Source organism: Cajanus cajan, chromosome 7, assembly GCF_000230855.2.
Source record: "Cajanus cajan strain Asha chromosome 7, NIPB_CcT2T_4, whole genome shotgun sequence".
In the NCBI taxonomy this organism is placed as follows: Eukaryota; Viridiplantae; Streptophyta; class Magnoliopsida; order Fabales; family Fabaceae; genus Cajanus; species Cajanus cajan.
Window position 1 is genome coordinate 8586159 of NC_138523.1, and position 144179 is coordinate 8730337.

The 144179-nt window shown below is 33.7% G+C and overlaps 10 protein-coding genes and 1 non-coding gene across 26 annotated transcripts; 3 read left to right on the forward strand and 8 right to left on the reverse strand.

Annotated features, from left to right (window-relative positions):
- Positions 1–1053: 1053 nt before the first annotated feature.
- LOC109804673 (uncharacterized) lies at positions 1054–5549 on the reverse strand. Its single transcript, XM_020366507.3, has 11 exons — positions 5143–5549; positions 4020–4107; positions 3808–3899; positions 3591–3709; positions 3385–3500; positions 3184–3311; positions 3006–3092; positions 2175–2235; positions 2038–2078; positions 1819–1939; positions 1054–1329 (listed from the first exon to the last, which is right to left on the reverse strand). The coding sequence occupies exons 1-11, from the start codon at positions 5484–5486 to the stop codon at positions 1270–1272; spliced, it is 1257 nt and encodes a 418-aa protein (XP_020222096.1). The 5' UTR covers positions 5487–5549; the 3' UTR covers positions 1054–1269.
- Positions 5550–9450: 3901 nt separating this feature from the next.
- LOC109816759 (uncharacterized) lies at positions 9451–12273 on the forward strand. Of its 10 annotated transcripts, none has more exons than XM_020381909.3 (8): positions 9452–9665; positions 9820–9934; positions 10027–10103; positions 10409–10522; positions 10614–10892; positions 11009–11122; positions 11905–11977; positions 12064–12273. In XM_020381909.3, exons 3-8 carry the CDS (start codon positions 10041–10043, stop codon positions 12099–12101), a joined length of 681 nt encoding a protein of 226 aa, XP_020237498.1. In that variant the 5' UTR covers positions 9452–9665; positions 9820–9934; positions 10027–10040; the 3' UTR covers positions 12102–12273. The 10 variants fall into 10 exon arrangements, with proteins under 10 accessions (XP_020237513.1, XP_020237498.1, XP_029125029.1 ...); XM_029269196.2 differs by having other exon boundaries at positions 9823–9934; positions 10011–10103; XM_020381896.3 differs by having other exon boundaries at positions 9823–9934.
- Positions 12274–16116: 3843 nt separating this feature from the next.
- Positions 16117–24853, reverse strand: ARP (apurinic endonuclease-redox protein). 2 transcript variants are annotated; one of them, XM_020382390.3, is made up of 12 exons: positions 24714–24853; positions 24305–24471; positions 24089–24189; positions 23902–23981; positions 23476–23712; positions 23020–23342; positions 21698–21808; positions 20855–20992; positions 20711–20758; positions 19390–19470; positions 17067–17226; positions 16117–16489 (listed from the first exon to the last, which is right to left on the reverse strand). In XM_020382390.3, exons 2-12 carry the CDS (start codon positions 24416–24418, stop codon positions 16368–16370), a joined length of 1515 nt encoding a protein of 504 aa, XP_020237979.1. In that variant the 5' UTR covers positions 24419–24471; positions 24714–24853; the 3' UTR covers positions 16117–16367. The 2 variants fall into 2 exon arrangements, with proteins under 2 accessions (XP_020237979.1, XP_020237967.1); XM_020382378.3 differs by having other exon boundaries at positions 24305–24479; positions 24714–24849.
- Positions 24854–37013: 12160 nt separating this feature from the next.
- TRNAN-GUU (transfer RNA asparagine (anticodon GUU)) lies at positions 37014–37087 on the forward strand. The gene has a single exon. It is a non-coding gene; the product is annotated as a tRNA-Asn (tRNA).
- A 2266-nt stretch (positions 37088–39353) lies between these two features.
- On the reverse strand, positions 39354–53412 carry DFC (DHFS-FPGS homolog C). 6 transcript variants are annotated; one of them, XM_020346468.3, is made up of 17 exons: positions 53146–53403; positions 52973–53058; positions 52160–52350; positions 51709–51774; positions 51294–51403; positions 50492–50552; positions 49102–49185; positions 47894–47950; positions 46625–46685; positions 46374–46420; positions 46140–46217; positions 43265–43423; positions 42537–42875; positions 42169–42247; positions 41649–41804; positions 40070–40269; positions 39354–39648 (listed from the first exon to the last, which is right to left on the reverse strand). In XM_020346468.3, coding segments are annotated over exons 1-17 (1836 nt in total). In that variant the 5' UTR covers positions 53148–53403; the 3' UTR covers positions 39354–39588. The 6 variants fall into 6 exon arrangements, 5 of the variants coding, with proteins under 5 accessions (XP_020202057.1, XP_020202071.1, XP_082916692.1 ...); XM_020346482.3 differs by having other exon boundaries at positions 53213–53402; XM_083060566.1 differs by having other exon boundaries at positions 42537–42866; positions 53146–53400.
- A 6221-nt stretch (positions 53413–59633) lies between these two features.
- Positions 59634–68972, reverse strand: PRFB3 (peptide chain release factor). Its single transcript, XM_020353641.3, has 6 exons — positions 68593–68972; positions 66849–67066; positions 65814–66014; positions 64952–65164; positions 64425–64602; positions 59634–60225 (listed from the first exon to the last, which is right to left on the reverse strand). The coding sequence occupies exons 1-6, from the start codon at positions 68780–68782 to the stop codon at positions 59945–59947; spliced, it is 1281 nt and encodes a 426-aa protein (XP_020209230.1). The 5' UTR covers positions 68783–68972; the 3' UTR covers positions 59634–59944.
- Positions 68973–76142: 7170 nt separating this feature from the next.
- Positions 76143–77130, reverse strand: LOC109795483 (putative F-box protein At5g04010). Its single transcript, XM_020355004.3, has one exon. It carries the CDS (start codon positions 76972–76974, stop codon positions 76180–76182), a length of 795 nt encoding a protein of 264 aa, XP_020210593.2. The 5' UTR covers positions 76975–77130; the 3' UTR covers positions 76143–76179.
- A 7880-nt stretch (positions 77131–85010) lies between these two features.
- Positions 85011–89082, reverse strand: LOC109807633 (putative 2-oxoglutarate-dependent dioxygenase AOP1). The gene is made up of 3 exons (XM_020370204.3): positions 87643–89082; positions 86879–87200; positions 85011–85839 (listed from the first exon to the last, which is right to left on the reverse strand). The coding sequence occupies exons 1-3, from the start codon at positions 88014–88016 to the stop codon at positions 85597–85599; spliced, it is 939 nt and encodes a 312-aa protein (XP_020225793.2). The 5' UTR covers positions 88017–89082; the 3' UTR covers positions 85011–85596.
- A 20725-nt stretch (positions 89083–109807) lies between these two features.
- On the reverse strand, positions 109808–111175 carry LOC145949794 (uncharacterized). The gene has a single exon (XM_083060678.1). It carries the CDS (start codon positions 111173–111175, stop codon positions 109808–109810), a length of 1368 nt encoding a protein of 455 aa, XP_082916804.1.
- A 13875-nt stretch (positions 111176–125050) lies between these two features.
- Positions 125051–125930, reverse strand: LOC145949795 (uncharacterized). The gene is made up of 2 exons (XM_083060679.1): positions 125651–125930; positions 125051–125424 (listed from the first exon to the last, which is right to left on the reverse strand). The coding sequence occupies exons 1-2, from the start codon at positions 125928–125930 to the stop codon at positions 125051–125053; spliced, it is 654 nt and encodes a 217-aa protein (XP_082916805.1).
- Positions 125931–139183: 13253 nt separating this feature from the next.
- LOC109811035 (uncharacterized) lies at positions 139184–139654 on the forward strand. Its single transcript, XM_020374673.1, has one exon. The coding sequence runs from the start codon at positions 139184–139186 to the stop codon at positions 139652–139654; it is 471 nt and encodes a 156-aa protein (XP_020230262.1).
- Positions 139655–144179: the final 4525 nt, after the last annotated feature.

Genomic DNA, 144179 nt, shown 5'->3' on the forward strand with positions numbered 1-144179 from the left:
TGCTTGAACCATAAGAGAGAGGGGTGTGGTGGCCTAGAAAATAGAGGTCCACTTTCCTCACATATCCATCTCATTAGTTCAAACAAACTCACCAAGTCACATGTTTCATATGCTAGTCAAATTTTTTGCATGCCTACTTCTACACTCTTTTTTCTATTGACACACTTCCATCACACCTTTTGAACCTTGTCATGTGACAAACTCTCATTTGCTCCTTTAGGTATAAGATAAACACATTTTTAGGAGGAAAATTCAAATTTAAATTTCAACTAAAGTTAATTAATTTGAGTACAAGTTAACCTAATTTCATATTCATTATATTTTTATGAAAAATAAATAGAGGAACTTAATGCATCAATCCCACTAGTTTGTATAATTATGAAACTTGAAAACTAAAACCACACAATTGTGAGTGATACTTTGAGAATTAAGGTTGCTCAATTAAAAATAAGAAGACAAAAATTGCATAACTACAATACTTGAAAGATATAAATTACTCAATTAAAATTTAAAAGTCTAAAATCGTAAAATTATTATACTTGAGAAACTAAAAATGCATTTGTCTAAATTTTTTAAAAACCCGTGAATAAGTACTTCATGCTTACATACAATATTAAGAAATAGGTTCTAAGTATGTATATATATTTTTAAATAATAGATGATAGAACATTGAAACATGCTCGATAGAAAAAACCTAAGTTAAATTCCATTTACCTTGTATGTCATTATTCCAATCCTTTGTAAGAATTACATGTAATATCGAACTTATAAAATGAATTGGATTCATTGTTGCTTGCTTCACCTTAACTGTTATCTTAACAAATAAAGTCATGTCTTAGGGGAGTGACATTTCTCTTCAACATGTCTATGAAATTCGGAAAAATTCAAACATCTCATAAATAAAGGGTTAGGAATTTATTGAACCATCCACACTCTTTCGTGGAGAAACTTGAACTTAATTCCTATAGTGATGAATATAAGTGCAATTAAAATTCTTTTCATACAACAGTAATAATAAAAAAAATTATCTTGTTAAGGCTGGTATACAAAAGGTTAGTAATTCAAGGTCACCAAAAGAAATTCAATTGGTGGTATATTTCTTTAAGTTAATAGTCAGTACACAACGTTGAGATAACGAAAGAAATTCCTTCCCCACCAAAACCTATGCCTATGCTCACACTATGTTTTTCTACAAAAATGAGGATTATACAACAAATTCAGCCACTCCCATGGTTCTCATCCATATTTTTCTTTCATCCACTTCGTGCTTCATTTGTACCAACCAGCAAGGAAATACCTCAGCATGAAACAGAAACAGCACGCAATAGCCTGTTCAAAAGGAAAAGAAAACCAGATCAATGTTGTAAAAAATTCTAACCAGAATAGTAGTTTCTGGTACATATTGAGGTTGTCTCTTTTGATACTATAACCAATGATTAATATCCTGCACTTTTTTCCTCTAAACGGTATTATAGGAGTCAAATTCAACAAAATAAAGCAAGTTTATTATGAGCCTGTTTGGATAAGTTTTTCTAGAAACACTTCTAGGAAAAAAAAATTAAAATTAAAATTAAAATAAGTTTTTCCATAAGCTAAAACTAGATTATGCATGAGTTAAAAATAAGATTTTGGAAAAACTAATAGAAGAGAGTTTCTACAAATTAATTTATGCATAAACTAATTTCAGTTTATGGAGTTTATTTCATCTTTCTTCTTATTTTAACCTCCTAGAAGTGCTACTGAAAAAGTTTACCCAAACATGACCTATATAGAAAAAAATAATGCAGGCTATAAGAATAAAAAAGAGGTGGGAATCACCTGGAAAGCGAGAAGATAAATACAAAGTGCCTTTTCGGATTTCCGGCCTAAATTTCTTAAGAAGAAGTTGACAAGTGTTCCATCATTTGTCCCAGTCAGTAGCCCAGTTTGAGGGTCAAACCTGAATGAGTACAAGGTACATGAGGTTTCAACCAAACAAGTACATGCAAAATGCAAGATGTCTGAAACAATCATTAGAACACATATATCAATGCCTACCTTGGAAGACGATGACGTGGGCACGGAATATACCCAGAAAGCTGGAGGAAAACATATTTTATGTCACAATGCTCAGAAGAGTTTTAAATTATCACAAATTTAAAATGTGAATTGGAAAGATTCTGTTAGTCTCAAACCTGGGGGAGTGACAGTAGAAAGTTCAAGACTTGCGGTAGGAAGAAAATCAAGAGTGTTTCACTGAAGCAAAAAATTATTACCAGGAAATCAAAATCACAGAAGACAAGTTCACAAACATAGTGGAATGGATTCACACAAATGAGCTAACAGTTAACAATGTACTATTATTGTTTTTCTCTAATCAAGGATTCAACATAAGATCCTAGTAGATGGTTAATCTGGTCTACTACTAAAAGCTAACATTTGAATGTTGAAATGGCTCAGAAAGTCATTATTAGAAGCTTTCTATTCTTTAACACTTTATTCAAGAACCATGTCTATTTATAAATATATTACAGAAGAAGGAAAAGATTTCATTTCAGGAGGAGTCCTTGGGGAAAAAAGAAATAGTTATTTACTACGGTGGAAAGCAATATTCCTTGAGGATGAATATAAACCTCTCACAGTTGGAAGGTTATTAACACAAGATCTACGTTTTATTGTTATGGTTGAGATCAAAATTCTATGGTCCATTTGTTTGCAGTTTAGGTATCATGGAGCTACCGTTCAAAGTGAAAAATGGTAGATTTTCTTACAAAATGCAGCAAAATATTCACCAAATTACTTTTAATGAAGTGGAAAGGTTGAAGTGAGACCAGAAACGGGAATCATTAGCAACTTATGAAAATGACGATTGACCATTATAATTGTCTCTATGATTGATCCTTTAGAACAGAAAGCAAGACTGGAGGTGCAAATTTAGAGTCCCCTATATATCTATACCTAGTTTGCACCAAAAACAAATAGACTAACCAAATTAAGATTATTTTTTGATAAAAGTAAGGATTTACCTAAAATGGCCTAAAATACCAATCACAGCCATAGTCATCCCAGCAAAGTAAGTATATGTATCACCAACAAAAACTGAAGAGGGATACCTAGAAATAGAAGAACAGACTGTTAGTAAAACTAGTCTTGATCACTTGAAAATGGTTCTCAAACAAAATGAGAATGATAATCAGTGGATACCAGTTGTAAGAAAGTAAAGCCAAAGAGGTAGCTAGCAAGGGCTGAACTAAGTAAATAGAGAATGCATGTGCTTGCTTATATTCAGGATCAGTTGATGCTCCAATTTGCATAATATTGTGTATCAGGATCTGTACATCCACAGTATATCAATTTCCATGACCAAAGTGGATTTTGTTAACTTTTACAAGCTTTGATACTTACAGCTGATGAGATAACTACTGTCTGCCCAACTTCAAGGCCATTAAGCCCAGCATGTATATTGATGGAATTTGTACAGAAAACAGCCAATAGCCCCATATATAGTTTATATATCCACCCTGCCTCATAAAACAAAGTCAAAATAGTGAATCTTTACGGTAATCACTAACTTCTCAAGTGTCATTTGCATAAAGGTACAGAAAGCTTACCAAGATCCAAAATCTCTATCCCAATGTGTGGGACAAGTGGCTTTGGTATAACTATAGTTGTGTGTCCAGCATATGCCATTAACAAAGGAAGTGCAGCAATTGATGGGAGTAGTAATTTTCTGTTCTTCACAATGACATTAAATCAGAAACGAGATTATTCTAAGATTAGTTAACAAGCACAAATCCAAGAAGAAAGTATAAAAACTTATACACTCACACTCTCCATGGGACATCAAGGACATCATCAACAAATCCTAGCAATGTCATGAAACAGATGCATGCTAACGCAGCATTGTATTCAACAAGCCACTGCAAAATAAAAAATAGTTTATAAATACAGTGCTTCATTCTTCTATACCTGTTTGAAGATATTAGTGTCGAACCAAATAGTCAGATTTACCATATTCATAACTTACAATATATACTTACATTTGAATCAGCTGTGAAGTTAAAATACTGAAACAGGATTGTCACAACCAAGAAGACAATACCAACAACTATGCCTAATGACTCAGGCCTGCGAAGAAAAATGTAGCATAGTTAAATCATAGTCCAAAATTTTTTGAAAGCATATTACAATCCTCCCCATGCATGCATAACATGACACAAATACATAAATACATAATGAATTTAGTATTTAATAAATCCTAGCTAAGGTTTTGTTCTCTACTTATCTTCTTTAACTGCATTTTCATAGCTTTTAACAATATACGCCAATAATCTTTCTCTAAATCTTTTCAATTTAACTCTCTTTTCACTCTTATACACCCAAACATTTTGATCTTGTATGCAACAAGTTCCAAACCTAATAATTGATTATTAAATTAAACCATCAGCCAAAACTACCCATTTGTTGATGTGAAATCCATATTCTAATAACACTTCCACTTAAAATCTAAACTGAAAATAATATTGACTAAAATTTATTAGATCACAATTTTTTTAAGTCTTACCTTTTATTTAATGAGTCTCCCTTGTGATTTGAAATTTCTAAACAATAATAAAGAGTGTGTCAGGAATTATGTTGCTAGCGCTCGTCTTAAAGAATTCCATTGACAAAGGAATGGAGGATAAATAACATAAAATCAATTCAACAACTAAAACTATAGAACGCAAAAACAATCTGCAAGCTACAACTCATATATCCGTGTTTACCACTTTATCAAATGCAAGCATTTCTCTGGTACATAGCAACATCATAAAGGTTTCAGAACACTAAGTATCACAATTCAATGCCCAAAAAGAGAGAACCTCGTACTAGTCAACATCAACTCACAAAAATAAATTAAAAAAAAAAAATCCACCTATTGAACAATCCATGAACACCACAACAAGTACATGATAAAAAAGGAAATTAACGATCACATGGAATAGCACAGTAGAACATAAATCTCTCAAGCGAAGAAGAAGCAAACGAACACCTACTCAAACTGAAAACTTCCTCCCAAATCCAGCCAAATGCTCAAAAACCCAGATCTCGAACCAAAATCCAAAGCAACCCCACTTGATAAAATATAAAAAAGATGAAAATTTGATCAAGAAAAAGACTCACACTTTGACATTTCCCTGAGGGGTGCCCTTCTTGTTGATATCATACCCAAAGAGGTTCCGCTTCTGCACGTATCTGGACGCAACGGGGATCATCTTAACGGTGAGGAACAATCCGGCGAGGCTCATTCCGGCGTTGATGAGGATGGATCTCCGGAGGTCAGATTGGATGGGGTAGTGGAAGAAGAGGAGGTACAAGTAAGGGAGCGAGAAGAGAGAGAGCTTCAGAAGGAGACCCCATTTGGGAGGCGCAATTGGAGGGTCTGAGAAAATGGGTTTTTCCTTAGCGGAAGAAGAAGAAGAAGAAGGGGGTGGCTCTGCTGAAGAGAGTCTCTTGCGCGCTCCCATTGTTAAGGTTGTTCTGTTTTCTTTCGCAGGCTGCTGTGGGAGATTTGTTATGCTCTGCTACGCTCCATGTTTTCTGACTATTTTCCTTTCCGTCTTGTTGCACACTCGTCACTGCGCCAATCAGATGTTGCCAATTCATCACGAGGGGGCCAACGTGGAATTTTACCTTTTATGTTTTTTTTTTCCCCTCTGTTAGAGCGATCATGTTTGAACCAGAACACCAATTTTAAATTTTTTAACATTAATTACTTTTATTGTGAGAAAAAGAGAGTTGATTTCAATATATTTAACTATTATACTTTTTAAAAAAGTAATTAAATTTAATTTAATTATGTAATTATTTTTAACAAAATTCGTAATAATTTTTAAATAATAATTAAATACATAAATCAAGTGATAAGCTGTTAGAGTATAACGTATTAGTATTTGTTAAGAGATAAAAGTGTTTATTTTAGCATAAAAAGAAAAAGTGATGGTGTAATATTCATATATCTGTCTGTTGTAACTGTTTCTACCCTAAATTATAATAAGAAATTTTTGTATTGAAGAATTAAAAACATTTTAATAAAAACAAATTAAACTTAGTCATTTTAGTAAAAGGGTTTACAAAATTTTCATAAATAAAAATATTGAATTAAAACATAATTAAACTCTTAAAATAATCAAAACAAGATACAAATCACTCATTTACATAAAATCTATTAAACTAAAAAAATATATAAAATCCTCTATCTTTGATGCCACACTATAGAGTAAGATTTCATAATTACCATTAGGTTTAAATATGTTTCTAGTTCCTCAAATTTAAGATAAAATTATTTTTTGTCCCTCAAATTTAAAAAGGTTATTTTTAGTTTTTGTAATTCTTAAAAATCTTGTTTTAGTCCTTTAAATCATCAATAACATATCGAAAAGTGATAAATTAAGACAATTATGCAATATTAATTAAATTTATTATAATGTTTTCACTAACAAGGACATCAATAGATAGGTTTTATGCAATAATATTTAATAAATTTTTTAACAAAATTTGAATATAAGGACTATAATAAGATTTTTTAAAATTACAGGGACTAAAAATAATAATTTTTAATTTGAGGGACTAAAAACAAATTTATCCTAAATTTGAGGGACTAAAAATATATTTAAACCTTACATTAAAGCATTAGACATCACCTCCATAAATTTCTCCTCTTGTATCTAATCTAAAACGTAAGTGACAATCAACCCGAACACATACAACCAACAACAAACAAATAAGGAGTGAGAATACATTTCATCCATGTATAGTCCATATAAGACATAATGATAGTTAAACGAACATATATCATAATTCAAACTCTCATATACATATTTATATTCATCTCCACATTTAAGGCAACACAACTCAATACACCAATTCCACTACAGTCATTTATCATCAACAACAATCAATTGCAACTATAACATATAGACTCGTGCAAATGCATAATCTTAATTTTGCATGCATTTGGTACCAATCTAATTTTCATCATCGTCAACTCAAGATAACCTAGGAGCAATGGGACAAAACCACCCCATATATAATAATCTCTCCATCCATCCATAAATTATGGGACATTTATTAGGGTCATGTCAAAGTATTATAGTTAGGCACAATTACCTTTCATTCCCTTTAGAGACTCCCAACCATAACAATCCCAAGGTCTAGGATGACATTTGAGACCTACTTGCACTCTTGTAAATCAAGTTGTCATCAACACCATCTTATACAAATATCATCATTATACATCCTCATTATTCATTCATAACATATTATAACATTCATCATTATAACATTAACATCATCAAACCTCAAATGTGAGACCTTCTACCCCGTAGACCATAATACTTGAAATAAATAAAACTAAATCAAAAAGTCTATTATAAATGAAAATTGTTGTGTTATAAAAAGTACCACATTTTAACTTACACAAAACCAATTTAAAATCCAATTGATAGTGGGACAAAGGAAATAACAATTGTCTTAAAACATAACAAGAGAAAAAAGTAAATTCTAGCTAAGTCCTAATGTCACATTCTATCATAACATAAACCTAACCATAAGGATTAGGCATCATTATCAACATTCTTAACATCTTGATGTAAATCACCTACAACAACATACCAAAGAAACAACACAAAACAAGGGAAATAAGAAATATCTCACTCTAGTTCAGTGTAGAATGCAATCGGACAACCAAACACAAACAAGATATACATATATACATAGCATAGTTAGATTAGTGACAATAACACACTTCACTCATTCATGACATAATATTTAAATGACAAATAATATTAAGATGTTTATGCAATGGACACGGACTACATATTATCATGCATGTGACACTAGTAAAACATCACACGTCACATAGTGTATTGCTGCTAGCAACACACATAGAATAGTCTAGGAGTACATGTCGGATAACACTTTTAACACACTCTTACTAGGAGAACATATTACCAAGGCCTGGTTGGGATGATTGAGTCATGCAAGATACACCCATGCACACAAAGGGTGACATTGGGAGTTCTAAACCAAGCTATCTCCAAGGACCAATGATGGAAACCTTATGGAGCAACTAGATTGATATGGTTTCTCCTTCAAGTTCCTCCTTATATCTTTGGTTTCTTGGCACTTCTCAATCTTCTTCAAGGTCTCTAACGGAGGTAGAGACCTCTAGTTTCATCTTAGAAGGTGAAGAACTCTCTTCAAGTAGTGCCACTTCAAGGTAGAAGATAAATCACTTCAACTTTCACCACACTCTTAAGAAGAGGATAAGAGAATTGGAAGCAAATCAAAGAGAGAATTTAGACTTTTGAGAGAGAGAAATCTAAGCAAGCAACTCAACAATCTCATACAAATGATCAAAAATGAGTTTTACAAGAGAAACAACCTATATATAGTGGTGGAGAAGCTTCTAGTGCAACTCAAACAAGGTAGAGACAAGAAGGGGACACTTAGATCTAAAAGAGCCAATTATAGGGTGTCACTAAAGACCCAATTGTTAGCTTCACCTACACATTTGCTATTTATTTTGGAGTATATTGATATTGAGTGAGCCTTAGTGCCTTGATCTCTCTCCTTAGTCACTTGGTCTATTCGATCATTTCCTTTTTTCTCTCTACCTTGAGTGATCAACCTTAGAAGTGGCCTTCATCCATCATGAAGTGAGCTAACCCTTAGAGTACCTTTCAAGCCTTTCATCAAACACCTTATCTCCACAACCATTTGCGACCAACATATTTATCTAAGTGCTAGAAGACTTGAAGAATCATGATTCTTGGAAAAATGGAGGCCTTCTATTGGTAGTTCTCATCCATCAATGGTTGAAGGATTCCATAAACTATTTTTCACAAATTTTACTTTTGCCCTATTTAGAACAAAATTCTCTAGTATGGCATCTTTAAATTATTTCAACGAACAAAACTCCATTCCACGTTTGAATTTAACCGAATACGAGTATAGGTATGGATAATACCCTATTTATTGAATTGAGTACGAGGACGAGATGAGTATATACATATCCATCCTATACTTGTACTTGCTTTAAACTTCTAAAAACTTAATTCTTTTTAGAATTTACTTGATGTAACTTTTACTCTATTTTAAATTTATTTCAAATAAAATTTAATTAACATAATTTTTTAGCAAATATAAAATAAGTACGAATATACTTGATACTCGATAGATACAGAGATACAAATTTCATATTCAATGAGTATGGGAATGGGAATGTGTATAAAAGAAGAGAATAAAGATAGAGTTAATAATAATGAAACTCATACTTATCTCGCTTTATTATCATCTGTACTCTCGATTAATAAAATAAACGCGTTACACGTTAAATGGCAAGAATAAATTTTAAAACGAAAATTTTATGAGGAACCAAAACTGGTAAAAAATATTTTGGATGGACTAAAAACAAAATTTTGATAAAAATGAGAAAAAAACATATTTTATCTCAAAGGTTAAGTTTATACGGAGGATTAACTGTATAGTAAAGGAAAAAGCACTATACTAAAATCCAATATTTTGGGCATTAATTCAAAGAGCCAGCTTGGAAGCTCTCTTGCTTTCAGTCATCGCGATACAATACGCACCTTCCGACTTTTCTTCTTTCTCATCGGTACTCCAAAACCCCATAAACGTTTCAGGTTAAACCTTTTAGTTTTTTGCCTCTTCTTTTGTTCTACCACGATTGCACACTATATGTTTGATGAAAAGCTTGAATGGCTCTGCAGCATGTAATTTTGATTGTTCATTGCTGGTTCTTTATTTAAGGGCACGCTTTTCTTATATATTGTTTAGCAGGTTGAACATAGTTGGTGAATCAATTTTCTTTCTAGATTTCTACACCTTCTACCCTCCAACTTTTCTTCTATCTCTTCAATACTCCACAACCCAATAACGCTTCAACTTTCAAGTATCAACATTTTTTTTTCCATTGTAAAATCTTTTTTTTTTTTTTCCCTTTCTGGGCTGAAAAGGGTTTAACACAGGGAATTTCACTGCCAGAAACGTTCAACATTATGGCGACTGAAACTGACTCTAAAGATAGCTCTCTCGTCCTGCTCAAACAAGGAGCTGAAGCTGTAAGTATAACTGTAATCACTCCCTGGATTTGTAGAAGCAATTAACACCTACCATTTCCGTAAAATTTCAATCTTTTTCTTCTTTTATTTCTGCACCTACTTTATTAGTTGTATGTGTTACCACACCATGGGTAGCAATTGATTCTTATCCTTTGCGTAAAGTTTCATTTTTTTTCTTATTTACATGTTCTTACCCACCTTTTTGGATGACACACACACACACACACACATATACTTTATTTTTGAAATCCTGGTTTATCTTGTTCTGCAAAACCTTATGCCTCTTTTCATATTCCTTTTTATAGAGGATTTTTGAGTCTTCTTTTGTGGGAAGGAGGTCTGTTGTCAAGGAACGTTTCTCAAAGAAGTACAGACATCCAACTTTGGATTCCAAATTGACACTCAAGCGCTTAAATGCGGTCAGATTTAGAAGAAAAAAAATGTATTTTTTCAATATTTAACATTTTTTTTAGTTGCATTTCTTGTTTCACCAGCGTGTATTCGTAGCAGGAGGCGAGATGTATGACCAAAGCAAGGAAGCTTGGGGTTTGTACACCCGTGCTGTATGCTGTGGATGCTGTGTTGCACACTTTAACATTTGAGTATATTAACGGCCCTTCAGTCAAAGATGTATTTCTTGAATTCGGGTCAGGTGGCGCCAATGAAGAGAGTCTTGACAAAATTGCATCCCAAATTGGTGTTGCAATTGCAAAGCTACATGATGGTGGTCTTGTTCACGGTGATTTAACAACATCAAACATGTTACTCAAGAATGATACCAATCAGTTGGTGAGTTCATTCATGTCTTCTTAGGTCCTACTACGTCAAATTATTCTCCATTCATGCCATGCAACAGAAAAAATATTATCAATTTGTGTTACAGAAGTCAAGTGGATTTTGTGTAGGTTCTTATTGATTTTGGCTTGAGCTTCACTTCAACTCTACCGGAAGATAAAGCTGTTGATTTGTATGTTCTGGAAAGAGCTATTCTGTCGATGCATTCTTCATGTGGAAATGTGGTAAGCTAACTTTTCGTTTCCCCTAACTGTCATCATGCCATAGAAAATTAAGGAGATGAAAACAGGGTTTTTACTTGTCTGTTATGAGAATTTGAATTGGAGCACACTCGACAGAGTCAGTGGTAAAAGATAGCATGTAACATAAGTCGTGGTACGTGTTACCTTAAGTTTTCTGTCCAAATCAATCTTAGTACACTAAGTTTAAAGCCTTAGACATTGCATCTTAATTTTTATAAAGTTGAACCCTGGTTAATATTTTAATTAAAGCTGACAATGGAGAGATCTTCTGCTATGCTTGTGATGATTATTTTTGGCAAAAAAATCACCAATAGAATAATAAAGGCTTTTTTCTATTTTCCTGTTTTCTAATTGTTGTTTATTCTAATTTTCTGTTCACAATCAAGATTTTAAGTTTGTGCACTAAAGTTGATTTGTGCAAAATCTTAGGGGATAAATTTATCCCTTTTCACCAAGTCAAATTTGAATCCTGATGATTGCGAGTAATACCATAGGATAATAGGATATGACATGTTGGGGCTAAAGGGATAAAAAGTATTGAATAGGATAAACTTTGCATTTCACGAATGAACTTCTCATTGATCAACAGTCAAGCTTTCCTTTGTGGCCAAAGAGGCTGAGATTTACTTACACTAGCCCAGAAATCATTCTAGTGAAAGGGACTGCAGCCTTATTTTTCTATAATATGGTGCTGAGACAAACAGAAGTTTTGAACAGATAATCAGTTGAGTGACTTATGTTAACTTTGGATTTTGTCTGGACAGATGAATCAAATACTAGCTGCATACCGCAAGTCATCAAAGCAGTGGTCATCCACAATGAACAAGCTGGCACAAGGTTAAATCCTCCCTCTTATACTTGTATAAATGTAACATTTTCTTCAACACCTTGTACTTACTTCCATACATTTTTACAACTTGTAGTGCGGCAAAGAGGACGGAAGAGGACCATGGTTGGATGAAGCTTTCTGAATTTTGATTTCATTATTGACATATAAAAGAGATGACAATTAATGAATGTTACGTGATTTATCTTTATGTTTTCTCTCTATTTTCGTATGAATTTAATTTATATACATTGTCAATATAAACTATTTTTATGCAAATATCCAATAAGATTTGACCATTTTACCACATTATCTTATTCATTAATTGGGTGAAAACATTCAATGACCAACTATTTCTAGGCTTAAATGTTGAGTTTTTTGGGTGAAAAATAATTCTACGCTTAAATATCGGCATTTTTCGGGGGGTGGAGGATATTTCTAGGCTTAAATTTTGTCTTAAAACATTTCTAGCTAATTAAATATTACTAGGGTTAAATATTGATTTGTTGAATTTCCAATATTCAAGTTATACATAAACCAACTTCTGATTAAATAACGGATGAATTGTGGATGTTACAAGTTCGAATTGTTCTGGCTGTCATGAAAATGATTAGTTTGCTAGAAAGGAAAAGGGATGATGTAATTTAAATAAGTTGTACCTGAGATAAATCTAATATAAAAATAAAATAAAATGAGTCTGTTCGGATAACGTAGAAATGTTTCAGAGTTTCTCTATTAGAAATAAAATACTTTTAGTAAAGAAATTCTTAAAATACTTTTTTGAACTTGTATTACAGGTTTAATAATCTGTTAATTAGTGATGCAGATCTCATATAAGAGATCAACAATAGATGATTTTCAAAATGGGGAGATATTTGGCTAGAACAAGGATCAAGAAACTTCAAGAAGATTTTACTTAAAGGCTCAATCGAACAAGATAAGCAATGATTACAATAAAATAGAAGGGAAGGCTCATTAATTGGAGTCAAGTTGAGGAAGAAATCAAGTCGATTGAATCTGTAATGGCTCTGACAAATTTGTACTACATGTACTCCTTGCGACAACAAAAAAATATTGAGTGGGAAAGAATGTGTCACGATCGAGAACAATTCTGTCATGTATGTGATTCTTGCGACAAGAATAATTTCTTAGTAGGGTCACTCACAGTTTTGTTATTTTTGGGCCTATTGGACTTAAGTTGCTACTTAAAACTTATTTATACTCTTGTACATGTTCGTGTAAATACTCCTTGTAAACACTTCTTAGTTGATTAACTTTGGTTAGTTAGTGTGGTTAATTAACCATTATAGTTAGTTTTATTTTAGTATGTATAAAAGGCAATCTCTCTAATTGATTTCATTATTATTCATTCACAAAAATCATTCAATGAAAATTATATTGTTTCTCCTTTCTTCTTCTATGAGATTTCTTTCTCAAATACAATCTCATTGTTTTAATGACTGTCACCGTATTTGATATGGTGTCAGAGCTCTGTTGCATTGCTCTTATCCTTTCTTGATTTGTTTTGAGTTGTTCCTTTCTTGTTTCGTTGTTCTTCAATTGTTCATCATTTTGGTTTGTTCCTTTCTTGGTTCGTAATCTTTCTCCTTTCCAATTTCATTATTTTCTTGGTTTGTATACCTTCTATTTTACACCATGAGTGGGAAGGAAGATCGACAAACTCCATTGAACCAATCTTTAAATGTGCATAGCCCATACTACTTGCGTCCAGGAGATAACCTTGCTATTTTATTGGTCTCACCAATGTTGGATTCGAGCAATTACAATTCTTGGAGTACATTGATGATTATGACGTTAACCATGAAGAACAAGGCAAATTTCGTGGATGGTTCTATTCAATGACCTACGAATGATAACTCGTTACATACAACATGGAAACGAAGTAATAACATGGTTATTTCTTGGTTAGTGCATTATGTGTCTCCATCAATTCATCAAAGTGTCCTTTGGATGGATGATGTGAGAGATATTTGGAAAGACTTGAAATCTAGATATTCACAAGGTGATTTGTTGCGAATTTTTTAGTTGCAACTTCCATGTGACTAGGTGATAAATCTGTCTTTGAGTATTTCACTAAATTGAGAGTGATATGGGATGAACTTGAGAGTTATAGGCTCGATCCTAAGTGTACTTGTAAGAAAAAATGTGCATGTGATGCTCTAAAAGTTGTTATGGAAAGGAAAAAACAAGATCAAGTGATGTAGTTTCTTGGAGGCTTGAATGAACCTTTTAGCAATGTGAAGTCCAACATACTGATGATGGACCCTATGCCTGCCATTAGTAAGGTGTTTCTTATGTTGTTCAACAAGAGAGACAGATTATTGGCAGTGATATGCATTCAAGTTCTATAAATAATGCAACCTCTAACAAATCCAATGTGTCTTGTACTTATTATGTAAAGGATTATCATATGGAGGATAAATGCTATAAGAAACATGGTTATCCTTAAGAATTTGGACCCTCTAGAGGAGGTGGTAAAAGTGGTTTTAGCTGAGGGAAACTATGCACTCATTGTGGTAATACTGGACATACTATAGATGACTATTACAGGAAGCATGATTATCCCTCAGGCTTATCTTTAATTTGATGTTCATTGATCGTTAAATTTTGACGATATATAATAATCTATCATTACTTTAAGTGGAGTGATATTTAGTAACATGACATATATTAGAACTAAAATTCCATTTTTTTAAAATAAAAAAGATAAAATACTTCTATTTTAAAATAAAGAGATCAAAATTCTAAATCAACAAAAATAAAGAGACTAAAAAAGCAATTTAAATCTTAATTATTTAGTAAAGTGTTTTTAAGACTAACTAATACAAACCTAAGTCAGTTCATAAAGAATGGATCCATCTGAAATGGATTCAAATGATCACTATTGAAGAACAAATGAGAAGAAGAAAATTCAAAACAAAATAAGATGAAAAGATGACAATTTGGATTAGATTAATAAGTTCAAGGAGGATTCCATACAAAAATGATCAGTCGTTGATAAAAACCAAGGTTTTTAGTAAGAATTAAAGTGAAACACTCCAGTTCTTTCTCAAGCAAAAATAAGCTAGCAAGTAGTGGTATGCTAGGCTATCAACTTTCCTTACTTCTCATGGTTACAAACAATGCTCTACTAATTATTTACTATTTTTTATGCGTAATCTCAATTCTTTTACTACATTACTAGTATATGTGGATCATATAGTATTGGTAGGAAATGACTTGGCTAAAATTACAAACATTACTCAATTACTTGATGCTGCTTTCAAAATTAAAGATTTTGGGAGATTTGAGATTTTTCTTGGGGTTTGACGTTGCAAGGTCATCATCTAGCATCAATCCACCCCTTCCCCCAAAATAAAAAGTAAAAAATAAAAATAAAAATTAGAAACCTCAACTTTGTACTGGAACAACATCTTTGTTGTGTTTGGATCTGGCTTTTTTTTTTCGAAAGACAGCAACCTCATTTCTTCCGGCAAATTTGAGCTACCTAACCATCTGATTAACACATTAACTACATCTTGAATAATGTCACTCAGACTTTTATTAGAGCATTTCCCTCCAACATATGTTAAACTAAATGTTAGGGGCTTCCAAAAATATGAAACTCAACATTGTCAACATAAATATGCTCCCTTGTGAAGGCTGAGCGATGTTGTATTCAAGGATTAAGTTAAATGTCCCACATTGCTTGACTTTTGAAATTTAAAATGCTTAATTACTGGGACAAAACTTAGATATAAACTCATAGATGTTAATTTTTGGTTTTTTTTTTTCAATCAAAATCAGAATTTCACCGCAACAAAAGTAATCCATGGAATAAAAATTGGCATTAAAAGAATACATAGATTATCAAAATGAAACTACAATTCTAATTAGAATAGTGTAGACATAAACCTGTATATAAGTTTTATCCTTAAAATTAATTTCATTAACTTTTTATGCGTAAATAGTGTCCGCTTAAAATACAGATTGACTACGAAATCAGTCAAAATTGAGGATACAAGAGGTGAATTGGACGCTCTAAACTGTCCAATGTTATATTCCCTCAATTTGAATTATTTGTTAAATGACATATTTTTTTTAGTGAGACATTAAAGGAAGACCACATTTAGCGCTCGTAGACCACTGCTTTTGTAGGGGTGTTTCAAATTTCTACAAGTTCTTTTCATTAAAATAACAGGGACTCGATTCTCTGTTCAAAGTTCTGTTAGCCTAGTCAAAATCATGGATCTAGCATGTACAAGGATTGCAGATTTTTCCAAGTTGAAGCAAACCAGACAAAAAAGCAAAAATCCCTGCTTGCAGTAAATACTAAATAGGCTTGCCCATAAAATTACAATAGCTAGCAACATTGGCTACAAGCTCAAACACGGTGCAGAACTAAAGCTTGACAATAAGGCCAATGGGGCAATGATCACTACCAGCAACATCAGGAAGAATGTATGAGTCGTGAACTTTATCAGCAATGGATTCTGAGACAAGGAAGTAGTCAAGACGCCACCCTGTTTTAAATTTTGAAACAAATCATTGAGACAACAGAATAAAGTTTAAGGAACTTGAGTATTTCATTATACTAATTGCAGAAATACACACCAAAACCTGTGTCATGTTATGTACTTTCTCATAAGTAATTCTCATAACTTGCAAATTTCAATTACAAAATCTTAGAAATGAATGCAGGAATTTGTTTTTGAGAGAAACAGTAAGGATCCCCCACAGGGGTGAGAGCCTGGCTGGGTGGCTTACAGCATGCAAAAGGAAGGAAGAACACAACCACAACCACTACAATGCATAAATCTATCCCCAGAACAGAAGTTGCCAAATGGAAACTCCTGCTAGGAGCAAACAAATTGGTGAACATATGCAAAGGGGTAAAGACAGAAGTCAAAGAACTACCATGTGAGCAAAATTTGCATGTGCTTGTGCCCATATAAACTCTTAAAACAATCATGTAAAAGATAAGTGAAGCAGTTGAATTGAAATTAGATTTTTATTTATTAATAAATACACATAACACCACTAGATTCTACACAAACAACATAATATATAATAAATTAATTTTAGGTGTGCTAGAAATACCTCTGTTAGTCTTGCGCCCACCATGCCGGTAACCCCAATAAGTATATCCAATAACACCAGGGTGCTGCCTTCTAAAGGTATCTACAAATCCCCTAGATAAGAAGTTTGTTGCAAATGATTTCCTCTCTTCATCTGTAAACCCAGCGCTTCTCTTGTTACCCTGTGGATATAAATAATTATCAGTACAGAATCTACAGATTATTTATATTAACAGACAGATTATTCATTTAAATTCCAACTTCTTTTTATCTTATACACATTCAAATCAAATAGCTAACATGTTAGGCACAAAAACCATTTATAAATCCAAACGAGCAAGAAATGGTAATGCTCTTCTAACTTATAGTAAGCTACTATCCTACATACAACGTTGCTGTAATTCTCACAGTATAGCACTCAGGATATTTGCTATTTTATAGTCTTATATTCTTGATGTCCTTGCTAATTCTACCGCATCTCCAAGATACTACCAAGTGACGTGATTTCCTAGGAACACTTATCATAAGGACAACCCATAATGGTGCTATCTCATAGAAATCTATTGAGGTCCAATAATTTCAAATATTTTTTTACAATGGATTGAAGGCCTATTGACTAGAGCAAGAGCTAAGAGTTAAAGAGATTTTATAAAGCATTGTCATGAAGTTGCAAGACAAAGAAGATTTAGCTGAACCAGAGCCTAAATGCCTAATCCGAGAATCGTTAGATTTGATATTTTCAGTCAGTCAGCTTCAAGACAACAATTTAGAGAGAACAATAGAGATGCAACTGTGTGATGGACTTTATTTGAGATGATTACTCAGTTTTTGGGCTGAAATGTTTATTAAGCCCAGTTTATTATTTCAAATGTAATTTTCGTACTAATGTTTACTTTAAAAAAAAATCCAAACCATTATGATGGTTAGTGAAAAGTTATTTTTAGTGGAAAATAAAAAGTTAAGTGGGAAACAATTGTTAGTGGAAATTTAATTCCTAGTGGAGTTCTTAGTATAAGATAAGTAACTTTCCACCGAGAACTCCTTTTGGAATTAAATTCCCATTAGCAATTATTTCCCACTTGACTTTTATTTTTCTCTATCCCACTAACTATCATAATTTAAGAAGCCTAAAAGTACTAAAATATGACCTAGAAAATATCAAAACTACTGAACTTATTTAAATGAAAAAGTGGAAAATATACATTTAAAGTTCAGCTCACAAATGCAGGTGTTTATTGTGCTCTCGAAACTGTTATGTTTAATTAGCTAAAAATTTCAAATGTGACCATTCTTGGATAGACATCCTGTTAACCTGAACCTTCTTTATCTTACAACTCCATGACAACACTTTGATAAATCCCTTTGAGAGTATGTTTGGGTAAGTTGTGAAAATTAGATTATTTTAATAATTGATTATAATTAAAATGAAATTTTGTTTGGGTAAATTTTTTGAAAAGCAATTTTAAAATGTTTAATTTTGTTTGGATACAACAAAAAAAAATCAATTTTTATGTAGTAAATCAGCTTAAAAGGGAAAAAAATTGTGGAGAAATAATCATAAGCTTCAAATTTTAAGCTTCATAAAAATAACTTGTTTTTCAAGAAAAGAAAACTGTTTACAAATTTAAGTTGTTTCCCAAACACAACTTTTTGCAAACAACTTTTTTCCTCAAAGACAACTGAAATGGGATATTTATAATTGCTCTAGTCAATGGACCTTCCATCCATTGCAAAGAATAGTTGCAATTATTGGACCTTGATTTATCACTATCTAGATAACATTTCCAGTTCTCTCTCAACAGAACAAGAATGTCACCAAGGATACATGTTAGGTCTTAACATAAGTTACCCTTGACACTAGGAGAGAATTGCGCTTTGCTATTTGTAATAATAATATTGATTGGAGAAGCAAACAATGGCAAGCACCCTCTAATCAATAAATGCTGACAGGATGGTTTGGCATACTGCATGTCTTGCTCTCACTAGTGAAAAGGATGAGACTTGGAGTATCAGTGATCACATCAGGCCACTTACCTTGAGACTTAATCAGTCACCTTTTCATTAGGGAATTTCAAACAAATTCTAAATGATCAAACACAGAACACTAACAGGTTAGGACTGACTCAGTAAACACCTTTAAATATTTCCATGTATAATTCTTCAAAATTGAATTATAATTGAATTGAAGTTTGACAATGCATAATAGCTTCTTGATTACTTCTATTTTTATTCTTCCAAATCGGGTAATTTCTACCAGAAACAAGTGCCTGGTTTTACTGGTACTAGTTACTACGGTCTAGATGTTTTATGGTCTTGATAGAGAATATAAGATCTGAAACACTTACAGCAGGGTTGTATATGTCGATCTCTTCATGAGCACAGTTTAGATCACCGGTCAAAATTACAGGTTTTGACTTTTCCAGCTCCTGTATTCAGCAGAAAATGAATCATGAATCCTAATAATAGATAAATGACAACAAAATTCTTTTAATGCAATGTTGGTATTCCTTCTGAGAAAATAAAATTTACCCAAAAATAATAGTAAGCAGTGACCAAAGAAAGAAGATGGAAAAAGGGTATACACTATACAACATTGAACATCATCCTGCTCTTCAATCTTTTTGTTAATATAAAGAGTGACGCATTCCAAACACCATTTTAACATTTGGGCTTAAAGGACAACATTACTTGGCTTTTCAAATATAGAACTACTAGGTAAGAGAATTTGTTACTCTAAGATTGCAAAGCACTAACGTGTCAACCAGAAAAAACTATACACACCATAGTTGAAGCTTAAACAAAGAATCATGCTCCAAATGCCCAACATCATGAGAATTTGGCAAGCTGCTTAATAAAACAACAATAATAATAACATTACAAGTTCTTCCGGCAGATGCCAATATGAGAAAAAAAAGAGGCTAAATAAATTACACTTTTGATCTCTTTATTTTTATCAATCAGCAATTTTGATCCTCCTATTTAAAAATAGACACAATTAGACCCCCTATTTATAAAAACACAGAATTTTGGTCCAACTGTCAATTTGATATTCGTTGATTGTTAAATTTTAACATTATTCATTGACATGTCACCACTTAAGTGATGTAATACATAATAACATGACATGTAGAAATAAAAATTAAAAAATAATATATAAAATATCTTTGCTTGTATTCATTTTAACGAGTGATTAGTATTTATTTTATTAATAAATCTTATTTATATTCTTTTTTTGTTTTTTTTATCTCCAAATGTGATGTCATGAAATGTTACAACAGTAAGTATGAGTAACTATAAACGTTAAAATTTAACAATTAATAAATATCAATTTGATGAGAGGACCAAAATTCAGTATTTTTCAAATTATGGAAATTAAATGTCTATTTTAAAATAGGGGACCATAATTGTAGATTGAAAAAAATAGGGAGACCAAAATTACAAATTGAAAAAAATAAAGGGACCAAAAATGCAATTTAGCCAAAAAAATTATGTCTGTTGGTGTATAACCAAATTCAAAACATATGACAATGGAAAAGAAAAAGCATAAGAAGGATGGTGAATTCTGGGAAGACAAGAAAATATATTAATATCAAAGGATATATATATATATATATAACAACACATTAAGCCGTATCCTACAAGGTTAGGAAAAGGAGCCATACATACTTTCAAATAATTGCTGAGAGATGGATCCCATTGAGTCACCCTGTAAGACTAGATTCAATACAGAAAGATTGGTTGGATGAGGATACATTTTTAAGAATAAAATGGGTATAATATAATAAAAGAAAAGTAATTTAATAAAAGTACCAGTCTTTTCAAGCCATCTCCAGAATTAGGGACGTATCCACTTATCAAATAAAATGTATCAAATTCAACCGTCACAAGTCTACCCTCACTATCATGATCAGATATACCTAGGCCATATTTAACTGAAAGTGGCTTTATCTGCCAGAATTGAACAATTAATATTAGACACGGAATTATTAATGTGAACACTATTCTTGCAATTTATAAAACGATAATGGTCAGGCTATCAAACAGAAAGAAAACCATGTCAGTCAGTATAAAATAAAATAATTAGTATTTTAGCTTGGTTGTGAAAAGACAAATTATTACTTAAGTAGGAAACAAGACAAATTATTACCTCAAGTACATACAAAATGATTTTTTCCATTATCATTGTCTCATTGCCAAAAAATTTACTAAAAAAATGTATACAACACATCATCACATAAAAATTATGCAGCATTAAATATTAAGTTGCCATAAAATTTAGATGAGTAAATTGTACAAGTAATATCCATTACTTTAAACAGCCTTTTCTTCTGAAAGTAGAAAATATAATTTTATACTAGTGTAAAAAAAAACTCCGTGCCTCTACTATTTAAAAAAAAATAAAAAAATAAATATTTCGGGTTAAATAGTAGTGGTGGGTAATTAATAATTGGAATAGTTAACTTATGTGAGTTGTTAGAGAAGTAATAGACATGATTATCACATTTGTATTATTATTTAAGGATAAAATAGTCTTTAAAAGGTGGAGACCAAAAACTGTTACTAACAAAACTATTCCTTTTATCTATAGGTATAGATTATATGTTAAAAGTTTCCATTAAGTATGAATTTCCAGGAAGAACACAGTCAACATACCCTTGAGATAACTGCTGTTCCAGAATAACCAAGCTTAGAAACACTGCATGTCCAAAAGCTGTTCTCATAACCATCTATTAGACGCTGTTTGATTTCCTCAATATCCTTCTCCTGTTAGCAAAACCAGAGAATTCATAAATGTGAGAGAACATGAGCACTGTGAATTTTCATACAAACATCATCATGGTTGATACTGTAGCTTCTCATTATTCACATTTTTCACAATTTTTAAATAAACATTGTTTGCTACAATGAAACAGAAACGTTGGTCTAGTTCTATTATACTAATTACCCTTAAGGTTCTTCTGCTATAGCAGACAATTAGTTGAATGCTCAAGACAACAAACCAGTGAAACACCTCAAAACATCAGCCTTTTTTCAGTCACTACTCACTACTCTACTGATTTTGTTGATTTGAAAGAAAACAGGGCTGAACTGTTGAAAGTCCATCTTTTATATCATAACTTGCCAATTTATGGATTATACTGAGTTACAAGTCCAAAATATCCTACAAGGCTACAACTAGTTCTGGAGCTTTCAGTTACTACTCTACTCATTTAAGAGCTGCTACCATGATTGTTGAAGTCAATGCCAAGCTCAAGCTCAAACCCCCATGTCAAGTTCAATAAGCAAGCAAGACTCAACTTTTAAGCCCCTAAACAAACAAGATATACATTCCAACAATTTTCTCCTTCACTTCCCCCAAAATAAAGGTTCTGCAGACCCTTGCAAATGTATCTTCCATAATTGAAGGAGCAGAAATCAATTTCTATAGAGAAGAAACTAATTGATGGAACAGAAGGCATTGACAAAAACGATTGAGGGAAAAGAGAACATGTATCATCTATCACAAGATTTGTTGAATCACAATATCTTTTGTGCTACTATCTTAGAGAATAGAATAAAGTTCTTCTTTTCATTACAATCAGAAAACTTTCAAATTATTAACCTTACATTATCTTCTTGCAAAATTAAAATAACTTGGATACATAGGTATTTATAGTTCCATAACTTAAAAATGTTTCAGTTTAGGTTTTTGTCCACCCTTCTTTATTTTCCCCCAAATTATATACTTTTATTTTACTTGAAGAAAGTATCTCTATAAATACAAAACCAATTCCTAGCATAATTCTCCAGCAACCATCATAATTTACATAATTTAACTACAATATAATCCAAGAAGCACTTATAAGCTAGCAAAAATAAAAAGGAAAAAAGAGAGAACTTTGCAACTTTTCTCCACACGTCTTACAAAAATGAAACTGAGTACTGTTGGAAAATATAACTCCAAGGCATAAAATGACCAGCAATATATATTCTACCTGCAGTTTAGTCTCTTGCAAACACAATACATCAAAGTCTTCCCTTTGGGCAAGTTGAAGTGCCGAGAATCCTTCTAATTTTAGCAATGCTCTCAATCCATTGACATTCCATGACAGAAGCTTGACAAATTTTGTATCCTGAGCGAGTGGTGGAGGTCTCATAGTTCTAGGATTATAAGCAATCCAACCTTTTTGAGGCTTCTTGTGGGCAAGAACTGTCCATGGCTCAGTTTGAATAGTATCTGTAATGATTTCATCTGTCTGTGCAACAATGCTAGCAATTTCAGAAGATACTTTTCTCTTTGCCCTGGAACGCTTAAAATCTAGAAATAAAAACCAATATAATATTGATCGTTAGTTAAATGAGCAACACTTGAACCAAAATTAACAACTCAAAAAAAAGTGTTTACTTTTAGATGAAGAAAGTTAACAACTCTACATATTCTATGACAGTACCTGAATCCCCTTCTGATTTCAATGAAACTTTCTTCTTGGTCGTCACTTTAACAGTTTTTCTCTCAGATTCTGATTGTTTTAACCTTCTCTTACCCTGGTTAATTTCAAATATCTCTGCAGTTTCATTGACATTTTCAACATGGTCTTCATCCAATACCTTTCTAGCCTCCGCTTCTACCGATGCATTTTCAGAAGAAATTAATGGCCCTTGTTCTTCTCCTACTTGAGAATCTTGCTCTGCACATGAAGAGATCTTCTAACATTAGAATTACACAGCTTGAGCTAGTTTCTAAAGAGTGACATGAAGGTTAAGGAATCAAGGAAGAGACTGTTTGGAGACAATAATAGATGTCAAAACAAAGAATACAAAATCTTCGTCCCCCCAGAAACACTAAAAGCCGAAATAATGCTAAGAGGAATGTATACCACACATGTTATTGTCCATGAAACTCTTCAAGGCAAACAAAAGATCATCTTTGCGACCTTTTGCAGGGACCCTAAATATCCTGAGAATTCAAACCATTCCCAAAATATAAACCATCAAGAATATTGCATATTACCAAAACTAAAACAATAGGTAGCTACTAGGTAAAGAAAATGCACATATGCTTACTTCAATGTTTTCCGGAGTTCCTGAAAACTCATTGTGTCTAATATTGTTGGGTCATTTCTTAATCTCTCAATCTCAATGGAATAGCTATTAACATCGTTCTCCTACATTATCAATTTATAGTGAAAAAAGGGGAAAATAAATAAATAAAAGAGGATTGCAATACTCAAAGGAACATAACAATGACAAAGGGCAATACTACTGAAACATCAATTAGACCTCAACAACACGCTTCTTGGAACCAGGGCTTGCCTCCAACCCTTTACGCTTCTTGTCCTCAACAAATGGTGACATGGGTTTTGATGAATTTGAAAAGGGTCTTTTAGACCCCATTGCTTTCACAGTTGAACAAACCAATGTCTTAGCATTCAAACGCTTCTGAAACACTGTAAAGCTACGACATTATTAGTCAGTTGAAGTACCCCAGATGAATTTAGATTCGATTTACATGTTCGAACAAGCATGGTACAACATTTTGAATTTATTTAGAGAATATTTAAAAGAAAAAAAAAAAGGAAAATTAAAAATGTCACCTTTCCTGCAAAAATACAAAAAATAGCTTTTATTTTTTAATTTACGGTGGGTTTGAAATGTGGAGAATTAAAAAGAAGCAAGGTGCAAAAGAAACCTGGTGAGATTGATAGAGGTGGTAGACACAAATTGCAGAAGGTGTTTCATGTGAGGTAAGCACCGAATAGAGAAAGAAGGAACCGCCAATGAGAAATGAGAAAGAGCACAGAAGTGAAAAGAGGAGAGTATAGAGAAATATGAAAAGAAAATTCATTTTTTATTTTTGCTAAATTGTGTTTTAATACCAGAAATTTCGCAATCATCTCAATAGTTAATAAATTATTATTATTATTATTATTATTATTATTATTATTATTATTATTAGGCTAAATACCTATTTTGGTTCCTTATAATCTTTTTTGTTTCAATATAGTCCTGTTTTTATTTTTTATTTCAATTTGGTCTGAAACTAATTAATTAGTTTCAATTTGGTCCCTAATAAATTAATTGGTTTCAATGTGGGACTTCCGTCCAAATTTCTTTAACGGAGTTAACTATTGGCCACGTGGATGCCACCTAGATGCATAGGTGGATGCCACGTGGATGAATTTTTTTTTAAAAATACCTGGAACCAGAACGGCCCATTCTGAATCCAGAACGGGCCGTTCTGGATGCGCTTTTGGTGTGTTAATTTTGCATCGGAAACAGGCCGTTCCAAATGCAAAATTTACACACAAGAGTACACCAGGGTGTGTTCTGAAATCAAAACGGCCCGTTCCAAAACTGAGAATAGAATATTATTTATTAATTTTATTAAAAAATGTAATAATTTTGAAAAATATTTTTTTATGGTAAAAATTTTAAAATTACTTATTTTTATAAAATATAATTGCCTTATAAATAGAGTAATAACTTTTTCTTTTTCTCTTTCTATCTGAAGAAATATTTAAGTGTCACTTTATAATTTTTTGTAACATATTTAAAATTAGAGGAATAAAATGATAAAAATTAATAAGATAAACATAATAAAATTATTAATTTATTTTCTTTTAGTGTCCTCTAAATTCTTACATTCATTTAAAATAAAAATATTTTATATGTTAATTTGAATTAATTTAACGAAGTATTATATGATTTTTAATTTTTTAAAATTTTTTATAAATTTGATCTATACATGAAAAAAATTTTAATTTAACAATTAAATTATTAAAAATTTGATATAAAACATTAATTATTAAATAGAATAAATCTGTCAAGACTTACTATTGAAGTAAGTAAATTTTTTCTTCATTAAAAATGAAAATAATTTACCACAAAATAAAAAACAATTAAACAATAAAATAAAATATAAAAAAAATATTAATATATTTATTATATTAGATATAATAGCATAATTAAAATATAATTAATAATGTCATTTCATCATTTACTGTATAGTGTCATTTCATCCTTTACTGTATAGTGTCAATTTGGTAGTAAGTGGTTCATCATTTAGTGATACATTGCGTTATCCTTAATAATACATTGTATAGCCTAACTGTTTAGCAATTGAAGTTATCAATTTTCATTGACAATATTACCAAATTTAGTGTTTGAAATGCTTTGTACCTTGGGTCTTTTTCCTTCCATGATTCACAACCGTGAACTATAATCATTGATCGTTTATGTTTAGCAGTCTAGAACTAGAACGGCCCGTTCTGAAACCAGAACGGCACGTTCTGAAACCAGAACGGGTCGTTCTGGTTGCACTTTTAGTGTGTTAATTTTGTAACTGGAATGGGCCGTTCCGGATGCAAAATTAACACACCAAAAGTGCAACCAGAACGGCCCATTCTAGTTTCAGAACGGGTCGTTTTGGTTCCAGGTGTTTTCAAAAAATTGGCATCCACGTGGCATCTACGTGGCATCCACCTATGCATCCACGCAGCATCCACGTGGCATCTACCTATGCAACAGTTAACTCCGTTAAAGAAATTTGGACGGAAGTCCCACATTGAAACTAATTAATTTATTAGGGACTAAATTGAAACCAATTAATTAGTTTGGGACCAAATTGAGACCAAAAATAAAAGTGGGACTACATTAAAACAAAAAAAGATTATAAGGGACCAAAATAGGTATTTAACCTTATTATTATTATGTTTTTAACTAAAAATTCAAACTAAAGAGGTTTAAAGAAATAGACAGCTTAATATTTAATCAGCACATAAAGGAACGGCTACCTTATAATGGTTTAATAGTAATGTTTCTTAACTAAGGGACTAATCCAGTAATAGAAAATTATATCTCCTTATAAAAAATATATAACAAATAATTAACACGAACTTATTTTAATTTAGCTATAGTTTTGAATTTGAACTGTAATATGTAAAATATTTTGAAGCAGAAAACGATTTTTCAGGATAAATTTAAATATTTAATAATAAGTATAATGGAATAAAATAAATTAATATGGAATGAAATAATATTAATTCTTTATTTAGATTTATAATAAAGTGGAATAAAAAATTTATTCTAGTTTTAAAATTGAATTATAAGGAAATGCATTACGATTTTACTATTATTATATTATCCTCGTTTAAGCATTTAAAAAAAAAAAATTAAAATGCAATTAAAAAAATCTAATAATTAAATGAACTAAAATGTAGTCACGAAACCGTGTATTTGAACAGTCAAATTATACATCTTGTGTTTTCACTGCTTATTATAAATTATGTAATGAACTGAAAACTGATTTTTGAAAGTCAACAATGTGAACTTTTACATGATTTATAATATATTTTTTTTATAAATAATCGATTTTTTTATTATACAACTTGTAAGAAAGTAAAAAAAAAAAAAATATATATATATATATATATATATATATATATATATATATATATATATATGATGTACATATTAAGATCGAGATAGTTTATAAATAATAAAAAATTCACGATCAGGATCGATTTAATAACGAGACCAACAAAACTCTTAATTTACGTTCATTAAAAAAAAATATATTAATATTTATATAATTTTGTAAGATTTTATAATTTAAAAGTCACATTTTACATTCTTAAAAATTCACTTTAAATAGTCTATTTCTAAAAGATATGCAAGTATTCTTTTTTAAGACTCATCTTTGAAATATTTTTATTTTTATCAAAAAAGATTATTGTTAATTTAAAAGTAAACCTCATTTTAAAATTTATTATGAATCACAACTTAAGCACACATGTTGTTGTATAATGAATACATCATAATGTTTTTATAAACTTTTGTGTAAATTACTTGTATTTTCTTTATAAAATTTTGTAAATAATAATATGATTAAGGATTAAATATATTTTTAATTTTTAAACTTTTATCAATTTTTGTTATTAGTCTTTGAAATTTTTCTCTATATAAAAAATTTAGTCATTTAGACTCTAGATATCAAAATGCTAACAAGAAAAAAAGTTTAAGGACTAAAAATGAAAATAGACAAAAAGTTTAGTGACTAAAATTAGTAAAACAAATTGTTTAGAGATTAAAAACTAAAAATTAACAAATTTCATGAACTAAAAATATATTTAATCATAATTGATCATCAACATTTACTATTATATATTATTATCGAAAAAAGGTTTTGGATCTTATACATGTCACTTAATGGAAAAAAAAATTTCGTGCTCAAAATTATTTTCTTTTATTTATCTCATCTTGTTTTGAAACTACTCTCCCAAGGCAAAATTCCATCACTTTTTATTAGTATCATATTATGATATATTAGCTTTAATTTGTTCTAGTGAGTCATTTTGGTCTTAATTGTAAATTTTAGATAATTTTTATAATTTTTTCCTATTTTGATATTGTTTCTTGTGCAGACCATATCTAAAGCTCCCAACATTAGATTTGGATGTTCTTGGTGTTCTTGGAAAGATAAGAGGGAGTTCTACAACTTCTCTGTTTTGAGCAAAGGGCAGTTTAGATGTTAAGTGACCTAAAAGTGCATTGCAAAGTTGCATTGTATTTTTTTATTTTTAGAATTTAATGTTAGGATATGTTTAGGATGCAATTAGTTGATTTAGTGGATTAGGCCTTGCAAATATTCTAATCATGCCCTTTATATTTAAGTATTAATAGATGTTGTGAGACTTGTTATATACACTTTACACTCTTTTTTTAGATTTTAGAGTTGTTTCCTCTACAAACTTCTCTAAATTCTGTCTTCCCTCTCTTCTTTCTCTCTCTCAAAATTTTCTCTTTACATTTTTCTACACGAAAGAGCTGCAACGTTTTGATGAAGATGTGTAACTAGTCTGTTCATCCGATGGCAGGTTTTATGAATTACAATAAAATTTGAGTTCCCGATCTATTTTTACCATATGAATTCTTTTTGTCTTCTTATTTGTTTTAAATCTATTTTTCATTCTTCATGATTATGAATTTTGTTTTAATGGATCCGGATCAAATTTGAAGATTAATTTTGGATCTAGATCTAGATTTAGATCTATACTTAAAATAACCTAAATTGCCTAAATCAACAGTTTACCATTTTTGAATTTCAAGGAAATTATGAAATCGCGATTGCATTTCATGTTTTTATTAAATTCAATATATCTAGATTTAGATCTACATTTTGATTAGGTTTGTGTTGATTTAGGTTGATTGAGAATTCGAATTATAATTTGAACCGTGAAAAATTTACCGTAACGATCGAAATCTTGAATCGATGTAATTTTTTATTGAATTTTTTGTTTGTGTTTGTTATATTCTAAATTCTATTTTTTGTTCATAAAAATCTTTCTATTTATGTGATAATTTTGGATTTAATTGGCTTGTGTCTTCGAGAAGAATGACCTAGGCAGTTCCCTATATGTAAGATAAAAAAAAAGCTTAGAATATCAAGAGAATAACCTGGAATCCCTTGAGACAATTTGAGTTTTTAATGATTACAAACATCTCTCTAAAAAGCTTAGAGTGTTTCTAAAACGCATTTTATAAACAACAAGAATGCTTCTTTTAAGTTTTTCAAAAGAAAGCATTATAGATGAAGTAGTAACACATTTCGTCTTACACAAATTAGATGAAGCATATGATTTAGTGTTAATGTTATATTTATTTTTCATTACACTGTCAGATTATCCTTAAGAAAGCATTAATACTTTATTCCTTAACAAATCGAATAAGGAAGGATCCTCGAAGAGAACAAGAATTTTTAAAAAGGAAATATTAAATCATTGTGTCAAGATAGAAAGAGAAAATCTCAGATATCTAAAACAAAACACTAAAAAAGACTCCTCTGCACCAACTACTTTACGCTAATGCTGCCACACTTAAGATAGTCGCCTAAGATCAAATAAGGGACACACACATCTCTGGTTAACATTTAATGCTTGTATTAAATGCATCTACAACACCCTCTGAATAATAGATAGACGAAGTAACTCAAGGAAATTTGAACATTGCTACAACGGTCATCTTTCCAAAAGCTACTATATAAAGGAAAAATCCTCAAACAAATAAGACTAACCCTGATAGAAAAAGAGAGTAGCGTGAACAAGAAAGATGAGCACGATGTAAACTATAAAGTAAAAGGAAGTGTGAAGAAAAAGAAAAGAAAGCGCTGAGAATAAAATCACACAGAGAAAACTCACGCAGTGAGAAATACAAAGTTGATACTCTATAAAAAAAAATATCTTCATAGAAAATCTTGTATCTAGCTCTTTGTACTCCTTTTTGTGTTGTATCATGATAACATCATGTCTATAAGAAATGAAGCTATACTTGTAACTCTTATCAAACTTATTTGTAAGGGTTGAGCTTGGAGAGGCTTGTGCAAAAAAATACTTAGTGGTTGAGCCTGAAGAGACTTGTGCTAAAGAATACTTGGGTATAAGCCTGGATAGGCTTGCTGAAAGAATACTTGGGTATAAGCCTGGACAGGCTTGCTGAAAGAATACTTGGGTATAAGCCTAGACAGACTTGTTGAAAGAATACTTGAGTTTTAGCCAGAAGTGGCTTGTAAATAATACTTGTTGTTTAGCCAGAAGTGACTTGTAAAGAATATTTGTATCTTGTATAAGATAGTGGAACTCAATATGGTTGGATTCAAAATTGGACGTAGTCTCTAGATTGGAGATGAAATAGTATAAAAATACTTGTGCCATTTCGTCTGCTTCATTATTTCATTTAATTACTCTCTAGTACTTCGTTTGTTTGTATTCTTCACTCCCTCACTACAAAAAGCGTGAATTTTTATATACATTATTCAACCCCCTCTTCTAGTTTGTATCTTTCTCTCCAACAATTGGTATTAGAGCTCAACCTTTGACAAGGTTGAGCATCTAATAGTGCTAAAGGAAAAGATCCAAAATAGGAAGTAGTGAAGGACAATATCTACCAAAAGAACTTCTCTCACAAGGCCTCCAGCCTTTTATAGAGAAGACTATCCGTATTGGAAGGACAAAATGGAGATGTTCATCAAGTCAACCCAGTACTAGCTCTAGAGGATCATCACACAAGGAGATGTAGAAGTCACTAAGCCTAAAAGTCAATATACTCAAGAAGACTACAACATCTTGAACTAAATGCAAAAGCAAGATATATACTTGCTTGCTCCTTATCCAAAACGAAGTACCACAAGCTTTGCAGTTATCTTATTGCAAAAGAAATGTGGGAAGCTATCAGGATAACTTATGAGGGCATTGAAGATGTCAAACTCAATTGAGTTGCCACTCTTCAAAGATAATATGAGTTGTTCTCAATGGAGGAGAACGAAACCATTGACAAATGTTTGAAAGATTCCAAACAATTCTAAATGGGCTAAAATCCCTAAGAATTGAGTTCTTTTGAAGTTAAGGAATGTTACTTATTATACCAATACTACCAATTCCAAGAATTTTCCCTTTATTTTTATAACCATAGGCCACAAACCATCCTTCCTTAGCTTGTAGAAAGACAAATTTGTTCTTATTTTTAGTCATATGCCTTAAACATATTTATCTAAGTACCAAGAGGAATGTTTTGTTCTTACGCACACTTACAAAACAATTTAGAAGTTGGATTTAGGTAACCAATGTGATTTGGGTCCTTAGGAGTTAGTCACATTTGAGTCCATTTTTCAAAAAGTTTCTCATTTATTATCTCATTAATAGTTTGTGTTGGAACTTTATATATACTTTCTACACCTTTCCAAATGCCTATATTTTTATTTTTTTTTGGGTAACCATGGTATTAATACGAAGTATTCACCTCAAAGTAGTGACTAATCTCTGTCGGAAATCGTGAGTGCATACAAGATGGGTATTCTCCTCCTAGCATAGTTTATTCCATACCCAAGGTCAGGATTTGACCCTTGGACAACTTGATGAAGGGACATAAGTCGCTACCACTTGTGTCAAACCAATGTTCCATATCTTATTAATAGTTTGTTTTGGAACTTTATATCCACTTTCTACACCTTTCCAAATGCCTCTATTTATATATTCCATAAAGGTCCTCATTCTTAATTTCCAAAAAAGATAGCTTTCTCTGCATAAAAAATGAAGGTCTATTAATGAAGGTACCCAGGCAATTGATTCCCTACCATTTTCATAATTAATTTGATAAAATCTAGATCAAATTTCAAGATTCCAGCTTTGATACCAAATTTTTGGTCCTAATAAGGAATCTAGAAGAGGGAGTTTAAATATATTACCTATTATGAGGAAATTTTCAAAAAATTATGCTTAATTAGAATCAAGTATACAATAAATTCAATAGAAATTTAAAAGATCTTTTTAGAAAGGGGGTCCATATCACATAATTAATGAATAATGAGAATTCAAAAGATCAATAACTTTGAATATACAATTTACTCAATAGAATTCTAAATGAGATGTACAAAAGAAAGAATACCATAAAGGTTTATATTGGTTCAACCAAAACCTTGGCCTACATCCAGTGTTAGTTTGACAACACTACTTCAAAATCATATTGAAACAACCTAATGGAACTCTTTAGTGAACACATAGCCAAATTCACTCTCTTTGAGCTCCAATAGTCCACATGTCTTCTTGAGGCTTGATCCAAGTTTTGACCGAAGCAAAAGAGATGGAAGAAGGTATGGAAGCACACTCAAAGTCTCCCGAGTAAAGGAAGAACAAAACACATCAATACACTAGGAAGGTTTCCTTGTTGAAGGAATTTAAGGAAGATAGTTTCCCTAAGCTATTTGGCTTTGGATTCGAGAAAGAAATCTAAATGAATTTCTCACATATAATCCAAAAGTGGAGAATTTACACAAAAAATAGGCCTTATATAAAGTTAGGTGGCGTCTTGGAGAAGCTAGGTTGAGCCTAGGGTCAAGTTAAACCATGGTATGGTTTACTTGACTCCTAGGCATGCCAAATTTGAATTTAAATTCAAATTTGGTGTGGAACCTCCCTTTTCCATCTGCTACCATGTGCTCTTGCACCTAGGAAGTTAGGCTATTTCATTTAGATGTGATTTAAGAAGCATTTGGAGTTGAACTTGGTGCATGCCATGTGTGCCACCCTTGGCCCGTCACATGGAGCCCAAATTCAATTCAAATGACTCCCAAATTACATTTAAATGTATATTCCATTTCCTAAGTAGGCTTATGTCCTATCTAGTAGCCCAAATACACGGCCAAAGGAAGCCTAACACTACTTAGCCCAAAATACAAAGCTTAAAGCAAATACAAACACACTAAACATTTTCATGTAATAGCCCAACTAAAAATAAATATGGGCCTACCTCCCTCTAAGTTACCCCAACCTTCTTGGACTCTCCTAGCAATAGTTCTTATAGTTGGTTCCTTGGCCCATGCTCTTCCATTACAACCTAAGAGCTTCATAGAAAATTTCAAAGATCTAATGTGTTATAAGCTTTCTTGGTGTAAACAAAAAAGAACAACATTTAAACTCTCTCAAATCTTGATGTATAGCTTCATAAAAATGTTTCCCAATTTTTTTATTCTAGAGAAAATGAAGTTCCCTTTGTATAAAATAAAATTTATAATTGATATAATTGATTACAAAAAAACTTAAAGACAAATTCAATGAGTGTAATTGATTCCATAAAAGTGTAATCAATTACATTAGAGAGAAAACTTGAAATTTAATTAATTACAGGCTCTCTTGATTCATAACTGAAATAGTCAATTACCCAATAGTGTAATAGATTACATCAAGTCAAAATCTAGATCCTAGATCTATAGAACAAGATCTATAAATTCATCAAGAAAAATTGGATTAACATTCAACTTGATAATGATATGAACTTATACTCTTAAAATGATAACAACACACATAGCCCGAGGTTTAATATATTGCTACATTTATTACATGTTTGAAAGAAAAAAAAAAACTAAAAAGACCCTTAGTCTTCATGATCAATAATATTTGAGGCAATTGAACAATAATTATCCTTATTATGTAAATTTTAAATTTAAATTTATTAACTTAAAATGGTTAAGGTAATTTAACAAAAAGGGGAAAAAAAGTTAAATCGAAATTGGTAAATTTACCTTGAAGTAGGTGTTAATCATATAGAGAAATTAATTTTGTTAATGACATATTAAGATTGGTTCAAGATAAATCTATGACTATAGCTATTTTACACAGTATAATTTTATATTGACAAATTACAACTCTAATTTTGCTTAATTTGTATTCTACATAAAATTGTCGCATAAAATCATACAAAGTGTTGTAAATTAAATTTTTTTAGTTAAAATAAATTTAATTCTCTCTTATAATTAATTTCAATCTCTCTTTTTTTATGGCTAAAAACCTATTTTGGTCCCTTATAATAATTGTGTGTTTCAATTTAGTCTCACTTTTATTTTTTGTCTCAATTTGGTCCCTAATAAATTAATTGGTTGCAATGTCGGACTTCCGTCCAAATTATTTAGACGGAGTTAACTGTTGGCCACGTGGATGCCACGTGGAAGCTACGTAGATGTCACGTAGATGTCAAATTTTTGTCATGCATCTAGAACCAGAACGGCCCGTTCTGGTTTCAGAACGGGCCATTCTGGTTCCAGAATAATGGATATATCCATAAATTTTAAATCGTGATGACAATACTTATTCATATATTTGTAATATTAAAAATTTTATATATAATTTTTTAAAGTATAAATATATATTATAGATATTTTTTACAAGTTTTTATATCTACAATTATGATTAAGGATGAAAATAAACTAGGTCAGATTATGTTATATTATAATTTAACAGATTTAAATCTAATTTTTGTTACAAACACATGTTATAAATATTATATATTTATTTGTCATAGACATTTTTTTAAAATGTTTGGTTACATAACAATCTTAAAAACCTACTTAATAATAATTTAACACTAATAAAAACATATAAATAAATATGTTAAATCTTATAAAAGTTAAGTTTAATTTATTTATCATATAAAGATGTTTTTAATATGTATAAATTTTTACAAGGCTTAAATATGTTTTTAGTCCCTCAAATTTAGGGCAAATCTATTTTTGGTTCCTCAAATTTAAAATTGTTATTTTTAGTCCCTGTAATTTCAAAAAATCTTAATTTAGTCCTTATATTCAAATTTTGTTAAGAAATTTATCAAACATTATTGCATAAAATCTACCTATTGGTGTCCCTATTAGTGAATATCACATTAAATCCGGTTAATATTGCATAACTATCTTAATTAGTCACTTTCAAATATGTTATTGGTCACCTAAGGGACTAAAACAAGATTTTTGAAAATTACAGGGACTAAAAACAACAGTTTTAAATTTGAGGGACCAAAAATAAATTTATCTTAAATTTGAGGAATTAAAAACATATTTAAGCTTTTTTACAATTTTAATTTTTTTTTATCAACATAAACAATAAATAGAAAGTACAAAAGTTTGAAAAATATCAGATAAATGAATAACTCCTCAAAATTTATATTTTATACATACAATAATTTAAATATATATATTAGAATATAATTTTTATTTTTTAAAATATATTATATTTTAGATAAAAAATTGTGTATGTGTAAATGGTTTGCTTTTGATTTTTGAACCACACTGGTACACTATGTTGGTTGGCGTTCTGGAACGGCCCGTTCTGGTCTCAGAACGACCCGTTCTACTGCACGCGTTGGTGTTAAATAATGTATCTGGAACGGGTCGTTCTAGATGCAAAATTTACACACCATGAGTGTAACCGGAACGAGCGTTCCAGTTTCAGAACAGGCCGTTCTGGTTCCAGATGCATGACAAAATTTGACATCCACGTGGCATGTATGTAGCTTCCACGTAGCATCTACGTAGATTCCACGTGGCCAATTGTTAATCCGTTTAAATAATTTGGATGGGAGTCCAACATTACAACCAACTAATTTATTAGAGACCAAATTAAAACAAAAATAAAAGTGAGACTAAATTAAAACAAATAATTATTATAAAAGACTAAAATAAGTTTTTAGCTTTTTTTTTATTAAAACATAGTAAGAAAATACTATGTTACATATGATTATGAATTGAAGACTGGATGTAACTTTTTATAAAAAATGAATTAATATAAATTGCTATGTAAATCTCTGTGTGTGCGCACACACTTATAATCTTGCTTTAATTGTAGACACTTATAATCTTGCTTTAATTGTAGATTTTGTATGCATTTGAAATTCTTGCGCACGTTCTTGTTTGTTTTAAAAAAAAAAAAACTTGATTTTTGTGCTTGTTTGAAAAGAGAATTATCTAGAGATCAAGAAACTGTTTTCAATAACTAAGTTTTCAAAAGTATAATTTTTGAATTCATAAATAATGAGTGAATTAATTCTGCTATGCAAATTTTTAATTTCTTAAAGTTCTTTAAACATCAATTTAACCCTCCTTTTGGTGAGCCTTGGTTGAACACTTTCTTTTATTTCTTTATATTTGTTACTTCTTTTCTTAGTTAATGAACGATTGATATTATCTTTTTTATTGATTTAATCATAGAATACATAATCACTATTAAAATCAATGTTATTGAACAAATTTATATAATAGTGATAGATTGGAGTGTAAGGATCGTGCTTCATTGTTAGTTTTTCTTTTAATAAACATATTTAAGTTGAAAATTTTCTTAATTGTTAATCCGAATAAAAAGAATTAACTGAACAAATTTCACTAAAAATAATTACAGTACTAAATAATTTGCTCTATTATGACACAACTTCAGTCAACTCAAATAGTCATAGACATAATCTCACTCAAAAGTGCAATAAAACATGATTTTCAATAGCTAAAACAACATAGAAACACAAAAGCCTGTTAAAAAGCCCAATTTAATGTTCTTAAAAAATACCCCAGCTTAATGTGTGTAATGAAAGGAGTGAGGAAGAAGTGGGAAGGGTCCAAACTTAGAGGAAGAAATTGATGCAATAATATTCTAATATAAATCTTATATGTTACACGAACAAAGCTGGAATAGCTCAGTTGGTTAGAGCGTGTGGCTGTTAACCACAAGGTCGGAGGTTCAAGCCCTCCTTCTAGCGACTTTTGCATTATTTTTGTTTTTGTTTTTATTTTATTTATAATTTACACTCTTTCTGGTTCTTTAACCATTTTGATTTTGTTAACATTCAACCAACCCTTTTGTTAAAATTAAATATATTCAGAAATAAATTTTTGTTGTTAAACCCTTTTCATTTTATTATTATATGCGAGTTTTCAATCAGCCATTTATTAATATCGAGTAATGTATGTATTTACTGAGTTTAACTCAAATGATTAAAAATAGTTGCATATTCTTTTCAGCGAATCTTCAATTTTAGCTCATTTGTGAAAAATTAAGAAAAAAGCTTATCCGGTCTATTTAACCAAATTGACTGAAATATTTATTAGTAGGACAGATTGTTTAAGTCCTATGGTAAGACATTCCTAAATTCTTGTAGAATGTAAATATAAAGAGGAAAAAAACTTCAACCTAATCAAATTCATGATTCCACTTGTTTAGTTGAGTGTGTATGAAACAATGTCCTCATCACAATATAAGTCTATTTATAAGTGCTTCACTAAGAAGAAAATAAAAAATAAAAGAATTTTTTTTAGCCAACTAAGCTAAAATTAGCTTATAAGTTAAAAAAAAAATCTTTGAAGAAATTTTGAGAGAAGTCTTACATTTTTTTATTTATGAAAAGCTGATTTTAACTTTAAAAAATTATTTATTTTATTTCTTGAAAGTATTTTTTGACGAGATATTTATCCAAAGCTATAGCTTACATAATAGCGTTTGATTTCACCAATTATGCAGCCTAATGAGCATATATTTAAAAATAATATTTAGTGATAGATCTAAAAATTTTAAGTAGTAAAAATAATATTTATATACATAAATTTGAACAATAAAAATGTAATATTTATATTGTAATCGTTTTTCATGATTTTTTTATATTTTAAAATTTGAATATTTTGTTCATATCTAATACTATTAAAAATATTTTTATATAAGTAACTAATACAATCATTCTATTATTCATTTTTCATCTTTAATAAATAACTAAACTAGTTTGTATCAAAGACAAAAATAAAAAGTAAAATTCTAGTCGTATGAAAGTGAAACTTGGAAAGTCTAAAACTTGAAATATGTATTCAATAATATTTTATACTCTAACTTATTTATTTTTATAATACTATAATAATATTGTTTGACGGAGGATGAAGAAGTGAGATATTAGTTAAAATTTATGTTATTTTCTTTTTAAAATATTATAATATTTTAAAAATGATTAGGGTGTAAAAAGTTAACCAGAAGATTGAAGAATTAATGATGTTATTGTACTAGGATATGATAACTTAACTTTTATATATTATTGAAATATAAATTATTAGAGGAAATAATATAATATATGATGTTAAGAAAAGTTGAAAGATGAGTTACATCAACTGCAGTCAAATGACGCAACAATTACTTCTGTTTTGCTTTTAATGGACATGAAGAAAAAGAGTAGCAATCTCGCATAATTGATTTCAAGCATTTTAGTATTTGATGAGAGATAATCCACATTAAATTAGAAAACATGATTTACTTTCTAAAATATTAATTTTGTGTAAAAATTTCGATATACACACATCCAAACCTGTAAACAAACACAAATATCTATCCTCACCCAAGTTTTACTTTTAAACATTTTTTTTTAATCTAGACCGTGTATATCATCCACCAAGCCAAGTTTATTTAAGTCAAATAACAAAAGTCTTATTCCGAATATTTAAAAGAATTGGATACTCAATTTTAAACATATTTGAATCCAATTACTTTATTTGTTTAATTTATATACCAATTATCTATTTACTTTTGTGTTATATATCTTTTTTTCCCCATGGAAAAAAAGAAATACAAATGAACTGCAAGCAAAAATTACATACATAATTCGTTTAATGAACATTTAAAAATGTAAACCGATACTCGTAAAAATATGAATCCTAATTCCAAACTAAACATTTCCCTTCATTTTTTTTTTCCAACTCTGGTATGTCGATCGGCTTTGAATAGCATGAGCTAACCAAATTGCAAATAAAGGTTTTGGATTGCAGAAATTATCATTATTTTATCGAAATAAATATTAAATATAGTTTTTGCGTTCTGTTATTTCGTCATTTTCCTAAAACCTCTAGAAAAATCATGGTTTCCTTTTTTACTCTATCCCGAGTCTGCCTAAAATTATTAAGGGTCAAGAAGTATGTATTAAAAATAATTAGTATCACAGTATCAAGTGATAGTCCTAGACTGAACTATCTCAAGATTAGCAATGGAAGTCCTTTAATATTGGTTTACCAACTCAGCCTTTTGTCTTTCCGGCGTTTTTCATTATTTAGGAGATGCTGTGAAAAATAGTATGCTCATATAAGCTCAGATTTGTAAAGAAATATATTTTCACACCATTGAGCAATCACAGAAGCTCAGTAACAGCTTAAATGATTGAAAGAATGACAATATTTTGGTGCAATAAAAAGTTTCCAAAGGCAAGGTAAGCACTTCTCTTCAATTTAAATCTCATCTTTTCAAGAGCTTTAGTACATCTCCAACAAGATGCAGTGATCCTGTGACAAGAACCTGCAAGCATTGATAAGAATTGGCTTTTAGCATGCACTTAGTACAGGGTATGGGGATAGGTAAAACAAAAAACACCATTCGTTTTCAAAAAGGGAAATTATAGGCACCAGTGGTTAACCAAAATAATCCATCACTGGGGTTTCAACACCGTTAATGAAAAAATGGATAAGGCAAGGAAAAGAGAAGAACAAACAAATCAACCCAATAGAATAAAGTTGACTGTCAGGAACATGAAGGTAGAAATGAGACACCTTTGCAAAATAGAAGAGAGAAAAAAATTTGATTGTTTCTTACTGGCTTAATCGGATTTACTAGGATGTTCCCAGTTCAAGAGAAAAATTTGAGATTTATAGCATTAAGGAGTATCCACCCATTAGCCAAGTCAAATATAAGAACCAAGTACCATCCACGTTATTGTTACCTGAAGTCTTGTGGAAGGGTGTTCTTTGGCACAGTCCCGCAGCCATTTTATTGCCAATGGCAATGAAGGTATTACTGTACTGCGTGGAAGATAGTTACGAGAAAATCCACTGCTTGAAGCATTATCGTAAAGAAACTCGGGAGGTGGTAAGATCTCCTTGCTATCTATCTTGAAATCTTTTTCAACTGACGTGGTCATTTCTGCAAATAATGCACAAGTCAGAAAAGTCAAGCTTTGTCAAGAATGCTTGGTCCTCTAAGCCAACAATCTCAGCATGATCTTAAGGAATTCTGCTATGAGCTGTCTAAATAACTTCAGGCAATTTTCTATCATTACATTTATATTTATCTAGGCATAATCCAAAGCCTAATTTTAAAGAACTTGATCATAGCAATCGCTGTTGAATTTTACAACTTGAAGTTCCACAAACATAAAACAGTATCTTGTGTCTCATCTTTTGGTTGAATTTCCATTGGAAATATTTTCAACTTTGTTTAAAAGATAATATGGATGTTGAAGGAAGACCAGCATAATAACTAAATAGCTTTACTCTTTAAATTCTAAGAATGAATATTTCAATTGATTATTGCAAATGGAGGCAGGAGATGATAGGGATAGTTAGTTGGTGAGAATTAGTTTTGTGCGGGAGAGACCAGGCTCTTGAATTCCTGGGAGTTCATTCAGTCATTCTTGTAAAATTTAACGTTGCCATTCTACTATCACACTAATACAGATTGGAAATTGGTGATTTTGATTTGACCAATAAAATCTCATTTCATTCTAGATTTTATCCAGTTTCTATCAGTTGAGCCTCAGAAAATCATATAACGATTACTGTGACAATAGATAATGAAATTAAAGAAATTGATATCTGGCTGTTATTGATAAGATGGGTTAGGGAGGCCCGAAAGAGATAAAATTAAATGGTTAAAGGACTTTATATGTTGGTCTAAGATATTTATCTTGTAATTATATTGGTTTTATTTTACTTTTTAAAATAATAAGATGTTGACACATGGATAAATATTATCCATTAATTGACACATAGCAGCATTATATAATTTTATTCCTCTTTATATATTATCATCAATGAATTAAGAAATTTCAGTTTTATATCTTAGCTTTTATGTAGCATTTTATCTTGTCTCATAGTGCCTACCGAAGATACTGTAAGGCTACAATAAGAGAGACTACAAGGTAAAAATAATAATGAAATATTTCTTCATTCATTCATTGATGATAACCTCTAAAGAGGAATATGGTTATGTTACCCAATGTCAATCAATGGATAATATTTATCCATGTATCGACATCCTATTATTTTAAGAAAAGTAAAAATGAAAACAATATAATTAAAGATAAAATATCTAAGACCAAACTAGAAAATCCTTCAACCATTTATTTTTATCTCTTTTTTTAGGCCTCCCTGAGCCCATCCTATCAGTTATTGCCCCTTGATGCTAAAAGATCCATTTGCTATATGAAAGAGACAATATGACCAAGACAAGCATAATGACATCACCGCCAAGGTTCCTAGAGTGGTAAAGAACATGTTACACGATGAAAAGATGGGGCATACCTTTCCCGTGCATAATCTTCTCCCAGATTCTTTGGAGGTTAAATTGCCATGACAGGTCTATGCCATGGAAATCAGATGAAATAACTGATGCACCAGAAGTAACCTTACTATACTTCGACATATTTGGGACAAAAAGTGCTCTTGAGAAATGAATACCTACGGAAGGTTACAGCATATTTTGAATGCATTAGTGCAATGCAACTCATAGGTATGCACACAAAATCTCAGATAGCAAAGTAAGAAAACAGGTAGAACCGCTTGGACGTCATTCCTTTTTTCTATTTTTTTTTCTTCCAGCAGATCATCTAAACATAATGTAGCGTTTCATATAGAATATATTGGAAACACATTTCTCCACCATATGTCAAGAGGGTCTACTCCCTTAACTGATATCCTTAAACCCACTCACAATTTTTATGTGTATGCAAAACAAGGTAAAGTAACGAATTGAAAATAGCTTTTTTCATTACAAAGTAAAAGTAAAAAATTATGAGATGTTTGAAGCAGGATTCAGGAATACCTGAAGAAGCACAGGTACTCACCAGCCGTGGAAGCAAAATATGGGGATTTCTCACATCTAAGCAATTGAATAGAAGAATCTACAATTAATCAATGCTGAGTATCAGGAGGTAATTATTAACTAAATAGATGACCAAAAGAACTTCGTGTGATACTATGTCAGATTCAAGAAATCTCAACAACAATGAATAATATAAAATATAAAACAAGTAGTGTTGAGGATTGCATTAATATAGCTAGTTGAGAGTGACAAATCTATTTACTTAAAAATTGGAAAAGACATATCTGAAAAAGGATATACTATGTTATCACAACAATGGTTAAGCTCCAGGAACAGCTGAAACGATCAACAATTTTAAGAATACCTACCCGTCTAAAAGATTTCTCAAACTGCTCCAAGGTCTTCCTTTCATGTAGGATGTGACCATTTTCTGAAAATTCCTCTGCATTTTTTAGTTCGAAAGACAAATCTGATGGAATTTCATATTCTCTTACGGCATTAGAGAACCACTTTGCACAAGCCTCCATGCTCTCTGGACTATGAGCTCCATCCAAATAAAATATTAACTCTCCACCACAATTTTTGGACAAGATTTCTGAGCAGTCAGAATTCGGATAATTGTCATAAACAATCTGAGCCCTTCCAGAAAAATGAGCAGTTGAAAGGCCTCTAATAAATTCATCTGGCAAATTTGAAACCTGAAAATCCTATTATACAGTTAAAAATGGGTGAAAATGGTATATAATGAAGACAGAGGTATATAAATATATCCTTGAATTGATACCTTAGATCATCAAACAATTAAAGAAAAGCATGTGGAATAATCTAAAAGTGGAAAAAAATTATTAAAAAAAAATTGTTACACACATGAAATGAAAAGAAAAAAAAAAAAAACTGGTTAATCCATCCTAAAGTATTAAAATCTGACTCTGACAAGTGACAAGGGACTCATTCTAAAAATTCTTATAAAAGACACATAATTGCTGAAAGCATAATTATTGGCAATTGATTATAGATTCTAATGCATTATGATTTACAAGGCCTTGCTTAAACATTTACTTAGATACATGTATGAAAAAGTAGAATTTTAACTAACGTTTTGAAATTTTTTTTCCCAGTTTCCTGTTCTCTGAAGCCAGCATCTAGAAAGTGAGACTGCAAGAGCAGCATTATAGAATTGGTGATCACCAGATAAACGAAGCTTTAATCCCTTCATTTGTTTACAATCAAAAGGTTCAGTCACTTCCAGTGGAACCTGTAGCCATTGAAAATAGGAAAATAATTAATAGCATTAAATTAACAGTAAATAAGCTCATCTGCTCATGTGAGGTTGCACATGCTCCTGCATGCTTGTATGATTGCTGGCCTATATTTTCCTACTAAATCAGTTCTAAAATACAGGGAGTAGTTGATTGCATATGATTGAAAGGATGAGAAAGATAATCTTTCAGATAGCCAGACCAAGGCTAAATATGTATTTTCATTAAAAGGTTCAGTTTATTATTTCATTAATAATTTATTTTTTAATTACAAACATAGTTTTAAAGTTGATTACATTACCAACATTAGTTGACACAAGCGGTAACAACTTGTGTCCCTTAAACAAGTTGTTTAGAGTTCAAATCATGACCTTAGGTATGAGATAAATTATATTGGGAGGAGAAAACTCGTTTTGTGTACGCTCACAATCTTTGACAAAGATTATCACTACTACTAGCAGTAGATACTTTGTATCAATATCATGGTTAAAAAAAACAAAAACAAAAACTTGTCCTTCAAAACACCTAGAAATTAGGCATGACAATTAAATTAGAACTCGTGGGTATATGTTTGACCACAATCTAACTTTGATAGTGATAACTAATGATCAAGGTTGTCAAACTCTTGAGTTAAGTAGTAAGAGTTTATGATCCAACGTAGAGAAAACAAGTAAACTCTAGCAAACTCTTTTTCAGATAAACTTGGTAAACTCTTTTTACTAGTGTAAACTCTTATAAACTCTCAAGTCAAGAAACTAGTTAGTGAGTTTGAAATCAAATGTAATTTTTTCTCCATTAACTCCAAAGTGTTAGTGTTTTACTATGACTCAAATTATTTGAAGACATCAACTCTTTTTTTAAACATTTTCACTTTAGGACTACTTTTTTATGAAATTAAATATAATTTTAATACTAATGTACTATAGCACTTCATTATTGTAGTTTAGTACTTTGCCTTTTTATGGAGTTGAAATGTTGAATTATTGTTGTATTAAGGGTAGTATGTTATATATATATATATATATATATATATATATATATATATATATATATATATGTCACTAATAGGTTTTTCAAAGTTATTTTTATAATTGATAATAAGTAAACTCTTACAAGTTTAAAAGTCAAGCCTACAAGTCAAGTCTACAAAAGTTCCATGAATTTACATAAACTCTCAAATTTGACAACCTAGCTAACGATAGAAATAGAACACCACTGGAATTTGAGATTAACACACACTAATTGAATAAAAAATTAAAGAAGCTGTTCCAGAGTTTCAACAACTCCTTCAGAGAATAACCCGGTTCAAAGAACTTCCAAATGCACTCTCCCGCTCTTTATTTTCATATTGTGCATATAATATATGAAAGTTACTTGATCCTCCTACAAAACCTAATAAGTTTATATAATGGCTGCTCCTAGAAAGACATAACTGAACTTAATAACTGTCTATTATCACACCATACATAAAATAAGTGCTATTAAAAATACATAACTGCTCCCACAGATCTGCCACAAGACAGATTTCTATGTCCTACACCTCTTTCCAGAATAAACCTTCTAAATGGGAGGTTTCTTTGGGCTTGAATCTGCAATTGACCATCCAATCAATTGAGATTTTGAGTTCCATCGACCTATTTTGACTGGGTTTAGTTTTTTCCCGATTTAGAAAAGGAGGGACAAGGATAGGTTTGGGTATGTAACTACTTGCACTGCTTCCAAAACCATACATGTCCTGCAGTCAAATTTTCACACACACACATATATATGTTAGGATTTTAATCTCACTATTTCTTATAATTATTGAAAATATAAAGTAATTATTATTATAATAGTTAAATAATTTAAATTACAATAATAATAATAATAATAATAATAAATAAATAGTAAGGTTGAAATAACACATTTCATTAAAAATATAATTTAGTTCATAAGTTTCTTCTTTTTAAGATTTTTCTTGTCTATTAATTTTTACATTTTATTTGAATTATATATATACATATATTATATTATATAACTTGAATTTAGAAAAATAAAGAGTGGGATGAGTATCTGGAACAAGATGGGAATGCGGTTGAGTTTAAATTTTTTATCCCTATCTTTACCAAACCCAACCCCGAACTTGCCTTGTCCTTGGTGGGGGCAAGGACAAGGAGAACAAAACCTGCCCTGGACTCCCCGTCCCACCATTGTCATGCCTACTAAATATCATAACAAATGTATGGTATAAACAAATGGCACCTCCAAGCTTTTTATTTGAAGAAACATCATTTTATTCCTCAAGTCATTTATTATATCACATGTAAACAATGTGAGATCACAGGCTAAAATCCTGGAAATAGCATTTCTGCTTGTGGGGGTAGGGCAGCATACATCAGGTGGGGGCATCATGCACTGAGCTGTCATTTATACACGTAATCAAAGTATCACATATATACAGTAACAGACCAAGCTCAAACTAGATAAAATTCAGATCTTTAATTAATCTAAATTGCAAAAAAGTATCAAAGAATTTGAAGTTTTATGGGTTTCTAGCAATATTTTAATAAACAACATCCCGAGTCAAGGTGAACATAGGAGCTTCTGACCATAAGAACTCTAGATATGTTTTTATCAAAATAATCAAAGAATTTGGCATATAGATAAAAACTTCATAATGCTCTCTCCTTGAGGCAATATATAATAGTTGATAGGATTGTGAACAATGATTACCATGAGCTCCTTGGCCCTCTCAAGGATAACATCCATTGCTTCAGGAGGCTGGGGTACTGTGAAGGCAGGAACTTTAGGCTTCAAGAACAGGGAACATCTTCAGAAGATAAGGCAAAACAGGAAGTTGGGGACATACAAATAAAATAAGTAGAAAAAAATAAAGTACTACAACAAGTAGCATATTTCCATAGAAATCAATGTGCAAGTTTGGTTGGTTGAGTAAAATTTGAATACCTTAAAAATCCCTGCCTTGTGTGAAGCTATCTGTTCAAGAGTATCTCCTGCATAGTTTTAGTAATTTAAATACTTTTTTCCATATTGTGGTCAATTTACTGTTGTTGAAGAAAAAGCACAACAAATAAAGATAAAAAAATGAGAGTTTACTTAGATGATGGAAACCACTGTGCCACCACTGGAACAAGTCAAGCTTAAATAATATGCAAAGCAACAGAAAGAATTTTTCAGAAAGTCTGAGACATACGCACCCAATATCTCAGTATGATCCATGCCCAGAGAAGTAATGCCACAAACAGTAGGTTGCTTAATCTGCAAGTTCATAATCGTTTTGAAATGTAATAATCATAAATCATTTGCTATAGGTTAAAATTTCTTTAAAAACTTTTCTTTTTTTAGTTCAAGAGAATATATTAAACAAGAAATATGGTAATATGATCCTGGAATGGCTAACCAAGGAAGGACATGATGATCATTTTTGGATTGCTTTTAAAGACCTTGGAGGCCAAAAAAGAAAGCTCAACCCATTTATTTGCGTGAAGAAATGGAGCTAACTTGTAGAATGGGAAATTTGGCACTTGGTGCTTGTAAATAATCTTGAGATGATTTTGTGCATGAATCATTTCAAAGGAATAATGCTGTTAGAAAAATTAGAGACAAAATTAGTGACTGAAAATAGGTCTCTAAGTTCTTTACTTGAGCCAAAGTTCTTTGGCTGAGTAGATTTTGCTCTCTAACTTATCAGAGTTTAAATTTGTTGAGTGAGAAATCTTTCAGCCGAGAAAATTTTCCTCTCTATTTCCATCGGAGTTGAATTAGCTGAGCTCTTTCGGCTGAGCCAGAGTTTAAGTTTTGGCTCAATGAGAGGCTTTCAACTGAGTGAACTTTGCTGTCTAATTCCATCAAAGTTGAATAAGCTAAGCGAGTGTCTTCAAGCTGAGCCAGAGTGAGTTTTCTCTGTGAGAGTCTTTGGCTAACTGAATTTCGCACTCCGACTTATTAGAAATTTAATTCACTGAGTGAGCATATATTGGTTTAGCGAATCTAGCACAACTGCTACTGTATTTTGAATTTCTTTTTGCATGTCAAAAGCTTTTAAAACTTATTTGAAAAGCCTTAGAATGTCCAATACACTTCTAAAGACACTATTTGTATATATAGGCCTTTCCTAACCTTTTGTAAAATCTTTAGAAGTCAATATTAATTGAGACTCTTGAAGAGAGAGTTTTCTCTTGATTCTTGTGGAAGAACTTGGTTCTTATCTAAGGTTGAATCCTTTGTGGCAAATCTTAATCTGACTTATCAAACTGCTGAGTTTGTGGCATTTCTAATTCTTCTCCATTTTTCAATTTTCTGCTGCATTCATTATTTTCTTGTAAATGCAAGTTTGGATTTGATGAACTAGTTGCCAGAAACGATAGAAATTGGCCTTCCATGGATTTGGAATGCATCATATTGTTAACAACAAAAGTTAAAGAATAAATCTATGATACCATACATCAAAATGATCAAATGCATACCACATTAGTTGAGTCTTCTTTGCCTCCAAGGCCAACTTCTATAATGGCAGCATCAACCTATGAATGGGAACCATTTAAATGAAATATTTGCAGTGAAGGAAAAAGTGGAGAAAAGAAGAGGGAACCATTAAATGAAATATTAGCAGTGAGGGAAAAAGTGGAGAAAAGAAGAAGAATAAAGAATGGCAACATAAGCAGATAAGAAAATGTTCATAAGAACTTACACTACAAGTAAAAGCCAAAAAAATTGTACGAAGTGGGAGCACATTATACTTAAAGGTACAGCATACAAAGGTAAAAGTTGGGCAAGAATTCTTGAATCAAAGCATAATATTTCATCAAGATGAAAATATACATATAGGAACAAAAGAATGTTATTATGATCCAAGAAAATAGAATATTTGTAGGATTTCATCTTTGACTATTAGCAGGTGATGAAACATAGTTTTCAGAGCCATTCTAATTTCAGAATCATCTTGATAGAATTTAGATAAATATCACATGCTAGAAATACATAGATGCTGAGATGAAAAGGTAATCCGTTCATGTATTGATAGAAAGAAAGCCTTATAATGAAACAAAAAGAGCTCAGTAATTTACAATTCATTGTATTTTTTACTTAAAAGAGTATGTAAGGTAACAAGCAGTGGTCTCGTTTATGAAAACATTTTACCACAAAGAAGTCCAGAATGCAACAAGCATTCTGCAGGGAAATAAAGGTAAAGATGTATACTAGAAATGACATAAGAACTATTTTATAATTAGAAAGACTTAAGAACAGGCACTGAAATAATATGAATGCTTGGGAAAATACTCCCTCAGCAGCTTTATTTATAATGATAGAATAATAATCAAATTAATTACAAGATGCCTTGATTGTAGGGATGAGATAACAATCAGATATATAACTGATAATGACGAAATACAACACATAAATCTAATCAAATCTCATCAAGCATTGACAAATTGGTTAGTTTGCTACTGCATTATTCAGAACAAATTTAATCTTGCACCTCCAAAACAATAATACAAGTAAAATAATTTCATAAACATTATTGGCTGGTGGATTATGAAAATTTGATCCAGAATATGACATTTTCATCACATCAAATCTTTCACATTGACTTCTGCAAACAGTGATATCTACATCAATTTTTCAAGGACATTTTAGCAAGAAATTCAATAATAAAATGATACGCATTGTTTACCTGTTCAGATATAAATATTTTGAAGGCCAATATTGTGAGAAACAGAAATAATGGGGGCATTGAAAGCTGCTCTGTTGTATTTTCCTGTAAAATTAAGCTTCAGGAATTGAGAATCTGCCACCAAAAGATGTCATTGGATATATTCATGTTACATTGTTTCCAAATGGTTCCCAATATGAAACAAATATTTAATGATTAAATTTGAAATATGCTGTATGGAAGTTACAATATCTTATCAATATCAATGGACAATGAAGGAAGAGTTTTTTTTTTTTTTAAAATGAAAAGACTTATATTCTGCTACATAAGCATCCAAGATCCAAGTATAATGTCCAGTCAATTTTGTAAAGTGGTTTAACACAAGAACTTTCACTCTGAAACTAGGAAAAAAATTGTAAGCAATAATAGCCATGAAGCTTGCTTTTCAATCAAAGACACATAGCTCTCTCCCTTTTGATCCACAAAACTAAAATAGTTTAGGGTATTTCAAAGATCTAAATAGAATAATAGAACAGGTATTTGATAAAACCCTTAGCACTAAAGTGAATGATAATATTGGAAAGTACCACATTGTCTACCTCAATTATTGGGAAGTGGTTTATATACATGTTGGATAACTTCACTTAAGCCAATTGGTTTTAAGAGGGAAACTAATATGAAATCACAGCCTAAAGCCTGTTTTCATCATTTCTATAGTTTCCACTGAGTATTGCCTAGTCCGCCAAGAATCTATGGAAGGGGTGTTGGAAAGTCCCACATCATTTGCCTTAATTATTAAGATGCAATTTATATGCTCTTGGGAAACTTCACTTAATCCTATCGGTTCTAAGATAAAATCTAACAGACAGGAAAAGGAATAGCAGCAGTTGATTAAAGGCTATTGTGAGTAGTATCTAGTATGTAAAGGAAATATAATGGGCTCATTGGGAGGGTGCAATAAAACCTACTTGCTCACATGACAGGTGGGGCAAGAAACAGATTTGGGTAGTGCGGGGTAGGATAAAAAAAAAAAGGAGCGACAAAGGGTAGAAAAATTGTGAGTGAGGTTTGGGAAGGGAGAAATCAACCCCCTTGAAGTGCTTGCAGTGTCTCTACATTTCCATTTCTGTTTTGTTGATATTTCCCTTCTGTTCTTTATACAAATCCCCATTGAGATGATATCATCTCAATATCAGCCAAAGTGAAGGGTCCAGCCTTTTGCCTACACTGAAAGTGAGCTCTGTTTTCTATTTTGTATGAGTATATCATCAGAAGGCCAACAGAGAAAGGCCAAAATTACTCTAATAGCCGGTTCTTCTAAAATACAAGCAATGATGGTGCTTAAAGCAGTGCTTGGATCTAAGATAAAAAGTAAGTCCAAGAGTCTCTTAAAAAAATTAATAAATAATACCTCCAATCGGTTCCAACAATCCCAGAAATACTGTAAAAACTTGTCTTCAGATATGTCAATCCTACAGAGAAAATAACAACTCAAGTTAATCATATGCAATTACAAAAATAAGTGCAGAAGGCAAAAATTTCAGCAAAACAGCTAAATAAATTGGCACCAATTATTTTTTATACCAGTATACAAAATTATATTGCAGATTCATATTTCCTAATCTAGCCCTGCTTTTCAGAAGGAAAATGTCATTGCTTTTCATCTTAAAAATAGGTAGCCTTAGTTGCTTTATCTCTTTGAAGTTTGAACTTACAATTAGGTGATGGCTTTATTAACAAGATAATGAGTGTACTGGCCAATAATGTTTAGAGATGCTCACATGGATTACCCTCCAATTCTTCATGGACAAAAAGGTATGGTATTTATTAATAAAGCATTGTGAACATTTATAATAGAAATATGTTACAGCAAAGCAGTTTATCTAAATGCAATTTTTTCACAAGATATTACTACAGTAAAAAATAAGAATATACTGAAGTATAGATTTATCATGTATTCTTATACATCTAGGTTCATTGTTTTGAGTAACAAGTTTTGAACTTTTCTGTATGGTGGTTTACCAGGATCAACCATATATCTGTGCTGTACATTCATGCATTCTGGGAAGGGAGACATAAGAAGAGCGTGTGTGAGAGAGAGAGAAAAAGAGAGACAAAGACATAAGAAGAGTGTGTGAGAGATCAGAATAGATGAAAGGAATGCTGATACAATATCAGCTATTCTAAACAAGTTAGTTCATTCAATTACTAACCCATCTATACGAAATCGTTCACGCACATCAATTAGGTGAGGGGATGTGAAAACTCCAGTGCGAAAGCCACACTCCTTTAAGATTGCCTCACAGAATATGCATGTTGAACCCTGACAAGTAATCCATTAATAAAAGAGGAACTGAGGGATGAATATGAATATTAGGGATGCGTTTTCTGTCATGTCAGATACCCAACAACTGTATCAAATAACTATAAATTGATTAAATATCTGTTGTGTAAACTCATTATTTCAAACTTCATAAGACAAGCACCATCTTATTTAAAAGATATATATAATGTTGATAATAATAATTTGTTCATGAATCTTGAAGCAAAAAGCAAAATTGACTTTTCAACAAACAGATAATTGATAAAAATGAACAAAAAAAAAATAACAAATTATGAAAAGGGTACCTTCCCCTTTGTGCCTGCCACATGAATAATGTTGAGCTTATTTATATCTTCTTCCAAACCCAGTATCTGTATAGAAGACATGCATTTCATTTCCTACTGTTCAAAGAAGTCTCCTGAAGCTTTGAGGCCAGGCCTTGGAAATATGATGAGAATCAAACAATTCAAGGAACATTTTCACCTACTAGAAGTGATTTCTAAGAAATAGAAAATTTCCCTAATTGGTAAAAAACATAAGAAATTTCAAGTCTGCTGAGTTCCAGTCTCACAAACCATTTTCTCTTTTGTTCTATTTTCTTCCTTATTTTGGATTGGGTGGATAGCTTGGGAGTAAATTAGATTACACCTCCATAGCCAACCAAGAAAAATCAATGCCTAATTATGAGTCTAAAATCACATACCACAATCTGTCACCATTATGACTTCAAAATTCTTGGATAGTTCAGCATATTACCTTAAGATACAATGACATCATTTCTAATTTGTTAGCAATTGGTGGCTTTTCCCCACGCCTTTGCCGAGTAATAAGAGATGAAATCTTTTCCATGGCAGTTTCATATGAAGACAACGGGAAATTTTGCAATTGTCCATCGGTATTGCTTTCCCTTTCAAAAAGAACATCAGATGACGCTTTATACATAAATCCTAAAACATCAAGACACGATATTTTCAGAAACTCAATAAGCTTTCCCAAGCCCTGCAGTGTGACATGGGTACAGGTTCCATTCCATGCTTTTTCAGTAAAATAGGGCCTGAATAGGTAAACTTCTTAGAAGCACTTTTTGAAGAGAAAAAGAGGAAAGAAAAATGAAATAAGTTTCTCCATAAGCTAAAATTAGCTTATGCATAAACTAATTTATAGAAACTCTCTCCTATTAACTTCTCTAAAATATCACTTTTAACTTCTATATAAGCTAATTTTAACTTAGAGAGAAACTTATGTTAACTTTTCTTCCTATTTTTCTCTCCAGAAAGAGGTGCTTATGGAGAAATTTATCCAACCAGGCTTTAAATAGTCTCATAATAAAAAACTAGAAAAAGATTGTTCAAGTTGTTCAAGTATGCAACACCACATCACAAAAGCTAAGAAGTAATCAACACATGAAATTGAATAATAGAAAAACAAAAATTGATGACTAATACGTCAAAGAAAAGCAATGCTTTGAAAGGAATCAAATTCAACAAGCATACACCTCGTAAAGCATTATAGTAAAATAACAAAAGAAATCAAAACAGTTCTAGTAATCAGTTTGGAGCAAGAGCTTACTTTGTCCCATGAAATTATGCATGCTTGTAAATGCAGGTAAACAAGAATAAACTTTGCTAGTAGTAGTTATCATCTGTATACTAACCCTGCAAAGAAAAAAACCACCACAACTAAAGATAGCAAGAACAAAACGGCTACGCATTGAAGAGAAGAGATTATTATATAGTTTTTACATCTGAGATGCATTACAGAGACACGTTTCGAATTGAAGGAAGGGGAGAGAATGGTTGAGATGCTTACAGAGAGTAGAAAAAGAGAAGTTATACTAATCTGAATTGGTGGGGATGGAAGGTAAACGTGAAAGTGAAATGATAAAATGTGGGTATGCTATTGGTTGGGCATAGCACTAGCGGCAATGGATCAGCGCAACAACACCCTCTCGATTTGTATTACAAAATCAGGTTCACGCATTTAGGATTGGACCCTTTTTTTTTCACCCGCGACGGGTTGCAGTTGTTTACAGAAACGGACAAAAGTATTTTGGTCTTTTAGAAGTAGTTTTGGTATAATTTTCATTTTTTTTATGAATATTTTATGATGTTGGTCTATATATGTTTCACCTTGATATTATTACCTTTTTTAATTATTTATACTTATAAGTTGTTTGTTTCATCATTAAAAATATTATAAGAAACTCTTCATTTTTTCTATTTTATTGTTTTCTCTATCTTTTTTCTCTTTTCTCCCCATTATTTTCACGTTATAGTTTATGTGTGTGTTTGCTTTCACTCTCTGTCAACTTAGACGTGATTTGGAAAAGCAATTATTAGTTGCTTTTGGTGCGTTATGACGTGAAAATGTTAAAAAACGTAGATCACAAACATAGTACCAAATAAACATTATATTTTTATGTTGATTTTCATAATATGTTATTAGCACGACCGTCTCTCTCGTATTCGTCGTTTACATTGTTGTTATTACAATGTGCAAGGAATGTTTAAATAAAATTATTAAATCTATCATATAATTGTGACCATTTTAATCTCTTAATGTTGGAGAACGATCCTCTATAACCCTAAATGATACATCTCCAAAAAAAAAATCTTAGTCATTGATTATATTTTGATCATATGGTCATGATTCATCCATGAGACATAAGCTCCTTTCACCATAAAAAACACATAGGTACGAAACTATACAACAAATTATATTCAAGTCGTATTCTTGAATTCATATTTCAAGGTTAGCATGTCTCATTGATTATATTCTTTTATACATTTGTTTCATATATTGTTGTATAACATATGAATATGAAATGCATTTAGATGTAATTAGTCTTGAAGATACTATCAAGAAAATAAATTCTAAGAATATTTTTATAATATTTTTTTTGTCCATTAACATAGTTCATGTAGTGTCCCAAAATTAAAAATCAAAGACTAATCTATGTTCATAGAATGTTACTTCTATTGATCAAACATTATTTTAACACAGGCGAGAATTGAATATGAAAACATTAAGTCAACCCCTTGTGTGTAAATTGATTTAGTAAATATTATTAATTAAAAAAATATTAAGATTTTTTCTCTCACCAAAAGTGAGAAAATAGTACAAAGTGGAAAGGAGAGAATAATTCCCCCTATAAAAGTGGAAAAAATAATGGAAGTGAAAAAAAAATTCTCACTAAAAATAAAAAGTTGTGCAAAAAGTAAAAAAGAAAATAATTCTCACCAAAAATGAGAAGTTATGAGAAGGGAATTTGAGTCCTTAATCATAGGAAGTAAGAATCCTGTAAAATAGAAAAAGGAAAGATTTACAAAAATAAAAAATCTCATAAAATCGGGATTAATTAATTCTATCCTAAGATTTTATTTTCTCAATTTATTTTGAATCATAAAATCTTTATATTACTTATTTGTCTCCACATTATATTTGATTAATTTATTGGTATGCTACAATTTGTTTTTGATGATCCTTAATATATATTTTTTTACCAAATGATTTTCTTAAATATTTTATCATTATTATTATTATTTTCAATAAAAAATTTTAAATAAAAGAAAGATATAAATACTAAAGAACTATAATTCTTCTATAAAAAAAAAACAAATGATCATGTTGCATAATTGATAATAGTTGATTTTAATGACTTTTATTTTCTTAAAATTATAAAGTGAATGGTTGATAAGTTATATCGTCTAAATGTTTAATTTTTGTACAAAATATTTGTTTTTAGATTATATACATCGTTATACTATAAAAATTTATGTAAATTTTGAAATTAAACTGGCATCTGATCATACATTAAGGGAGATGTCACTTCTACAATTATTTCTCATTTTGAAAATTATGTTCATGAATCTATTGTGTTTCTGAAGCAGTAATGTTGAGAGAAAAAAATATATTAAAAAAATATCTTAAGTTAGTTTATTGTCTGTTTGAAACTAAACAAAATAATGAAATTTTTTTATGTAACTTAATAGGTAAAAAAATTTATAATATTTGAGAAATAATAATTACATAATTATGATACTTTAGAGATTAAAATTGTTCAATTAAAAATTAAGAGACAAAAATCACACAACTACAATAGGTTAGGGACAAAAATACATTTAAGTCTAAATCTTAAATCCAAAATTAAATTTGAAGTTTTAAATAATGGATATTGTGAATAAAATTAATAATTTAAATTTAATTTGTTGTTTTAAAAATATTTTACTTAATTAATTTCGGTGTTAAATTTATATTCAAATATTTTTTATTAAGAAATATGGAAATTAATTTTCACACATAAATTTATTTATATTGAATTTTTTTTAAACAATCTTAATGTTATTTTATTTTATTTTTTTGCTTGTTCTTCGCCTCCGGCATACAATCACAAATACTTACTGTGACAATTATATTTTAACTATAATATTTTATAATTACATATAAATGTTTTTTGTTTAATCTTTGTTTGGAAGACAGTTAGTGATTTACATTCTAGACAACAAGGATAAATAATAATAAAAAACTATTAAAATAAAAAATTAAATGCCGTAAATATTTTTTTAAAAAATGTATCGTTTCCTTTTACAAATTAACTAATTGTTTTTTCATATTCATCATAACATTATTTCATAAAAATAAAAATGGTATACATATTTATCGTATCACTATAATAAAAAAATATTAATATACATCGAACAATAGTTATTTGTGGAATTTAAAATATTAATAAAAGTAAATAAGATTGAATTTAATTTTTGAATAGAATTAATTAATCTATAGGATAAAAAAATATTTTGAATTCTCAATTTATAAATTAATTTGATTTTAATATTTTATAAACAATAATTTTAACCTTGAAAATTTTTTATTCACTTTATCATTATAAATGAATGATGGATGTTGTTGCAATAAATTTTTGATTATATATATGTATATATATATATATATATATATATATATATATATATATATATATATATATCGTTTATATTGTTGAATGTCTCAAAAATCCATTTCACAAAAAAAAAAGTCACGGAAAGAATCATAAGATGATATGACGATAAAAAATTTGTAATTATATTCATTGTTTATGTCCTAATGTCTTCCTTAAAATTTTAACATACGAGCATACGGTAGTTTATAAAATAGTGACATCAATAGATAAACATCAATAAGAAACAAAAAAATTAGAATGTACAAAAATTAATAATAATAAAAATAATAAATATAAAATAAAAACATAAAATGTAAACATTAATAAGAAACATAAAACTAGAATGCACAAAAATTAATAAAAAGAAAATAATTAATAAAATCGTTTCAATATATAAAATAAAAACATGAAATGTTTCATTCAAATTGATATATGTAAGACTATTCCTTTGGTACATGTTACAGATTTGAGGACATATTCTCTTGAAGAGATTTGAGGGCAAATTCTCTCGAAAAGGAATGAGATGATGACATTCTACCCTCCAAATGACCTATCACAAGGGCCATGTCAAAAGGAATGTGTTAGATCGAGTGCTTAACTATTAGTCAGGACACAACTTGATAGATCATGGGCCAAGGGCCCAGTCACTAGAATTATGGCTAGAAAAATACAAGAAGAATTGGATCTCTTGAAGACTAGTGGGTTTCTCAAGCCCAAGGTATTCTTCACTTGGACTACTCTATCATGAAGAGAAGGCTTAGTTCTAATTGTGTATATTTTGTACATAGTTCTTTTGTATAGGTTCACTTTTTGCCTTTGTATTTGTGAGACACTTTACTTGCTTTTAATTAGTAATTGTATATTATTTTTAGGGTGGGTTGCTTGGAGAGCTTAATTCCATTTAACCTCCCTAGTTGATACACTCATTTCATATTTTTTTAGTAGGGAAAAAGGGGTGGCATTTAACAATACTTGAGGGTGTGACTAGTAATTGAGCCAGGACTGGGCCTAGGCAAAATTTTACATATTGGACTCATTTTGCTCCTAATTTTTCATAGATTTGATTTAGCTAGGTTTCATCATCATATGATGAACCTAACTAAACCAAATCAAATATTTTTGAATTAAATCAAGTGAGCAAATTGAGTTCTTGGCCGCCTAGCTTCCTTGTCTTTCTTTGGCCGGATTTCAAGTCACCTTCTTCAAGTTTAGTAGCTTGCCATCCAAGTTTCTAAACCTTGGAGGTTAGGCCGACCTTACCATGGTTCTTAAGTGAACCATGATCAAGGTTAGCTTTTCCTACAAGTTTTACAAACCATGGACAGTCAAGCCTAACCTCACCATGGTTCTTAGTGAACCATGGTTAAGGTTAGCTTGCTTCCTAAGCTACCTCTCCCTATATATTTATAATCTCTTCTCTTGTATTCACTTTTGAACATTTTGAGAAATAAAACTTCAGATTTCTGTCACTCAAGAGTCCCTAATAGAGAATTTTCTCTCTAAGGTTTCTATTAAAGTTCTTCAAACTTTGCCTTGGTTCCTCAAGCTTCTACAACAAGCTAGGAGTAACCAAACCACTTCAAGTGCTTCTCCTCCGTTGAAGTTTGCTTCGTGGAGATTCAAGCTTCTTGTGAAGGTTTCCTCAAGAGTTCTTCGGTCCTTGCATGGAAAGTTTGGAAGAACATCAATCCTCTCCAAGTAGCTCCATCACAACTCTTTCTAATTAATTGTAGCAACTCAATCATTACGTGTTGACTATGACTTGACCCACCTAGGTCTCCATCACGGGACAATTGATGCCACCTAGCAAACAATCTCTCCCCCAATAATTGCTCCAGGTGGGAATTGAATATACGACATTGGCTTTAATACCAATTGTTGGATTGAGTGCTTACTACTAGGAAAAAAACTATAATTGTTAGTTAAGGTGTAACTCTTTCTACTTAACTGTAGTAATCCAAATATCACGTGTTGACTGTGACCCAACCAACCTAGGCCTTTATCATGGGACAAGCCCACCAGCTTCTGCTTGGTTCATCCCCGAACCACACCGTACTAGGAGAGAGGACCTGTTTTGATATCCATTTGAAACATCCCTCAGATTTGACATTTCAACGGCTCCATTTCACGACACTTCACATGGTAATACTTTATACAACTTCTCATTAGTTAGAACCCTTCGTAGTTAGCCCTTTCTGAGATGTTTGTCCACTTTTAGGATCAACGGTTGACCCCACAAATCAACACAAGATTTTTTAACGTGCTCTGTCCTCACTCGCACACTTTCTGAGAAATTTTCCAAAAGGTCACTCATCCCTAAATTATTCCAAGTCAAGCACATTTAACTGAAGAGTTCTTATGGGTTAAGCTACCAAAAAATTATATGCATCTTGTTGGTATAAGTAGTACAAATTAATTTATTTAAATCATCCTCAACTATACAATCTCGTACTTATACAATCTTTAAATCCATCTCATTTTGGTGTATCCAGACTAATACAGAAACCCTATACCCATGTGATAAAGAAAAGGTTTCCTCACACATTTTCAATCATGCATATATGATTTTCATTTCATTTTATTTTCTTTATTTTTATTAATATTATTTATATTTATTAATCAAATTAGTAAAACAATAATTCAAATTAAATAATTTTTTTCATGTCATCTTACTAATGACATGAAACATGTCAATATTAATACTTAATGATCAATAAATATCAAATTGATAAAAGGACTAAAATTTTATATTTTCAAATTCAACTTTTTTTATTTATCATATTTATTCATAAATTAAATTTAATATTTTAAAATAAATAATCAATAACAAAAAATAATCTTTTACTACAATATAAATTATTTATCTTATATCAAAAAATATAATTTTTATATTTAAAATATCTATTTATACAAATTTTAAATATAATTTATATATTTAAATATATTATATATTTATATATTTAATTATATATAATAAATATTTAGCCAACAAATTAAAGTACTAATAACATTAAAAGTCATATTTACTATATATTTTTATTAATTAACAATTTTGGAACTATCCGTGCCTGAAAATTAAACATAAAGATTAAACTCTTACAATGGAATCTGTTTGATTTATTTTGTTTACCCTATTAGAATCTGTCTTTTATCCACATAAATATAGCTTCTCCTTGATCATTGTTTTTTTTTTTTTTTTTTTTTTTTCTGTTCTCTTTTCCGCCGAACATCTTTCTTTTCAAGTTGAATCTTATCCTCAATTTTTATTTATTTCGATCAATGAGTCATAGTATATATACTTTAAGCTCCTCCATTTCGATCAAATGTTAAGGTTGACAAAAGTAGATTACACATTTGAATGGTTTTGGCACCAATCACATGACATGTTCCATGTCATTGACACCAGAAGAATATGATGTGTTGACATTCAACTCATCAACAAATCTGTCAATACAGGCCAAAATGGATAAATTGATACCTCTTTTTTTGCTCACCGAATCAAGGGATTGAAGTAAATCCTGAGAATTTAGCAGGATTGAAAAATTGAACATACTAAACAATTGCAAAATGATAACATGGTGGCCTAAGTAACATGGATTCAGACCTTATGACATGACTCTGCTATTAATATGAGCTGCAATAAAGGGTCCAATATTCCCATCCAGAACATAATTTAGGTCTGGCACGTCAATGCCCGTCTTTACATCATGTACTAACTTGTACGGATGAGAGATATACCTCCTAGTTTCTTCTTGCCATAGACCGAAAATGTTGTCCTTCCTTATACTTTTTATGCTTGGAACTCCTTGTTCCCTTGCTGTCACTTGGAGTTTAGCTTTCAGTCTGTTTAGTGCTTTCATCTTATTTGCAAAGTGGCTTCTCTCACCTTCACAAAGACAACATAAAATGTAATTAAGTAAAATTCCCACTTTTATGGTTAGCAATTTTTTCATTTTGAAAAATAAGGGAAACTGACTTGGTATTTATTTAGTTCTATCGAATGATTCTCACGAAATGTTGTTTAAAAGCAAAAACTGAGTGAACAAAAATTAACTTACTCCTTGTAACATCCGATTTTCATAAATAAAATAAAATAAGTTGTTGTGAATAAAAAATTATATTACAGACTTTATTAATTTAATTATTTGAGTTGGTAATGTAGATAAATGTTTTTATTAAATAAAATAAAAGAAAAAGTCTTGGGTTTGACTCTTCAGTCTGACCTAAAGACTTATTAAAAGAAAAGTAGGATCATTTTACACATCTGTTCCAAACCCTAAGAGTACTTGTAGAGGTAACACTAGAGACAAACACAAGAGAATATACAGAGTAGCAATAGAAGCACTAGAAGAACATGATAGTGCCTTAGAGGTCATTTGAGATAAGAGGGAAGTAAGGATGTCTTACCCATGGGCATGTATTAGGGGTATGAGTAGTGATGCAATACCTAAGCTTCTTAGGATGATAATTGAATTTTTGTAGAATCATATGCATATAATGTGGTTGAGCATTGTTTTGTTCTTGTATATTCGTGAATATTTCTGATGGATTAATCATGTGATGAATTGAATGGTTTGAGGGTTAGTGTAATATGTGTGAATTGGGGTTTCTAGTGAAATTGGGTGAATTGTTGATAAATACTTGTTCCGTATATGTTATAAAGTTGTTTCACCAATTGGATTGAGAAAAGGAACTTTTTGATGAATGTGGATGGGTTTGCGAGAACCAACATCCTGAGGTTCGTGATTCTATGAGGTGTAAAATTCATAACAACGTTGGGCATTGAGAGAGCCACATTAGGCACATAAATGTCAATGAGGTCTCTAGCTTCTCTATGTTGGACAAGGGGTGTCTCGCCATTTTAATGTCAATTTTCATTAGATATGATGCTAGGCGTGACTTGGATCACTTTAGGTGAATTTGTTCTAGAGGAGACTCTGACTCCTCAACGTTGGGCATGGAAGCAACCATATCAAGCACAGTTTAGACAAAGAGGTCCCTCACACTGAGCGTGGGCATACCACGCCAAGCGTGAATGCAATAGAGAGGCCCTTGACCTCTCCACCCTGGACACGAGTACTATCTCACTAGCCACCACATCGTTGTTGAAAAACACTTAAGTTTATAAAGTAATCAATAGTAGAGGAGCCTGTGAAGAGTAAATATTAAACAAAGATAATAAGAAATAAGTAATCATAGTTAATCAAGTAAAGAAAGAAGTATATTAAAGAGTGAATAAGGGGAGAATGATATGTATGTTTGAGTAAAGATACAGTAGAAACATGAATGATGAAAAGAGGATAAGTGTGTGGTGATAATTATATTATGATAATGTTGAATGATATGAAGAGAAATGATATTTATGATGAAGATTATGATGATGTGATGAAAGGTGTAAGTCTAGGCTACGGTTTGACAATGATATAATCTGAGCAAGGTTGGGTACTTATGGAGAAGTCCAAGCAGAGAGGTTTGACAAAGTCATTGTGGTAACATTGCATTTGTATGGTTGTTGTGTGGTGTTCTTTTGTTCTGTAGAGTCCATGCATTGCATACTTTTTTTAGTGAGGTGTTGTGAATTTATGTAGGAGGGTCTTTATGGTCATTTATCCAGACCTTGGGGGTGTTATGGTCGGGAGCCTCTAACGAGAATGGGAGATAACTATAGCCAACTATAACACTTCAACTAAATCTTGGTAAATATCCTCTGGTTGAGAGTGGATTGAAACAGTCACCTAGTGTGCGGTAATCCAGTCCATGGCTCCTAGGCTACCTTGTACTGTTGATGATGAGATTGATAACACATGTATCTAGAGTTAAGAGCATACTTCGCACGAGTCTTTATTTTTTTTATGTGGAGGCTTATTTGGATTAAATGTATTGATGTTGTGGAGATGAATATACTTTAAAAGTTGGGTATATATATTGTTGGCATCTATTTATGGATGTATGTTGTGTTAGTACTGCCTTTATTCCTTGTATATGATATAAATGGATGAGATATATTTTCATTCCTTGTATTTGTATTATTGTTTTGTTTGGGCTGATTGCCATTGTAGGAGTAGAACAGGTACATGAAATCAAGTGTAACACCCCTCAGTTTGTGGGGAGAGAACAAGGCTCTGATACCATTTGTAACATCTTTCAGATTTGACGTCTCAACAACTTTACCCCATGACATTTCATATAGTGACACTTCACTTAACTCCTCGATCGCTGATCAGAACTTTACATTAGTTAGAACCCTTCATTAATAGTCTTTTCTAAGATGTTCGATTGCCATTAGGATCAAAGACTGACCCCACAAACTAATGCAAGATTTTTCAAAGTGTTTTGTCATTACTCACATTTTTTGGAAAATTTCTCAGAAAATTACCCATCCCTAAATTGTTCTAAGCCAAACACACTTAAATGTGGAGTTCTTCAGTGACGAACTACCAAAAAGTAAATGCATCTTGTTGGTATAGGTAGTACTAATTAATTCCTTCAATCATCCTCAACTGTACAATCTTATACCTGTACAAATCTCTAAATCCATTTCATTTCTGTGTGTCCGAATTATTACACTGAGTATGACAGAAGGGAAGCTCAGTGCTTCGATGGTTGTGTTGAAATTTTGCTTTGATAGTATGACATTGGAACTTGAGAATTTTATGTTTTCCTAGTTTTAGTTATTTTGCTTTTTGTTGATTTATGTTTTTTCTTTCTATTTTAAGTTTTGCATGAAGACCGGTTTGTGCCCTGTTTTTTTGAACTTATATTGATGTTTATTTCCTTTTTTAACGAATTGTGAACTCTTTCTCTTTCACGACACAAATTAAATTATTTGTTTAATTTATACTTTTTCATTAAACTTATTTCTTAATAATCTTTGTTTATAATGCTTTTGAGTACAAGGATGTCATCGTACATCGGTTTTCTCCAGGTGTTAAATTAATACATCTGTAAACTAGATTAACTGTTAGGATCCCATTTCAAGGTATGGAACTTGAGTTCCCGTATTAGAAGTATGGGATTTTAGTGTGGGGCTTGTAAGGCCTTTGGCTCTCCAACTACAAGAGCTAGCTTTTGTGAGATGTGGTTCACCCAAGGTTCTTATCAATTGGTATTAGAGCCTTCTTCCATGTCTCTTAGTTGCAAACGAGCAGTACAGGTGGTGACACCGACATTGCAAATGTTCACTAAGGACTAGTCAAAGGGGCTAGTGCACAGCCAGCCCTTGTGAGTGTCAAGCATGGTGGGCTGTTATGATCTCATTACAAGGTATGGCAATTAAGTTCTACATTAGAAGTATGAGCTTCTAGTATAGGGTTTCTAAGGCCTTCGGCTCTCCAAATACATGAGCTAGTTTTTGTGGTGTGGTTCTCCCAAGGTTCTTATCATTAACCATGGCCAATTATGCAGATGATGCCTGGTACAACTATTAACCATTTCTTTTGACTGCCACATGAAACAATTTTCAAAGCCCTCAACCCTAAATCCCAGCTTAAAGCAACCGCTAGGCCCGAGAATTTACAACTACGTATATTGTGCTATAATAGTACCATTCTGATGTACAACTTCTCCAGCAATTTTAAGTAACTACAGGCCAAATTTCTTTCTTAGATAATCCTTGATGAAGGATACTGTCCACTAATTTTAATATCTGCTTCTCTTTTAAATAGTGAAGAGTAAGAAACCACATTGTTGTAGGGTGAATTTTATATTATCAATTTTGCCTAAAAAATATTAACAGATTTTACACAATCTCGTATGCCTCGGGAAATTAGTGCTACAAGAACGAAGTACTCATTATAATCATAATCAACAAGGCCACATAATTCTATCAGATTCCAAAAAGAATGTGGTGTTGAACATAATTTGACAAGGTTTTAATCCAAGTAAGATCAGGTCAAAGAACCACCAAAATAAATCATGTTAAAGGAGCATAGCATATGCACGCGTTTAGAGAAATCAATGGCCATAAGAAGAAATAGTATGGGACATTGCAATTTCATTTTCACATGCAAATTTTGGCACATGATCTTGAATATATAATGAAAAATACTAAAAGAAGAAAACATCTCGACACAAACATATGCATACCAGAGGATTGGACACTTATGCCAGTAGGTAGATGCTGAATGCAAACTGTAAGATTAGTTTGTCTCTTATTTTCCCCATGAATTGAGGGAGACGAGATAATCAAATCCTCTGAATCAATTTCAAGATCACAACCATTCTCAAGGAACATAGGAATAACATCTACAGTTGCTGAGCTAGCCTGCAAATTTGGAATTAGCAAACAAAATTATTTCATCGAACTTTAATACTTGGTTCGTAAGCCTAAAAAGTAAAAACATTGATACTTGCCTTAATATTAATATTTATCAAATCCAGAATCCAACATGAATTTTTATATGCTATATGAAGGCAGTTTCTACAATATATTATATACAATTATAATGTATCGGTATGAATATAGTATAGTATAATATAATATCTTTTCTTGCACACGAATAACTATGATTATTTCAGTTTCGTAAATTAGAAAATTTATATTGTTAGCTTTTTTTCTATACCTGTCCACCCATACTCAGAAAAATCTAATGGTAGTATTTGGGAACTCACACCTCAAGCTGAGAAGATTCATTTGGAGAATCGCTTATCAAGTAGTGAACTCCTTTTTCTCCAGAAAGATAGCCATATGCACATTCAAACTCAAACTCTATAGTTGCGGAATTAATTCCTCCATTCTTGAATGGACACTTGTCAACAATCCTTCCTTCATAACCTTGTCTTTTGGCCCATTTAAGATACATGCTTAGGAGTTGTTCAGCCCAGAGCTTGATTTATGCAAAAGTCGGCCAAGGACAGAAGAAAAAATTTACATAAATAAATAGAACAAAATATATCATAAAGCAGACAATCAGCAACTCAGTTATACAAAATCTAGATGAAATATACAAGTTTCTTATAAGACTGAAAAAATTGGTATATTACATAAGTTCTAGTACTTGAAGAAAAGTCCACAATAATTAAGCTCACATATGAGTGAGGTAGTATAAACTATAAGTCTGACTAATGGAAACCTTGTTTACTTATTCCTGCTTCAGGGAAGTACTAAACACCTACAATGAAGTAACAATAAAAATTCAAAACTGAAAATTTTAATATTTTAAAGTAAAAATACCATATTTATAGATGAAAGTTGATTTCCTTAGTAATAATGGCTGGTACAGCTACACACTATGGCAAATTAAAATGTTCAGTAGTAAACGAGAATCACTTCTCTGCATGAGGAGAACTAAGCTGATATTTAACTTCCCATATGCATGCCAATTAAACTTCAGAACAACTGCTGAAGTGAAGAATCAATTTTAGAATGCATCATAATCAGGATTAAGTATTTACTAATATAGTAACACAAAAAAATCTTACATCATCCAGATTCAAAGCTGTTCATAATGAAGTTCAAAAATCACATCATCAAACCTTTGGAAAGATGCCATTAGGTCCAGCTTTTATAACCAAACATGCTCCTGCCATATCAAATGGCCCGTTAAGAAGCTTGGAAATCTCGTATTGATCTAGAATCTCACTCACATCCAATGATGTTTCATATGCTTGTTTATAAAGCCCATAATCAATAGCATTCATGTCAGCCAACTGATTGATCAGCTTTGCTTCCTCCACCTGAAGGACATAGAACAGGGCATCATACTTTTTTCAAATAAGAAAAGAAGAAATAAAACAAATAATTAAACTGGCATGGCATTTGTTATAGTGGAATTAGCAAATTTACATTTTGAGGCATATATGACCAGAAAAGCCATAATATTCATCTGTTAGCAAAATTTGGGCCATCGTTAGCAAAATAGTGATTTCCTAAACTATGCTATGCATATAGTGCATAATCACTTTCAAGAAGTATGATGGAGCAAAGGCAGCAAGAGGATTAACTGCACAACTGAAGTTTACAGTAGCTAGAGGTAATATAAGGTAATTCTAGTAGAAAGCCATCATAATTGTGGTCACCCTTGCCCTGCCTTAATTGTGGCCTATCAGAATTAGTTTTCGGTATCTTGAAAAGGACTACTTATGGAGGGACTGACCAGAAAAGCTGATTGAAGTGTCATAGTATGCAACCATTAAGACTTCAGCTCTTAGGTGATTGAGATCCCAATAGAGATATGGCCTAACTAGTGCTTATACTATTCGAGTATTCCTCACTTTACAAGTCAGTTTATTAAGATTGAGTTAGGTCAAACTCTAAGAAATTCTAATTGAATGAAAGTCAAAAGGTGCCATCTACAATTGTCTCAGACATAGCAGTATTCTTTGTACACTTCTTTGTTCAGTGTAATTGCTGCATTTCACTTTATCTTTTATAAGTTTACTAGAGTCCCCATACACCATCAGTTTAGTGGCCAACACAATCCTCATTTATTACCAATCAAATTTTATATAGATGAGAAATCAAATAGTACTGTCAAAATTCATGTGAAACTGATGAGAACAGAATATTACCTTGTATTTCAAGTCCTTTAGAGAATCAACCACTTTGGCACTATTAGCCAACTTGACAAGAATTTCATTAGACTTGGCTGGATCATCCCACATATCAATATCACGTACCATTTCTTCCTGCTTAATCCATGTTGCCTCTTCCATTTCCAAGGCTGTTGATGCAAACATTTCAGCACGAAGAACTGCATCTTCAATTTTCCTTCTTAGAGAAAATAAACCTGATCATATTTGAATGATTGTTATAATTGATGGAAATAATAAGTGGAATAAAGCACTAGTTACCTACAGATTATATAAGAGAGTCATCAGGAGTAGATTGCAGAAGAGTCATTATACTATCGAAAATGTTCAATCAGATAATAATTTGCTCAGAGGGTTTTATCATGCTACTGAATTTAGAAAGAGGTGGACAAAGAAAACAATTCAAGCGATATTTGTGCATGATAAAAGACACTATTGTGGCATCAAATTTAGAAAGAGGAAAAAAGATATGCACGATCTGCTATGATCATAGATGCAATTAGCATGATTTTTTTTTTGATCCATGGAGATCGAACTTTGTACTGAGGAGTTTACAATACTCATTCACCTTGTTCAAGAAACTGAGCTAAACTCCTTGGGTAATTAGCATGAATTCTATATGATAATGATAAGGAGTAACAAATTTATATTAACAATTAATGTTGTTTATAAATAGGCAAATGCTAACCAGCCCTACGGGCACTAGTTATGGAAACTAAAACAGAAAGTCTTTATTGGAAAAGACAATTTATTATATAAAAAACACAAAAATCATCCAAAGCATGTATTTTAAGTAATTCAAAGCATTTAATAAGTGTATTCAATACTCCTTAACCATTGCCCTTTGGCCACTGGTAACTATAACCTTATAGATAATATAATAGTTGAAGTTGATGTTGTCTCTCTAATTTCACCATTGAACCAATGTTAACAATCCTATGTTTCTGTCACTTTATACATCAGAACTACTAAGTTATCTGGACAGAGTACATGATAAGAGGTCTCCAATTAATACCACAGACATTTTTCTAGAATCAAATGAGTGAACCATTTATCTCGTAGGTACAGTTCTTTAGACCTTATCTTCATGTTCTGTTGAAATTAGACTTACAAAAAAGAATTGAACCTCACAAGCTTGAAACTCCCACTACTTGTGTACACTAGTGGAACATCTATTCCAGATAAAATAAAAAGATACCATTTGCAACCAAAATATCATCATCAATATTAGGTAGCAACTTACTAAGGCCCCTAAGACAAAGAAACCGTCCCTGGCTGAAAACACACTCCTTCAAGTAATAAAGTGATTTTTTTTAAGATTTAATCTGTATCCAAAAATACCTCTTGGAATCTCACTCTTTCATTTCCGACCTTCCCATTTACACTCCTAAAAGCAAAAGGGCAATGACACACAAATAATAATAAAAGCCACATCCCCTATAGCAAACACCACGTTGATTGAACCACTAAAATCACTTTATGGCATCCACAAAGTTTCTCATTAACTAAAACTAGCTTATGCGTAAGGTAGAAATAAGATTTTGAGAAACTAATAGAAATTTTTTTACAAATTATCTTATACATAAAGCTAATTTTAACTTTAAATTTTTTTTCATTTTTTCTTATTTTTCTGCAAGTCCTTGCGGAAGCCAAAAAATGCCCATTGACCAAAAGCAGTCAGAACATGCTCTTACACCAAAAAAGAAAGCATTTTGAAACAGACCCACTTGTTTGTAGATATCCTTGTTGTTAGCCGTGGAATTACAAGCTCTAATTCTGAGAGAACATTGAAGCATCTGAGCATGCGGCTTCTTGCTCCACAGAGAAGAGTGCCATTTGGGACCGAAAGAATACGCAACATCATGAACCGTTCTTGCACAAGCAGGTTCAGACACCACAGTTGCCATAACCATTGAGAGGAACAAACAGTGGAAAGAGGATGATGTTGATGCAACGCAATGTGAAAGGAGAAGAAGGCCTTGTTCTCTCGTGAGGTGAATGCTGCTATGCTTCAAGGGACCCTCTACCGGTTTGTGTTCGAAAAAACGAAATTGAAACACCGAAACTTGGTTCCGTAAGTTGCCTTATCCTGAAATCGAAAATGAATTTAAGAATTTTGATTCGTTGTAAAGTAAGACAAGTGGTCTACTCTACTGCCACAACAGCATTCAGAATTCGGAGGACTTATTATATTTAATAAACTTTTTTTAGTTAAAGTATGGTGTTTACTCGACATGAAAAATTATAGGTTATTTATTTAAATTGAAATTTGATTTAATTACGATTCAAAATATATGAGATGATTCGGATTAAACCAATGATTTAATTCAGTAAATGGATATTAATATATATATATATAGTTAAATTATTAAAAAATATATAAAATAAATACAATATAATGTCATACAAAATATTATTATTAATCTACAAGTATTTTAAGAATTTATATATTAAAAAAAAAAATGGTGAGTTTGAAGAGTTCGGATGATAAAAAATTATGAGTTGTAATTTTAAGACCTAAACATATAAAAATTGAAAAAGGATAATCTGTGGAGGGATTGTGTTATGCTCACAATTAGTCACAACGACTTTCAAAATTTGTGAGGTAAATTTTATCCATAGTTAAATGTTTATTATATAGAATTAAAATTTATAATAAATTATATATATCAATAAATATTATATTTAAATATATAAATTATATTTAAAATTTGTATAAACAGATATTTTAAACATATAAATTATATTATTGTAAAAAATATATAAATTATATTTTAAATTTATGATAAATAATTTATTTTTATCTATTGAAAATTTATTTTAAATATTAAAATTTAATTTATAAATAATAAATAAAATTAAAATTAAATAAAGAAACTTAAAAAATTCCTTAAAACTCTATCTTAGAAGAAAAATCGTTAAAAACGTTATTGTGAAGAAAAAAAATATTCGTATTTAATATATATATATATATATATATATATATATATATATATATATATATATATATATATATATATATATATATGAGTTTGATTTTAAGTCATGTAAATATCATTCTATTTTATTTTAGTTTTTATATATAAAAAAATATTTGTATCCTGTATTTGCAATTTTATAGTATACTTTTTTTAATTCTTATCCTAATTTTAGTTAATTTAACATTAAAATGAATAATAAAATATGAAATACTAATCAAGATAAAAATATTTAAAATCAAGATATTTGAATTATTTTTACATGTATAATTTAAGTAAAATATTTATTATTTTATATAAATAAGGTATTTATATGTAATTTTATTTTAATACTTTTAATTTTAATATATTATAAACAGATATTTTTATCTCATTATTCATTTTCTATCAATACTTAATCTTATTCTTACTTTTCAATTTGTTAATTTCTAATATCATACTTTTTTTAAAATATTATATTTTACTTATCTATTTATAATAAGTTTTTTTAATATCTTAATTTTGAGTTGATTAATTTGATTGATTGTAATATTATTTTTATATATTACAAGTACTAATTTTGTCTCGAAAGATAAAAGTAAAATATTAAAAATAAATTATAAGTGTTTTTGAGTAAAATTATAATATTTTAAAAATATAATATTAAAATTAAATTAGTAGAATAAAAAGTAAAAAAAAAAATATTAAAAAATAATCAAAATTATCTTTATAAAATAAAAGTCTTTAAAAATCTCATCAAATAAAATAGTCGATTAGGTTTAATATACAAGGGTTTGAATATTTTCATTTATTAATAAAATACATTTAAAGGATTTTGACTTGCATTCTAGTTTTTAATACATAGAAATGTTCATAAAAGTATATTTAATCATAATAATTTATATAATTTCTTTCAGAAATATATATTATATTATAAGATAAATAATTTAATAAGAACTATATCAATTCAAATTTATGTGAATTTTACTAAGTAACTATTTATTGATAAATAAGGATGTGACTCATATCACTTACTAAGACACAAGAATCACACCCATGTATATATAAGAAAGATTTTATTACATTTTACAAACATTTTTTCATATCTATTGTTTTTGGTCTATCACAAATTAGAACAGATGTAGGAAATTCAATATGGTTTTAGTCAAATAGTGATGGAATAAGTTTCAAAAAGTGATGGATGACTCTTCAAATATTTTTTTATTTGTCACCTGAAATCTTTCATTCACGAGGTGTTTTGTTGAAGAAAAAACTCAAAATGTGGAGAAGAATTAGAATGAAGGCACCACTTCTCTAAGGAGGAGGTAAGCCTAGAATGAGACTCACCACAAAAAAAAAAATTATCTTTGATAAGAGTTACATATCAAGTTGCACTTTATAAAGGGAACTTAAAACTCTTGAAAGTTGAGATAAAACTCAAACTCTTTTCTCATTAATCTTCAAAAATGACAAAAAAATTATGTATGAAGAAAAGAGAGACACTAGAAGGGGACTAAATGATGTCAATCAAAACCTCAAATTTTTTTTGAAATAGTAAAACAATAGCAAGACCGTAAGAGAGTAGATGAAGATTAAAGTAAGAAGAATACATAATGTTTTTATACTTGTTTATCTCAACCACTGAGACTATTCAATTATTGATCAATTCGATCAAGTTTTACTATCATTTACTATGAAAAAAAAAACACTAGAAAGGAGTTGAATAGTGTTACACAAAAACTCTCACTTTTCATATAGCAATGATATAACAATGAAATAGTAATGTAACAAATATGAGAAAGAAAAAAAAAAAAAAAAGAACGAACTCAGAGATTTATAACAGTTTACCTCAACCATCGAGACTATATCTAGTTAATTAGGATAATCAAGTTGTTAATGAGTTTGACAAGCTAGGATTCTCCCTCTATGAAGGTATTCATAGTTTTAGTTCTCTCCCAAGTTAGACACATTTTCTTTTACTTGCTATTTTCCCTCGTGAATATTAATTTTTGTATTTTTGGCTTTTAAACCCCATTATTAATAAAAAAAAAATCTTGTTCGACTGAGAGATACGTTTTAGATTAACCTTATTTGATTGAAAAGTAAGTAAAATTTATTCAAAAAATTATTTCCGTCAAAGATTAAATTTGAATACCGTTTAAACAATTTGACATTAAATCCATTCTATTAACCACTTGTGACCATCTTAATTATGGTCATGTATATTATTATTAAAATGAATTCTTTTTTATTTATTATAACGTCAAAAAATTATCATTTATCATTACTACATCACCTATTTTCTCAACTTTAATAACAATTGTGTATAAGAAAAAAATCAATATAGAACACTCTTTTTTTTCAAGAAAGAAAAATAGAACAACTTAACAGCTTTATTGCTAGTAATTTTTTAAGCTATTACTAACTGTCATAATACATTTATCATCATATATGGCCATCTGCAACCATGATTCTTTATCTTAATTTTTTTTTTTTTATTAATCACAGGTCTCTGATAAGAATGTTTGACTAGGGTTGAGTTATGAGAAGCACCAAATACTTTTGTAAATACTGATGCTTCATTTTTGTGTCCTTTTGTGTGTTTTATAAAAAAAATAAATAAAATATTAGAATTTGATAATATTATGGGTAAATATTTTAAAATTATTAAAATAAGTAAAATTATAAAACAATTTTATCTGATTTCTTATTGTTTTAGTATGTTCTTTAGCGTTTTAAAAAATTAAATATAAAAACATGATATTATTTGTAAGCTTATTTAATAAAGTTTTTAAAATTATTAAAAAATAAATTACTTAAATTATAAACATATATACACATGATGTGATGTGTAATAATAACATCCATTAAAAAAACCCTAAAAAAGTATAAGGAAATACGTCAAAAGCTGTACATCTACCAACATTTTAACCATAAGAAAGAAATAAGTCATCGACATGCAAGATCTTACTTTCTTATAATATTTATGATCGAATAGTTTTTTTTTTTTTTTTTCACATCAAAACTAAATTTAAAACTGTCCATTCGGATGTAACAATGAATATATAATACTCCAGTCACTTCTTGAGAAATGCTTTTTCAATGTGCAGTTATTGATGGTATATTTGAGCAGTTCCTTTAATCAACATATATTTATTAAAAAACATGTAGAATAGTAACAAAATTAGGCCTTGTATGTTTTCAATATTTTTCACTTAACAAAGATAGAACGCAAACTGAAAGATTTTCCCTCAATCAAGCATACTTAATTATATGAACATATCAACGGTCAGGAAAAAAATATATAACTTTTTTCAATAAGTGAAAATGAAGAGTATCCAATTTTATGTATATATAATTTGAACTTTCAACCAATTAAAATAAAGATGAGAATTTTCACCCTATCAATCCTAGAGAAACTAGCTGCACGTGCTAAAATATACCCGTTACTGGGCTAAACGACCATTGTAGTGCAGTTTTAGAAAGTATTTATTAAAATGGGGCTGTTTTGAAACATTTTACACCTTTGGGATCTTTTATTAGGTGTCGCTATGGCCCATAGCGACACCCATGACACGTGGCATTTTTGGGTCTGAATATGAGTTATGAACGCCATATTGGTAGAGTCGCTGCAGCTGGTGGAGACCTTCAAAGAGTCGCTATAGCCTATAGCGACTTAAATCGGCTAAAAACGAAAAAAAAAAATTTATTTGGGGTGCTATAGACCATAGCTCCACTCAGGCGCTATGGGCCACAGCGCCTGTGTTAAAAATATATCTAATATTTTTAAAATTTAAATTTTTTTTTACAAATTTATAAAAAAATAACAGGTAAAAGGGAAAAAAAGATTGAAATAAGAAAAAAATGTTAATTTTAAAAAATAAGTAATAAAATGTAAAAAATAATTAAAAAACGAAAAAAAAATTTATTTGGGGCGCTATGGCCCATAGCTCCACTCAGGCGCTATGGGCCACAGCGCCTGTGTTAAAAATATATCTAATATTTTTAAAATATATCTTATATTTTTAAAATTTAATTTTTTTTACAAATTTATAAAAAAATAATAGGTAAAAGGGAAAAAAAAGATTGAAATAAGAAAAAAATGTTAATTTTAAAAAATAAGTAATAAAATGTAAAAAATAATTTAAAAACAAAAAAAAAAATTATTTGGGGCGCTATGGCCCATAGCTCCACTCAGGCGCTATGGGCCACAGCGCCTGTGTTAAAAATATATCTAATATTTTTAAAATATATCTTATATTTTTAAAATTTAAATTTTTTTTTACAAATTTATAAAAAAATAACAGGTAAAAGGGAAAAAAAGATTGAAATAAGAAAAAAATGTTAATTTTAAAAAATAAGTAATAAAATATAAAAAATAATTTAAAAACAAAAAAAAAATTATTTGGGGCGCTATGGCCCATAGCTCCACTCAGGCGCTATGGGCCACAGCGCATGTGTTAAAAATATATCTAATATTTTTAAAATATATCTAATATTTTTTAAATTTAAATTTTTTTTTACAAATTTATAAAAATATAACGTGTAAAAGGAAAAAAAAGATTGAAATAAGAAAAAATATTAATTTTAAAAAATAAGTAATAAAATATAAAAAATAATTTAAAAACAGAAGAAAAAAAAAATTAAATTAGGGCGCCTCATTAATTGACCGCCTGCGTGACCACACAGAGGCTCACACGTGTCCACAGCTAATTTGAGGCGTTGCAACTCATAGCGCCTCATTAATTGACCGCCTGCGTGACCACACAGAGGCTGACACGTGTCCACAGCTAATTTGAAGCGTTGCAACTCATAGCGCCTCACTTGGCGCGTAATAAATTCACCGCGTGCTTAGCCAATGAGACGCTGACACGTGGCACTGCGGTTAAAAACTTTTTGTATGTAATTTATAATTATTAAAAAATTAAATTTATATAAATTTTAAAATGATTTCATTTAATTCTGTGTTATTTATGTTAATTAAAAAAATATTTTATTTATATTTGAAATAGCTGTAATTTAATTCTGGTTAATTTAAATTTTTTCGTAAATAATTATATTGAAATTATAAATTGATATAATTTATTTCTGTGTAATTTATGTTTATTAAAAAAATAAATAATTACAAATTTATAAATGATTTAATTTATTTCTGTGTTATTAAATTTATATAAATTCTAAATTGATTTAATTTAATTCTGTGTTATTTATGTTAATTAAAAAAAATTGATTTATATTTGAAATACGTTTAATTTATTTCTGCTTAAATATTGAATTTATTTATTTTAATTCTATTTTAATTTTATTTAATTAAAAAATAAGTTTATTTAAATTTTGAATTTATTTAATTTAATTCTGTTTTAATTTTATTTAATTAGAAAAAAAGTTTATTTAAATTTTTTAATTTATTTAATTTAATTCTGTTTTAATTTTATTTAATTAGAAAATAAGTTTATTTAAATTTTTAATTAATTTAATTTAATTTAATTCTATTTTAATTTTATTTAATGTAAAAAATAATTGAAAAACGAAAAAAAAAAAAATGGGGCTGTGAACCACAGCGCCACTCAGGCGTACTGGGCCATAGCGCCTGTTAAGAAAAAAATTTAAAAAATAATTGAAAAACAAAAAAAAAAAAATGGGCCAAAGCGCCACTCAGGCGTACTAGGCCACAGCGCCTACTAAAAAATAATGTAATAAATAATTTAAAAATGAAAAAAAAAATTATGTAACGCTGTGATAATAAATAATTTAAAAACGAAAAAAAAAATTTATGTGACGCTGTGGCTCACAGCGGCACTTTGGCGTGTTGGGCAAGCCTATAGTGACACTGGTCCAGCCCAATCAAGCCTTAAAAAGCCTATAGTGACACTGGTCCAGCCCAATCAAGCCTTAAAAAAAAACCCATGTGTCATAGGTGTCGTTATAGCCCATAGCAACACCCAATAAAAGAGCCCCAAAAGTGTAAATTATTTCAAAAGAGCCTATTTTGGTAATAAGTTTTAAAAAATGCGCTACAGTGGTCGTTTAGCCCCGTTACTGTCCATTCTTTCTGTTTAGCCCCGATACTGTCCATTCTTTCTGGCCATCAAATTTTAATACAGGAATTTGACCTTACACTTTTTGTTTAAGAAATTAAATTCCTTAGAATTTTTAATTTGTCTTTTTAAAAGCAAACATTATATAAATCATGATTTAGTGTTATAATTTTTTACATTTTACATGACTCATGATTCATATAATTGTTTGCTGGATTGAAATATTAAAATCTTGTCTTGTCTTGTACATGTACATGGAGTTAAAGTTGAAATATGTGTAAAAAAAGAAGAAAAAAATCCTTTGCTTCATAAACTTTACTGTATATTTTTACAAACGTAAGTTGCATTGTTAGGTAGAAGAAAGTGCTGCAAATACCTAAGCCCATCTTCAACCCCAACGTACCTCCAATCCACAACACTCATAATCCCCACACTCACTTCCTCCACCCTTACCCCATCCCCACTCTTCTCTTCACCCACCACCACCTTCAAATCCACCGCCACCGAGCTCTTCACCGCGCCGGAGCAACACCCCGGCGCCGGCAGCTCCTGCGAGAACCACCCCTCGCCGCCGGCCACAAACCCCACCTTCCCCTCGCGCTCCATCATCGTAAAAACCCCTCTCCACCCTCTCAGCACCACGTTCCACGTCACCCTCACCTCCTCCTCCACGCCCTCCCTCAAAACGGCGCCGTCGCAGCGCATGCTATAACGGAACACGCCCAGGGAAGATACATCCGCCGTCAGCATGTTCCCGGGCCTCACGCTAGAGGCAACCTCGCCTTCGCGGGTCGAGATAGAGACGGCGAAGACGAGGTCGCTGAGCGAGAGGCCCGGTTTCAAGGGCCTACGAAGGCGGTGCGTGGCCGCAGCGTGGCCCATCGCAAAGAGTCGGCGGTGGGCGACGTCGGCGGCGGCGGAGGGAAGGGTGGCGAGAGAGGGGAAGTGGGTGGCCAAGATGGGTCTCCAAATGTTGTCCGAGGACATGGAAGAGAACCATGACTTTGAGACGCATGAAGCTATGGCTAGGGTTTTGGGGTCGAGGTAAGTGGCTACGAGGATGAGAGTTTCCCACGATGGTGATGGTGATGGTGGTGGTGGTTGTGACATTCTTTGTTTTTGTTTGTTAATTTGTTTCCGTTAACGTTGGAGAATAGTGGATAATGCTGGGTCTTTTTTCTGGGGCAAATTTAAATGGAAGAAGGGTTTTAAGGGTTTAATTGATGGAGATTGGTAGTTCAGTGTGGTGGATGTATTGTGGCACGTGGAAGAAGGCTGTGATTTGCATGGTTATTGTGTGCCACGAAAGATTGAATGGTGGAAGGTGAGTCTGCTTGCCACTGACACGTGCCAAGGTTTTGATAAGCACGACGTAAAGTACTTCTTATGGGTTCCAAATTCCAATTTTCCTTTTCATTAGTTGAGGAGCTCAAAAGGTAATGGTAAATTGAAGGTACCGTACACCTTAACCTCATAAGCACGTTACATGCCTAAATTTTATATTTTTAATAATTTTTTATGATAGTTTTTCATATTCTAAATGCCCTCTATAAAATCTTTTGCTTGATTCGTATTAAATTATTTTAAGTATTCTTCTTATTTATTTAATCTATTTATTTGTTTTTTTATGCCTTTTAGTTTTTTTTTTATATTTATTATATAATTAAATAACTTATTTTCTTAGTTTTTTTATTATTGAATTTTTATAGTATATAGATTAAATTACACTTTTAATCATTTATTAACACTTTAATTTTTTTAATAATATAATTGTTTAACTATATTTATTTTTATATTTATTAGGATTATTTAATTAATTAAATAGATTTTATAACATATTTGTAGAAATTTTTAATAATTATGAACTTTTTAATTCAATGATAAATACTTGTAAAAATTATTTTATATAATATTTATAAAAAAATATGTGTTTTATGAAACTTTAAATATATATATATATATATATATATATATATATATATATATTAAAAAGTATATGAGTGAATGATAATTCTTACCTTACAAGTTTGTTTTGTATGGTTGAGTTAGACGTATAACTTACTATTATAAGTTTGTATCAAATTACTCACCATTATCAAACTCAATAGTGCTAAACTTGAGGGGGTGTATTGGAAAAAACTCAAATCTTACATCGGCTATTAATAAAATAATTAATAACTAATTAGGAGATAAGATATTTAAAAAATAAGAAAATTAAAGAATATATAAGTAGAGGACAATCCTTATCTTACAAGTCCCACATCGACTAGAAATAAGATAATTAAAAAGTACATCTTATAAGTCCCACATCGACTAAAAATAAGGTAATTAAAGAGTCATATGAAACATTTATTAAATTTTTATTGGCAATAGCAAAAAATATTAAATGTTAGTAAAAAATGCCATAAAAACTTATACATTTTTCTCGACTATTATAAGGGTCTTTATCGACATATAAAATAGTTGCTAGTAAATGTTTTAGCAACACTGCACACAATGACTAATGTAAAAATGCTGGTAAAAGATTTTGTAGCAATTTTTATTGCCACTAAAAGGCATATTAAATGTCATTAAAAATTTATTTTGTTGTAGTGATTTATTATTATTAATTACTATTATTATATTTTTTTAACAATTAATTAGGAATTTTAATAATTATTTTATATGTATATGCATATATTATTAAGTTTTATAATGAATTAATTTATATATTTTATTAAGTGAGGGAATAATTTTGTAATTAGGGTTAAAATGTTCAACTGTTGGGTTAAGAGGGAGCTAGGTTTTAAATAGGGAAGTTTCTGAAAGTTGTATTTTATGTTTTTTATTTTTATTGCACATTTACGCTTTGAAAGCTTGAGAGAATCAAGGCTCATAAGAGAACACCCCAAAAAAATCCACATCCATCTTCTAGCACTTATGGAGGCAAGGGGTTAGTAAAATATCCCACTCTAAGTGTGAGAATGTATGTTGGATAGTGGAATTGGCCTCCAATCCCTTCTCTATTTTTCCTATTATATGTCTTGTGTGTGAGGGATTTTTCTAAATGTGCCTTTACTCTTCTTTTCTTCCTATATGTTCTGATTGATGTCAATTGTATGTATATGATTGATGTTAATTGGATCATATGGGAACTTGAGGTTAGATTTAAGTAATTGATGGTATAATGGAATATAGTATTAAGCTTTAATAATGATTTTTTCAATTAGTTTGGAGTTTTCCGATTTTGGGTTTGTATTGTGCGACTTTCACACAATTTGGAGGTCTTCTACAAATGATATCGTGCCAGGTTTCAAATGGGTTGTGTTAGACATCATTTGATGTTGTCCCTATGAGTTTTGGCATTGGGTGTGGCCTCAATCATGTCGAATGTAGGTGTGACAAAGAAGTTGTAATCTTCTCCGTGCTAAGAACAATAATCAATGTGCTAGATATGATATTGTTAGAATTAGGTTTTGTGATCTTCATAAATAATTGTTGCCATGGATTTCAGCTTTCAAAGGGCATTTAAATCACCTAAAAAGGATGTCTAGAATTCAAGTTATGATCAAATTAGTGAGCGAAGATTAGTTGTCAGATTTAGGCTAAAACATTGCGATTTTATTTTCTTTTAAATAGTAGATGAAATAATTAACACTTGAGGTCAATATAGAAGTTCTAGACAATTGTCTTATGTTTATAAGAAAATTAGTATCAACTTCATAACATATGTATAACTCTAGATATGGTGTTTGGACTGTTAAGTCAGACGAAGACATTCTCAAAGAGGTTTTGAGTGAGACAAATATAATATGTTGTTATCTCTAACAAATGAGTCAGTGTTTCAGAAAGACGTAAGAACAGGTAAAATGACAAAGTGGCATAAGCATCCGATGGCACAAGACAAAAGGCCAACATAAACAAGACCATATAAAATACAGTCTAAGGTAGCACTTAGGCTCTGTTTGGATTTGAGGATGAAAAAGGAGGAGTGGAAAATGAGGGATTTGAAGGGAAAGTGAGTGGAAAGTGAGGTTGTTTGGATTAAGGGAAAGTGAGTGGAAAATGTAGAGAAAGTTTGTGAGTGAATTGATTTATGTGATAAATAAAAATAAATTTTTTAATTGATAATTTTGTAAGATTACTATTTTTCCCTTAGGTTAAATTTTTTTTTTATAATTATTATAATTAAAAGATAAATATAAAAATTTTAACTAAAAAATAAATATAAAATCTTAATTTAAAAATAATTTAATTTAAATATTTGCTTTAAATTTAATGATATAATTAATTTAAGATTCTTTTTTAATTTTATTATTAGCAGTTTTATAATACAAATAAATAATAATATTATTTTAATAATTTAATTGATATTTTGACTATATTTAAAATATTGAAAAATATATTTTTTCTATGATTTAAATATTATATATATATATAATATAAGATAATTTTTATTTAAATATTAATAATAATGATAATAATAATAATATTTATAATAAATATTTATAATAATAAATATTAATAACAAAATATATTATGATAATTATATTTTCTAATTTGCATTTTTATCCATAACAGCCAATTTGGAACGACCCGTTCTCAACTAAAGTTTTTAAGCCAATTTAGTAGTTTGGAACGACCCGTTCCAATTTGGGAACGACCCGTTCTAAGCTACTAAATTACCCTTGTTTTAGTAGTTTGAAACGGCCCATTCCAATTTTGGAACGCCCGTTCTGGGCCACGATTGGAAGCAAAAATATGCCACATAATCGATTATGTATGACACATAATCGATTATGTGCCATGCATAATCGATTATGCTGGCCCATAATCGATTATGTGTCATGCATAATCGATTATGCACGTGATGGACAGAAGGGCAACCACGTCTTTCTATCCTTGCCAACGTGACTTTTTTCGCTTTTCTCCATGGTTTATCGAAGAACCCTCCGTATAGCTCTCCCGCTTTTCCCCGCTTTTCTTTCTTCATATTTCACTCGAAACAAACACGTTCCATCTTCGCCTTTCGTTCATCGTGAACAGTAAATCAGCAGAAACAAACAGGGACTTAAAGACTCAGACGGAAGATGATCAACGACCAAGAAGAAATGGAAAGCATGACTGTATACAGAGTTGACCAAGACGAGAGGAAAATACTGATGATCAGACAAAGGTCAAAGTATTGAACTATATGTCGACTACCAGATGCAGACGAAGGATGACACACAATCACCTGAGAAATCATGGTCCAAAAGACAGTTTGAATATCATTTACACTCATAGAGGAACACATAAAGACAGACGAATTATGACAAGAGAAGAAGAAAGAAGAAGAGCCTAGGACTCTGCTACACACAGATATAGCTACCAACTGAGCAGGAAAACTTCACGCATTTTCCATAAACAGGAAGCAACATTTAATGCAAGGATCAGAGCATTAAATGAGAAGATTAAACTAGTCATAAACGACCATATCTGCTTCAACGGATAGATGCAACGGGCATATTTTACAAGAGCCTATATATATATCACTACCAGAGATGAGCATTTAAAGTCATGTGTACAATGTAATATTGTATCTTTATCTCTAAAGACTAAGGTAGTTGAGGCGTCATTGATAAACTAAACCTTAGTGAGTGTTGTAAACCCTTGTATCCTCTCCATGAGAGTAACCTAAACACTCAAGCTTAAGTCTCTATAAAACTAAGGTAGTAAACCTTAGTGAGTGTAGAAATTCCCAATCCTCTCTATGAGAGTTATGTAAACACTCAAACCAAGCCTACTTAGCCAACATAGTAAAGCCTGAAGAGGCTAGGAAAAGAATACTTGTAAAGCCCGGAGGGGCTTGTCAAAGAATACTCACTACTAGCCAAAAGTGGCTGATAAGAAAATATTAGCGTTGGTGAGTGAAGCCAACGAGCCAGGAGTGGTCGAGAATACTTGGGAAACTAGAAGTGGTTTAAGAATACTAGCGTTGGTGAGTAAAGCTGATGGGCCAGGAGTGGTTGAGAATACTTGGACCAGAAGTGGTGTAAGAATACTAGTGTTGGTGAGTGAAGCTGGCGGGCTAGGAGTGGTCAAGAATACTTGGACCAGGAGTGGTTCTAACCTGAGTGGTTCATAGTACTCACTACTAGCCTGAAGAGGCTGAGAAGAAAATACTAGCGTTGATGAGTGAAGTCAACGGGCTAGAAGTGGTCAACAATACTTATGTACTTCATTGCATATTTAGTGGAACCCTTCAAGTTGAAGGAGACTGGACGTAGCTCAATCGAGCGAACCAGTATAAAATGATTGCATTCTTTTTATTTACTTAGATGCAAATCTTCTCTAAAATTGTGAAAGACTTCGTCCAGTTTTTATATATCTTTGAAGCAACTCTTAGACGAAAACGCTAATTTTTCTTAACAAATTTGTTATACTGAAAGTTCATATGCTACTTATACTTAAACGAAACTATTTTGAAAAGGAAAACGTAAGAACTTTAATTAATATCTTTACAGAACATTTTCCCTAGTGGACGATAAATTCTTCAGACGCATTGATAGTAAGTTAAGCAAACTCTGGTTAATCGTCTGATATTCAAAAGTGCAGTGGACGAAGAACACTACTGTTGCGAAAACATTTTTAAAATACCTTTGCTCACACACACATATATTCAACCCCCCCTTTTATGTGTTTTTTGCTAACTTCATGGACAACACAAGTGTTAATCAAGCTCAAGATGAAGACATGATTTTAGTTGGTTTTGATGATTACAAATAAGCCTCTTGATAGATAAGAGTGCAACTTATAGTTAGTTTTGAGCCTTTTGATAGATAAGAGTGCAAGTTATATCTTATTTTGTGTGTTTTAAGCTTTGTTACTTATGTACTTTGTGCTTGGTAAGTAACTTAGTTTTTCATCTCTATCTAGATGACTATTGATGATTTAGATATTTGTAAAAATTGAATTGTAAAGGGAAATGGCATGAAAATCAAGATATTAAGTTTTCACTTAAAATAATCAATTATTTCAAGTAATAATCAATTATTTACTTTATTTTTTAGTTACCTGAAGAGCAATTGTCGTAATAATTGATTATTCAACAAAATAATAAATTATTTCAGAAACTAGTTTAAAGAATAATCGTTATTACTCAAAATAATCGATTAAATTGTTAGTAGTTGATTTCCAGAATCTAAGAGTAAAATAATCGATTATCCATGTAAATAATCGATTATTTCAGTAAGAAAACTTATATATATCATTTTTCACACTTTGAACAGAGAGACTTGATTCTTTGTGATATCTTTTTCAAAAATACTCTTTGAGATACATTTTTCTTTACAAGAAGAGGTTCTTTAACCTTCTTAGTAACTTCAAGAAAGTTTTCAAGAATTGAATTGATCATTATGTTCATGGAATAAAATGATAAGCTACTTGATTGATTCACCTACTCTGATATTTCTATACATCAGGTGAATTCATTCCTTAAACTTCTGTATTGATTATTTTCTTAAGTAGGTTTCTTAAGAAGGGAGAATCTTGTAGTGTGGGTGCTACAAGTGGGTGCTTCCTAGGGTGTAAGAAGTGGTTTCTTTAATAGTATACAAGTGCATTGCATGTGGTGTTGTGATTGTAAAACTTTTGACATTAAACATTAGTAGAAAATCTTAATCGAGTTTATTGGGAACTGAGTCTAGGTCACAAGTGGAGGTGGCTGAACTAGTATAAATTGGTTGTACATTTTTCTCTCTCCTTATACTTGACCTTACATTCTTGCATTTCTATTTCTATGCTTTTTGATATGTGTCGTGAGGTATAAACATTGCATAAAGACTTGAGTGAAGTTAGAATGACATTGAATTTGAACTAAGTATCCTATATATATACAATTGTAGATCAATGCACTTCTTTGGAAAGATTTAGAAAAGTTTTTCAAAATCATGAAAGTTGTGCAAGAAATTTTTAATCAACCAATTCACCCTCCCTCTTAGTAAGGCCATCTTTCCTAACAATAAGGTCTTAGAAAATTAAGTTATGCAAATGTAGTTTGTGAATGGTAATGAGGAATGACTTTACCCTTTAAGTGTTTGATTTTACAAATAGTTTGAAATACTTATATCAATGTTTAGGAAGCATAAATTATGGGAGAAAACAAGTGTAAATAAGTTATGATGTGAGTATGTTGTTGACATGATTTTAAGCTATGTAGGAATTAATTGATATGCTCTAATATTGATACAGTTGATGTGTATGGATCTTGTGAGGGTCATATGATGAAAAGTCTAAGTAAAGCTTAACTATGATGTGATTATGAATTAAAAAAAAATTAATGTGCAATTGTGAGTATGAACTATTGTAATATGATAAGGCATTAATTCTTGTGTGACACGCATCATACACATAACAATTGAGTCTTTGGGCAATAGTTGAGCTTCCAGGCAATAATTGAGCCTTCAGGAAACAATTGACAGTTGACAGTTGATTTGATTGGCGCCACATGCATATGCACTTTGAAGTTTATGTCCATTACATCATATATATATGTATATAAGTTAATTTAAGTGATGACTTATATTGGTTATATTATTATGTATTATTAGCCAAATTGTATTTTGTTGTGCCAATATATCTATATTAGTAGTCTATTATGATTTATATACTTGACTATCCGACTATATTCTGTAACACTCCGATTTTCATACTTTATAATAATAATATTTTTAAAATTATTTTAATATTTCAATGTATTTATTAAGAGATTTTTGATAGTATTTAATTATTTATATGAACACTATTTTGTTATAAAACATGATTTGTAATTATTATTTTGATTAGTGATATAAAAGTATTTTTATGGAATGTATTTTATTTAGAAATAGGCTTACATTATTTATTAAAAAAGAGGAAATATCCTTAAGTATATTAATTATTTTATGAGAGGGGAAGGAAGGACGTGACAATTATTTGTTTATTATTATTATTTTAAGAAATGAGTTATTAGGATTAAAAGAAGTTATCTTACACTTTATTTCTTTTGACTTCTTTCTTACTTATTTCTTTCTACGCTCTAAAGACTAAGGAAAACTCAGAAAAGAAGAACAATTAGATTTTGCTCATGCTTTAACTTCTGTTCATCAAGGTAAAGGAGAAGTGAGAAACTTCGCTCAGGGTTGTGGGAGTAACTGTTGAGTAGTAAGATTGTCCCTTAATCCTTTGCCTGATGTATGTCCATGAAAACATACACTTTATGAATATTTTCTGTTTTGTTTTTTTTTTTTTTTTTTACTATTGTGAGCATTCCTTGTTTAATTCAAACAAAAATAGGGGGCCACATGCTCAATTATCCAACAAACCACAATCTTATCTTATTCGATATACGATATATAATATAATTATTATATTTTGGATGTGACAACTTATACAGTGGATTTTTTTTTTTTTTAATTTATTGCCTCACTCTTCCACTGACTCCTTCATAGTCCACAAGAGGCGAGAATCAAATCCAGGAATCATTTTAATTAATTCGTGGGGACCAAAAATTCTTCAAAATTAGGGGGCAAATAAATACAATTAATAGGACAACACTACAGATTGCACGTATTATTTATTATGTCCATTTCATCTACAGAAAATAACAGATACTCCCCAATCAACATTCATACACGAAATTAGACTGATGCAAATGCAATAGACACATATATAGGACTTTGAACATTTTTCATCCTTGGAACATGACACTGAATTCACACAACGACACCATTCTCAAATACCACAATATGCCTTGATCCTGGATTCAGATTTGATGGCTTCTTCAGTGAGAAAGAAACGTAGGTATCCATAATGGTCAAATGATTTATAACGAAGAGGATGTTCCTCATCAACTAGCCCAGCTTCTGGTTCCATTATCTTAGCAGCATATGAAAGTAGTCCAATCGAGTATCTCTCTATCATTGAGTTTATTAAAACTCTGTGCTCACAAGCGCGTATCCTGTCATTACTCCAAACCTGGACCAGCAAGTTTTAATTAAATATTTTTTAGGGAAGAGGGTTTTTTTTTCTTCATACTTTATATGTTTATATATGACATATAAACATATTATTGAGCTATCATGATGTAAATAAGGCTTACTTATATATTTTTTAATGTTTGCAAATATACTAGCTTTGTCTTTATTTTTTATTTAATGATCTTTGAAATTTTCAAACTTTGGTTTTTAGTTGCTCTATGCAATAATGTATGGATTTTTATAATGAAGAGAGAATGATCATAAATTATTATTTTGGCATGTTTGAAAGATAGGATCGACATGAGATACTATTCATTTTTATGTTTAATACATTATTTATTATTTTAGATGTTTTAAACAAATTTAAATTAGGTTCTTAAATTTAGAAGAAAATAATTTATTTATTTTATCTTTTATATTTTTGAAATTTAGAATTGGAGCTCATAAAGTCCTTACAATTTGTGAAATTTGATAGAATGTTTTTACATTCTTATTCTTATACTTGGACAACAATTTTTGGAATTTGGAAATGACTTCAGAGAATACGTTCATGGGGATATAGAGTTTACATTTTTATTTGATAGAATAATTCTTATCTAATTGAATATTTTTTATTTGATAGAATAATTCGTGATTGATATAATATCTTTTATATTCTTATTCTTATGCTTATACCCTAGATCAAGAGTTTGGAAATAATTGATTAGGCAAATTACAAAATTTTTAACAAGTAAGGATTGACTCTTGATATACATAGATAATATGAAATAGTAATTTATTATAGTTGTCAAAGTATGAAGATATAAAAAAATATCTTGTCAAATACTATGAATTGTAAATGGATCTTGCCAAAGATGATGACTAAATTACAAAACTTCAAATCATAAATTAAACCTTTATTATTTTACGTAATCATGTTATTATATGCTAGCTAGATTTTACATGATTTTGACATTTGAGACTCTATGAAATCAACTTTCTTTCTTTTTTTTAATTTTTTTAATGTAATTAACAAGATTGAAAAGAAAGTGACTCACCCTCATTGCATCGCCAGCCATTACCAAGTAGAGCGATGGTGAAACACCCACCTCAAACCATTCCTCATCCTTCAATTTGACCCCCAAGCCTTCTACCTTTTGATTCAATATAGTTAGCAAAGCTGTGTCAGAATGAGGAGCCACTCCCACGTTGGTCTCACCCACTTGGGGTGTTCTATATTTGTAGCCTCTGAGCACATAATCTGTTGATTCAAGTAAAGACTCAAATTTCTTCATCTCTAACCCATAGCTCTCAAACACCATTCTCTTCACAATATGGTCCAATTCCACTAGTTGCTTTGCATAGGAATTGACACTTTCACTACAAAGCAGGAATAAACACATGATAAAATCTATGGTCAAATAAAAATAATTAATATAAGTTCTAGTCTTGCATAAAAAACCTATAAAAATAAATAAATTTAAAATAACCATTAAAATTCCAAAAGAAATGTTATATTTTCAAGAATAAAAATGTACTTAAATTATCTATATATATGGAAACCAAAGGGCTTACATATATTTTTGTGTTAATGACAATATGATGCCTTTTTAGATTAATCCTCAATGAGACGTTTTTTTAGTCTTTACAATTTACAACGTTTAAGTCTTTCTGGAAAAAAAAAGAAGAATATTTTTGTTAAATATAAAGACCACAATATATAAATTTCTTATAGAAAGTAAAACTAAAAGGCATCATTATATTTGTTTTGGTCAAAGTATAAACAAAATGAAATTAATTTTCAACAAAGAGATATAGTTACCAGAAAAGGTCATTTCCTTTGGGCCACACAACATTTGTGTATTTCTGACAATCCTCATAACTTAGCGGGTTCATAATACCTACAGATTCGTATAAAGGAATCCCTTGTCGCTGCCCGGAGTAGCTAAATATAGGCTTTTCTGTATTCTTTCTCCACTTTGATTCTATTGAGAGGTCGAAAAAATTCTCCATTGCAGAATAAGTAGAGTTGTGTGTCTCCAAACTAACCTTGTCATAGAGTGCCAAGAAACCACCATGATCCTCAAGTGCACTACGCACTACTTGACAAGCTGAAACCCATGTACCCGTACTCGGTTTCATATTTTGGCTAGTGAAGTCTACGATTGGTAGCTGAGAATGTGTTTGGGATCCCATGATGCTTTTGTCTTTCAACTCCCTTACCCAAAGATTTTGATATATTGATGCTATAGATGTGAGTTATGGTTAGGCTAATTGATTCATATATATATATATATAAAATTATTTTCTTTTGGATCATCCTTATGTGGCTTATTTATTTATTTATTTTTATTTTTATCTTTCAATGTTTTTGTTTTTAATTTTGACTTGGCCAACAAGTTATTCCTACACTTAAGCAAGTGGTCACTTATCCAAGATTGCTAAATCATGGTAACACATTAGTTTTTCTATTCCATTTGAGATTTATAAATGTACAATTTACTACTCATTCAAATTCTTCCACATATTATAATTTTTCTATTTTTTTTTCTTCCATAAAAATTACAAATCAATATCAAGAACTATCTTTTTATTGAATCTATAAAAGAAAAATGGAAGTTGAAGCAAGTTTTTCACATGTTGCTCCTATTATCGTTGATGAAGAGAAAATGTACATTTTATGATAGTTGTGTCCATATTCGTCATAAAATATGCATTTTCTATGATAGTTAAGGTCACACTACTATAAAATGTGACACATTCTATATCAAGTGTGAGAACACCTAATATAAAATGTGCACATTCACCCAACATATGGGTGGTAATGTGATTAAAACACCATATTTGGATATAATACTATGACAGATATTAACCATCCGTCATAAAAAGTGAACTTTCTATGTTGAATGTTGATATGTCATAGAATGTGTGTACATTTTATTTTAAGATCTATAATGAGTCATAGACTAACAGAGAATATGAAAAATAACCGATATAAAATATCCGCTATACAATAGTATTGAGTTGTCCTTAGAGGAGTGTACTTATGATCTTTCATAAAGAAGCCCTTCCTTGTGCCAAGATCATCACTTCTTGACTCATCATTTTCTTGAAGGCGATACCACCTTTCCACTCTCCTTTCTACCATTTGAAGTTTTTCTATGCAAGTTTTAGAGTCATGGATCAAGATTGAAAGAAGAAGGAATGAAGTGAAGCAATCTAAATTTCCATGCATCACCTTTGATTCCATTATTAGAGTCAATGGCTATTTTTATGTTTTCTTATATAACTAGAGTTTATTTTAGTTTATGATAGTTTATGTTTTTCTTTTGGAGGTTTTGTATAAAAGGCTAGTTTTGGCCATAGGTTATAGGTTTTGGACTCATTTTGATGTTTATTTATCTTTTTGTAAAAGAGTTTTTATCTAACAAACTTGAACCCTTTTACAATGATGTTATATATGTTTTATAATATATTTTTAATATAGTTGTTGTTTATTTAATTTGTTTTTATAATGTTTTTGGGGTAGAAGGATGTCATAACCTTCATGTCAACCTTCACGTTTCTTTTATATTTTTGTTACTTTGGTTTTAAAATATATGTATGATCTTTGTAGTGTCAAATATTTGTATATTACTGTAAGTTCTTTTTTTAATTAAACATTGGACTTTCTATTAGTTTGTACATATGATAACCCTTTAATTTTCAATAAATTTTTTTTGAAAATTTCACTTCTCTTTTAATTTATGCAACACCTGGAATATCAAATGCATAAATGGTAGAGGGTATCATACAAAATATTTTAAGTTCAAATTTTGAAAATATATTACCATATTTAAAAAAAATTACAAAAATGGTTTTATCTAAAAAAACTTATTAAAGTTCATTCAACAATATTACATGTTAAGTTAAAATAATGTTTGATTACCGGTATATCTCACGAGTGTAGATTAATCTATATAATTGTTCTTTAAAATATTATGTAATATGTTGATTAAATATATATACCTTTGAAATACTGTATGATATATTCATTATATATATATATATATATATATATATATATATATATATCACCTGTAACCCCAAGCTTGTAGTTCAGCAGTAGGGATTGATTCACGCTTAAATAAGGTTAGGGATTTGAATGTTTCCTTGTGTATGCAGCCGCGTTAAATCTTGGGGCCAGCTATCTCACCCTTTGAGATGCCTCCAACGTAGCGAGGAGATTAGTCACTGCTATCAGCGGTGGATACTCCAGGGACGAAAAAAAAAAATATATCACTTGTTAACATACTACTAAACTAATATTGGCATTATATTATATCTCAAGTTTTCCAAATTGGAAAATGTGTTGCCACGTTCTAAACAATGAAATTGTTGGCTTAATAAATTGATTACATATCAATGAAGTTCAGAATTTTCTAAACTTAAACAATAACTATTGTGATTTGAAGTCATGCAAATAAATATGTTCTTAACATCATCTTCTTGTGACCTCCCTATTCGTGTTACCTATATTGAGACAAATCGTCTACGTCTATCTCAACACTGGTCAGCGTTTAATGAAAGAAAGAGCCAATCAAATTAGCACAAGTAAAGGGACCTAACCAGCTCATTGAATATATTAAATATAAAAAGTATACTCATTGCCATTTTCATTACAATGAAATTCAAATTCAAATATTTAAAATAAAACAAAGATTTTATCCAAAAAGATAAATTAATGACTAGTTAAAACGACAGTGGTCCTGATGGTTCATTATTCAGTGATATCACGTTGTAGGGGACACGTTTGACTATATTGAAATTCTAATATTATATATAATCCGGACAAAAAATGAAACCAAATTGGTAACGATGAATACGTAGAGAGGGATACCAAAAATAACAATTATATAATGCGAATAGTTCTACAAAATTAAAAAAAAATATTGAATGAATAATTTATCTGCAAATTGATGAAAAAGTATAAAAAGTTGTCATTTTCTTACGAATTTTTCTACAAAAAAATATTTGTATATTTTTTTTGTAAATTTTCTTGCAATAATAATTTTATAAATTTTTTTTGCAAATTTATTTGAGAAAAATAATTTACAGGAATTTCTTACATATTTTTTTAATGAAAAATAATCCACAATTTTTATTTTTTTTTGCAAATTTTGCTACAATTTTAATAATCGTAGAATTCTTTTTTTCATGATAAAAATTTGCAGAAAATGTTGTAAGAATTTTATCTTGTTTCTTGCAGATTTTCTTGTAAAAATAAATTCACAAGTAATGTTTACTAAATGGTAGAAAAATTTTGCAGGTAACTTTTCTTGCAAATTTTCTTGTCAATTTTAAATAGCAGGAAAAAAAAATATATAAAAAAATTATGTTTAAGAATTAAAAGACATACCTCAAGTCCCACATCGATTAAAAATAAAACAATTAAATAGTATATAAGTTGGGGTAACACTCACCTTACAAGTTGGTTTTGTATGGTTGAGTATTAAACCTATAATTTACATGCTTCAGGTGAATTCATTGTAGGCATTTGAAAGTTGAAGAGTTATTAATAGAAATTGTACAAAAATTACTTCCGATAGTTTCTTTGATTTTTTTCTTGCAAAAAAGTTTGCAGAAAATTTCTCAGGAAACTTTCTTGCGAATTTTTTTTATATAAAACTTTTTTACAAATTTTTTTCGCAGGAAAATTTCCTGCAAGTTTTTTTCACAGAAAAATTTCTTGTGAATTTTAAAATTTGCAGAAACATATTATCTACAAAGGTATTACCTAGAGATAGAATTTTGTAAAAAAATTTGTAGGAACAATGTTTACTGCGAATCTTTATGAATAAATCATAGAAAAAATCACACGTAATAATAAGAGAAATTCTAGTAATGGAAGAATTGTGGTATGCATCCATATTTCATGGCTTCCTATTGAATATTTGAATTGTATCAAGACTCTTTCTTACGGAGAGTGGGAGCCAAATTGTGTATTATGGAATATTTGAATTGTATCAAGACTCTTTCTTACGGAGAGTGGGAGTCAAATTGTGTATTATGGATGAAGTAAAGTAAATAGCTATGCTCGAATTTGTGTGGAACTAAAACCTCAATAAGAAATTGGTCTCCCAGACAAATGTTTGGGAATTGTTCTAAAACTCGACCACAAAAGTCTACATTCTATAAGATTTCATTGAGGACAATATGGTCACAAGTAGTCTCAATGTGCCCGAGGGATCCAATCATTATTAGAATTTTTCTTATTACATGCGACTTTTTATGCGAACTTTGTATAAAAATTCGCAGTAAACATTATTCTTACGAATTTTTCTGCGAAATTTTATCTACAGGTAATACCTTCATAGATAATATGTTTTTGCAAATTTTAAAATTAGGCAATAAATTTTCCTGCAAAATTTCTTGCAAAAAAAATTCGCAGGAAACTTTCTTGCAAATTTTTTTGCAAGAAATTCTGCAAGAAAATTTCTTATAAAAAAATCAGAAAAATTACTATAAATTCTATTGATAATTCTTCAACTTTCAAATGCTCACAATGAATTCATTTGAAGCATTTGCTTCCACACCTCCAACATGTGATGATACATAATTTTTTTAACTCTATGATTGTAGATCATAAATCTAACACTCAATCATACAAATCAACTTGTAAGGTAAGTGTTGCTCCAAATTATATACTCTTTAATTATTTTATTTTCAATCGATGTGAGACTTGAAGTTTTTTTTAATATTAATTAGATCATGTCTTTAGAAAAATGATTAATTCATTATATTGAACAACAAAATTATATTATTATAAATTATTTTAACTCTTAAAATATTCAATATTATAAAAAAATAGTTTTTTATTAAATAATTTTATTTTTAAAAGTATCATTAAATTAAAGCTCATCATCATTATTAATTTATACATTTATTTAAAATAAATATTTAATTTATTAATATTTTAAATTAAAATTAATTTTTATGAAATATTTATAAATAATTTAGTAAAATAATATTTTATTAAGTAAATACTTTTAATTTTTAAATTCTATAAATTATCATTTAATTAAAACTCATTATCATTAATTTATCATATTTATAAAAAAATTATATATTTAATTTAATTTAAAATTAAAATTAATTATAATGATATGTTTGTAAATAATATAGTAAAATAATATTTTTTAATTAAAAATCTTTTAATTAATAAACTTATAAGTTTAAACATTTTTTTATTTTTCCTGCGGATTAAAATTGGCAAGAAAATCCGTAGGAAAAGTTACCTGCGAAAATTTTCTACCATTTAGTAAACATTACTTGTGAATTTATTTTTACAAGAAAATTTTCAAGAAACAAAATAAAATTCTTACAATATTTTTTACAAATTTTTACAATGGAAAAAATTTCTATGATGATTAAAATTGTAGCAAAATTTGCAAAAATTTCTTATAAATTATTTTTCATAAAAAAATTTGTAAGAAATATCTGTAAATTATTTTTCGCAAATAAATTCGTAAATTTTTTTTTGTGAAATTATTATTGCAAGAAAATTCGCAAAATGTTTATGCGAATATTTTTTTGTAAGAAAATTCGTAGGAAAATGACACTTTTCTAGTAATGAATTGTTGAGCAATCAAGCCAAACACATGCATGAGAAGGGCAAGCCTCCATGGAAGTACACAACGAACAATCACAACTAAGCCATTGTTGATGCCAGGTCTAACCCTAATTTTTTTATGACAAATTGAGAAGGCTTATGACAGATAGGAGTTGAGCTTCATTCGATCTACTTTAGAAGATATTGACTTATCATTATAAATCAAATTACATTGGTGTAAATTTTACTAGATATTACATAGTTAATAACCTTATATATTATTCTAATTTTTATCTATATGAATGAGGTGTATAATAATTTTGGAAAAAATGAAATTTTGTATATATGATCTACATGAAAGGAACTTTTAATCTCAACGAAAGTTATTGAATGGTACAATCATTTATAAAAGTTACACTGGTCTAATTTGATCTATGTGTGTGCATGCGTGGTGAGATATCCAGTTACTCTAAGAATAACTTAGTAGGATTATTGCACTCAATAACCTATGGTTTACATTGAATCTCAATTATCCAACTATTAAGTTCTTAATGAAAAAATTAAAGTCTACACACACACAAATCATATATATGCAAATTAGTCTACAATATGCTTATATAAGTATAAGACAATTTGAATTATTGTAACAAGATATCAAATAGTTTTCAAAATTTCTAGACATGATTTATGTATTAAGAACTTTTAATCTAACAGTTGGATCGTTAAAATTTGATATAGAACATGAATTATTGAGTAGGGTAAGTCTACAAGACTCACTCTTAGACTAAATGGATCTATTGCGATATATTTTTAAAAAAAATTGTAGACTTGATTTATACATTAGGAATTTTTAATTTAACAATTAAATTGTTGAAATTTAATGTAGAACATAAGTTATTGAATAGAGTAAGTCTACCAAGACATACTCTTACAGTAATTGGTCCCTCCTTATATATAAGCTTAAAAGGGATTTATATGATAATATGTTATTGACAAGTCTCTAAGATGAAACATTTCATCTATATATGTAAAACAAATGCATTAAATATTATATTTTTTATGTCTATTGACCATGTCTTCTACTTCTATGATATTTCTTAACAGATTGAAGGAATAAAAGCTTTTTTTAGTACTTGAATTTCATGAAGGAATGAGAAATTGATTGTCGTTACAGAAAGGATAAACAATTATGTCAAAGTATGCGAAGTCATCTAAAAAGTTATTCTTGACTAGCTCATCTCTTATTTTTGTACCAAAAAGGTGATGACTAACCTCCTTGATCAGATAAGAAGTGACCATTTGATAAAACACATTTAATGCACCAACAAATATTTTAATTTACAAGGAAAAAAATGAAGAAAAACAAACCAAGTCAATGAGTGAAGCTAAAAAATTTAGAATAGTTATTTTCAACTATTATTTATATAAAAGAGCTTGAAGAATGCAAAAAGAAAAGAGAACAATTTTATTCTATCATTCATTCTTCTTGTATAAAATCTTGTACTTAAAAATTGTGGCAAATCACTTGTTAATTTTTACCCCACTTGAACTATGTGTTTAACTTGAAGGTTGGAGAGGTTTAATTGTTTAAAGAATGCTTGTGTTGAAGCATGAAATGCTTTGTTGTTTAAAGAATATTTGGCGTTAAAGGATGGATAAACTTTGTTGTTCAAAGAATAGTTTGGTAGTTTGCTTGAAGAGGATAATCAAAGAATACTTAGGTTGAGTCAGAAGTGGCTTGTGAAATAATAGTTGTATCTTTATAAAAGATAGTGGAACTTGATCAAGTTGATCAAGAACTTGACATAGTCTTGCTGGTTGAGACGAACTAGCATAAATATACCTTGAGTCTTTTGATTTGCTTCGTCTACACTTTAACAAGTCTTACGCTACTACTCCACTACTTCAAAAAAATACCAACTTTTTTAATAACACTATTCAACCCTCTTTCTATATCTTTCTTTTCTCCACAGTTTGGTATTAGTGCTCATTATTTGACGAGATTAAGCATCTAATTATACTAAAGAAAGAAACTATAAGATGGTAAGAAGCGAAAGATAGTACTTTCTCGAAAGAGCTTTTCTTATAAACCTTCTTGTCTTTGATGGAGAATAATACCCATATTGGAAATATAGAACAAAGATGTTCATTAACTCCACCTAGTACCACCTCTAAAAGATCATCACTAGTAGTGATGTTTTATTAACCAAACAAAAAAGTGAGTACAACTAGGAAAACTACAACATTCTACAATTCAACATAAAGGAAAGATACATCTTACCATGCTCTTTGTCGAGAACATAATACAATAAGTTCTACAGTTGCAAGATTGCTAAAGAAACATGGGAAGGCATCAAGATAACTCTTAAAGGAAATGGAGATATAAGGCTCAAGAGAGTTGTAGTTGCTGAGCCTTACATCTTTAGAGACATTATGAGTTGTTCTCCATATGAAAGAAAATGAGACCATTGATGAGATGTTTAGAAGTTTCCAAAATGTCCTTAATAGGTTAAAATCCTAGGGAAATAAGTTCTCTAAAGCTCCAAAGATCCTAAAATGCCTTCTAAAGGTTTGGAAGCCTAAGTCCATCACCTTCTCAAAGGTAACCTTAAGAATCTAACATTGGATGAACTCCTAAAAGCTCTATGAGTTAATGAAATCCATATGAACAATAGAGGTCATATAAAAGCTAATGACTTGTTGCTCTAAGGTCTGGTGAAACCAACAAGAATAAAGGCAAAAGAAAAGCTTTGAAGATGGAAATAGAGAACAATACCTTAGAAGAAAATTTTGAAGACTTGATAGAAGATGTGATCTCTCTCATGCTTAAGAAGTTTAATTCTAAAGAAGAAGGGAAGAATCGTAATGATGGAAACCTACTTTCCAAGATCCCTTTGAAAAAGATAAGACCAAGAAGGGTGAAGGATGATGAAGATGATTTAAAGAATTGTAGGGAATTTACCCTTATGTTGTAGGTTATCCTACCTTTTGAGGCCTATCTTACCTAAAGGACTCCTATTGTTGTTTTACATTTTTCTTAGTAGTGATTATATAGGTTATATTTGATCTTGTATTTTGGGTTAAGTAGTATAGGAATTTTTGTTCTTGTATAATATTTCTTTAAGGGAGTAATTAGTAATTTAAGGAAGGTGTAACTAGCTTAAGTCATAAACTTATTTGGGCTTGGATGGCTCAAACTTTCTCCATGGCCCGGTTTGGATGTCCACTTGCTTAGGCAAGTGGTTTGGACGTCCAAACCTAGCCAAATTCGCCATCCAAGTTTTTAAATAAGTCAAATGACTTTGATAGTGACATCTCAACAAACTTATTAAAAGTAATCATTAGTTAGTTAGTTGTCATGATTAGGTTAGGTAGTTGGAGTTAACTTAAGCTAACCTAGGTTACTTCTAAAATAGGATTAGGTTAGCTTACTCCACAAGCTTCTAGAGACTTAACTAGGGTTGGTTAGCTTAAGTACAAGATAGCTAACTGTGGTGAGTCTAACTTGCACCATAAGCCAACCAAATCCTATATATGGTTTTTCCTTATATTGGCCGAATAGTTTTGACCATATTTTTGAATTAGATTAACTTTTCTCTAATTCTTTCTCTCAAAGCTTGTTTCTCTCCTTGAAACTTGATCCTTTTCACTTATCCTCTCTTGAATATGGTGATAATTTTGGAGGGACTTATCACTCATATGAGTGTCGCATCACCAAGGGAGAATCCATCTCTTCCATGTGTGTTTGGAATGGCTTCTAACACCTTTTTATCTTTCTTTATAGGTCATACCTTTATGATTTTAGGGTATGTTACTTGGAGACTTTTACTCCATTTGACCTTGTATTAAGGGTCAAAGTTTTTCATATTTTTAGTATTAGTAGTGGGGTATCAAATAACAAGTGTGTAGATGAAGCTAGCAATTGGGTCCTTAGTGGGCCTAGGCCAAATTTTACGTATTAGGCTTGTTTTTCTTCATTTAATCCAAGGAATTGATTTAGCCAGGTCTCACCATCATTGGTGAACCTAACTAAACCAATTCCAAGATTTTTGGATTGGATTAAATAAAGAAAATCAACCTAGGCCGCCCATCCTTTTTACTTGGCCGAAAATTGTGAAGTTTCCTCAACAACTTGTCCCTTGGCTAGCCAAGGGGATAAGGTGACACTTGACACTCTATGATTGGCTCCTCTAAATCTAAGTGTCTTCTCTTTGTATCCTAGGAGACAAGGTGACACTTGACACTCTATGATTGACTAATCTAGATATAAGTGTCTCTACCTTGTCTTTACCTTGTCTAGCTAGCACTACAAGCTTCTCCACCACTATATATAGGTTGTTTCACTTGTAAATTTAAATTTTAAATTCAAACTTGGCACCTAGGTTAACCTAAGTTAGGCTACCATGGTTCATTTGACCCTTGGTTAACCTAGCTTGCTCTATAAGCTTCAAAGGTCCACATGAGCCTTTTCTCTTGTATATGTCGCTACTTATGATTGATATATGAGATTCATTTTCTAAATTCTCTCTTAAGTCACTTAGGAGAATCCATATCCCTAACTACTTTCATCAAGGAAACTATATGTGGCAAGTGCAACTCTTCTTGTTTATCTTATCCATTGAGAAATTCCACAACCCCTCACACTCTTCCTACACCATTTCAAACTTTCTTTTGCGATTTTGGATCCATGGAACATGCTTAAGGAGCTTCGAGTCATGGTAGAAAAATTCATCATTCATATTCACCAAGGATTCCTTCATTATATACGATAGCTTCAAAGGTCAATCGCTCATGAATTTATTGTTGTTGTAACGGGTGCAGTTGGTTTGACTTAGATTGCTCACCCTAGGTGCTAGATGTGGAAGCTTAGATCTTGTGCTAGCCTACTTCGTGCTCTTTCATGCTCTTCCATCTACATGAAGCTGGTAGCATGCATTCTAAGTTTGTTTAGGTCAACAAGAGTGTATAGGTAGAGATCGTTCGAGAATGGATCTGACTTTAGAAAGTGCAACGTGGTGCTAAAGGCAACCTGAGGATGAATGTTATGTATCTCTTTAGCTATAGTGGAGAACCTCTCCATGAATGCTCTCGTGAGCTCGTTGTCTTAATATTTAAGGCTTAGTAAGGTCATGGTTGATATGAAGTGAGGTCAACTTATGGTCACTTCAGAGTGGCATAATTTAGTTTACTTCTTAGAGGGAGATGAGTATATTAGAGTAGGGAAAACCTTTTAGTGACATCGAGAAACTTTATACATGATTGCCTCATCAAGTGTGTACTGGTGCATTTGAGTATAGATGGCGTTTGGGCAGGTTAACTCATTATATGCCTTAATGGATGTGAGTTTCCATCCTTGGGGAAAGGGGATGTTTATGACTTCGTTCGTGAAGGGATGAGCACTATCCTCTTTGATGTTGTGGATTAAGCCTATTGAGGAATATGTTTGGCCCTCTTGGTCAAGTTGGAGTTCTTGTGTTGGATGGATGTTCTTGGTGGACTAGGATTGGGATGATACGCATTCCACAATAGTGGAGGCATATAATCCTATGCGGACTTTCTTGTTTTCTTTTAGAGGTTATGAAGCTCTTGCTGATAGCTACATGCTTGGATTGTAGGTCACATTCTATTTATGGAAGGTGGCTAAGGCCTCTTCATTTAGTTTATACATGGGCTCCATGTGTCTTAGGATTTTTATGGTTGATGGTGTCACAAACAACAATTCTAGGTATTTGTTTGTTATTGATGTCGTGACATTCATGCTCATAATCTAGTTTTGAGTGGAAACCCAATGTGGTTGGAGGATTATTTCACATCAACGCTATAGTGGGTGCCAAATGTTGTTACCTAAATTTGCGAGTGCTTTAGCGAAAGTGAAAATGTCCTTCACACATCAACACCAGTGGTAGGACCACATACAAATGCACTCTCTAATGTTTCAATTAGAGGGGAGTTTTAGGTCTAGAATATTAAGGTTATAATGATACCTTGTATCCTTTACATAGATGCTTAAACCCTATCATGAAGCCTGGAATTTTTGGCTGCTTGATTTACGAAGTATTTTGTTCATAAAATGAAGATAATGTACCCCAATTATGATAATTTGGGATCTTTAGGAGATATTCACGTAAGATATTTCACCATCTATTGGGAGTTAATCGCCTAGCATTTTTCCTCGTGATGGTGGGTTGGAGGACCAATATGGGCGAGTAGAAGGTCAGCTCAACCTACCCAAGTTTGGTAGGAGGTCAACTCAACTTGATCGAGTTAGGTGATACAACAATAATAAATGTTATCCTCCCCTCTCACCCCCCCTCTCTTTCTTTTTCTCTATCTATCTATCTATATATATATGTGTGTGTGTGTGTGTTTGTGTGTGTGTGTGTGTATAAATATTTTTTAAACACACACACACATAGGGGAAGAGTCTACTTAGTCCACACAATAACAAATTTTATATTAAATTTCAATAATTCAATCATTAAATTAAAGGCTAAAAACCTATTTTGGTCCCTTATAATAATTGTTTGTTTCAATTTAGTCCTTCTTTTATTTTTGGTCTCAATTTGGTCCCTAATAAATTAATTGGTTTCAATGTGGGACTTCCGTCCAAATTATTTAAACGGAGTTAACTATTAGCCACGTAGATGCACACGTGGATGCCCATTTTTTTTTAAAACACCTGGAACCAGAACGACCCGTTCTGAAACCAAAACAGGTCGTTCTGGGTGCACTCTTGGTGTGTTAATTTTGCATTCGAAACGACCCATTCCGAGTGCAAAATTAACACACTAAGAGTGCAACCAGAACGGGCCGTTCTAGTTTCAAAACGAGCCGTTCTGGTTCTAGTTGTTTTTAAAAATTCAGCATCCACGTGGATTTGGTACAAAGCATTTCAAACACTGGATTTGATAATATTGTCAATGGAAATTGACAACTTCAATTGCTAAACAGTTGGACTATACAGTGTATCATTAAGGACAATGCAGTGTATCACTAAAAATAATGGTAACAGATTTTATTTCATTGTTAGTCAAACTGGAGTGAGCCACTTACTACCAAATTGACACTATACAGTAAAGGATGAAATTACATGGTATTTTTCCTTGAAGTCATTAACGATGTACCCTAACAACAAGAACCTGTTCTTGAAGGGGTAGAACCTGAAGTAAAGGAAGAGGATACACAAGACTAACATTTCACCATACAACCACATGCAGGGACGAATCTAAGTTAATCATAGCGGGGGCACTTGCCCCCACTAAAATTTTTTTTATATAAAAAATATTAATAATTTTATAAAATATATATTATTAATTATATTTTAATTATGTTGTTATATTTAATATAATAAATACTTTAATATTTTTTTTATATTTTATTTTATTGTTTAATTGTTTTTTATTTTATGGTAAAATTATCTTCATTTTTAATGAAGAAAAAATTTACTTACTTCAAGAGTAAGTCTTGATAAATTTATTCTACTTAATAATTAATGTTCTATATCAAATTTTTAAAAATTTAATTATTAAATTAAAAAGCTTTTCATGTATAGATCAAATTTATAAAAAATTTTAAAAAATTAAAAAGCATATGATATTTCGTTAAATTAATTCAAATTAACATATAAAATATTTTTGTTTTAAATGAGTATAAAAATTTAGAGGACACTAAAAGAAAATAAATTAATAATTTTATTATGTTTATTTTATTAATTTTTATCATTTTATTCCTGTAATTTTAAATAAGTTGTAAAAAGTTATAAAGTAACACTTAAATATTTCTTCAGACAGAAAGGGAAAAAGGAAAAGTTATCACTCTATTTATAAGACAATTGTATTTTATAAAAATAAGTAATTTTAAAATTTTTACCATAAAAAAATATTTTTCAAAATTATTATTATTTTTAATAAAATTAATATAGAATATTCTATTGTTTTTAATTAACTGGCGTTCTGGAACGGACCGTTCTGAATCCAGAACGGCCCATTCTGGTTTTAGAACGGGCCATTCTGGATTTAGAACGTGTCGTTCTGATGTACTGGTAGTGTGTTAATTTTGCATCTAGAACGGCCCGTTTTAGATAAAAAATTAACACACCAATAGTGCACCCAGAACAGCCCGTTCTGGTTCCAGGTGTTTTCAAGAAATTTGGCATCCACGTGGCATCCACCTATGCATTTACGTGACATCCACGTGGCCAACAGTTAATTCTGTTTAAATAATTTGGACGGAAGTCCCAAATTGAAACCAATTAATTTATTAGGGACCAAATTGAGACAAAAAATAATAGTGGGACTAAATTGAAACAAACAATTATTATAAGAGACTAAAATAGGTTTTTAACCTAAATTAAAAGTTTTTAATGCATAGTTTAAGTCTACAAATTATTAAAAACATTTAAAAATAATTTGATATTTTGTTTTATTAATTCAAATTGATTAACAATCATTAAATCATTTTCTATGTTGATTTGAATTTATATAACAAAATATCATATGACTTTCGATTTTTTTAAAAAAATTTGTAGATTTTATTTACACATTAAGAACTTTTAGTTTACCAATTAAATTTTTAAAATTTGATGTAAAATATGAGTTATTAAGTAAAATAAATATATATACAGAAACTTATTATTGGAGTAAATTGATCATTCTTCAATATATTAAGCATTTAGTTTTTTATGTGTTGTCTTATTTATCTTATTCCATTTAACAACATTTATGAACGACGTGTACTATTAAAAATGTGTTGTCAAAAGTTTTTTTTGTTTTTTTTTGGTAGGGTCACTATATTTTATAATGTAACCTTACCTTAGCTATTTGGAATTCATTAATAAGTCTAAACAAGAATTGACACCTTTCTTTTTGATTGGCCATAATCTTATATATATATATATAAACAAGAAACATTCAAACGAAGTTTTTTTTTTCTTATTATTTTGAGAAATAGAGAAAATTGACTAATGACATTGATCAGCATCGAGAATAATCGAATATTTCACTGGTCAGGGATATATTATTAATATAAAAAACATGAAAGTTTAATAATTATTTTAATGTGTGCGGACAAAATCTACATACCATAAATATTTTTCAAAGTTTAGGGCAAATCAATACAATTAATAGGATAACACGCATGCACGTATTGGTTATTACTGTAAATTATTGGTGCTTAGGACAACTACCCGTATCCCCCACTATGAACAGGTACATTATCAATACCATTTTCTATTCAATTGTCTCCATGTATTTGCCCCACACATTTAGAGCTGGTTATTTTCTTGTTATTCCTAACAACCATTTTAGGTCCATTTCATATATATATATATATATATATATATATATATATATATATATATATATATATATATATATAATATAATATAATGTAATATAATATAATATAATATAACAAACAACATCATCTTATTGGGTCCATTTTATTTTCCTTTTATTTTTAACAACCATTTTATGTCAATTATTTGGATGGCAACTTCGTGACACAATCACCAATAAATGTTTCTGGACCAATGAAAAATTTTACAATTTAAAATGGTCATGCATTAATTTATTTATTTTCGACAACAATAATTCGTATCAAGAATGCATTTAAATCTTCGATAAATCTGTAACATCGTGGCTTTTCCCATGAGATAACGAAATCCATTTGTCTGCATTAGGTTTTCCTTATATTCAGATAAATTTTATATTTTGACAAAAACCATTTGTACCTGCTCAAAGATACACTCGTAGTCTTCTGGGTAAGAAGGACTGAACGGATACTTCAAACGGATTCGTCAGAGGGGGGGAGGTACCTGCAAAAGGTACTCCGACGCTCAAGTCAGGACAAACACGATATTCTAAGATAATTAATGAACAGTGACATACCTTGTTATGTGTGACCTATTTATAGTATCTGACATGGGCCTGAGCGTGATGGGCCCTCTAAGATATTTACCAAATTAGGTAATACGGTACTAATTGGTTGTTAGGTTTTAATCATGTACTTACCTTTCTTAATTGTGATTACCGTTATAACTTGTTTAACCCTTCGGCAAGAGGCCGAGCCGACTATTCAATACTAGTCGGAACGGCAAATGACCGAGCTGTCTAGTCTGTATACGACAGCTTGTATACTTCCGGTTTGACCTATGTCGGAACGGTACTTGACCGAGCCGACTCGATGAGTGATGACGGTCCATATTGGCATTAACCAGACTGATGTCGGTTCTCGGCCTCATGCCGAGCCGACGTTGATGGTAATGCTTGTACGTGGCTTACTATGCATGAGTGTCTGACGAAATGGCACGTGTTGGCCCACGTGACCAATACGGTCTCTCCGGTACACAAGCCCCCTAGCCTTTGAGGAGTGAAGCGACGCGAAAGGTTAGTGAAAGTAAAACAGGATTTTTCAGTTGGTGTCTTGAAGAAGAAGCTAAGGGTTACAACTGATGGTGGGATATGAAGGGTTGTAACCGTTGGGCATTTGATGGCGTACGCGAGAAGTTATGGTGGGAAGCGAAGGGATATAACCGTTGGTCACTAATGACGCATGCGAAGAGTTGCGCGTCCTAGACCGTTGGATCTAAATGATCCAACGGTAGGCACGAGGGGGTGTCTCTTCAGTTGCTTATCAAGGACGCCTATAAATAGATGTGTAGGGGGAAGGGTTTCCACATGCAAACTTACTAGCTGCTCCGAGCCGAAGTTATTTGAGAGCGTTGTGAGTACTCAACAGCAATTGGTCAAGTTCAACCATCAGGTACGTAATGGCTAACCTGGACATTGTTCATGTTGACTCCTCTGGGGACGAAGAGGAATCTAGGTTAAGGACGACGCCGAACCAGGAGGTAGCGTCGGCTTCAGCTTCAAATGGGGGCGATTCCGCAGAGTCGGCTTCGGGGTCCGATCGGTCGCAAAGTGGGAATAATTCGGCATCGGCTGTGGGTTCTGAAGATCAGCCGAGTCGGGGTGGGGAATCGTCAAGAATTTTTCCTCCCATATCGACCCCCGGGTATTCGTGGGTGCACGGTGAAGTTGGTAGTGTATACTCTCGGTATACGAGTAAGAAGTCTCTTGTAGACTTCGTATCAGCCATAAAGTTTTTAAACTTTCCCGAAGATGAAGAACCCTCTGCCGTCTTTTTCCAACCGTGCCGAGGTGACGGGGCTTCAAATCCAGACTTTGTTTATTTGAATCAAGGATCGTCCAAATACCCATTCTTTTACGTGTATGATTATATGTTCCGGCTTCTTAAGATATCCCTCCCTTTTGACAATTATTTCATGAGTATACTTGTTGCAACCTTTTACCACCTCGTACAAAAAATTTAAAGTGGGATTTATGAAGGTGATGATTCGGCCAGAACCAGGAAAAAAGTATTTCTTTGATGCCGAAGGGAATCCACTATTTCCCTTGTATTGGACCCGGAAGCCGCGCAAGTACGACACGGTTTCCAAATCACGCATGTCCCCGGAGGAGAGAACGAGTCTAAGTTTTTTAGACAAACTACCTCGGCCTCTACCATGTCGTCCTCTGATCCGGTTGTTTGAATCGGCCGATGTAGTCGAGGAACTAATTGGTATAGTACCTTTCTTATTTACTTAAATTTGTGTGTTATCATTGATTTTGACTAATAATGTGCAGGTATAATGGCTGCCCACGGAGATGACGATCTAGACATCCGTAACCTGATCCGGAATCAATTGGCGGCGACTACTGGAAACAAGACTCCAGCCCCCATGTGTGGGAATCAAGCTACCGTCCAAGCTGGTGGGGTAGGGTCGTCGGCTCGGAAAAAGAAACCCACTCGGCCCCAACCTGAAAAAAGAAGGTCGGATGCAAGGGCCGAGGAAGAAAGTCGCCGGGCCAAACAACGCCGAGTGGCCAGCCCCCCTGTTCCAGAAGGTCTATCTTCGCCAAGTTTTTTGGCCGGGAACGTCAACGCTCAGGATTTCCTGAGTCAAGACTTAACTTCTGAAGCCGGCCAAGGGATGCTGAGTCGCATGAGCTCGGCTCAAAAATGGAGAAGTGCGGGCCGTGGCAATGGCCCAAAGCATAGTTATGCAGCCGAACGGCGAGGCTGATGGGCTGCGCCAGCAGCTTGCTGAGCAGGAGAAGTCTCTTCAAGAGACGCTGGCGGCTTTAACAGACGCCCAAACATCCAACAGCAAGTACCAGGCTGAAATGGATCGCAGAGGGCGAGTTGCCGACGACTTGGCCTTGAAGGTTCAGCGTCTCGAACTTGCTTTGAAGACCGAGACCGACAAGGTTACTGCTCTAGGGAAGGGGTTGGATGCTGAGAAGACTGCTTTCGAGGCCTATAAGAAGAAAGCGCGTGCCAAGGTCCTTAGCCAGCATCAGGCCAGCTTTGCTCAAGCGGCTCGGCAAGCCTGTCATTTTGGCGACTTTCCGCCAGACTTCCATCTTGACATGACGAAAGATTTCTTTCAAGGGAAGCTGGTGGACCTCACTTCTATTCCTCCTGATCAACAAGCCGACGAGGAAGCTCCGGCTCGGGCGAACGAGCCAAATGAGGATGTTACGATTCAGGAGGAAGAAGCGCCTGAGGCTGGTCCGATTCCTGGCGAGGCGGAGGTAGTTTCTTAGGTTTTTGCATTGTAATTCCAGGCCAATAGTGCCCGTTTTTTTTTTTTTTTTTTTTTTGTGTTGCTAGGCCGATAGTGCCTTTTAATGAATTAGATTTTTCTCTTCTTATACTGCTTTGAATTCTTTTCGCAATATACTTCTCATTGGTCGAGAGTCATCTCGGGTTAGAAGATCTAAAACTAAAGCCGCATCCTTGGCCGAGAGACATCTCGGGAGGGAAGACTTGTAGGATTGGAAGTCACATCCTTAGCCGAGAGACATCTCGGGAGGGAAGACTTGTAGGATTGGAAGTCACATCCTTAGCCGAGAGACATCTTGGGAGGGAAGACTTGTAAATTTAATAGAAGCCACATCCTTGGCCGAGAGACGTCTCGGGAGGGAAGACTTGTAAGAACTTTAATGGTAAAAATGTATAGTAAGTCAAAGATAATTGAACTGTGTTGTTATTGATTGGATGCCTCATTAAAAACCTTGCCGGCCAAAACCTCTTTTCACGATTTTTTAAGAGGAGAAAAGACCGGTTCAAGGAAAAGAGTGCATCATTACACATAGTTGAAATGTAAATACATGATGCTGATTCAACTATAATATGTCTTCAAATGAGTAGAATTCCATGTCCGAGGAATGACCTTGCCGGACAGTTCTTCTAACTTGTACGCTCCATTGTTGAGGACATGCCGTATCCGGAAAGGGCCATCCCAGTTGGCTGATAGCTTCCCTTCTGAAGAGTTGCGTCTGGCTGACCCGGTTGCTCTCCATACAAGATTGCCTTCGTGGAATGTTCTCGGCTTAACACTTGAATTGAAACGACGTGTCATGCGTTGTTTACATGCCTCGGCCACAATCTGTGCTTTTTCCCGTGCTTCATCAAGGACATCAAGCTCGGCTCGGAGCGAAGCATTGTTAGACTCCTCATGGAAGTGCTGTCTTCGGAATGATGGCTCTCCGACTTCAACCGGGATCATGGCGTCCGCGCCGTATGTCAGGCGAAATGGTGTCTCTTTTGTTGCTGATTGTGGTGTACATCGATACGCCCAAAGGACCTCTGGCAATTCTTCGACCCATGCCCCTTTTGCCGAACCGAGCCGTTTCTTTAATTCGGTGAGGATAACCTTATTGGCCGCTTCGGCCTGGCCGTTTGACTGGGGGTGCTCAACTGATGTAAACCTATGCCGGATGCCAAGGTTTTCAAGGAAAGAGTTGAACTTTTTGTCCGTGAATTGTAGGCCGTTATCCGAGATGATGGCATATGGGATGCCAAAACGGGTAACCATGTTCTTCCAGACAAATTTCTGGACATTAGCGGCGGAGATGCAGGCAAGAGGCTCGGCCTCAATCCACTTTGTGAAGTAATTGACAGCCACGAGGAGAAACTTAACTTGTCCCTTCGCCACCGGAAATGGGCCGAGTACATCAATGCCCCATAAAGTAAACGGCCATGGAGAGCTGATGCTATGCAGTTCAGCGGCCGAGGCATGAATGAGGTTCCCGTATTTTTGACACTGAACACATTTCTTGACAAAGTCGGCGCAGTCCCCCTTTAGAGTTGGCCAATAATAACCGGCCCGCAAGACTTTAGCTGCTAAGGTTCGTCCTCCGGAATGAGAGCCACAAATACCCTCATGGACTTCCCTCATCACGTAATCTGCTTGGTGACTATCTATGCATTTGAGCAGCGGGGTGGAGAACCCCCGTCTGTAGAGGTCCTCGGCTATCATGGAGTACCGAGCCGCCTGTGTTCGTAACTTCTTAGCTTCCAACGGGTCGGCCGGTACTTCGCCGTTAGTGATATAGTTCCGAATGGGTGTGGTCCATGAGGGTGATTCATCTATTACCATGCACTCGGTTGTTACGCTTGGGGAGGGAACTTCAAGATGAATAGTGGTGCGCAGCTGTCCCGGCTTCCGGCTGCTGGCGAGCCGAGCTAACTGATCAGCTCGTTCATTGTTGTTGCGCAAAACATGCCGAACCTGAACCTCGCTGAATTCATCCTTCAATCTTTGGAATAGATGATAGTACTGTAATAAGTTCGCATCTTTAACTTGGAAATTATCATTGACCTGCTCAGCCACTATCTTTGAGTCGGTCCAGCATATGACTCGCTTCACATCCATCTCGGTTGCCAACCGCATCCCAGCTAGTAGGGCCTCGTATTCCACTTGGTTATTCTAGGCACGAAAACCGAACCGAAGGGACTGCTCGATTGTGACGCCTAAGGGACTAGCCAGTATTACTCCTGCTCCGCTGCCTTGGGCGTTGGAAGACCCATCGACATGCAAGGTCCACGGCTCGTCCTCAAAACGCCCCGAAGGGGTAAGCTCGTTAACAAAATCGGCCAAGTGCTGCGACTTGATGGGACCTCTCGGCTCAAAAGACAAATCGAACTCTGACAGCTCAACCGACCATGCCATCATTCAGCCGGCAATCTCTGGTTTTCTTAATACTTTTGCCACTGGACAATCGGTCCGAACAATTATCTTGTGGCTATGAAAGTATTGTCTGAGTCGACGAGCAGTGTAGATGAGTCCTAAGGCTACCTTTTCAATTAACTGGTATCGTCGTTCGGCCTCCTGCAGAGTCTGACTGATGAAATACACTAGTTGTTGCCCTTCTCGGTTTTCTTGTATTAGCGCAGCGCTAATTGAGGTGTCGGAGACCGCTAAGTATACGATCATGTCAAGGTTGGCAACTGGTTTGGAAAGGACTGGGGGTGTACTAAGGCGCTCCTTGAAATGTTGGAATGATGTTTCACACTCCTGGGTCCATTGGAACCGCTCGGTCTTCTTGAGCAAGAGGAGGATGGGTCTAGCTATCTCAGCTAGGCAAGGAAGAAAGCGGGAGAGCGAAGTGAGCCGGCCTGCCAACTTCTGAACTTCTTTCAGGGTACTTGGACTTTTCATGCTTAAAATGGCTTGGCACTTGTCAGGATTTGCTTCAATGCCGCGACTGGACAACATAAACCCTAAAAACTTGCCGCCTGAGACCCCGAACACGCACTTGTCGGGGTTGAGTCTCATTTGGTGGTGCTGAAGCGCGTGAAACACATCGGTTAAGTCTTGTGCGTGTACAGATACGCTACTTGACTTTACTACCATGTCATCAACGTACACCTCCATACATCGGCCAATGTGGTCGCTGAAAATTTTGTTCATCAGCCGTTGGTAGGTAGCTCCGGCATTTTTCAGGCCGAAGGGCATAACTCGGTAGCAGTAATTGGCCGTTTCGGTGATGAACGCCGTTTTCTCTTCGTCTTGAGGGTGCATTCAGATTTGGTTATATCCGGAATATGCGTCAAGGAATGACAGGAATTTGTGGCCAGATGCCCCATCGACGAGCCGATCAATGTTTGGTAGCGGATAGGCATCCTTCGGACAGGCTTTGTTCAAATTGGTGTAGTCAGTACACATGCGCCATTTCCCATTCGGTTTCTTGACCATTACTACATTAGCTAGCCAAGTTGTGTAGTGTACCTCCCGGATGAACTTGGCCTCTAGCAACTTACTCACCTCGGCCTCTATTGCCGCCTTCCTGTTCTCCCCAGCCTTTCGACGCCGTTGAGCGATCGGTCTTGCTTCTTTGCTTATGGACAACTTGTGACAGAGGAAACTAGGATCAATGCCGGGCATGTCGGAGGGATGCCAAGCAAATAGGTCACTATTTTTGAGGATCACTTGGCTGACAGCCAATTGTTCCCACTCGGACAGGTTGGCTCCTATATAAGTGACTTGTGACTCCAACACCCCTACTTGAATCGGTTGCTTGTCATCAACAGGCTCGACTCTTTCCTCCTAATCGATCCGGGGATCGAGGTCCACAGTCGAATGATGGGACACCGAGTGAACCCCACTCGGCCTCCTGGGTACCTCGTCTTTTATCCTTGGCAGTCGCAAATTAGCGAAGTAACACTCCCGCGCCGTCTTTTGGTCGGCATGAACCGTGAAGACTCGTCCTGACTCAGCCGGAAATTTCATGGCCAAATGAGGGGTAGATACGACTGCTCCGAGCTGATTCAGGGATGGTCGTCCAAGGAGAATGTTGTAAGATGTGCTGGCGTGTACCACCACATATTTAACTGAAACATCTCGGTATTCGGCGCCTTCAAATCCGAACCGAGTCGACAACTTGATGTATCCCTTGGTCTTGACCCGTTCGCCAGAGAACCCGACCAAGGGTTCATCATACGGAACTAGCTCGGACTCCGGGATGCCCGACTGCTTGAACGTATTCCAGTAGAGGATGTCGGCCGAACTTCCTTGGTCGACCAGCGTCTTGCGTACAATACATTTGTGAATTTCGACGCTGATTACCATTGGATCATCCTGGTCCGGATCGATGCCTTTAAAATCAGCCTCTGTGAAAGTTATGGTGGGTAGGCGGCGACGAGCGGATTCGATGGCATGAACATGCCGGACAGCTCGCAGGTGTCTTCTTTGTGCAGATGAAGACGAGCCACCTCCAGCGAATCCCCCGGTAATGGTATTGATGACTCGCCGAGGCTGTGCCGAAGGCTCATCCTCTCTTCTATCTCTAGACCGACTACGTTCTCTGCGAGAACGTGTTTCTGTCCTTTGTTCGAGTTGGTCGCGTTTCCGTGACCGGTCTTCATATCTCGATCGGTTTGGACGCTCAACAAAACCTTGCAGCTGTCCCTGCTTGACTAAATCTTCAATCTTATCCTTCAAGGCCAAACAATCGTCAGTTGAATGCCCACGGTTGCGATGATATCTGCATGACTTGGTCGTATCGGCCCGAGGAGGGGTTGATGCTCGTTTTGGGATGACCAGTATATCCGAGGCCAGTGCTTGTTCTAATACTGCTGACCGGCTAGTATTGAGGGGCGTGTATTGTGAGTACCTTGGTCCCCGAGGAGGCTTCTCGCGGGGAACCAACTCTTTCGGTCGACTCCGAAAACTCGGCTCGGCCAGCTTGTCAGGTTTTGCTGACACTTCTACTCGGGCTTGGTTCCGGAACTTGGCCAATTCCTCCATCTGCATGTACTTGTCGGCTCGCCGACGCAAATCATCCATGTCTGTAGGGGGTTTCTTACAAATGCTGTTGGCAAAAGGCCCTGGCTTCAAGGCAGTAGTAAGGTGGTGTAGAGCTACAGCAGTGTTTAAGTCTCGAATTTCGAGCGCCGCTTTGTTGAATCGGCTCATGAATGTTCGAAGGGATTCCTTCTTCTCCTGACGAATGCTTATTAGTGCCAACGAGGTCAATTGGTGAGGCCGGTTGCAAATTGAATTGTGAATTGGGAAGCCAACGTACTGAACGAATCAATCGAGTTGGCCGGAAGCCGAGTGAACCAACTCAGAGCTCGTCCTTTTAACGATGTTGGGAAAATTCGGCACAGGGCGGCATCATCAGTTGTGCTCAGCGTAACTTGAGTCAAGAACACATCTACGTGTTCAGCGGGATCGGTTGTACCATCGTATTTGTCAAGGGGCAGGGACTTCTAGTGGTCAAGAAGTGCCGATTGCATGATGTTCAGCGTAAATGGATGTCGGTGTGCCCCGACCGGCATTGGCTGCGCCGGTCTTCCGATCGAAGAATGGATGTTTGGGGGCGCGACAGAGGTAGGAGGAAAAGAGGTGTGATGACCGTGCGAGTGGAACGATCCTTGAGTGTGAGTCGTCTCGGATGGTTTCCATGTGGGGTCTCGGTATTGGTTTTTTAGAGCAGCATTCTCTTCTTTCAATGCTGCCATCTCAGCGGCATCTCTTTCTCGCTGTTGTTTCATGGCGATCATTTCCTCTTTCATCTGGCGTACCATATCGGTCAAGTTTGTCTCCTCAACCGTCTCGGCCCCGGACTGGTGCTCTTCTTCGGACTGTTGTCCTTCAAAATTAGTATTCCTTGTCTTTACCATGATTCTTTTACTCGTAAACTTTTGGTACTTCTGCAATGCTATCGGTTCGGCCCCACGGTGGGCGCCAAAATGTACCTGCTCAAGGATACACTCGTAGTCTTCTGGGTAAGAAGGGCCGAACGGATACTTCAAACGGATTCGTCAGAGGGGGGGAGGTACCTGCAAAAGGTACTCCGACGCTCAAGTCAGGACAAGCACGATATTCTAGGATAATTAATGAACAGTGACATACCTTGTTATGTGTGACCTATTTATAGTATCTGACATGGGCCTGAGCGTGATGGGCCCTCTCAGATATTTACCAAATTAGGTAATACGGTACTAATTGATTGTTAGGCTTTAATCATGTACTTACCTTTCTTAATTGTGATTACCGTTATAACTTGTTTAACCCTTCGGCAAGAGGCCGAGCCGACTATTCAATACTAGTCGGAACGGCAAATGACCGAGCCGTCTAGTCTGTATACGGCAGCTTGTATACTTCCGGTTTGACCTATGTCGGAACGGTACTTGACCGAGTCGACTCGATGAGTGATGATGGTCCATATTGGCATTAACCAGACTGATGTCGGTTCTCGGCCTCATGCCGAGCCGACGTTGATGGTAATGCTTGTACGTGGCTTACTATGCATGAGTGTCTGACGAAATGGCACGTGTTGGCCCACGTGACCGATACGGTCTCTCCGGTACACCATTCATCCATATCTATTTATTAAACAAAAACTAAACTAATTCAATAAGACAAACTAAATTCGGTAAGAAGATCTTAATCCCATTTTATCATTGAAATTTAAATTCTTAATCTCGAAGTCTTTGAAATATACTTGAACAAGATAGAACAAGAAGCTTCATTGTTAACTTTTGTCTTCAATTGAATTGGAAAAGTAAATTAGTTTCATTTAGTATGAGTTCCTTAATCTATGTCTAGTCTAAATGTACCAACATGTAGTAATATGGTTGGTAGATATTTGTCCTTTTAAGTGTATATGATTAGTATATTTCAATCTTTGACTAGTATTTATATATATATATATAAAAAAACATTTATTGTTAGTCCTTAACTTTCATTTTAAAAAATACCTTAATTTTCCAAAAACAAAATCTTTACATTTTAGGGAAATTGTTAGCAATAAATTATTTATAATTGATAAATTTTACATGAACTAATTCTGTTACATGAAAAAGCGGGAGAAACATGATTTTGTAATAAAATAATCATTTTTTATTAGACGTTTGTGTAAAATAAGTTTTATATTATATATAAATTAAATTTAAAAGGTTATTCATACTAAAAGTATTTATATAAAAAGATTGTATTCTTTTTTAAAATACATGCATTGCTTATGAAGAGGTCTAACTTATTTGGTTAAACAATGTGCTTGAGTTGTTGTAAAATTTTTAATATCAAATTATTTTCTTGTATATAGGAAAAATACATGCATTGTTTCTAAAATGGGTTAATCAGCATTTGAGTCCAATATCTCCAATGCAATAAGACTAGTTTCAATGTCTTTAGAGTTCACAAGTCCAACACTTATTTGAACGATATGCGCGCCACAAAACAAACATATAAACATTCAAAAACAATCTTTAATAAGTGTTCTAATAATTTTTACACCAGGAAAAATGTTTGATTTGCTCTTTTATGTATATGTGCAAAATGATATAGTAATGCAAAACCCAATCACTAGCGGAAAAAAGACTTTTAAAATCGGTTATTTTTTACTTTTAAAATCGCTTTTGTAACTGATTTTGAAAGAGCCAATTTTAAAAGTTAGACTTTTAAAATCGGTTAAACAACCGATTTTAAAAGTTAACTTTTAAGATCGGTTGTTTTATAACCGATCTTAAAAGTCTGGATGGGGAAAATAATTAAACTGGAACGACCTGTTCCAAAAGTCTGATCAAAAGCCCTAAAAGTGACTTTTAGTACGGCCCGTTCAGCAAGGAGTACAGCCCGTTCTCCTTGAAGAACGGCCTGTTCTCCAGGGAGTACGGCCCGTTCTCAATGGAGAACGGGCCGTTCTCCTTGGAGAATGACCCATTCTCCCTGCAGAACGGCCTGTTCTCCATGGAGTATGGCCCGTTCTCCTTGAAGAACGGCCCGTTCTCCATGGAGTACGGCCCGTTCTCCTTGCAGAATGGACCGTTCCAGGTTCGAAATTAACCCAAACTGAACCTACAACGAAAATTGAGACGAGAAAAACATGAGAAAATGAAAAGAGACACAAGAAGATGAAAATGACAACGAAATTTACCTTATTGGAGACTTTAGAAAATGAGAAAGATTAAAGAAAATGAGAATGAAGGAGAATATAAAAGATTTTTGACGATACTTTTAAAATCGGTTATTTAAGAACCGATTTTGTATACTACATACAAAATCGGTTCTATAATAACTGATTTTAAAAGTGGCACTTTTAAGATCGGTTATAAAAGAACCGATCTTAAAAGTACTTTTAAGATCGGTTATTTTATGACTGATCTTAAAAGTGCCACTTTTAAGATCGGTTCTTTTATAACCGATCTTAAAAATGTCACTTTTAAGATCGATTCCTTTATAACCGATCTTAAAAGTGCTTTTAAGATCGGTTCTTTTGTAACCAATCTTAAAAGTGCCACTTTTAAGATCGGTTAAATTTTAACCGATCTTAAAAGTATTCATCTTATTTACAAAATTGTCACCGCGTCACTTTTAAGATCGGTTAGCTTGTAACCGATCTTAAAACTCTGATTTTAAATCCAATTTTTGCACTAGTGAATGGGCTTCTAGAAAAGAAAGTCAGTGCCTAAAGGGTTATATATGATTAAATCAAGCCTTTTTTACCCCATTCACTTATCATGCCAAGATATTCATGAAGCTCTAAACAAGTGAAGAATGATCAGATATTCAAATATCGTTGATCTTATGTCATAATGACCAAGTTAAAGGGATCTCACTATAACAAATATATTCATGAAGCTTATAAATAACAATAAGACTTGAAGAGAAAAATGAGAGCTTTGTGAATACTGTGCATACATGTTCTTATTAGTTGTGCCCAAACTTTGATAATAAAAAATCTTCTAAGCTTTTTGTAATCTTCATCTAGTGAACATCCTTGCCTTAGCAAGCAAATTTCTTTGAGTGTTTTTAACTTATTTATCCTATTTATGTGAGTTATCCAATAAACACAAATCTTGCCTTATCTTGTAAGTTTAAAAAGGCTAGCTAAATAAAAAATGTAATAATTGTTGTGTTTGGTAGTATAAGAATACTTATTGTAAAAGTTTCCATGATAATGTTAATTTTGAATGTGATTCAACAACATATATAATGTGTCACTATATGATGGAGGACCATCCATAGAGAGCCTACACTTGAAGACCATTGGACCTTTAACTAGGTCCATGATTAGGAAGTTAGAGGAGACTTCTACAACAGAGGTGTTTCTTAGACCTATGCTCTATATGAGCATTGAGTATGATTCTTCTTTTTTAGTTTCATAGTCTCTATTGTACATACCTTATATAGTTTAAGTTCTTGTACCTTGTATATAGTAGATGCTTGTATAGACTTATTTTTGTCTATGTATTTGTTAGGCACCTTTATTTTTCTTTGTAGGTCATACCCATAGGATTTTAGGGTATGTTGCTTGGAGACTTTTACTTCATTTGACCTTGTATTAAGGGTCATATATTTTCATATTTTTAGTTTAGTAGTGGGGTAGCAAGTGGCAAATGTGTAGGTGAAACTAGTAAATGGGCCTTTAGTGGGCCTAGGCCAAATTTTACATATTAGGCTTATTTTTTTCCATTTAATCCAAGGAATTGATTTACCTAGGTCTCACCATCATTTGATGAACCTAAACAAACTAATTTCAAGATTTTGGATTGGATTAGATGAAGGAAAACAAGCATTGGCCGCCTATCCTCCTCTATGATCAAAATTAGTAGTTTCTCCAACACACCTTGTCTCTTGGCTTGCCAAGGGGACAATGTGACACTTGGCAATTTATGATTGAATCTTCTAGGTCTAAGTGTCTCCTCCTTGTTTCCTAAGAGAAGATATGACACTTGGCACTCTATGATTGACTATTCTAGATCTAAGTGTCTCAACCTTGTCTCCCCTTATCTAGCTTGCACTATAAGCTTCTCCACCACTATATAGGCTGTTTCACTTCTAAAACTCACTTTTGATGCATTTTATGAGATTTGGCCAAGATTTATTCTTTGATTTCTCTCTCTCTCTTAAAATTCTAAATTCTCTCTTTGATTTGCTTCCAATTCTCTTATCTTATCCTCTTCCTAAGAGTGTGGTGAGAGTTAAAATGGTTTATCTTCTACCTTGAAGTGGCACCACTTGAAGAGAGTTCCTCACTTTTGAAGGTGAAACCAGAGAGCTCTTCCTCCATTGGAAACCTTGACGAAGCTTGAGAAGTGCCAAGAAGCAAAAGATCTAGGAAAGAACTTGAAGGATAAGTCATATCAATTCGGTTCTTCCATAAGGTTTCCTTCACTATATATTATATATATACCTACACTTTTTTAACAATATTCTAACATATATTATATTTATAGTATAAGTAAAAATAGTTTTTAGTAACAAGAATTGTATGACTACAAGATACTTTTTTTTGTAGTATGGTCACTAGTGCAATAATTAGTTTTTAAAATTAGGGTTTTAAGATCGATTAAGAGGTAACCGATCTTAAAAGTGACTGGTGACAATTTTCTAAATAATGTGATCACTTTTAAGATTAATTATTTTATGATCGATCTTAAAGGTATGTCTGACAAAACTTTTAAGATCAGTTGCAAAAGAAGTAATCTTAAAAGTGGTATACAAGATCAACTCTTTTAATACCCGATCTTTAAAGTTGTATCAGACATAACTTTTAAGATCGATCCTAGAATAACTGATCTTAAAAGTACTTTTTGTTGAGATTCATGGAGTGGTGAATCAACTCAAACTTGGAGAATGAAGGTTTTGATGATAACAAAGTATGGATTCTGAGAATCAAAGCTGACCAAGGACATCAACAAGTCAAAAACAAAGTCAAGAAGAAAATATGGCTATTATGATGTGTAATAAGAGTAGCTCATAAGTTGTATTGTTTTGTTGAGCTTATTTTGCATGTGTGTGCTTTGTGCATGGGTTAATCTTTATCTAATCTGACTAAGAGTGAGTATATATGATGATGAGTTAGAAACTTGAAAAGTTATTTTGAGACATAAAATAGAGTTTTTGAAAACTGACTCAAAATAATCGATTATCATTAAATATAATCGATTATTCCAGCAACAGGTAAAAAGAATGCCTTGCTGCAATAATCGATTATTTTTGAAATAATCGATTATCCCAGGAATCACTCTCTGGAATAATCGATTATCCTGCAAAATAATCGATTAATCTGTTCTTGGTTGATTTCCAGAAATCATGAAGAACAAAATAATCGATTATTTTTTAAAATAATCGATTATCTGGTTCAAAAACTTATAAATAGTTTTCACATTTTGAAACTTCAGAACAAGATAGAACAAGATAGAACAGAGAATCAAAAAGAGAAAAACGTTATTGTGAAGTCTTTGTGACCTTCTTGGAGTGTTTTCTTTGTGAAACCAAGAAGTAAAACGTTTTTGAAATGCTTTGAGAAAAGATCATCATCATCATCACATTCTTGAAAAGAGAAAGATTAAGATTTGCTTCTGAGTTCACTATCTGATTTGTTCAGTTTCCAGGTGAATTCGTTCCTTTATAATTCTTTGTGAATAATTGTAAATCTTGAGTAGGTGTCTCAAGTGGTAAGGAATTCTTGTAGTGGGTTTCTACAAGGTGTTCTTTCTTGGGGTCAAGAAAGTGCTTATCTTGAATGTAGGAGTGTATGCATGTGTGATATGCTTGTAGAACTTCTTCATTAAGATAGTGGAACAAATCTTGATCATGTTATGATTGAGGACTGGATGTAGGTCACATGTGGAGTGGCTGAACCAGGATAAAAGACTTGTGCAATCTTCTCTTACCCTTATCTTTTACTTTGAGTAATATCTTGGTTGTGTGTTAAAGAAATTATTCTTGATTAACATGTTTGTATGCACAACATTGTTTTAAACTGAATCAAAGTATTGCATATTGATTGTTCTTAACTTTGAAGTTTATCAAAGATTAATCAAGAAAGCATATAAAACTCATTTTTCATTAACAAGTCTTTAAGGAACTTCTTTGAAAATTAATATTAGAAAAGTTTGAATTGAAATAAAGATCCTAAGAACTCTGAAAATTTTTAAAGTGTCATAGAATCTAATTCATCCCCCTCTTGGATTGGGCCATTCTTTTCTAACATTTTTAAGATCAATTAAAATTTAACCAATAATAAAAGTACCATAACTATTTATGAAACATTCCCCCATGTCATTCTTCCTTGCATGTGTGTCCCTTGCTTGGTTTCTCTTGCTCTACAAACATAGTCGCTCGAGCATCCATCGCTCTTGGTCAATCATTCTCCCTTGCATATGTGTTCCTCTCTTGATCTCCCTTACTCCAGGAATGTAGTCCATTGTGCCTTCGTCACTCCACATCAGTCATTCTCCCTCATGTGACCTCCCTCATTCCATGAACGCAGCCCCTCGTGCCTCCATCAGTGTCCTCATTTCTTAGACTATTTTACTCTTGTAACTACTTCAAACTATTAAATTTCTAATCACAAATCACCTGCTATCATTTAACTTCTATTATTTTTTTTTATAGTTACTTCTATATATTATTTTTTTTCTTATTTTTAACTATATACTTTTTATTTTTTTATATTTTCTAAATAAACATACAGTATCAAGTCTCTTTCTTACTAATATAAGATACTTATAATTTAAATGTCTTCATTTATTTAAAATAAACTATATTATAATTTTTTTTATCCATGACTATATTATAATATAAGTCACCTTTACGTTAGGTTTTTTTTATAAATAAAATTGTAAAGAATTACAACATAAAATTTATATACTAAAATAAAATATATTTGTTATGTTATTTTGAATTTTATAGGAAATATTGATATTAAATATTAAAAAAATTGTTTAATTTGAAATTTTTTTGATAATTTATATAGCAACTGAATATTTAGTCGTAAAGTATTACATTTTATTTTTATTCCATTTAACAACTAATTTTTTTGATTGCCAATATAATATTTGTTTAGCAACTGATATATTGTATTGCAAAATATTTCACAATAATTTATCTATAATAATATATAAAGGAAATACTTATTCCCGTAACTATTTTTCGTCTCGACAATTGATGGACGATTATACCCTTAATTATTAAGAAAAAAATAATTTTAGTAACTACCATTAACCAACTCTGAATAATCACCTACACTATTTTATTTTAATTTTTTTTATATTTTACTTTTGAAAATATTAAAGGCATGAAGTGCCTTTTTCCTCCTAGTATATATAAAATAATAATTGTTGTTCTTACTGGGAATTTGTCGTAGGGATGATCCGCCAAGTAAGATGAGTGAGCCTCCTTTACTGGTACGCTGGTGCTCCAAGATGGGGGTGGTACCTGCAAAAGAGACTCCGATGCTAAAGTTAGGGTTTGTGAGTATAAGTCTCGTATAAGTAATGCACGTACCTTGTTGTGAATTGGGGTTGTATTGGGCCTTGGGCTTGAGATCAGTTGTGATTTAACTAGATATCGGATCTCATCTGGACCGAGATCTCCTCAGATCAGTTATGATCTGGTTAAGTGACGAGCTGACGTCACGTAGCGCGTATCCGAGGTCGTCATGCGCTGTGATGCCGAGCTGGGAGCTCGGCTCGCGGTACGGATAGTACACTAGCCCCCCGAGCTCCAAAGTCCATAGGTCGAGGAGTTAAGACCGAGCTCAACAGGGAGCAGTGACCCTTCGCGTACGTTGGCCTGTCAAGGTGCCATGTGTCGTAACCGTCATTTCCCGAAAGCGTGCAGGCGGCGCGTGAGAGAGGGTGACGATTATGCAATTATAACTGATGCTCATCATAATGGGGGTAATTAAATGTGTCGCCAGTTGTGCCCCCTGGCCAACACGTGTTGTGGCCGTTTGGATTTTGGAAAAAGACCTTTTTCTCGCATTCGCGCCTCTTGGCCTTTCACTTTACTCATTTTCGCTTTCTTTCTTGTTTGGCTTCTTGAGTACGCTGCCTTCTACGCTCTCATTTCTGTTCAGTTTCCGCCTTCGTTTTCTCTGTTTCTGTCGCCATTTCCGGTAACCCAGTCATTGTTAGGGTTATTTTCTGAGGAAGAGTACCAGGTACTTCCTTTCTACAGTTTCCTTTCTTCTTCTTCCTAAATCTTCTTCTTTTTCTTTCCAAATCTTTTTCGAGTCCTCCTGTTTCTTTGATGGCTGGTGGAAGTGGTGCTGGTTCCTCTGCGCCTGTCAAGGGTAAAGGCAAGGCGCGGGGCAAGGCGGCGGCTGCCGGAACGGCCGTCGCTGGTAAAAGGAAGGAGGTGGCGCTGCCAGCGGACCTCGTTCCAGGTATTCCTGGGTACGACTGGCTTCGGTGTGAGATGGCGGGGGTTCAGAGCATCTTTCGGTCCTTTCTTGAGGTTAATGGGGTCTTGAAATCGTGTAGGGTTTGTGACCCTTCTGTTTTCTGGATGATCCGGCTTGAGCCCTGTCAGGCCGGTGAGGGCGTGTACATGGGGAAGTCCACCGACCCACCCCATTTTTATATGTATCATTGCTTTTTTAGGGATTTAGGTGTCTGTCTTCCTTTCACTCAATTTGAGTGTGATTTTTTGAATTTTATCAACTTGGCTCCTTGCCAGTTGCACCCAAATAGTTGGGGTTTTTTGAGGGCTTTTCAAGTCCTGTGTTCAGTTTTAGGGATAGAGGTGTCCCTTCCCGTCTTTCTTCATTTTTATCATTTGAAGATAGGCTTTTCGCCATACGACATATTGTCTTTGAGTGGGAGTAGGGATGGGGGTTTGTTTACTCTCTAGTCCCAGTCATATAAAAACTATAAGCAAGAGTTTTTCCGAGTTGCTCTTGTGGACGTCGACCCATTGGAGGATGAGGTATTTTACTTTGGCGGGTTGCCGAAGTTCCCCTTCTATTGGTGCCCCAAACCGTCTAGGTTTCATGGGGTGGGCCAATTGAAGCTGACGGCTTCGGAGGCGGCCGCCGTCGAGAACCTCGTAGTGCTTCCTCGTCCGCTGGATTGCAAGCTCGTTCTGTCGCTTGCGAACTCAGCATACAAGGAGAGGGGCCTGGAGAGTGAGTATTTCGCCCTCTTTAGATTGTTAGGGTTAGCGAAATCTTCTTTTGCTGATGTGTTTTGCTTTTTGTATTTGTAGGTATAATGGGCAAGAGTAAGTGGAAGGAGCTGAAGCATCGGTACAATCTTGCCGAGCTTGAGGTCCCCGAGCCTCAAGAGGAGGAGATGTCCCCCCTGAAGGTTAATAAAAAAAGAAAGAGGGGCGACAAAGAGGTCGGGGGGACCTCTGCCCCTCACGGAACGGAGGAGGTGACTTCCAAGGCTGCGGATGCTGATGTAGTCGATCTTACTGGGAGCCCTCCGCTTGGGGAGGTTCCCCAAGTGGCTGTAGCGGGGACCGTTGAGCAAGTTGTTCCCTCTGCCGAGGTAGGTGTTTTGTACTTTAATTTATTTTCTATGTTGATTTGGCTTGTTTTGTTGAAGTACTGTTTCTCTTTGCAGGCAGGGATAGCTGCCGAGGTGGAGGTCTTGGTTGTTGGGCAGGTCGCTTAGGCTGCCAAGGTAAGTACCTCGGTTTCTGTTTTCCTCTCTATTTTGTATGTTATTCTTCTGTTTGTTGACATGAGGTCGGTATTTACAGGAAGGGGGCGTTGCTGGGGTCTCAGTGCCCTCGAGGTCGGTGGCGCCCGATGTGGACCCTCCTATTGTCGAGCAGGGGGCGCCTGCTATTGCTGCTGCCGAGGCTCATGGCAAAGGACCGAGCTCCGAGACTCCGGCGACGACGCCTTCCATGTCCGCGCCTTCCTCGGGTCCGTCCCAGGGGGCTTCCCGAAGCCGATACATCGCCCACCGCTTCGGGAAGGACCGCTCCGAGGTGAGGTTGGACCATGTTAGCGCCTCGGCTGACATGGATTCGTTGTGGAGCGCGGGGGTGACCGCGGAGAAAATTTTCCCCCTAGGTTCGCTGAGCTCAAGCGACCAGGGGTTGATAGACGAGGTCGGGCCTGTGGAGAGCTTTGACGCCGCCCAGGTCTTCCTGCAGAGGACCATGGCAATTGTGGACAATTGGAAACGTAAGGGGTCCAAACAACAGGAGGATCTGGATAGGCTGGGCCGAGTTAAGCCCTTGAAGGACGAGAACAAGGTCCTTAAGGAGGAGAATAAGGTACTGAGTGCCGCCCTTGGCGAGGCGAAGATGCAGGGCGCCGAGCTTCAAGCAGCGAAGGCGGACCTCGCCAGGGTTCAGAAATCGTTAGAGATTGCCCTGCGCTCCCACGAGAATTATGCTTCCCAGGTGGGCTCGTTGCAGGGGCTCGTTGCATCGTCCCGAGGCCGGGTGCGGAGCTTGGAAGATGAGGTGGCGTCTTCCCGAGGCCGAATTCACTCTTTGGAGGACGAAGTGTCCTTTGTGAAGGGCGAGCTCGTAGTAGCGGCTGCGGAGCGTCTCCGCGATGAGGTCATTCTCGGTGGCCGAGAAGAGGAGATTGCCGCCTTGAGAACGGATCTTTCGAAGCTGGAGGCAGAGAAGGCAGCGCTGGGGAAGAAGCTTGAGGAGACCGAGCACTCGGTTTTGATTGAGCATAAGAAGGGTTTCCTCAAGGCTGCCCGCCGGGCCAGGCTCCTCGCGCCAGGTTCTGACCTTTCTGCCATGCATGTGGAGAAAGTCATCCGCTTCGGGAAGCTGGTCAAGGAGGATGACATCGACGATAGCTCTAGTGACAATGTTTTTGCCTAGGCCTATTTTTGTTTTGTTTTTCTTTGTTATTCCTTTGTTTGAATTCATGTATTGAACTCAGTAAACATGGTTATGTATGTTCGTATTTTTTTGTCTACTTCTTGTTGCGCTTTCTATTGCCTTTGCGTTTAAGCTTGATTTTTTCTTGTTTTGAGAGATACGCTCGGTGTCTATTGTATCTTTGGAAAGGTTCGAACTCGACTTCAGTTTTTTGTTGAGTGAATTTTTCATGGAGGTCCGAATTCGACCTTAAGTTAATAGCGTCGAGGTTCGAATTCGACCTCGAATTGAAGTGGAGTGACTTGTACGAAGGTTCGAATTTGACCGTGTATTTTTGTTAAGTAACACATTGTGGAGGTTCGAACTCGACCTTAAGTAGTAGCGTCGAGGTTCGAATTCGACCTCAGATTTTTCGTTAAGTAATTTTTGTGAAGGTTCGAATTCGACCTTAATCATACCGAGGTTCGAACTCGACCTCAGATTTTTCGTTAAGTAATTTTTGTGAAGGTTCGGACTCGACCTTAATCATACCGAGGTTCGAACTCGACCTCAGATTTTTCGTTAAGTAATTTTTGTGAAGGTTCGGACTCGACCTTAATCATACCGAGGTTCGAACTCGACCTCAGATTTTTCGTTAAGTAATTTTTGTGAAGGTTCGGACCCGACCTTAATCATACCGAGGTTCGAACTCGACCTCAGATTTTTTGTTAAGTAATTTTTGTGAAGGTTCGGACTCGACCTTAATCATATCGAGGTTCAAACTTGACCTCTGTTTAGCGTAAAACGTAAAATAATGCAAAGAGAATGTGAGCTGAACAGAATGAGTCATTTTATTGATTACGTAATTGTGCCTCGTTAAAAACCCTCTCAGCCAAAACCCATTTTTCTATTTTTTGGGATAAAAGACTGAGGCGGGAAAAGAGTGCACATCTCATTCGTACAAAATTCAACTGAAATAAAACTTGAGATGTGTAGCGTTCCAAGTTCGCGGTACAGGCTTCCCGTTAAGCTCTTCTAGTCTATACGCTCCATTTTCCAAGTCTTCTATAACTCGGAAAGGGCCACCCCAAGTGGGTGCAAGTTTCCCATCTGACGTGTCTTTCCGTGCTTCGCCTAGTAATCGCCACACCAAGTCGCCAACCCGGAAAGTGCGAGGTCGTACTCGTGTGTTGTACCTTCGGGAAGCTCAGAGTTTGCAGGCTTCTTCGTGGATTTGAGCTTCCTCTCTGAGCTCGTCTATCAAGTCGAGGTCAGCTGCCAACTCTTGAGCGTTCTGCTCGCTGTTGAAAACTCGACGCGGTGGGAAGTCTCTTTGACCTCCACTGGGATCATTGCGTCAGCTCCGTAGGTCAGCCTGTAAGGCATCTCTTGCGTGGTTGACTGGGGGGTGCAATGATACGCCCAGAGGATGCTGGGGAGTTCGTCGAGCCACTGTCCTTTAGCGTTCCCTAGCCGCTTCTTAAGCTCCCGGAGAATAACCTTGTTGGCTGCTTCGGCTTGGCCATTGGTTTGAGGGTGTTCTACCGAGGTCGGAAGATGTTTGATACCTAGCTCGTGGAGGAAGTCCTCGAATCCCTGTGCGATGAACTGTCGATCGTTGTCAGTAACGAGGGTGTGGGGGATTCCGAATCTGCAAATGATATTCCTCCAGGTGAACTTTTGCACGTTCTCAGTGGTGATTTTGGCGAGTGGGCATGCTTCAATCCACTTGGTGAAGTAATCATTCGCCACTAGGAGGAACTTCAGTTGTCCTTTCGCGGGGGGGAATGGCCCAAGGATGTCCATTCCCCACTGGGAGAAAGGCCATGCCGACATCATTTGGTGGAGAGCTTCGGGTGGCTGCCGGTGTGTGTTGCCGAACTGCTGGCACTCTTTGCACTTTTGGATGTAGTCTTGGCAGTTCGACTTCAGAGTGGGCCAGTAGTACCCATCTCGGAGTACCCTGGTTGCCATTAAGCGTGCTCCGGAATGCATGCCACATATGCCCCGATGAATTTCCTCGATGACGTTGGCTGCCTGGGACGCGGTTAAGCATTTGAGCAGTGGAGTGGAAACACCGCGCTTGAATAGTTCATCCCCGATAATGACGAACTTAGCCGATCTCAACCTTATTTTCCGAGCTTCTACTTTATTTTCGGGGAGGGTGCCCTCCTTTAAGTGACTCCAAATACCTATCATCCACCCCTGGTCTTCGCTGTCACTGACGTTGACGATTTTATCGTCTAAGCTGGGTGAGTGCAAGGTCTCCTAGATGATGGTTCGGTGCTGTCCAGGCCTTTTGGTACTGGCGAGCTTTGACAGGAGGTCAGCTCGGGTATTCTGTTCTCGCGGCACATACTGTATGGTGAACTCATCAAAGGACGAGATCTGGTGGGATGCGATATGGAAGTACCGCTGTAGGAGAGTGTCCTTTTCCTGGTACGCCCCACTGAGTTGCTCCACCATGAGCTTCGAGTCGCTGTTGCAACTCACTCTTCGAGCTCCGAGGTCGTGGGCTAGCCTTAGTCCTGCGAGGAGTGCCTCGTATTCTGCCTGGTTGTTGGTCACCTTGAAGCTGAACTTGAGGGACTGCTCCAAGGTGACTCGGTTTGGCCCTTCCAAAATGATACCTGCACCACCACCTTTAGAGTTGGAGGACCCGTCAACGTGTAAAGTCCATACCTGAGGTTCCTCGGTGGTAATAGGCGTGAGCTCGGCTACGAAGTCAGCTAGGCATTGGGCTTTCAGAGGTCCGTGACTTTCGTACTGGATGCCGAACTCTGACAATTCTATTGACCACGTAATCATCCGTCCGGCGAGCTCGGGCTTTCGCAGAATTTGCTTGATGGGGTAGTCAGTTTTGACTACCGCCTAGTGACTTTGGAAGTAGGGTCAGAGATGCCGAGCTGCAGTGACAAGTGCTAGTGCCAGTTTCTCGATCATTTGGTACCGCTTCTCCGCGTCTTGGAGGACTCGGCTGATGAAGTAGATCGACGTCTGCACTTTCTGGTGCTCTTGTACAATCACAACGCTGATAGCGCTTTCCGCCACAGCCAAGTAGAGAGGGAGGTCGGTCTTGTGATCCGGCCTCTGTAGGATTGGCGGAGTCGTGACGAAGGTGTTGAAGCTTCGGAAAGCTTCTTCGCATTGATCCTTCCACTAAAAGTTTTGTGGCTTCCGAAGTAGAGTAAAGATCGGCCCTACCTTTTCCGCAAGTCTGGGGAAGAAACGGGACAGTGAGACCAACCGTCCGGCTAGGCGTTGGACCTCCTTCACCATTTGTGGACTTTGCATCTGGATGATTGCCTTGCACTTCTCGGGATTGGCCTCAATTCCTCTGCTTGTGATCATGAAACCGAGGAACTTTCCTCCCTGGACGCCGAAGATGCACTTCTCCGGATTGAGGCGCATGTTGTGCCTCCTGATCTGGGCAAACATGATGGAGGACCATCCAAGGAAGAGGAATACATGAAGGCCATTGGACCTTTGACAAGGTCCATGGTAAGGAAGCTAGAAGAGACATCTAAGGAGGAGGTGCTTCTTAGACCCTTGCTCACCATGAGCATTGTGTACTTTTCTCCTTAGTAGTATCTTGAGTAGTCCCATTGTATATATTGTATATAGTAGACTTTGTATAGGATTGTTTTGCCTTTGTATTTTGGAGGCACCTTTTTCTTTTTAGAAGTAGGCATAGGAGTGGCATTAGTAGACTAAAGTGTGCTCCTAGCATTTTAGCCAAATGTGGTCTTAGGATAAAGGTTTTACATATTGGACTCATTTAACTCCTAATTTTTTCATAGATTTGATTTAGCTAGGTTCCATTCACATTGAATGAACCTAACTAAACCAAATGAACCATTTTCAAACCGGGTGGAGTTAAATGAAACCAATCAAAACCGTCCACACCTTTGTGTTCACACCTTGTGTTCACATTGGTGCACACTTGGCCAAATGCTTGGACCTCTTTTCTCTCCTACACAAGGGCGGTTTAGGAAGGCTCAACCATGGTTCTTAGTGAACCATGGTCTAGCCTTTTCTTGCTCCCTAAGTTGGACGGACCCAACCATGGTTCCTAGTGAACCATGATCTAGTCTAGCTTAACCCCTAGGTGGCCACGCCTATATAGCCTCAAATTTTCACTTGTATGACACTTTTGGCATTAATGAGAATTGAGTATTCAGATTAGAGATCAGATTTCTCTCCTCCCAAAGGTCCTAAACCTCTTTGTGCAAAACCAATCTCTTATCACTTTTTCCAAAGACAAGTGTGGCGGGTTGAAGAATGCTTATCCCTTCACCAAGAGTGGCGCATTCTTGAGAGGCTTCTCCACCATCTTAAGGTGGCCGTGAGGTTCCTCCCTCCATTGGAGCCTTACACAAGCATTGGAAGGATTCTAGGAGCCAAAGATCTAGGGAGAGACTTGAAGGAAGCTACATCAATCCGGCCCCCTCAAAAGTTCTTCCATCATTTGGTATCATGAGCTAGGACTCCAAGTAATCCGATTCCCTTGCTTTCTTTCTTTTCTTTTGCATGTCTTGAATCATCTTGGTAGAGTCTTGTTGCTGTTCTCCTTGTCTTCTTTTTCCTTTTTGAGTCTTGGTATGTTCTTGGAGTGATTCTTGAGTCACATTCATAAATCTATAGAATTCACTCACATTGTCTTGCTTTTCTTGGTTCATTTTTGATAATTCTTGTGAATCAATCTTGGTATGTGCTGTAGGTACTCTTTGTTTGTCTTTCTATATGAATTAGGATTGTTTTTATCTTCTTTTGAATTCCTATGGTATTCGGTCTTAAAAGAAAGTTCAAGAAAGAAACAAGAATGCATGCTTTTTCTTTTTGTAATCTACTAGTTTTGTCTTAGTTGTCATGTGTAGTTCTTTTTTTTGTCATTGCATCCGTGTTGTCCCATTTTTCTTTTTCAATCTTGTTCAATGAAAGCCTGTTCTTGAATGTGTCATTGCTGGTTGCATGATTAAATCATTCTTAGAGTGCTCACCAATTAATTCCTATGCATGTTATTAGACCTAACATGTTCTAGAGTCATTTTTGTGAAATTCTTTGCTATTAGTTTCATAGCAATATATGACCAGCAATTCTGTGGTGTGTCTTGTGCTTGCTTTGATTAAAGAAAAATTGAGAAAGAAGTGCATAGAAAACGCCTATTAAGTGTGCTAAAAGAAGTGACAAAATTGAATAAAAACTAGTCACAAAAGTGCTGAAAATTTTGGTCTAAAAGTGCACTTGTATTTTCTTCTCTTCTTTCTCTCCTTTTCTCCACTTGTTTTGGAAACCTTTTTGATGTAATTGGCCTCTGTCCAGTGCTTAATATTCTGTGTTTAAAGGAAAGAAAAGAAAGAAAAAGATTTCAAAAAGCAAAGAAAAAGAAAAAGAAAGCAAAAGAAAAGAAACTAGAAAAATTCAAGCTGAAAATTTGACAATTTTGTAGCACTTGGCCTAGTGAATTTGTGTGAATTTTTCATGCGGTTTCCTTCTCTTTACAGTGGCTGAAAAGAACTTTTAAATCATCATAGCATTGCACAAAATTTTATTTTGGTTTTTGTAATCAAATCTAGTGCCATTCTTAGGCAATTCTTTTGAGTGCTAGCCTTGAAATTAGCCTTATTTGTTGCTTTGTGTCTTCTTTGGCTCTCTTTGTTTGTCACATCAATTCCCATGAGAGTTTTGCCTATCCTAAATTGTGCTTTTCAGTTTTACTTCTTTGGCTTCTTTCCTCTCTTGTGTTGCTTGCTAAACTTGGTGAAACTATAAGCCTTGTTCAATCTATTACACTTGGAAGGAAGGTATAATTGAGGCATATTGGTTGACCTCAAAGGAGCTTAGCCTTGAAGGAGGATTGAGGTACAAACTGCTGAGTGAAACACCTTTTTGGAGGCTAACTTGTTTGCTCATTTTGCAGCCAAGACTTGCTTGAATTTTCAGGTACATTCTGGTGCAAAGTGGTGGCGGTTTTGAGTGGAGTTTGGTGGCGGCTTTGGTGCCTTTTGGTGGCGGCCTTAGTGGCAATTTTGTGGCTGTTTGTAAGACCTTGAAAAGGATTTGATTCCAGCCAATTTGGGGCACATCCCTGGACTAGAGGCTGTCCCAAACTGTCCAGCTATTTTGGTGGAAGAGTGGCCAAGAAGAACTTTTGTTTTGTATTGCTTATTTGAGTTGTAATTTCATCACTTAGCTTGAATAGTTTTGTGTCAATTTTCTTTGTATTCAACTTGCATTTAGGGGTGGCTGTTTGGACATTAAGTAAGCTCCCCCACCTCCTAAATAGTCCTACTTAATTTCTATTAGCCTCGATTAGTGCTTGTGGAAGGGTCCCCAAAGGCTTTAAGTGCCACCTTGGGCTTCCACTAGGAACCGGCTAGATTTAGTTTTAGCTTTCATAAACCGGATTTCTAGGTTGGTGAAAGTGTCCCAAAAAGCCTTAGGTGCTACTTGGACTTTCACCTTAGGATAAGCGACTAGTATATGCTTTATTTGCTTTCATTTTAATTGTTTAGCTCCTAGGTTCGTTTAGAAGGCTTCTATTGCCTACTAGGGGTTTCGTGCACACACACACACTACTTTACTTGTCTTGTGTGGAACTTTGTTTTGTAAGAAAAGTACAAAGGGGTTTAGTAATTTCCACTTAAAGAGGCTTGGTTATTAAGTGGCTCCTTGTAGCTCACCTCCCTTGATAGTGCAACTTGTATACTTAGACCTCTAAGTACTTAGTACTACACCAAAAAAAAAAAAAAAAAAAAACTACAAGCTTTTGTGAAAACTTTTATCACTCACTTTGCAATTTTCAAAGACTTGTGAAAACCTTTTACCTTGCAAAAATGAGTGATCATTCTCATAATAGTAGTGTGCATGGTCATCACTCCCCTAAGGGCCATAAGAGTACTAAGGAAGAACTTAGGGAACTTAAGGAATACATTAGAAAAAAAGAACTAGAAAATGAAAAAAACAATGAAACAATTAGAGAGTTGTTAAATAAACTTGTTGTGGGTGAGACTAGCAAACCCCACGGCCATGAGGGTCATGGACCTTCTAGGCCCAAAGGCTATCACTCGCACACACATTCACTAACAAGTGAAGGGTTGCATAGTAGTCATCATGATGATGGTTACTACCAAAGACCCCCTAGGCACCATAGGCCTAAGCATGAAACAACTCCTAAAGAACCTAGGTTTGACCTTCCTCCCTTCCATGGCAAGGATAGTGTGGATGACTATTTAGATTGGGAGATGAAGGTTGAACAACTCTTCACTTGCCACAATGTAGGTGAAGACCGAAAGGTTCCCATGGCTACTCTTAGCTTTCAAGGGTATGCCATGTATTGGTGGACTTCCCTAGTTAGAGAAAAACAAATTCATCATAAGCCTCCAATCCAATATTGGAATGAGCTAAGGAGTGCCTTGAGGAGAAGGCACATTCCTCCATACTTTGAGAGGGAGTTAATGGACAAGCTCCAAAGACTCCAACAAAGAAATTTGAGTGTTGAGGAATATAGGCAACAAATGGAGTTGCTTATGATGAGAGCGGGAATTAGGGAGGAAGAAAGAACCACCATAGCTAGGTTTCAAAGTGGCTTAAACCTAGAGATTAGGGATAAAGTTGAGCTATTGCCCTATAGAGACCTAAATGAACTAGTTCAACTTTGTGTGAGGGTAGAACAACAATTAAAAAGAAAACCTAGTTTTAGGAAGGAAACTACCCCCTACCCTAAGAAAGACTTCAAGAAGGAGGGTACCCCCTCCTATTCAAAGGATAAGTCACTAAAAGAGAAACCTAAGGAAAGACCTTCCCATGATACTAGGACTAGCTCCATAAAATGTTTTAAGTGCTTAGGAAGGGGACACATAGCTTCCCAATGCCCTACAAAAAAAACCATGATCATTAGGGGCAATGAGATCCTAAGTGAGGAGAGCACTTCATCTTCTTCATCCTCCTCAAGTGAAGAAGACGAAAGCCATAGTTCTAGTGAGGAAGCACCATGTGAGGGTGATCTATTAATTGCCCATAGATTGTTGACTAACCAACTTAAGGAACAAGACCAATCACAACGAGAGAATCTCTTTCATTCTAGATGCAAGATTTTCAAGAAAACATGTTCTCTCATTGTTGATAGTGGCTCTTGTAACAATTTTGTAAGCCAAAGGTTAGTTGATAAGCTTAACTTGACTACTATAGCCCATCCTAAATCTTACAAACTCCAGTGGCTTAATGAGGATGGACCTATAGAAGTCAAAGATCAAGTAAATGTGCCCTTTTCCATTGGGAAGTACAAAGATGAAATTTTATGTGATATCATTCCCATGGATGCAAGTCATATTTTACTTGGTAGACCGTGGCAACATGATAGACAAGCCATCCATGATGGTGTCACCAATAAGATCCGCCTAGTCCATCTAGGTAAAAAGCATACCTTGATCCCTCTTACACCTTCCCAAGTGTTAGAAGATCAAGTGGCCATGAAAAAGAAAATTGAGGAAGAAAAAAAAGAGAGAGAAAAAAAAAAAAAAACCTCTTAAGTTGTGAAAAAGAGGAAGAGAAGGTTATAGAGTTGGAAGGAAGTGTCCCTTCCAAGGTAGTTGTCCCTAGGAGTCAATTTTCTATAAATCATTCCATTAAACAATGTCTCCTAGTTGATCAACCTCTTTTCCTTCTCTATGCTAAAGAGACACTTGCTGCCACAAATTTTGGATTTGAGTCTCTACCAAAGGGGGTTCAAAACCTTTTAAAGGAATTTGATGACCTATTTCCCAAAGAAGTTCCAAGTGGGCTTCCTCCTTTAAGGGGAATAGAACATCAAATTGATTTGGTTCCCGGGGCAAGCCTACCCAATAGGCCCGCCTATAGGACCAACCCCCAAGAAACAAAAGAAATAGAGACCCAAGTTGAAGATTTGATGAAGAAGGGATGGGTTCAAAAGAGCTTAAGCCCTTGTGCTGTGCCGGTTCTTTTAGTTCCAAAGAAAGATGGGACTTGGAGAATGTGCACGGATTGTCGAGCTATAAATAATATAACCATTAAGTATAGGCATCCAATCCCTAGGTTAGATGACATGCTAGATGAGTTGCATGGAGCACTCATATTTTCTAAAATTGATCTTAAGAGTGGTTATCATCAAATAAGGATCAAGGAAGGAGATGAATGGAAAACCGCTTTTAAAACCAAGTTTGGATTATATGAATGGTTAGTCATGCCTTTTGGTTTGACCAATGCTCCTAGCACCTTTATGAGGTTAATGAACCATATCTTAAGGGATTGTATAGGTAGATTTGTAGTTGTTTATTTTGATGATATCCTAATCTATAGTAAAAGCCTTAAAGAACACCTAGAACACCTTAGAAATGTCTTGCTTCTTCTTAGGGAAAACCATCTCTATGCTAACTTAGAAAAATGCATATTTTGCCAAGAAAGTGTGAATTTCTTAGGGTTTATAGTTAGCAAGGAGGGGGTTAAGGTGGACCCCGAGAAGGTTAGAGCCATCCAAGAGTGGCCTACCCCTAAGAATGTGGGAGACATTAGGAGTTTCCATGGTTTAGCAAGCTTCTATAGGAGGTTTGTTAAAGACTTCTCCACCATAGCATCTCCTCTTAATGAGTTGGTCAAGAAGGATGTGCCTTTTGTATGGGGGGAGAAGCAAGAGAAGGCTTTTCATAACTTAAAAGACCAACTTACACATGCACCTATTCTAGCTCTTCCAAACTTTTCTCAAACTTTTGAGCTAGAATGTGATGCAAGTGGTTTAGGGATAGGTGCGGTCCTACTTCAAGGTGGCCACCCCATTGCTTATTTTAGTGAAAAACTTAGAGGTCCCACCTTGAATTACCCCACCTATGATAAAGAGCTCTATGCTCTTATAAGAGCCCTCAAAACTTGGGAGCATTATTTAGTGACTAAAGACTTCATCATTCATACCGATCATGAGTCACTAAAGTATTTGAGAGGGCAAGGTAAGTTAAATAAGAGACATGCTAAGTGGGTAGAATATTTAGAGCAATTTCCATATGTGATCAAGTACAAGAAGGGAAAAAGTAATGTGGTGGCCGATGCCCTTTCTAGAAGATACACATTACTTACTACCTTGAGTTCCCAAATTCTTGGATTTGACAACATTAGGGAATTGTATGAAAATGATCTAGATTTTCAGTCCACTTACAAGCAATGTCTTAAAAGGGCCTTTGATGGATTCTACATCAATGATGGGTACTTGTATAAAATGGGAAAGATTTGCATACCCAAAGGATCCATTCGAAAGCTCTTAGTAAAGGAAAGTCATGAAGGAGGTCTCATGGGCCATTTTGGAGTTGATAAAACTCTAAGTTTTGTAAAAGAAAATTTTATTGGCCACACATGAGAATAGATGTCCAAAGGCATTGCTCAAAATGCATAGCTTGTTTACAAGCTAAATCAAGAGTTATGCCTCATGGACTCTATACACCTCTACCTATAGCTAGCACCCCTTGGGAAGACATTAGCATGGATTTTGTACTTGGTCTCCCAAGAACCCAAAGGGGTCATGATTCTATCTTTGTGGTAGTGGACCGATTTTCAAAGATGGCTCACTTTATTCCATGCCACAAGGTAGATGATGCTAGCCATATCTCAAGACTATTCTTTAAAGAAGTTGTGAGATTACATGGAATCCCTAAAACAATAGTCTCGGATAGGGATGTTAAGTTCCTTAGTCACTTTTGGAAAACACTTTGGGAAAAACTAGGAACTCAACTTCTATTTTCTACTACTTGTCACCCACAAACCGATGGGCAAACTGAAGTAGTAAATAGATCCTTATCTACTCTATTGAGGGTCATTTTAAAGAACAACAAGAAGTCTTGGGATGAACATCTTCCTCATATAGAGTTTGCATATAATAGGGTAGTCCACAAGACTACCAATCTTTCTCCTTTTGAGGTTGTTTATGGCTTTAACCCTCTCACACCTTTGGATATACTTCCTTTGCCTAGTACTTCTTCTTATGTTCACAAAGAAGGAGTTTCTAAGGCTGATTTTATAAGAAAACTCCATGAGAAGGTTAAAGACCACATAGAAAAACAAACTCAAAAATATATGGAATACAACAACAAAGGGAGAAAACAAATTATTTTTGAGGAAGGAGACTTAGTTTGGCTTCATTTGCGAAAGGAAAGATTTCCTACTCAAAGGAAGTCTAAACTAAGTCCGAGAGGATATGGTCCATTCAAAGTACTCCAAAGAATAAATGAAAATGCCTACAAAATAGATTTACCTTCTGATTATGGTGTTAGTAGTACATTTAATGTTTGTGATCTTATGCCTTTTTCAGGGAATGCTAACATGGATGATGAAGAGGTAGATCTGAGGACAGATCCTTCCCAAGAAGGAGGGTATGATGGAGGACCATCCAAGGAAGAGGAATACATGAAGGCCATTGGACCTTTGACAAGGTCCATGGTAAGGAAGCTAGAAGAGACATCTAAGGAGGAGGTGCTTCTTAGACCCTTGCTCACCATGAGCATTGTGTACTTTTCTCCTTAGTAGTATCTTGAGTAGTCCCATTGTATATATTGTATATAGTAGACTTTGTATAGGATTGTTTTGCCTTTGTATTTTGGAGGCACCTTTTTCTTTTTAGAAGTAGGCATAGGAGTGGCATTAGTAGACTAAAGTGTGCTCCTAGCATTTTAGCCAAATGTGGTCTTAGGATAAAGGTTTTACATATTGGACTCATTTAACTCCTAATTTTTTCATAGATTTGATTTAGCTAGGTTCCATTCACATTGAATGAACCTAACTAAACCAAATGAACCATTTTCAAACCGGGTGGAGTTAAATGAAACCAATCAAAACCGTCCACACCTTTGTGTTCACACCTTGTGTTCACATTGGTGCACACTTGGCCAAATGCTTGGACCTCTTTTCTCTCCTACACAAGGGCGGTTTAGGAAGGCTCAACCATGGTTCTTAGTGAACCATGGTCTAGCCTTTTCTTGCTCCCTAAGTTGGACGGACCCAACCATGGTTCCTAGTGAACCATGATCTAGTCTAGCTTAACCCCTAGGTGGCCACGCCTATATAGCCTCAAATTTTCACTTGTATGACACTTTTGGCATTAATGAGAATTGAGTATTCAGATTAGAGATCAGATTTCTCTCCTCCCAAAGGTCCTAAACCTCTTTGTGCAAAACCAATCTCTTATCACTTTTTCCAAAGACAAGTGTGGCGGGTTGAAGAATGCTTATCCCTTCACCAAGAGTGGCGCATTCTTGAGAGGCTTCTCCACCATCTTAAGGTGGCCGTGAGGTTCCTCCCTCCATTGGAGCCTTACACAAGCATTGGAAGGATTCTAGGAGCCAAAGATCTAGGGAGAGACTTGAAGGAAGCTACATCAATCCGGCCCCCTCAAAAGTTCTTCCATCAAAACACCTCGGCGAGGTCGGAAGCATGATCTACTGCCGAGGTGGTCTTGACTACCATGTCGTCGACGTAGACCTCCATGTTCCGCCCGATCTGGTGGTGGAAAACCTTATCCATCAATCGTTGGTAGGTTGCCCCTACGTTTTTGAGACTGAAAGGCATCACCCGGTAGCAATAGTTGGCGTGGTCGGTGATGAAGGACGTATGCACCTCGTCAGGTGGGTACATCATTATCTAGTTGTACCTGGAGTAGGCGTCAAGGAAACTGAGGAGGGCGTGTCCAGACGCTCCGTCAACTAGCCTGTCAATGCTTGGCAAGGGGTACGAGTCTTTTGGGCATGCCTTGTTTAAGTCGGTGTAGTCGACGCATATGCGCCACTTCCCCGAGCTCTTCTTCACCAGGACCACGTTTGCCAACCATGTGGTGTATCTGACCTCACGGATGAAGCCAGCGTTCAGTAATTTCTGTGTCTCGGTGATGATGACCTCTGCCTTTCACCGCCGACCTTCCTCTTCCTCTGGGCCACTGGCCTTGCCTCCTTATGTATCGCTAACTTGTGGCAGATGAAGTCAGCGTCTATACCTGACATGTCGGCGCTGGACCAGGCGAAGAGGTAGGCGTTCTGGAGGATCTCTACTTTGAGCTGCTGCCACAATTCCGGGCTCAGTTGCCTGCTGATTTTTGTGCACTGCCTGGGAAGTTTCCCTATCTGGAGGTCGTCCAGCTCGTCAATGGGGGTTGGCCGCTCGTCATGTGAATCGGACCTCGGGTCGAGGTCAAAACTTTCCACGTGGGTGATGTGAGCCACGGTGGGAGGGTCCTTCTTGCTTGGCTCGCCGGACGAGGAGATCTTCAGGCTCTCGGCGTAGCACTGCCGAGCTTTCTTCTGATTCGCTTTGACTGAGATGATTTTACCGTCACTCCCCGGGAACTTCATAGTGAGGTGTGGAGTGGACACCACTGCTCCAAGCTGATTTAACGTAGGTCTCCCAATGATGATGTTATAGGAGGTGTTGGCCTCCACAAGGAGGTATCGGACCATGATTCTCCTTGTGTCCGGAGAGGTTCCGAAGGTGGTCAGCAGGTCCACGTACCCCCGAGTGTGAACTCGCTCTCCTGCAAAACCGACTAGGGGTTCTGTGTGAGGTTGGATGAGAGAGTGGGGGATGTCTAACCTGAGGAAGGTCGGCCAATACAGGACATCTGCCGAGCTCCCCTGGTCTATTAGTGTCTTGTGCACCTCCCAATTTGCCACCTCCACGGCTATGACCATGGGATCATCCTGGTTGGGACTGACGCCGGCATAGTCGTTGTCGGTGAAGGTGATCGGCGGTGAACTTTGGTGCGAAGCCGAGGTAGCGGAATGGACAGTGTTGATGTTACGCAGGTGTCTTTTCCGGGCTGAGTTGGTGGCACCTCCCCCTACAAAGCCACCTGCAATTGTATTGATAACTCCCCGTAGGGGAGCTGACCCTGTTTCTTGGCTTACCTCGGCTTGTACTGCTCCGCCGGCATGCTGCTGAGAGCCAGAGGGTTGGTCCGTGCGAGCTCCTGAACCACGGCCTCTACCTCGTCCTCGTCCACCATAGCCTCCTCGGTGACCCTGCTGTTGCTGGACATATTGGCTGAGGTGGCCCGCCTGGATAAGTTCTTCAATACGGTCCTGGAGAGAGCGACACTCCTTAGTGGTGTGACCGTGATTTCTGTGGTACCGACAATGCTTGGATTTATCGGCATTGTTTGGGGTGTGACTTGGTGATGGCAGGGTGAGCAGGTTGTTGTTACTGGCCTCCTCCAGTATGTGTACGCGAGGTGCGTTTAGGGGAGTGTAGAAGTCATATCTTCCCCCTCTGTTTGCCCTAGCCAACTTTTTGAACTGGCTGTCGTTGTTGACTTTGATTTTGTCTTTGTGGCCCTATTTTGGCTTTACTGGTCCTTTGCCACGAACCTGGTCACGAAAAGCGGAGTGCTCCTCCATCTGGATGTAGCCCGCTACCCGGGCGCGAAGCTCGTCCATGTCATGAGGAGCCTCCCGGCATAGGCTGTCGACGAAGGGCCCAGGCTTGAGTGCCATGAGCATGGTGTGCAGGGTGACCTCGGGGTTTAGATTTCTGATCTTAACCGAGGTGGCTGCAAATCGCTCCATGAACGCCCGAAGTGGCTCGTCGTCGTTCTGCCTGAGACTGGCCAGGGCAGCCGAAGTGATATGGTGAGGTCAGCTTGTCGCATACTGCACTGTGAATCGCCTTACCAGAGTGCTGAAGCTATCGATTGACTCAACGGGAAGCTGGGTGTACCAGTTGAGTGCGGCCCCCTTGAGCGAAGTCGGAAAAACCCTACACAATATAACATCATTGTTAGTGTAGAGATTTACCTGTGTCGTGTACAGGTCGATGTGCTCATCGGGGTCCGTCGTGCCATCGTAGCGATCGAGATGGAGAGGCTTCCACCCTGAGGGAGTGGTGTCTCCATGATGCCATCCACGAAGGGATTGACGGCAGAAAGTTGCTTGACCCCCTGTGACATGTGTTGGGGCCTTGCTGACTTCATGGGCCGACTTGTTCTTCAGCGCGTGAGACCGATGCACGATAGGTCGTGGAGTCGGTGCCCTAGTTGCGGTCCGGGGTTGGGAGACCGAATGCTCTTCTTCCTCGTGGAAGTTGCTTGCTTCAGGAGGATGATTGGAGGGGCGTCGAGGTAGCTGGGCGCGAATCCGCTCGTTTTCAGCGCGTAACGCCGCCAGGTCAGCTTCGTTGGCAGTTCGCATTGCAGCTAGGTCGATTTCGTGCTGGGCACACATGTTGCGCAGATCGGCGTCGTGTTGCTACCGCATCTGTTCGACCTGGTCAATCAGTCTCCTCAATGTGGCTTCGTTTTCCATGGCAATTGAGTGATCTGCGTCCTGTGTTGCGCGTCTACTATGGCTTCTGGTGAATACCATAAGCGTGGCCGATAAGAGCTGTCTTGATCGGCCCCACGGTGGGCACCAAATGTTCTTACTGGGAATTTGTCGTAGGGATGATCCGCCAAGTAAGATGGGTGAGCCTCCTTTACTGGTACGCTGGTGCTCCAAGATGGGGGTGGTACCTGCAAAAGAGACTCCGATGCTAAAGTTAGGGTTTGTGTGAGTATAAGTCTCGTATAAGTAATGCACGTACCTTGTTGTGAATTGGGGTTGTATTGGGCCTTGGGCCTGAGATCAGTTGTGATTTAACTAGATATCGGATCTCATCTGGACCGAGATCTCCTCAAATCAATTATGATCTGGTTAAGTGACGAGCTGTGATGCCGAGCTGGGAGCTCGGCTCGCGGTACGGATAGTACAATTATCATCGATATGATTTAGCAACTAATAAGTTTTAATTTTTTGGTGACTATCACTAAATCTGTCACTACAACTTTTTTCATTTTATTTTCTCACATAAGGTAATTGGTCGCTAATTGTGAGTGATGACATTTAATCGCAAAATTCAGTTGGTAATCCATGACTATTTTCTAGTGGCAAATTAGGGTGGAAAGAGGAGCAAGATAGAGAGAAAAAAGAAAAGTGGAGAAAGAAAGTGATAAATATCATATGTGATGAAGTGTAAGAAAGTGATATCTATATTTGTTGCTACGAATAAGAAAATTATCTTATTAATTGCAAGTTTTCCTTCCTTAATTGTCCTTCAGCTTTGTACCTTTATCTTTTAATCACTAGTCAACTAATTTTAGTTAACTAAATTTGGCTCGAAATTTGAAATAACAGCTATATCTCTTAAACAGGCCACATAAAATGTTTACTTATTATATGTTCTGTTCAACTAATTTACTCAATATTTCGCTGTTAAGTTGTTAGCTAGCTTTGTAGCTTTATCTATAATGCGGAAAGTTTCAAACTTTAAGCCTTGGATTCGATGATCTCTATATACGTGATCTAGTCTTTCATGACCCAAAAGAAAACTTTTTAATGATAATTCCAAGGGTCAAATTTTTGGTAACCCTAAATTGTTCTAAAGATGAATGATTATAAAGTTGAAGAAATTAAAGGCATTGGCACCAACATTGTCATTTGTCCTAAACCACAAAGAGTTGGGGTTTTTCCTAACATATCAACAAGGCCATTAAGATGGAAATGTTTCCAACAAGGTGAAGAGTTGAATTCTGAAGCAGGTGAAGAACTTCTAGACATCGTTTCCAAAAAGAGATATGGACAAGAAGGGGATGCAAATCAGGCAGAAGCCTTCTCGCCCCCATTTTTTATTGGCTCTCCTCCTATGAGAGTAACTAATAACCCTTTAATCCAAGATGAACAATTTGGATGTGAAAAACATACTCTTCATTCAACACCTCCAGTTTCATCATCACCAAATTTATCCTCACCATCTTCTCCCTTGAGGAAAGGAGGGTGCGTTAGAATGAAGTTTGGAATTAAATCAACTGTCGTTAGAGTAGTAGGGTTTGATTGCAACGTTCCCACTTTTGCTTAATCTTGTTACAAAGGAGTGTACAGAAAAGAACATTGATGCTTAACATCATATCATATATGCTGTAGTCGAGAGGAATATTGTTGGTATTGTATATATCTTATCGTTTTGTAACGATGATGGTACTCTTTGTTTTTTGTTCATGTGAGATTGATAATAATGATGCAAGAAAACATGGGTGTAGGAGATGAAAATTATAATAATTTATATATAAGTACACATATTGATATAGAAATTGATGCACGTGTCTTTCCTCTCATTTTCATTAATTATCTCGGTTTCTTAGCTAATAATGTTGATTAATTTTGCCTTTATTTTGTGATTGATTTTCATTTATCCTATTGAAGAAAAGAAACAATATATCTATGCATAACAATGTAAAACAAATTATTTCTCATGTGATTAGTAACACTACAAGAAAAAATGGAGTTAGCAAGGTTATTTTTTGGCATTACCCACGGTTAAAACCCCCAAAAAATGCATTCTTGCTGTTGCAATTTTCGCTGGCAAAGCATCTGTGGCAAGCTATTTACCAGTTGTTTTTGACAACCCTGGGAAATGCATTACATACCCGCAGTTTTCTAACCCTTGTTAACCACATAGTCAATATCTACGGTTTACAAAACCTATGTTAACACCATCATCATTTCCAGTTATTTTTATAACCCCTGTAATTTACCAGGGGCTTTAAACCCTTGATAACACTGTCACATTACATGTTGTTTATGCAATCCCCATAATTTGCCAGGCGTTGTAAACCCTCGTTAACACCACATTATGTTTTTATTATCTTGTTTACACTTGGAATTTATAAACCCTTGTAGCTTGTGAATGGTTTTTAACCATCATTAGCATCTCAATTGGTTGGTCAACAGGTGATACTTTCTTGAGTTCATTAACCCTTATTAATTTTAAGCTTTTCCATTGATTTTTAACCCTTGTTAATCAATTTTTAAAATAAATTATTTTTTATTTACCTTATATATTTTACCTATGTATAATATTTCAAACATTCTATATCTAGATTTTGAAATGCACAAGTTATATAAATATTAAAAAGTAAAATGAACAAACTATCCACAAATTTAATATATTAGTAAACAAATGTACATAAACAAGTCATCCAAAAAAACTCCTAACAAGCAACTTCCATAGTTTAGTAACATTTATAGTTTAGTAATATCCAAAATGACTTTTAAGAAGTAATACAAACATATCTAACAAAATATTGATTTTTCGAAAACAAAAAGGTCAACATCTCTCCTTAACAAATCTAGCCCTACTCTTTATCTTGAGAATTTGTTGGAGAATGATTAAGGACATTAATTGGTTGTGCACTTCCTTGGTCAAATACCTAAAATTGAATATAAAACTTAGTTAGAAATATAAAACATATTTTAAAATAAAACTAATTCAAATTTAAAATATTACCGGTGAAGCTTGAAATATAGGCAAGTCAGGAAGCCCTTGACCTTGATAATTTTGTGCAAAAAAAAAACATCATTGTGTCAAATCTTTTATTTTATTCCTCTTTTTCCTTATTTTGTTCTACCATTTGTGATTTCAATTTAATAACCTGTTTTAAAAAAAAAACAAATCAATACAATTATATACATAAATAGAAATGAAAATCATACCAATATTAAACGTGGCAATTTATTTGTTTTCTTCAAAACTTTAAACCACAATAAGGTTTTAATAATATAGATAGTTGACAACATGAAAAAGTCTCATAAATTCCAAAAAAAATCACCAAAGTATACCTAAAATATTACAAACTTTGTTAAAATTGACTTCAAATTAGATCTACAGTGAAAAATTCTTACTATACAAATATTGCTCTTTTAGGAATTAGAAAAAGCCAAAGCACAACTTGGGAACAACAAATTGGTGATTATCAAAGGAGAACAACCCAGTCAATGGTGTTTCTTTAGATAATATTATAAGAAGAAAGAAAAATATGAAATTAGAAAGCAAGAATTGGTAGAATGGGGCATAAAACTAATCTTTATTTTAATGAATAGCATCTAATTAGTATAAAGGAGAGACAAGACATAAAATGATATAAAATATGACTACGTACCTATTCAAGAGTAATCTCTCTTATTTAGTTAATGATAAATGATTTATACAAGTAGTTACCATTTAATATTGTATTTTTTGGGGATCTAAAGAAGATAAAACAACAATTTAAAGGAGTTAAAACCTAACATTTAAATTCTGAAGGAAATTGCAACATACTACTAACCTTATTTTGTAACTCTCTATAAGAAGGAGAAGATGAGGATATCCCACTATACAAACATACAATGTGTCCAAACACACAGGATGAGCAAGGTCCTAATCCTAATCCTTGAACACGTCCACAATGTTCTTGACTTCCTAAAGTTTGAGTTAAGGAATCTTGACTTAATATTTCTTTTTAAATGCTTCCACTCAATTCATTTCAAGTTTTTTCCTACACAAAACACAAAGAGAAATGTTAACTTAACCCCAAAAGAATATTAAGCATTTTCATCATTAATATAATTGAACTTACTCCAATTTCTTTGTCTTCGTCGTTCACAAATTCTCCATTAGCATGTTTGTGTGTCGCTATCCATATTTCTCCCTGCTAACTTTCTAGCCACACTCTTATTCCTACAAAATCCAACAAAAATAAGAATTATATTAAAAGAAAGAAAGTATTATTTCATTTTTAAAAATTGAGAAACATATGTTTACCATCTTTTTCTTCTTGCGTGCAATGATTGTGGATCCACCTATGTGGCGAATTGTTTGCTTCTTTCTATTATCTCTATTTTTCTAGGATTTTTTTCCCTAATATTTGACATAAAAGAAATTTTTAAATACAAGTAAAAAATCAAATATAAATTAAAATTTAATTTTACATTAGTTTTTTAATCTAAATGATAGTCAACAAAAGATGCCCATTGATCTTTATTTAATCCTTTTGGGACCATCGCAATCAATTGATCTTTATTACAAGTGTCATTATCCCTTTGTTGCCACAATTCTTGGCGATGCTCTCTCCAGTTTATGCTAAGTGATTTGAAGATATAAGTCACGTGAAGATCTTGCTCAAGTTCAAACTTAGCCTTCAAAGTATACGATGATTAAAGTTAGAAACAATTTGTAGCACAATTAAATATATAATGTGAGTAAAATGCATAACCACTTACTTGAATGATGTCGTTAAGTACATTTTGCTTGCAGTCTTTAGGAATCTTCTTCCAACTAGTATAACTGATGGGGATACATTAAAGTCTCTTGCAAGGTGTCTTAAGAACCTATTTATCAATGCTCCACTATCTGTAATCGCTTGGTCTTCATCATTCCATTCTACAACAACCCTTTCGTTAGAAGACAATGACTAAACATCATTCACCGTAAGTGGCTTTGTGTTCTTTATGCATTGGCCATCTAATAAATTATCAAATATGTTAAAAAAATTAATTTAATGATATATAAGTACTAAGTCCAAAAACAAATTTTTCATAAAGCCTATAGAACATAAATTAAACTTGAAAAGTTTAAATTATAAAAGAAAACATGTAGATTTAAACACAACTAACATACAAAATGTACTAATAAATACATGCACACTGAGATCTAAAATAAAAAAACTAAAAATTCTAAGTGTTTATGAAGGCCACACAACTACATAGCAAAACATTAATTTAAGTTTTCAAATTGATTTTTATGTTTTTGAGTTGTTTGGTAACAACTATAGAGAAAAAAAGCTAGAATGTTTTTACTAGAATTAAATATAAAAAAAACATGTATATTATAACAATGAATTCTATTAAACAATAATAATAGGGACATGCAAACAAGTAAATAGGCCTTTAGTAAATGACGAAGAATTCATGAAAACTCGAGTAGGACATCATAATGGACCAAGAAAACATCAGAAGGCCCAAAAACCCAAAAAGATGAATTAAGAGCTTGAAACGGGGCATTCCCAATTTGGAATAGGCTGTTCCAAAATCCTAAAATGGCCTAGAAACCCTAGGTCAAAATGGGACATTCCTAATCCATAACAGGCCATTTTCACCTAGGTTGTTATGAATTAATTTCAAATGAATAATGGACTGTTCCAATTTCAGAATGGTTCGTTCCATATTCAAAAATTACTCATAACAAACTAATCTAGAATGGCCCATTTCAGTGACCTAACTTTTCCCTAGGTTGCTTGATGCACGCTCGCTAATGGACATTTTCTTTTTGATCCTTGCTTTTGCCCAGGTTTCCTTTTTTGTTTGTGGGTTTCCTAGCGGACCTTGCCCTAATTTTGTGCAACCCCCATGTAGTGGGTTTCCTAACGAGCTTCTTATTTTTGCAGCATTTATTTCGTTTGTGGAACATTTATTTTTGTCTAATTAAAAACCCATTGTCTTATTTTAAGTTACATGATTATTTTTTATCATGTTTCCTTGTTTTTAGTGCTTTTTAAGACTATCGTCCAAGTAATGTCCTTGTTCTAGATACACCTTGTTTATTATGGGTTGTTTGATGAGGCTTAGAT

What these genes read in the sequence shown, in the direction of transcription:
- LOC109804673 (XM_020366507.3), bottom strand. Translation starts at nt 5,486, where the DNA reads ATGGGAGCGCGCAAGAGACTCTCTTCAGCAGAGCCACCCCCTTCTTCT. An exon ending in CTTGATGTCCCATGGAGAGT is followed by an intron (nt 3,710 to 3,807) that starts GTGAGTGTATAA and finishes TGTGAAGAACAG; the next exon opens with AAAATTACTACTCCCATCAA. An exon ending in CAGTAGTTATCTCATCAGCT is followed by an intron (nt 3,312 to 3,384) that starts GTAAGTATCAAA and finishes GTGGATGTACAG; the next exon opens with ATCCTGATACACAATATTAT.
- LOC109816759 (XM_020381939.3), top strand. An exon ending in TCAAACAAGGAGCTGAAGCT is followed by an intron (nt 10,104 to 10,408) that starts GTAAGTATAACT and finishes TCCTTTTTATAG; the next exon opens with AGGATTTTTGAGTCTTCTTT. An exon ending in AGAATGATACCAATCAGTTG is followed by an intron (nt 10,893 to 11,008) that starts GTGAGTTCATTC and finishes GATTTTGTGTAG; the next exon opens with GTTCTTATTGATTTTGGCTT.
- ARP (XM_020382378.3), bottom strand. Translation starts at nt 24,763, where the DNA reads ATGAAACACCTTCTGCAATTTGTGTCTACCACCTCTATCAATCTCACC. An exon ending in CCAAGAAGCGTGTTGTTGAG is followed by an intron (nt 24,190 to 24,304) that starts GTCTAATTGATG and finishes TTGATAATGTAG; the next exon opens with GAGAACGATGTTAATAGCTA. An exon ending in TGCAAGAGACTAAACTGCAG is followed by an intron (nt 21,809 to 23,019) that starts GTAGAATATATA and finishes TTTTGCTAACAG; the next exon opens with GAGAAGGATATTGAGGAAAT.
- DFC (XM_020346468.3), bottom strand. An exon ending in TGGCAGGCACAAAGGGGAAG is followed by an intron (nt 51,404 to 51,708) that starts GTACCCTTTTCA and finishes ATTACTTGTCAG; the next exon opens with GGTTCAACATGCATATTCTG. An exon ending in AAATATTTATATCTGAACAG is followed by an intron (nt 47,951 to 49,101) that starts GTAAACAATGCG and finishes TCCCATTCATAG; the next exon opens with GTTGATGCTGCCATTATAGA.
- PRFB3 (XM_020353641.3), bottom strand. Translation starts at nt 68,782, where the DNA reads ATGGTTATGGCAACTGTGGTGTCTGAACCTGCTTGTGCAAGAACGGTT. An exon ending in GGATATCTACAAACAAGTGG is followed by an intron (nt 67,067 to 68,592) that starts GTCTGTTTCAAA and finishes AAATATGATCAG; the next exon opens with GTTTATTTTCTCTAAGAAGG. An exon ending in CTAATGGCATCTTTCCAAAG is followed by an intron (nt 65,165 to 65,813) that starts GTTTGATGATGT and finishes GCATAAATCAAG; the next exon opens with CTCTGGGCTGAACAACTCCT.
- LOC109795483 (XM_020355004.3), bottom strand. Translation starts at nt 76,974, where the DNA reads ATGTCACAACCACCACCACCATCACCATCACCATCGTGGGAAACTCTC.
- LOC109807633 (XM_020370204.3), bottom strand. Translation starts at nt 88,016, where the DNA reads ATGGGATCCCAAACACATTCTCAGCTACCAATCGTAGACTTCACTAGC. An exon ending in AAAGGAAATGACCTTTTCTG is followed by an intron (nt 87,201 to 87,642) that starts GTAACTATATCT and finishes CCTGCTTTGTAG; the next exon opens with TGAAAGTGTCAATTCCTATG. An exon ending in TGGCTGGCGATGCAATGAGG is followed by an intron (nt 85,840 to 86,878) that starts GTGAGTCACTTT and finishes TTGCTGGTCCAG; the next exon opens with GTTTGGAGTAATGACAGGAT.
- LOC145949794 (XM_083060678.1), bottom strand. Translation starts at nt 111,175, where the DNA reads ATGAGCCGATTCAACAAAGCGGCGCTCGAAATTCGAGACTTAAACACT.
- LOC145949795 (XM_083060679.1), bottom strand. Translation starts at nt 125,930, where the DNA reads ATGCGAAGAAGCTTTCCGAAGCTTCAACACCTTCGTCACGACTCCGCC. An exon ending in ACTTCCAAAGTCACTAGGCG is followed by an intron (nt 125,425 to 125,650) that starts GTAGTCAAAACT and finishes CCAACTCTAAAG; the next exon opens with GTGGTGGTGCAGGTATCATT.
- LOC109811035 (XM_020374673.1), top strand. Translation starts at nt 139,184, where the DNA reads ATGAATGATTATAAAGTTGAAGAAATTAAAGGCATTGGCACCAACATT.